Here is a 137,761-nt window from a genome sequence, read left to right as displayed (position 1 = left end):
GAGACAAGCGCTTGCCGTTCAAGTGCTGCAGCCACCCGCTCAAGAGCTGCAGTCCTCCTCTCTTCAGCAGCTACCTTCCTCTCTTCAAGAGCCATGCGCTCCCTGTGCCGCTGCTGTCTGTTAGCGACGGCCACCTCATGATGGGTGACGGCACTCTCGAGCACTGTACAAGAGGTATCTGTCCTGGGTCTCTTCCTGGCTGGGCCTGGTTGCTGCTACAGGGGGCTTGGCAGCGCGGATGGGCTTAGCGGCTGCGAGTATCCAGCAGTAGTGCTGCCCCTGCTCGTGCTCGGTTGCGAGCTGCCAGGAAATCGGCTCGCTGTGGCAGTTTCCCTGCTGGGGCCAGGCTGGGGGCTGGATGCAGGTTCAGCCTGGCTGCTGGTGGCAAAATAATTCGACGTCATTATGCGTTCCTTGCACTAAAGAACGGAGACTTTGTAGTGCCTATGTGTAATTCCTACACAAAGGGCACTGTCATTCATTTAGTCATTTAATTTCGTACATATAATTCTGCTGACAGCAAAAGTCCGCTTGGAGCATTTTTTAAACTATTTTAGGAAATTTGAATTAAAATACTATCAAAGGATTTTCAATTTCAGTTAGCCAAATAAATTATTTAACACTGTAGATTGTTTTGTCTTTTTGTTCAAAAAGGTCTACCCTATGAAATTAATCTGCCACGTTTATTGCTGTGCCCTAAACAGCCATTTAAAAAAAATAAAAGGAACTTTACAATGCTCACACCACATTTACATTTACAAAGAATCTAGAGTACAGAATTTTTCAAGACGTGCAAACTAAATTGGACAGGTTTAATGTCCTTTCAAATGTATCAAGATCCATTTTCAAAAAGTGAGAGCATTTTATCGTCAGTAATTCTAGATTGCTGATAGGTATGCCACAATATCGCTCAAAACATGAAGCCTTAGATATGTGGTGCCACAATGTTCTTTATGTATTGGGCCCCTATTTCACATGTTGGCCACATTAATCTAGAAAAACCACTCATTTGTAGACAAAGTCAAATTTTTCAATGCATGTGGCCTTCTATGTGCCCTTAAACCAGCTGTTTACTGCCTGCCATATCATTCTGTGCGAGGTTCAGTGGCTTCCCTACACACCCCCTTGTTATTCTGAAGGCCCTTCCTTAATTGGTAGTGGCTGAGAATGCACCATATATTTGTAGCAGTTAAGTTATTTTATTAGTAGGAAACAAACAGATATACTCATGTCTTGGTTTATATTTCTTGATTGGTTTATAGTTATTGAGTGAATAGTCGGAGTGTGCGAAGAGCCTGTGCTTGTACATATTCAACCAACTGTGAGCAGCAGCCATCAATTTTGATACCTCGATGTGTCAGTGTCATGTCAATCATCACGGCTGATATCAAAGCTCTGATGTATAGCTTCCACGTGTGCGTACAGTGTTGAACATGCACATGACTTCTTGGTATGTGTGTTCAATTATTGATTCGGTCTGTTATGTTCAGAGCAAAGATGCGTATTTTGCAGAGCTTTAGAAGTCTCCGATACGCGACTGGTGTTTAACAGCGATAATTTTTCTTGTAAGGCTTTTTAGTGGTCCGAGCTACTGCGCCGTTTCTGGACACATTTCATGTAGTGCTTCTTCCTTACTTTTGTCTCTTGTTAAATATATGACTTGTATCCTTGTCTAAAGTGAAGCAATTGTTGGCACTCTTTGTCATGAGTGTTTCAGCCATGGGTCTTTCTTGTCTTACGTGCCACATCAAGACACAATTAAAAACTGAAAGATGACTACCACTACTACCCTACTTCAACAACATCCCCCTGATTTTATGCTTGGGGAAACCCCTGGTGGTGCTTGATTTCAATTATGTTTTGCACGACATGCACCGTCTTTTCCAAAAGTAACCAAGCAACTGGGTTTGCTATATAGGCATGTAATGGAGCACATGGTACCCCTTAAACCTTAAATCTGTAAGGAGAACCATTCCTCACTATCTGAGGACATTTGCTGTGCAGTGGTGCCATAAGGGCTTCACTATAAGGCTGAGAGGCAAACCAAATATACTAGTTACTTATTTCGGCAAAATTTGTGCTATAATGCATGTAAATCCCATGTCACACTTGTCGTGTGCAGAAAAAAAAATTACTCACTCTTAGATGCTCCGGACGAGTCCTGGCCACAGCAGGTAGGGTGGGTTGATGTGAGCTTTCTCAAAAATTTCAGCGAGCTCCCTGAGAACAAAAATAATAGGATCCATTCGACACATATATATGACATCACTTAATATGTGTACAGCTCTTTGCAAACACACTATTTCATGCATCAAGCTTGACATATCTATTCAGCGAGACAAGACACATGACAGCTAGCCTATAACCACGGCATGCATAATGCCCGATAGTTGCCCAGCAGCAAAGCCGTTGACATGAGCAAAAAGCCCGGGTTTATGCCTCTCAGCAGCCGTATGCAGTTGACAAAAAGACGGTCAATTTAACCACCCAAATGTTGCTGTGTAATCTTAACACCCTAAAATTACAACAGGAATTACATTATTTAGACAAGAGGTGTCCAAAAATGGTACTGTGATGACCCCATAATGCGCAGGTCCACACGGGACGGAGAGGCAAAGAGACACCGTATGGCTCAGTTTAAACAAACAGGTATATTCAATAATTACACATGATTAAGGTTATACATCAGAGGCTGGGGCGTCCGAGCTTACGTGCCAACGACTTCATGGGGGCGATGGAGTGGCTCCGGAGTTGGGCTCGAGCGGTTGCTGGCAGAAGCTGCACGCCGTCGGGCTTCGGCGCTGAAGGCCCTCTTGGCGAACGATGTCGTCCTCAGCTCAGACTGGCCTCGACTGCATCCGTTTACATGTGCTTTTAAGCACTTGATTAACAAAGGACTAAGGGCGGTCATTTCCAGTGGCCCGCCCAAAGCATCAATTCTCCAATCAAAAATAACATGCGAGATGGGGACAACCCCTTGGGTTGGGCTTAGCCTCGAACCCAGAGTCTGTTAACAATACAAACTAAATAAACAACAAAAACGCCACCACTCTCTCTCAAGTGAGAGTATACACAGGCTCTCTCTTCGGAGCTAATCCTTGCCTCAGGCATGCATACCGCCTCCCACCATCGGTCCGCGTCGCTCGTCAACAACAGAGGAGGGGGCGAAAGGGCCCACGATGCTGCACAGCTAATAAGCATGAATGGGTTCGTCTGTTGCTCCGGGAAACCAGACTAAGGGTCGCCCCTGTCTTCCCACATTCTTGGCGAGTCTTGCCTGTCCGCCATGACAGGTGTCCGTCACGGCCCTTCTGGGAATGCGCTTTTGTTCACGAGGCACGGCGGGAAGCTGTGGGTGCCTTCCCGGCGATAGCCCACGTCGTAAGGGGAAGGAGGGAGGCTAGGGCTTTCACTTGGGCGCACAAACATACCACCGCATCGTGGTCTCGCCCCCCCTCACGTGTTGAGTCCGAGGGAAAGAATGTTGTCTTCGCGGTAGCGCATAGCGTCGGCTGTGGTACGGCGCGCTCTGGATCGCTGACAGCTCCCTTGTCCTGGAATGTGCCCGGGAGGGCCGCACCTGGAACGGCCACGCAAATTGGGGAGGATAAAGCCTGTTTCCCCGCGGCGGCGGCGGCGGGTCCGGTTGTTCTGGTCGTCACTCAAAGAGCATGGCTGGGTAATTGATGATGCCGCTGTCACGGCGGCGGGTCCCTTCGTTCTGGTCGTCACTCAAAGTGCATGGCTGGGTAATTGATGATGCCGCTGTCATCTGGGTCTCCGTCTACGCCGCGCCGTGGAACGCGGAACCTCGCAGCACACACAAGGATAGCACCTCGCAGCACACACAAGGAATGTACCTCGCAGCACACACAAGGAATGTGCCTCGTTGCACACACAAGGAATGTACCTCGTAGCACACAAGGAATGTCACAGTACAGTTAATTATTCTGTCACACAATCTACCTGGACCCAAAAAGTAAAAAAATGCTGCAACATTCTTCACGGGTTTGTGGAATGACTAAACTGCTTCAGGGGCAAAAGTCACATATGCATAACCAGGAAAACATAAGTTTTCCATTCAGTAGAAATTAACTCTTCTGAGATCATGTTCTACGTATACAAGTAATACTTACTCTTCAAAGTCGCATGTTTTCCGGTCCGCCCCTGATTGGCTATTATGGTGTCGCACCGTTTTATATTTTCTCTATCTCCAGACCCCGTCACTTGTCCTCAATTTGCGAATGGGTCAAATGGTATCCGAATTTTGAATTCACCAAATCTGCCAAATTTTCCAAGAGTTGTCTTTTAGTTTTTAGGCGTTTAGAAGGTTCTGATTTGAAATTTTTATGTTCTTCAATCAGGAACAGAGCTTTTGGCCTGAGGCCACAACTCCTCGGGCTCGTTGGTAGGTGGGACACGGGCTGCCGGTGCATTCAGCCAAACCTGCGCGTTGTCTGCAACCAAAGGAAAGCATATATGTTGCGCACTAAGTACTGCATGATCAATTATTGCATATACATGCACATGTAGCGAGAAAGCTATATACGTACGTACCTGCTGTCACATAAAGGCGCTGGATTCCGTGGACAATGGGTGCACCGGGTCGTCGACTACCTCAAAAATTTCCGTCTCCACACCTTCATAGAGGATTCTCAGCGGCGCGGCCATCTTGTATCTCCTTCGAAATGAACGTGTTGGAAGGGAGCTGACGTATCAATAAGGGACGAAGAAGATGCAAAAGATGGCATGCAGAACGAGTGACTCCTGCTAGACATACGTAAACCGCCAAAGAAACGGAATAAGAAGCTTGCACCAACCCAGGCGCACGCATGCATGTCCGCACCAAAGAGATGCTGCACGGGTACCGCGCAGAGTTGGATGCCGAAGCGCTGTCCGAAACAGAACGATATCGCTCAGCCTCTGCAAGGGACAAACCAAAGATACGTTGATACCAGAAGAGAGCTATGGATATATCGTAGACGCCGCAAACGCAGAATTCGATTTATACCCCTTAAGCCAGCAGCAAATAGCGCTACAACGCATGCAAGCCTACACATATGCATGCATATGCCTAAATCAGAGTAAGCGCGCCGATACGCGCGTATGTGCTGAAATAAAACAAGACCAGAAACCAACTCCGTGGAGTTCACGAGAGATAACGGATGCATAACGGATGCACGGGAGATAACGGTTGCAGATAGACGCCGCGCGCAAACGAAACGATATAAGCGCGCTAACGAGTTCGTGAGATAACGGCGCGCCCGTTTGAGACGCCACGAAGAACTGCCGAAATCGCGAAGCGCGGCCATCGTCGTCCGAAAAACAAATCGGGAGTGACCGCTGAACCTGCAAGACAAGGAACAAAGGTAAATACGGCTGATACAAGAATAGAGACACCGTATAGACGCCGGAAGAAAAATGGATCTGCCGTCCAGTTTTATACACTGCACACTGCGTCTTCCCTAAATTCCACAGGTAGGGGACGCCCTCGCCGTGGTGTGGCCAAAACTTCCACTCTCACGCGCAGACACCTCCGCACACATGGACACGCCCCTGGCATAAGTTGAGCCCGAGGGAGAGATGTATGTGGTCAGGACCCCGCCGGGCTGGCAGGAGACATCAAGTGGTGGTGGTGGTGGTAAACATTTATTATTTACAAGGAGGTGTTTGGCCCAGGCCCTATGGCCCAGGTCCTCACAAATCTAGGTGGAGCTCCTATTCCGGAGCCCCAATGGCGTCTAGCGCCGCTCGCGCCCTGGCGACCAAGGTCCATTGGGACTGCAGGTCATGGCAGCTGAGCAGCGCCGCCTCCCAGGCCTCCCTAGAAGGGTGGGAGATGAAGGATTGGGAAGGGTGGGGATTGGAAGGGCAGGCCCAGACCGTATGGAAAACGTCCGAGAACGTCGCTCCGCACAGCCTACAGCCACCATCAAATTCTGAATTGAAGTGTTTCAATACTGCCGGGCACAGCATTGTATTTGTAAAAATTTTGAGAAGAAGCCGTTCGTCTGCTCTCCGGAGACCCTTACAGGGTTCCGGAAAGCGACGATGACTGTCCTTATAATATGTAGTGATGTCTTTGAATGCAAATAGATATTGGGTAGGCTCGGCCCTGTTGGGATTCAGGTAGCGTGACAGAGCCGGAGAAGAGACGAGGACTATCGGAGGAAGAAAACTGGGAAAACTTTATACAAGGACTATTTACAGTATGTAGAAGTACGGGCAGCTGAGAGGGCTTCTCAGTAAAGAGATTCTTAGGAGTCGGGAGTCTCTGATACCTTTAAAGAAGGGGGCTCTCTTGACATCAAACCAGCAGCTCCTTAAATACTCTTCGTATACCCCAGATCCCTAGCTGGGGAATAGAGTTCGAAGAATGATGTCCAATCACACGATGGCACTGATGGTACCACCCACGGCAGGGCGGTCCTGATGCTTCGTCGCAGCTCGGTCGAGGGAAAGGGAACAGGACCCGGTCCCGTTGTCGTCCCCGCGGCTTCCAGGTGGCCGCGCTCGTGCGTCCGGAGGGCAGCTGCATGACACAGGAATGCTGGCGGTCTCCCCGCAGGTGTCGAAAGATCCTGTACTGGTGACCGGAACGCATGCGCTTATGGTCGTCGCTGGCATTCCTGTTGAACACTGTCGTTGCTATGGGGACGCTATCGTCGCTGCTTCCGGCATTCCTGTTCGAACACGTGGGGACGCTATTGTTGTCGTTCCCTCTGGCAGTCCTGCAGTCACGTCTCTTCGCCGAATTCCACAGCAGGAAGGAAGCGCGATCACAACAGCACCCCCGCCGCCAGATATTGCGCCCGGAAGATGAACTACTCGCACGTAGCTCGGCTGACTGGGCGTGGCAGGAACCAGATGCTCTTTGGGAGTCATCTGATGACCTTCAGTGCCGAAGCTCGGCATCGCTTCCCCAATTCTCTGCAATGCAAGCCAAAAGGGATCACAGACGCCAAACCACACCTGACAAAAGCACGTGCCCTCAGAACCCACTCATACCGCCCGACCAAAACTCAGGGCCAAAACTGCACTTAGCAAAAAAAAAAACACTTCAGCTAAAACTTGGAGATCAAATGTTTTGCCTGAATGAACACATGGTGTCTCCCGACGAGTAGTATTGACAGGGCACATGTCTAAGGCGTGTGCTCCCGCTCGAGGCGCACTTGGATAGGGAAAAAAAATTCGCTAAATGAAATCAGGTTGGTGCTTAGAGGGCACGCGGTACGGGAATAGCTGACTTGATTTGGCCGACGTGGCGTTAAAATTTGCCCGCCCCAATACCTCAGAGTCAAGGAACGTTACACCACTCACTCTTACTTATCCTGGCTTGTTTGAAAACACCGCCTCAAAGTCGCCGACAACGTTTTTCATGTCTCCTCGTTGACTTTCCGCCAAACGTGGCTCTCTGTCGATTGAATTTAGCAGCTCATTCGCTGCCTGCTCGTCCTCATGTATGACATAAGGTATGTCTGAGATTTCTTCCTCTGGCATGTTCAGCGCCATGTTAACCATGGCCTGATGCTGCACATAAGGCTTCATCAAATTACTGTGGATCATCCGATTGTGTTTGTTCTTAAATTTGACCTCATAGTTGGTGTCCGAAAGCTTGGACACCACCTTAGCTGGCCCTTCCCATTGCACCTCAAGCTTGTTCCTTTTTGACAGACACAGCAACATCACCTGGTCACCAGGTTGAAAGGTGCGCTTGCGTGCCGATTTGTCGTAGTACACTTTAGACAGTGACTGCGCTGCTCTGACATTTGCTTCCACGAGATCTCTGGTTTTCGCAAGTCTTTCCAGTAGTTTCAGGACGTATTCCACTACACAGGGATCATCTCCGTAACCCTCCCATGACTCCTTTAGCATGCGCAATGGGGTCCTCAAGTCACGCCCGTAGACTAGTTCAGCGGGGCTTAATCCTGTGCTTTCGTGGGGGACAGATCTCATTGCAAAGAGTGCTGCTGGAATGCAGCCTTCCCAATCTCCCTTATGCTCAAAACACAGAGACCTAAGTATCGGCTTTAGCACTGAGTGCATACGCTCGACTGGATTTGACTGAGGGTGGTGAATGGAACTGCGGATTATTTTAATCCCACACCGTTCAAAGAAGGCTGTTGTCATATATCGGCGGACACCTGAACCGCACCGTAAGGGAAGGGATAAAGGAGAGAGTGAAAGAATAAAGCAAGAAAGAGGTGCCGTAGTGGAGGGCTCCAGAATGAATGTTCGTCAAAATCTTCGTATTCCATTCCGTTCCCTCATTATTCCATTCGTATTCGATTCGGTTTTCTGCCAAACTATCCGTATTCTATTCGGTAGCAAAGCTCCACTATTTCTATTCGACTCGGCTCGGAAAAAGTACTTTTCGCAAACCCCTATTAAGTCGTGGTGTTCTGACATCACGCTGCCGCCTGTTACAATATTCCGTTATGGAACCACCTCGGTTACCGTGACAACCACTGGGTTAGGGTTTGCGTTATAACGCATAACGCTGAGACCAGAAACTCGAGGAGTAGAGCTCGACGCTCTAAAGGACAGCAAAGTAAGGCTGAGCACATCAATAGGGAGTGCCACACCGGTTTGAACGGAGCCGTGCACTGTGTGTGCTCTGAGAAGTGCAGTCGACCCACAACGCCTACAAACACGCTGCATGACTTTGTTATCGCATGTCACGCTGAGGCCAGCGACCTTCACGTAGTTAGGCACGGGCACGGAGCCTCCGTGGGAACGGGTGGCTCCGGCTTAATTTCAATTCGGACGTACCGCGTCCCGGTAATGACAGTGGGTAGCGACACCATGATGCCGCGACTTATGTGCAGCACCTTGCCCTAAGGGGAAAGAGCCTTGGCAAGGGCATCACTTCGTACGTGGGCGGGCAGAAAAAAAAAACAGTCACCTGAGGGCTCAGGGGGACGATGGCAACGCGTTCCTTGCCGATGATGAGGCAGGACGCATCAACGATTGCAGCCTAGGCGGCTTAACTCCTCCCGGTTACTTGGTAATTGCGTCCACGGAAGTGCTGGACACAGCAAACTTCTTCCAATCCAACTACGGAGGCTGTCGTATCGACGACATCCCCCGGACTAGTCCCCTCAGGGACGACGACGTCAAAGCCAAGAGCCTTTGTAGGTGGCTGGCTCACCATATTGAGGCGCCCGCCAGCCGAAAGACACCCGAACTATATATTCTAGGCACCGTATACCCGAACAAAAGAGAACGACCGGAGGTCGAGCACCGGCCACCGACAGGAGCAAAGTCTAGGAGAATCCACCACAGCGCACCGCGGCGGGTGCGATCCTAAGCCCGATTATAACAGAAACCATATAGTAACATACAGCAGAAAGTATACGAACGATCTAAGCCAGTGAGGCCGAGAAGCGATTTATGCTGGAACAGTAAAAGAGTTGCTCACAAAGAGAAGTTTATTACTCTCAAATATATATTGAAACAGCACTTTCAAACAGGACAAAATTTCAGGAGTGTATTTAAATACAATTGGACACTGACAGGCCAGTTTGGCTCTCCATTACTAAAAAAAAAATCATGGATAAAAGGGAGAGCCCTCACAGCTACAAATACACGGGCACAACAAATTACAATGCTGTCACATGATCAACAGACTCAATATGGAAACAAAGGGGGGGGGGCAGGCTAGTAAAGTCCTCATCTCTAGCCTGCCGTTGGTGAATACAAAGAACCGCGTGTGCCAGCGCCGCCGAAGCAGTAAAAAAGTTTAAGATAATTTTATATTTCCGAAAATTTCTACAGTGCTAAGGACTCGTTACACAAGTGGTCTGGTTTCCAATGACATGTCAGTGAGCCATCATTGTACAGGTACCACATATATGTAAATGACATTTCAGTGAACAATTCGTGGTTTCTACACGAGTTGGCTTAAAGCAGCTTCATTATGCGCTCAAGTGGAATACAAGGAAGGAAAAAATGAGCAACACTCGCCAAACTTCCTAATACGGAAGGATGGGCGTGGACACACCTCTATCGCTAACAGCAATGAGCCTTGTTGACCAGCGGAGGAGGAAGGCTTCCTCACCCAACACGACGAGTTCTTCATTCAAGTTTTTCAGCATCAATGTTCTAAGGCGGTACAGTAAAGGGAACATTGCTTTCTGCGGGCGTCCCCGCAAGACAGCAAGTCCCCTCCTTTTCCAGAGTACATAAGCACCTACACACATTATTAATTCATCAATGAAATCGCGACTGCGGCTCTGCCACCGCATGCGCACCTGGAACATGCGCGCTACCAAGCGCCAGAAATTGCGCGTGACTGGGCATTCAAAAACGGCATGGTTAAGAGTTTCAGTTCGACCGCATTGCGGACATGAGGCGGAGGGCGCCACGCCACACGCCGCAAGGCGGTCAGCTGTGAGTAACGCTTCCCATTCGCGAATCCAGGTAAAATTGGATGCATCAGCGGGGAGAGAGGTAAAGATTCTTTGTTTCCGCCTTTAGCGCGCTTTCCTGCGCTTGTCTACATTCAGGGTGCGAAAAGCAACATATTCGCAAGTTTCACTCGCGGGCAGATCTTTCAAATCACAACCAGGAAGTGTACCTTCAAGATAATGTAAGGATCTCACGACATATGTATAGAAAGCTGGCGACTTTTCAGCCGCAGGGCCTTTCCAGTTTGATAACTCAAATAAGCGAAGCAATGCTCCCATCAAATATGCGTTGAGTGATCTTCCTCGGTACGCTGTGTCTGAGATAAGGTCCCACATGGCCCTTAAGGCTAATACACGACACATAACCTCAAGATACGGGATGCTGAAGCCACCCATGTCGGTGGAGAGGCGGACAAAAACTCTTGCAACGCTCTCTGCGTGTTCACCCCAGAAGAAGGATGCAAACGCTGTGGCCAGCCTCTGGAGGACGCGGCGAGGAGGGCGCGCTTTTTTTCCGACGTAGAATAAGGAAGCTATTATGCTTGTTTTGATAAGGTAAGCTCGTTTGTAGAAAGGTAGGTCGAAGGATTTTGCGACTTCGATGCGCTGATCAGCTTTGCGTTTTTTTCATTCCAGGTGGCTCGGGCTACTTCACCGGAGGCGAGGAACGTGACACCAAGGACTTTTACGCCACCTACCCATTGGACACCATCGGGAAATTGATCATTAAAAGATCCAAGGCGCAGAGCCTGGCTTTTAGCAGGATTAAGACGTGCACCTGGGAGGCAACTGTAAGTGTGAAAGAGCCTCAGAAATGCTCTATAGCTGTCAATGTTTCTAATAAAAAGAGAAATATAATCGGCATAAGCTGTTACTTTAACCTCGCCCAAGCCTTGGAGAGGAAAGCCCCGTATCGACTTGCAACTTTGAATTTGTTTCAACAGTGGTTCTATGCAAAGGACGAAAAGAATTGATGACAGTGGGCAGTCCTGGTGTATTCCACGGCTCACTGAAATCGGGTCGGTTATCTGATCGTTGACTGCGAGGCTTGCTGCTAAGTCGGTGTACAAAAATTTCAAGACGTCTATCAGACGCCTTGGGAAGCCAAAGCAGTCTGAAACTGTGAAATGGTAGTCACGCTCAACGCGGTCAAAGGCTTTTTCTTGATCTAGGGAAACAAAAGCTCCTGAAACCTGCGTGCGCGTAGCAAAAGTGAACAAATTGCGGGTTAAAACTAGTGACGAAAAAATTGTGCGTCCGGGCACGCAACATGTCTGAGCATTGCTTATTATGTCAGGAAGCGCCGACGTTATGCGATGTGCTAATATTGCAGCTAGTATTTTATAATCGGTGTTCAGAAGGGAGATAGGCCTCCATGCTTTTGGGTATGACGGCACACTACCACTCTTCAGAAGGAGCACTGTACGACTCTGGCGAAAAACTTCCGGCCGAAACACGTCGACAAGAAAGCCATTGAGCATGGACAAAAGATGCACTGTATCTTTGTGAAGAAAGTTTTGTAAAAAAATTAGGCAGTGGCTTAGCTCTGGTTAAGCTTGGATATACAAGCGGAAAGCTTCAGTTATGCTTGGTTTGACGTCATGGTTATGCTTCGTAGCTTAGCTGGTATTGCACGCTTTGTTTATTTATAGGCGTATACTTCGTTACTCAATGGCATATATTTACGTGTCACAAACCCACAATCACACGACGCGCACACTCTAGCCACGGTTCCACTCAACTTGACCGATGCCAATCTTGTCTCACGCATACTTTCACTTACCGGCGTCAAATCTCGCAAGTGCCACAGTCTTTCGCACACTCACAAACATGTTCGAATGAGTTGTTCACAAAGTCTGTCGTAAACACCCTAGTCCCACTCGCACTTTCAGTAAGTCGTACCACGTGGTCGTTGTAACGGCGAGTCTTGGGATTTTCCTCTTCTCTCTTGTTTCCTCTTCCTCACTCGCTTGGCTGCTGCTGGCTGAAGATGCCGCCAAGAAACGCTTTTCGGCTTCTTTCCGACGTCGTTTAGCAAGGTTCATTTGGACCTGACGTCGAAAGGTATCTCTACCTTGCCTTCTATTTTGCTGTCAGGCTCTATCCCCACCGATGCCATAATTTTCCTACCTGTCCGGGTTTTGCTAAGTCGCTCAAGCTGTGAAATTCTAACTGCTTCCTTAAGCTCCGCCAATGTGTTATGAACCCCCATTTTTTCAAGTTCTTCAGTGGAGGTATTTACGGGTAGACTGAGGGCGCTTTTTACACTTTTCGTAATGATTATATTCAGTCTGTCTACCTCCCCTTTGTTAAGTTCCATGTAGGGGGTGGCGTAGCGGTGGTAGTGGTTTTATTAAAAATAATAGTAAAAAAGGAAGGAAAAGATTTTTGCTAGCCCCGGCATCTGCCATCCATACTGAAGCACCTGAGCTGGGGCAGCGGAAATAAAGGATAGCAGGCAGAATGGAGAAATGAAATGAAAGAGGTGAGGGGACAGGAAGAGAGGATAGGGGGAGAAGTAATATACACAAACTATTTACACAATAAGAAATGTGTTCAGGTTGTGCGCGTGATTAGTTCATTTTAGAGGAATTAAATCACACACGCGCACAGCACTGTGTTGGTTACAACTGGAGTGGGGCGTCCAGTTATTAATCGTTCAAGGTAGAACACGCGGAGCGTTCGGTCACTGCGTGTAACTACCTGACGGAGAACAGACGGGACGTCAAGCCCGTGTGTTCGAGGAATGCACAGAGGCTCACCAAAGTTCGCTCACGAGTGCGCGCACTGCCCTGCGGCCACAATAGCGCCTTGATGGAGTCTGGTAGTATGCCCTGCGCCCTATAGGCCGCCAGCAGATCCTGCTTTTGATGAAGGCCTGCGTGAGCCTGAGCAAGTTACGCTCGTTCAACCCCCTTCCTTTGGTGGCTATCCTTCTGATTAACCCTGCTATCTTATCTGTATACTGCTCTAGTTTCTTTATTGTGCTAGCGTTATTGCCTTTTGAATTGATGAAGAAACCAAGGATTCTGATTTCCTCAACTCTGGGAACCCTGCGCCCCTCAACTATGATGTTTATGTCCGGCTTAGATACGTATATGCCTTTGGTGTACACTAGGACCTCTGATTTCTGAGGAGAGCAGGCTAGCCCTCTCTCTTTGGAATATTCAACAATGATGTCCGCAGCTTGCTGTAGCTTATCTCTGGCCTCGAATGTACCAGGTTCGCTGATCCAAAGATTTATATCATCTGCGTACAAGCTGAATTTGACGTTGCTAATTTTGTTGAGGAGGGGTGGGAGCCCTCTCATTGCTATATTGTAAAGAAATGGGGATAGTACTGCCCCTTGTGGCGTGCCAGACCCCCCTATTTTGATTGGTCCTGACTTTGCATCCTGAAACTTCCGTATCGCTTCCACCTGCGCGGCGCGTGACGTCAATCGTTTTCGCGCATACGCATAACTCACCAGTTCGGCTCACGTCAAGCTCGCCTTTGACCCGCGTAGTGAAGCTTTTCGCTTCAAAACAAGTGGTAGCCCGTCTGGACCGGCTGCAGCGGAGGCGTTCATACACTGGAAAACCAGGCGAAGCTCTTCCAGCCTGACTGGATTACATTGGCTGTCGCGGCGCTCTTCAGGCATGCAGGCTATGCCAGAGCAAAATTCACGAATAGCTGCATTTAGATCGCTTATGCCTGTGCTCTCAGTCGTAAGGAGGAGTGTAAAATGTGCACGAAAGACAGCCTTGATGTCCTCAGCGCTATCTGACTGTTCACCATTCGGAAGTTCGACAAACGGGGTGATTTTTCGCGACTGGTCTACCACTAATATGCTTTGCTGTCTCTTTTCTGACTGCACATAAATGCCACTTAACAACGGCTACTGGTTACCACACTACCTAGACAGACACACACAGGGGAATCAGATAGACTGCTGCTGGAGTTGAGATATTTTTTTTTAACTTAGAGCGAGAGTTACTACGGCAGTTATGACGCATCGCACTTGCTTATGTGTATTAGTTAGTTATGTCAATTCTGTTAAGTCCGCATTTTTAAGGAATAGCAGCCTCTACGCACGCTTTATACTACGCGACAGCGTATTAAGCTCGAGCGGTCGAAAAGCTGTCGGCGTCGTCGTAATTCATTAGGGCGCGGTTAGGGTGTCCACCGAGATATGCAAAACAGGCATCATTTCTTTTCCTTCAAACCAATTTTGATTTCATTTTCCTTCCCTTACGGCGTTTACCCGGCCACGTTGGCTCAGTGGTTAGAGCGCTCGGATACTGATCCGGAGTTCCTTGGTACGAGCCCGACCGTGGCTGCTGCGTTTCTACGGAGGCGAAACGCAAGAGGCGCCTGTGTGCTGTGCGATGTCAGTGCACGTTAAAGATCCCCAGGTGGTCTAAATTATTCCGGAGCCCTCCACTACGGCACCTCTTGCTTCCTTTCTTCTTCACTCCCTCCTTTATCCGTTCCCCTACGGCGCGCGGTTCAGGTGGCCGCCGATATGAGAGACAGATACTGCGCCATTTCCTTTCCCCAAAAACCAATTTTCCTTTCCCCAAAAACCAATATAGAGGTGTGCTTGGCTTGAAGCACTCTGGCACGGGTCGGCCCGGTATTGCAGTGCCTCCGGGATCGGCCCGGGGCATATTAGCGCCACGCGTCTTTTCTTTCCATCTTTGCTCTCCTATCCTTTACCTCTCATACTTTCAGCACGCAACAGAGAGCGTGGCTGGGCTTGAGCCAGTAGGCAGGCCCGTGCACTTTCCTTTTCCTTCTTCCTCTGAGCAACATCAGTCAGTCAGTCAGATGCTATTTCGTCCCACTCTTAAAGACGAAGCTTAATAATAATAATAATAATAATTGGTTTTGGGGGGAAAGGAAATGGTGCAGTATCTCTCTCATTTATCGTTGGACACCTGAACCGCGCCGTAAGGGAAGGGTAAAGGAGGGAGTGAAAGAAGAAAGGAAGAGAGAGGTGCCGTAGTGGAGGGCTCCGGAATAATTTCGACCACCTGGGGATCTTTAACGTGCACTGACATCGCACAGCACACGGGCGCCTTACCGTTTTTCCTCCATAAAAACGCAGCCGCCGCGTCCTCCAATTTTTGCGCTTGTTCAAGGTTGAACGTGCTGACTGCGCCCGGCAGTGCGACCATCATATTCGCCGCTCCTTGTGCTTCTCTTGAACGCAGACTGATGGCGCCACGCAACGGACGTTTGTTAGAGTGCCAACCGCTGGCCCCACGCCTGTATCTGCGACGGCGTGCTGTAGCCCGCTGGTTCATGGTGAGCGCAGCACCGAACTCAAAGAAAAGAAAATGCAGATGCTATACGCTGAGTATCTTCAACGCAGTCAACAGGTGCACAGATTCTTTATCGCAAGCTTGGTACAATGAAAACCTTTAATCATTCTTCCATTCCTCATGCTATGTAGAGCACATTTGTGATTTTAAATCCAGGAGGAAATACTCTATATAATCACTTTCTCTCGTATGTCTCATGGCCCGTGATTAATTCACAAGTTAATGCTAAGGAGAAGATAACGAAAACTGAAAGAAACGAAAGTTTTGCGCTCGTTACATAAAAATGTAATATATTGGGGAGAAAATTCTCTACACGCGTGAGCCGTAGATTCGATAGCGCCGTAGCTGGTGGCTTGAGACGACATTTCTAAAGATGAAAGTCGAACTCATGTACACTAACGTTGAACTGTGAAATAAATTGATTGCTGGGATATATGTGTAGTACCTAATTAATAATAATAATAATAATAATAATAATAATAATAATAATAATTGTTTTTTGGGGAAAGGAAATGGCGCAGTATCTGTCTCTTATATCGTTGGACACCTGAACCTCGCCGCAAGGTAAGGGATAAAGGAGGGAATGAAAGAAGAAAGGAAGAGGTGCCGTAGTGGAGGCCTCCGGAACAATTTCGACCACCTGGGGATCTTTATCGTGCACTGACATCGCACAGCACACGGACGCCTTAGCGTTTTTCCTCCATAAAAACGAAGCCGCCGCTGTCCGGTTCGAACCCGACAACTCCGGATTAGTAGTCGAGCGCCCTACCTAATTAATAATAATTGGTTTTTGGGGAAAGGAAGTGGCGCAGTATCTGTCTCATATATCTTTGGGCACCTGAACCGCGCCGTAAGGGAAGGGATAAAGGAGGGAGTGAAACAAGAAAGGAACTACCTAATTACGCCGATATCGCTTTTCGCACGTCCTGAATGTACTTATTTTCACCCTCATATACGTCACAAATCGATAACTCAAAATAATACTAAATAGTAATGTGCGTGCAAGGGCCAAGAAGCATTGTAATGCATTGTTCTCTTCTCGAAGCCAATGGCACGCGGCCTTTCCACTTTTTGTCAAATGAGAGGCCACCAGATTTCTCCGGAATGTCTGTAGCCGACCGCAAGTTTCTCTTAATGTGCAAAATTGTCGTAAGCACATCAGGCGTCTACTGTTTCCAGTTGATTGCCACCTTTAAATTTTGCAAGACCGGGAGCGACCGTCCTTCTGACCTTAGTTGACCGACAACCTTCTTTATCGCTGTGCCGCTGAAGTGCTTTCTGTTTGAGACACGAGTTCGCCCCAAAAAAGTTTTCGAGTTGGACGCAAGCTTTCTTGTCGTCATTCTGGCCTGACTGACGTTACCAGAACGTAACAGAAGCAACCAGTACAAGCTGCGTATACTGCCACAGGTACTGACGCATACTGAGTATTGCAATTTAAGAAAGCATGTACTTACGTCCAATGAGTGACCTCAGCTACCATAAAGAGCGTCATTTTTTGTTCACGTATGTTCAAACGTCGGCGTGTCCTGAAGCGGCCTAAAAATACTTGGTTTAAATATCTTTGTAAAAGGTCTCAGATTAGGCAGTTTAATGTCCAATGACCTCTATTGTCTTAAATTCAGAAACTTTTATTAATATGTAAGCATTGCAAATCTTAATTTTTAGTTCCTTACATTGTAAGCTAAGCCAGCTCGTATAACGCGCATTGCTGGGAGGTTTATCAGTGTAGTCCCGTTAGGTTGCGGAAAACTTCTTTTAGGGTGCTACTTCGTTTCCTGTGATGACGTGAGGAAAGCGTGCTCTCTGAAGGTTTATCGAAAGCGATCACGAGGCTGCAGAAATGCAGGACAATAGTCCAAAGCTGGTAGTCATCGCCTCTCAGATAAGTCTGTTGGCTCGTGAAGGCCGATTTTATTGAGTCAGAGTGCAGTTCCGAACTAATTTTGCTTTGCTGGCTGTTCGTGCTTGAAGTTACTGTCAACAACTGACTTAATTTTTGCGTTATCACCGGGTGGGACGGGCGGTCATGAGACGCCGCCAAATAATAATAATAATAATAATAATAATAATAATAATAATAATAATAATAATAATAATAATAATAATAATAATAATAATAATAATTGGTTTTGGGGGAAAGGAAATGGCGCAGTATCTGTCTCATATATCGTCGGACACCTGAACCGCGCCGTAAGGGAAGGGATAAAGGAGGGAGTGAAAGAAGAAAGAGGTGCCGTAGTGGAGGGCTCCGGAATAATTTCGACCACCTGGGGATCTTTAACGTGCACTGACATCGCACAGCACACGGGCGCTTTAGCGTTTTGCCTCCATAAAGACGCAGCCGCCTCGGTCAGGTTCGAACTCGGGAGCTCTTCATCAATAGTCGAGCGCCCTAACCACTGAGCCACCGCGGCGGGCACGCCGCCAAACTTTAAAATGTATTTCCAAGAGGAGATCTTGGACGTCGCATGCGTGAAACGTGCTCTGCTCCTGCGGCCAGGGTTGGCTTCCGTACATAACCGTTCTTTTCGTGAATGACATGATGAGTTTTCCCGGAGCTAGGGCACCATGAATTTTTAATTCCCCTGTTGAGCAAAATTAAAGAAGCTGCGCTTGAAATTTCAGGAGCTATATTTACGCTGCACAATCCTTATTATACCCTTTGAAACTTGCCGTCCAAGTGTTATACGTCGCATATCATTCTACACACTCATTAAGACCTACCGGGACACGAACTACAGGCTGATAGCCTTGCTTTTTAGCCAAATATAAGGGTAGAACTCGTTGACGTCTGTGCTCGAAGCATACATTCGACAACATATACAGTATGGATAAAGGAGTGAGCGCGCAAACGTTGATCCGTTGTTTCATATTTCTCTCACGGCAAAGGGCGGTGGAGCGGTAGGGCAGTGACGACCCCACCGAGGTGCGGCGGGATGCAGAAACAGACCCCATTAGAAGAAAGGCGCGCGCTCCCCTCGAGACCGGCCGTGATCATACACAACACAGAAAAAGTCACAACGCAAGGACATTTAATAAGCTTCTGCTGGGTCCCGAGCCACGTCGGCATAGAGGGTAACGAGAGAGCAGACTCAGCAGCAGTAAGAGATCAGAATGGTGAAATCAAAAATGTGAACTTACCTTTTAAAGACTGCATGAGGTTGATACGTAACAAATTAAAGAACAAATGGCAGAAAGAGTGGGGTAATGAACTGAACAACAATCTACACTTCATAGAGCTCACCTTGGGGGAATGGAAGTAATGCAGGCACCAGGAATGTTTCACTGAAGTAATCTTATGTCGTATTCGCATAGGACACACACACACCTGACGCACAACTACTTACTTACAAAAGAAGACAAACCTGTTTGTGAAAGATGAGGTGACGAGCTCACACTAAACCATATCATTTTACATGTTTAAACCTAGAAAAACTAAGAAAGAGGTATTTTAGTAAATTTTATAATCAATGCATTTAATTTCACCCAGTACTAGTCTTGAGCGATAATGCAATTGTTGACATTTCTTATGTTTTAAACTTGTTACGAGAGGTTGGTTGTCTTAATGAACTGTGAATGCCTAACTTTTCTTTAATACACCTCAGCCACTTTCTCATTCCTGAGAAGAAGGCTGAGGTGTATATTTCATTGGTTGAGGGTCTCGACATCCTTCCTCTGCAAAGGATGGCCGCTGAGGTTGCCTGACCTTCTTTAAAGCTTTTACCATTAGCCATTAAAAAAAAATCTGCCTTTTACCTTCACTAGATGGTATGAAATAACATTTTAGGACCTTTACACCACGGCTTCATTTTTGTCATATAAAATCCGGCACAAGACAATTTTCTATACATTGTGTTTGGCGCATGATGGCCTTAGCCGCCTATGTGCCATAAAACCCAACACAACACAACGCAACGCTATGTTCTTCTGGGACATATTACAACGAACAATTAAGAAGGACATTGAAATCACACTCTACAGTATCCGCTTTTTGCCTGTGGAGAAAAACTGTGTTGTGCCATATGATTTCTTTATGTTGCTGGGAATATTTAGTCTCTGGAAAAGCCGCATGATGGACCGCCACGCCGAATCACCACGGTCGTCGAAATCTTTGTTTCGTGAACAATGAGCTTTGGTGCGGGGAGTATATGCTGCCCTGCAAGAGCCGCCTAGCTGGCTCCCCTATCTGGATGCATGCGTGTGCCTCCCAGACTTTCGATGTTTTGGAAGGTGGGTTCGTGCAAGGGTATGGTGGTCTGGTGTTTTGTGGCATAAGCATGCTTAGATTTTTTTTCAGCACTATTTCTATGCAATAAAGACAAATGCAAATGCGCCAGCATGGCCGATTGGTCAAAGGTGCTGGTTTCAGGCACCCGTCTCTTCTGAGGCGTGGGCTCGACCCCCCTCTGCCATTAAATTTTTTGCCTTTTATGTTTACCGTGTGTTATCTGTTATATATATATATATATATATATATATATATATATATATATATATATATATATATATATATATATATATATCAAAAGTGATTTCTGGCAGCTGATTTGGTCAATATAATATAAAATCACCAAAAATTGAAGAAACATAACAGGATTTAATTCACTACGTTTCGGCTGGAGGACCAGCCTTTTTCGAGTGAGGCTCGAAAAAGGCTGGTCCTCCAGCCGAAACGTAGTGAATTAAATCGTGTTATGTTTCTTCAATTTTTGGTGATATTATATATATATATATATATATATATATATATATATATATATATATATATATATATATATATATATATATATATATATATATATATATATATATATATATATATATATATATATATATATATATATATATATATATATATATATATATATATATATATATCTGTATATATATATATATCTGTATATATATATATATATATATATATATATATATATATATATATATATATATATATATATATATATATATATATATATATATATATATACAGATAGCACACAGTAAACAGAAAAAATAATCGGACTGACTGACTGTTCCCGCATTGCCTAGTTATTGTCGTATTGTAATCTTGTGGCCACATCTTTCACTGTTTGGAAACTGAGTCAGTGGGAAATTTTGGTGATTCTGTTCGCCAATTCATAGAGGTTTTGAAAACTCAGTCACGTGTACCTGAGTGTATAAGTGTGGAAGAGGAAGCGACAAACTTAAACAATTTTGAGTGATTCCGGACGCCTGTAAACAGGCGTGTGAAATGAAGGCAATAAAGCAGAAAAAGAGAAATGTAACGTGGCGGAGTGGTGCGGGTGACCGATTTTTGGCATACGTCTAGTGTTATTCGCGCGGTTTGTTTTGTAAAAATGGCATGTTGAAGTCAGCAGTTCAGAAAAAGTAACGTGGCAGTATGGTCCAAGGCTCTGATTTTAAGCACCGGTCTCTGCGGAGTAGTGAGTTCGAACCCCACCGCTGCAGTGCATTTTTGCGTGGTCTGTTCACGATGTGTTATCTATATTTTTTGCTCGGAGGATAGCCCTGATTACATAATGGGAACCTTTAGCGTGACCCATATTTTCAAGTTGGGATTTGGGAGTAGAGGAATTTCTCGGTCCAGAGACTTCCGAAGACACGCCATCACCGACGGAGCATCGGGGTACATGTGATTCATGCAGAGGCCATGTGCTGGCGCTGGCGTTAGCAAAACCGAAAGTGATACGAGAAAAACGGCATAGAATTAAATAACTGCGCCGCGCTCTGTCGTTCACAGTTATGTTTTCTGTTTATTGCGCTTGTAAAGATATTTCAAAGCAATGCCGGCGCGTGCAGAGTTTGTTTCTTTCTATTTATAGGGGCAAAGAAAAAGTCGATTGGAGGTTGAGCATTGCTGAGAACCAAATATTGTGCGAAAGCACGGTGGGCAACTCCAATTTTTGGGATTGGCTAAACCTATTCTTGGAAGGTCCCTGGTCGGTTCCCAACGTGGGTCGACTCAATTTTCGAATGTTCCGGGGTTAACCACCCAAATTTTGAGGGTGGGTCAAGCCAATTTTGGTGGTGTCCCAGGTCGCTTCAGAACGTGATTCTACTCAATTTTAAAATTTTCGGGGGCGGACTGCCCAAATTTCGGAGTTGGCACAACCCCATTCTTGGAGGTGGGCCAATTCCATTTTGAGGCTAGGTCATGCCTGTCTTCCAGCCGAGCAGACCCTATTCAGCGGCAGTCATATTCGGCCAAGGTCATTGTAACGAAAAATTTCGGGTGGTCCATGCCATATTTGGGTATGGGCCACGGTGGGGACGTGCCATACTACCTCTCAAGAACCCACCATTAAATTTTCGTTGATGTCTTCCAAGGTCACTTCAAGGTCAAATTTCCGGTGATCCATGCCATAGTTGGGCTTGGACTATGTCCGGGTATGCCACAATCACATCCCCATGCTTCAGGGCCATTGCCAAATCTCTTCACAGCTGTTTTTACAGCCGCTGCTAATTTAGTCACGTGACCTGCCAGTATCCTCCACTCATCCCATGGCTTTCGCCGACAATGCAGCTATAGAAGTGCTTTCATACTATACACATGAACATGTTCTCGTAGCTCTTACTTTACGGTGATAAAAACCAATTCGATAGTATAATGGGTTAATGCCCATCTATGCGGAATTCGTAATTCTCTATTTTACATTCATAGATCCCTGGGAGTCCTCATACCCCTCCTGGCGCAGTGCTGCCGCTATTAAGCGATGCGTCACTGCCCTGGAATGGCAGGTGCTCCGCTGAGGGTTTCTGAAGATGCTCGCCAAATTTTCAAATGCGACTTATTGTGCAAAGTCAATGTTTATTAGTTTAGGTAAATACCCTTAATTAACGAATGAATTAATTGTAAAAAAATGCCCATGGTGCGCTAGGTGGCTGCCCGCAATATGCACCTGGTTTCCCTTATCTGCTTCTAATAATGTTCTTTTTCGCCCTTGGCTCAAGTTAGCTGGGGCACCCGGTATACTACTACGAACATCCGAAGGTGAGTTCCCAGGACAACGTGGGTATGGCCTGAACAGAACCGCAGGGCACTTTTGGTAAAATGGCAGTTGGAAAATGAGAGCGGAATCGCAGCCCTTAATATCGCATACCATTTTCGTATACGTCTGGTACTGTTGTGTCCTGTCACGAGCGCGGTGCTGTCGATCTTTTGGGACAGACAACGCGTGCAAGATGTGCTGTCAGTCGCCAATACCGGACACCGACAACGAGGAGAGCTGTGTGACTTTTGCGTTCGAGCCTGAAGGAATGATGACGGCCGAGAATCCCACAAATGAGAGTCTAGGCGGCCGATACAAATATATTGGATCCTTGCGTCTTCAAAAATGATCAAAGTTAAGTACATGCACAGACCTCCCGTCTTCACTTTGGGAGTTCACGACAATGGTATTCACAACTTTGGGAGCGACAAATTTTTCTTTGAAGAACAGTGTGAGAATGCGGTAACTACTGTCATTTCATGCTTGCAACTTACGGACGCCTTCACATGCATGTCTGCCGGCAGAAACCGATACTTAATGCTCCGAATGACATTGAACCATGTCATAAGAGATCAGGTTTTTTCGCCCATGTAGGCGTACGTAGGCCAGCCCCACCGGAATGACCTGTCACTGATAGCCCATTCTCGGTAACGCTCCTCGCCTCACGTGGCTTACACATCTCATCTCCACCTGGACAAAATTCTCATAGCGGTGAACGCGTGAGTTTTCGACACTACTATACGCCGACTCCGTTTGCACACAATAGTCTTTCGCAAAGCTAAAGGCCACCGTTGCTATAGTCATTTGAGAGCTTTATAATAGGGGGACCCTATCGGTTAGGGAGAAATAGGAATAGCGGGGCTCCAGTGCACATGCGCAGAAGAATAATTCGAGGGGCGTTGCAGTCCTGGGCATACGCACTGGCCCTCTTTTATTTCCCTATCCCTCTAATCGACAGGGTCCCCCTATCCACCCTCACCATCAGGCTGATCTAGTAACAAAAGTATGAAGACCTGGCAGCGATACGGTAATACTTCCCAAGGTCAAGACAGCTCTGCCTGATTGTAGTGGGCAACGCTATTAGACGTTTTTAGCATACCGGAGACTTACTAGCGGAGACGTATTCCGGTTTACCGGAACCCTCTTGCGCATGTGCAGTGGCATTGTTGGGGTGAGGGGGAGCCACTGCGCGTGCGCAAGAAGGTTCCGGTAAACCGGTATACGTCTCCGCTAGTACGTCTCCGGTATGCTAAAAACGTCTATTATCGCCTACGCCTTTTACGTACACCGATAGTTGTACGAGCACATTCTCCGGGTAAACGGCATCCTATGGTACGTCGTGATAATTTCCGCGTCCCAAAGAAATGTTACCCAGATGAGCCTGGGCAACGACATGCATGTGGGCAGGGCAGAGATCCCGTGGTGCAGGCAGGTTTGTAAATTAGAGCAGTCATGCTGGAGGGGCGTAGGACGCTGTGCGCAGCTATCCCTGTCACTTCTTCGCCCCGGTGAAGGGAAAAGAGCCTCGGACTTTGTTTTCCTTCTTTGTGCGTTAACGCTTCATCTAAAAATTCACGTCCCAGCATTCATTAGCGGCACATGATGTGCTGTTTTAATAAACTAGCACGCCGAGCAGATTCGTAACTGGTCTATTACGTGGTCAGCATAGCTTTCCGCGTAAACAACGTCCTCTGGCACAGCAGCCACGTTGGTTGGAAGTGCTGTATAAACCTCGTTTGCATTCGTCCGCTGACAAGCGAGGCGTCGGGTACGTGGCGGAAAGGTCCCCAGAGAGTGGAGAGAGTGCTGTAGGGAGGCTCGTGAAAGGTCACGCTCGTGGGCGCTCGCATTACAGCAGGAGTTTCTCGCGAACACGACGCGCCGTCTGTGGCCGTAGGGGTGGCGCGCAGGTTCCCGCTCCAGCAAGATGGGAACGCACCCAAAACAAGCCACATCGGCCGTGTTGCTGGCATGCGACGCATCATTTCGCGCTCGAGTGGCTCCAGATAGCCAAGGGCTTAGCTGCAATCTCAAGGCACGCCGCAGATGGGGTTTGCCTCTCTTATCGCTCCAAGTACTCCGCTGCATTTATCGTTCGCGTGACAACGCATCTGACGCCTGCACGTGCTTTTTCCCTAGGTCGCCTCATAACTGTGCCGCCGTCCGCTGGAAGAAAAGAGCGGGTACGAGCATGGTCCGACTTCGGAGTCCCGTTTCAAACGCCTGAACGCGGACAGTGGCGCTCGCAGGGAGGACAGAAAGCCGCAGCAACTGGCCCCCGCTCCAGCCCGCAGGCCTCATTCACAATGCTGACCAGCATTTTCAGGTACCGTTGTTCAGCCTTTTATTCGCAGCGCCTCTTACGATCCGATCTCTTGCAGTACTTTCAACCTCCAATCAAACTTTCTAATCCGGTTTACTGTCCTGGGTACAAATGAATGAAACAACGATACACTTCAACGTGGCGAGCGTTGGCCGCGTTCCAGAAGAGTGTGTGCACCCAGCAAAGCTTGATGTTCGAACTGATCAATGGTTTCCCTTAGAGCAACGGCCCCTACCGCTGTCAGCGGAGTATCAATGCTTGGCATCGACAAAACTATTCCTAATCAGCATGTGCCGAGCACAAGTGTAGCGAATAGGGCTTGCTGGCGAACGTTCATGCCTAAAACAGTGCGCAGGATGGGACGCGAAGGAGCACAGACTCCAAGCAGATTTCTTCCGCGTGCTTAGTGGTCTTGGGTGCTCGCTTTCCTGCGCTGCCTTTCTTTAAACGATGCCAGCGTACACTACCCTTGTTTTCATCGAAAGTCTTCATCTGGGAGTGATTGTTTCTTAGAAAATTAGAAGTAAAAAAGCGTCTTCCTCCCGCAACTTGGTGCATGAACACTCGGTAGCACGCTATGATTAATCGGTAACACGCTGCATCGCAGTGTTGGCGTGGGAGTTTCACTTTGTGAGAGAGGAGCAAACAGATATGTTTCGCCGCATCTGAAGCGAATTTGTTTTTGGTGCGTAGTTTATCACACTGGTTGAAGTAATAGCAAAATGGAAATTACTAGGAAGCTACACCAGTAGTTATGCTAACAAAGGGAAAGACAGCTCCGGATGCACGGTCACCCCTATCCTCCAAGACATTCTTGCCCCCCCCCCCTTTTTTTCTTCAGGGCTATAGCTGCATTTGCAACTTTCTCGGAGTCACAAGCGTCGCTCTCTTCGTCAAAAAGTGTGATAACATAAACTTCCTTTAATAGCTCAAATAAGATTACCAGGCACCTACACTACCATCTATACTTACACAAAGGACAGCGCTAAGCGGTATCACGAAAGAGCGCTTTTTTTTTTTTGGCTCGAGATGTGTTCCTAATTATTTCTCACAGCCAGCCAAAGTTTGGCCTGCGTTTACGGCTTAGTAAACAGAGTTTTCAGCCACATTTATTCGGAAAGTGAAACCAAAGGAAGTGTTAAGACGTTTTGCAATTCAACCACGCGCTGGCGAAAGTAGCATTGGCAGTATCGACTTATGAGCACCAGTTTTTGGGTCAGTACAGAAAGCACTGGTAGAAGCAAAATACGAGATGACCGATATAGGCATTGCATCCAGCTTATTTCTTTTTTGTGTGTGTGGCCTTAAACTTAGCACCTTTACTATGTGTTAGTGTTAAAGACAGGTTTTGAAATATCAGTTGATCAAACTGTCTTATGAGCTTGTAGTGGTCATACTTCCTGACCTTAGTATTGAATGCTAGTGCGTTGGATTAGCCACGTACAAGCTTGGAGGACCACTGCAGAGCGAACCTTGAGGTCAGATATTGTGACGATTGGCTTCCTTATTCATTCTTTTGCGCTTTTATCCCAAGCGGTTGCCTCCTGTGACGTAATCTTGGAAATTGCGGACCTTGATGGCCAGTTAGCCACGTCGCGGTAACCCGCAGCCGTTATAATCCGTCTTTGCATTGCTGTCGCAATGCTTGCTGCAGAAAATCGTGGCGTAAACTAAAGCAGCACCAGCCGGTAATCTTCAGGCTGAAAAATGCTTGTTCGAATACTTTAAAACGTACGATTACTGTTCGGTCATTTTCTTCGTCCAGCGGTAGGATAAATGAGGGAAGCACACAGAGATACTCGGGAGACCTGTACACAGGGCACGTGCAGGTACGTCTCCATCATTTAACGCTGTTTTTTATTATCAATAATAATGCAAAGCCTAGCTCACCAAGTCTTGTTAGAGCGTACTTGCTACTCGACATGTAAGGCAGGTGCCTGCAAGTTTAACAAACGCTGTGTGAAGCAATGAAAATTGACAATTGAGAGAGTCTGTGCTGATTTCTTTCAAACAGCGCTACAACGACGACAGGAACGGAAGACAGACGGGACAGCACTGACGTTATTAATAGTAACAATAAAGAGAGCGTGTTATTTCATATTTGTCAGTTGTGAAAAGGAGTCGAGGGAGCAAGCTGCAAGAAGCTTGACCAGCCCTCGGCCCCATGTACACATCGACAAGCACGACCCTGATGAACATACGCACAACTTGCAGAGGTGTGAAAAATATTGATGAATATGTCGCTTCCGAACAGACTACACTTGCTTGAAATATTATAGCAACATATTTACATTCAAAAAGAATAAACAAACCGAAAACAGGAATAAAAAAAGCATTGCATTACAAGTGCCGCGATTTCACGCTGTACGACACCTGAGATACTGAGTCTGGTCAAGCAATAATAAGTGTGTACGGATTATAAGTTTGAAGTGAGCAGAGTCCTGTCATCTTATGTCATCTGTCATCAAAGCAATCAAGGCATATGTACTCCTGAGAGGAAACGATTGTTGCGGACCTTCCGGGGGACTTGCTGAACTGGTAGAGTTGATTGGCAATACATTTTCTCTCTCTCTCTCTCTCTCACTACGCAAGGAATCAGATGCAGTGTCATTCGACGATACTCACTTAAGTATTAGTATCGTTTATCTTTAATTAATCGGCGAATAACGTGTAATGCCTTTAAGATAATAAAAACGGTTATTTTTGCAGCCGGCTTTTAAAAACGAAGTTAGGAAAGGTTGAATGTTGCGAAGGTCATAACCAAACTTATGATGTTAGGGATTTCTGCGCAGATGGTGTTGCTTACAGCTGTTTTTTTTTCTGTTCAGGGCAAAAACAAAAAGAGCAGCAAGAGTCAAGCATCCAGCTTGAGGAGATTAAAATCTACTAAATGCTAGGCGTCTCTTAGTAATGACCGTAGCATCTAGCAAACTTTACTCATGCGCCTCTCACAATGTCATGCTTCTGTTTCTGTGGGCTTTGGTTGCGTTGATCAAGTTTTTTTTTTTTGCAGTAACGATGCCACGCCGGAAGTCGTGTATTTTGCGTCCGGCAGAACGCTTCACAAATTTTCGCTGAAAATCTTTGGTATCCGTGATGATGAAAAGGCTGTTGTGAATTTGTAATTATTTGGTTGGTTGATAACCAAAATGCGATAAATATGTTTGAGCACACGAGCTTCATCAGTGTTTGAGCGCACGACCTTCATCGGTTATATTTTCTTGTACAAAGCATCGTCTTTATTCTTCCATGCAGAAATTTTGCGAGTTTATGTAAGCGTGCGCCCTTCATTTGTTTCGTTTGAAACTACACATTAATTAACGCTCTATTCACTGCTCACAAGGGATGCATACAAAGCTGGAGGCCTCCAAACCCAAGGCGACAATCGTATTGAATCTCTATTCAGTATACTGACTGTTGTAACGCTAAACTTGCAATATATGAAAGCTGCTTTTCATGGGTCGCCAGTGCTGCAGACGATTATAATTCTGATCACATCAGAAAAGTAAATCATCCAGACTTGGTGTGAAAAAGCAGGATTGTCGCATGCCACCTCTGCGTCAAATTCCAGCTTGAATAGGCGAGCGGTTTAAAGGAGAGCAAGCATTTTACGGTGCGCATTTACCGTTCAACAGTGTATAGAAAACGGCCATCTATGGTAATGCCTTTAAAAGATGCTCACTTTCCACTGGCGTTCACTACAAGTTATTCGCACGACGCACGAGATAGAGATCGGACTCCTAGAGTTTCTCAATATTACCAATAGAGGGAAAGCTGGCGCCGCCGCATATGCGAGTTTCTAAATAAAGAGCACTTCATCCATTTCAGGAATGGAGAGAATACGAGGTCTCTTATTTGGCTCGGCTAGTGTTGGCCGGAAAACCTGGATTCTGTCTTTGAATCGGCGGCTGGGCCGTGTTGCTCTCCTCTGCGCGCAGATGAAATGATTGCAATAGTGCTCCTTCCACAGCGTCAATGAATCGAGCACAAGTTTTAGGCGGCTATGGAAACTTTCACAGCATTTCTTCGTGGTTTGCCGCGAGAAGAGTCGCACTGCTACGGCTGAATTATACGTTTCATGCCGAACAACTGCCAAGCCGAATACAAAACCTCATATTCCCAGAATTCCTGCATTCCTCTCCATGGTGGATTGAGTGCAGTGGCGCCTATTTTCAAAATCTATCATGGGACCAAAGCGTCGCGCCGCTACTGGAAGTGTCAAATATGCGTTGGGGAAATGAATGACCGCGAATTTAGGGCTGCGTAAGGCTTCACCGGGAACGTGGTTCCGCTCACGCCCTAATGACTTAGCAGTGTCCACTGCTTGCGCTGCATTGGACAACTGCAATAAGACTCCTTTAGCCACTCGAAAAGCTTCGATCTCTTAAATGCAAAGCTTTTGCGGCCGTGACGTTGTTTCCCTTTTTCTGCGCTGTATTCGTATTGCACGTCTTTGAGGCAACACCCACCGATTGTCCAGCGTTGGCGCGCAACCAGAAGGGGAAGGAAACGCTGAGCGCGCCCAGCGAGATAGGCCCCTGTCAACACCGCCAGTAACGCGGCGCGACCATCGACCCGGCTGCTATCGGCTGGTCACGCCACGTAGGCGACATCGTCGGCCCGGTGTCAATCTGAAGCCGGTGCACTGACAGCGCACTGTTTGGCAAGGGAAAGACCGTCCGAGCGTGTCTTGCAAAATCGTTATCTCTCGAGGGGCGTCCGAGCAATCACGAGTGCGTACGCGTGCCCTTCCAGATGATCGCTGAGGTCTGCTCTCGTGCGCACCGCCCGCGCGCCCTTAAATCTTATCGCGTCTGTTGTCGCGGAAGCCTTTGCAGCCCACGCAACGCGGCCTCCGGGGAAATGTGTCGCAGAAAGCGGCGCAGGAGAAGTAAATAGACTCGAGAGCAGAGGCCGCTGCGGCCAATCCCATTAGTGAGTGGCGCCGACTGCGCCGGTTGCCGCATTGTTTTCTTCCTTGCGGTCCGCAACCATAAATCTGCATTCGCAGCTTCCTTGGGTATCTCATCATTGCTATCATTACTGCTGCTTACATAGCCTGATCAACAAGGCCCCATGCGCTGCAGTCTGACCTCATTCAAGCGTGCTTGGTACCTAGTTTTTTTTTTGGCACCGAGTCCGCGGTTTTTCGGCGCCGCGAACATCAAGTTGAAACGCTGCTGTCAAGTGGATGACCAGCAGTTCTCCAGTCACACGGCACTGCTGAAAGCAGAGGGGCGCTGCGACCCAGCTACCCGGCGTGAGCAGACTACTTTAATAATTCGCTGTGACTAAAAATTTCATCGGCTACTTTCGGGAAATGACCGCTTACAGTTTGTCAGCTCACCAACCGTGTCATTTTGCTTTTTTGTTACGCTGGCCACCATTCATGATGCTCACTTTTGTTGCTATATTTGTAAGGTCTCTGAAAACATTAAGAAAAGAAGACTCTGAGCGCCTGTCCGAAAAGTAAAAGTAAACAAACATTTCCGTAAATATGCAGAGCCCTATTCAGCATCACGAGTGTCTAGACTGTCTCTCGTTGCCGTTTAGTATTGCGGTGGTTCGTACATCGAACACTGGTCCTTGAGGATGCATTGACCTCGGGCGGCCTCCCTCTTGACCTCGACCTTTTGAAGAAGAACGGCATGCAGTTTATTCAATTCTTCACCGTAGCATCGCGTCACTGGCATTTCATATAAAAGGACCCATTTCCAAAGGTTTCTCTGGCACCGTTGTGACAAAGGAATAAGAGCTAATGCTTGCTCCGGAAATTTTATTTTTTAGCCAGACAATCAATATGCATGCATTTTTTCAAAATAATGTAAGGGCACGTCGGAACCTCTTCAATACCTTTTTGAGCCCCACCTTGCATAGCCAGTGCTTGACTATGCCTACCGCTAAAGTAAAGAAGAAAGGCACATTGCGCGAGGCCCCACTCTTTTGATTTACATTTCAGACCCGGGTACCATTGTGGAGGCTGCCGAATATCGAATGGTCCACAATGTGTCTTTTTACCTCTCTTACTTTTAAGTTTACACATGTCGTTTTTGCAAATATTTATTTTCTCTTTAATTCCGTTTACTAATACAGTAGAGCCCACTTATATCGGCCACAGTTATAACGAATACTCGCTTATTACGAACGAGGTGGGTGCGATGCGGTCAAAATATGCACCTGGACAATGGCACTGCCTCTTAGATACAACGAATAAGCCTACCCGCACAACTTGGTTATAGCGAACGAGGAGGCGTCACAAACTCCGCTCCGCAGTCGAAAACTTCGCGTTTCCTGCGGCGGCAGTGATCGTAGAGCATCTCCCAGTCCCCGTGACGCAATCCCCCCTCTCGCCCCACCTTATTTCGAAAGAACGCGTCGAGTCGAGAAAGTAGTCATAAAGGCGAGACGTAAACAATGCAGAATAAACTGTTTACCACATGCGGCCGTTTACCACATGCTTGCGCTGGTGTTGAGAATAGCAAGCTTTTCGCGTTATCGTCCTTCTGTACATGAGCATGGACGGCAGCGACCTACGACTGCCGTTTGTCATTATCAAGTCTCGCAGGCCGAGGTGCTTTGCGAGCTGCGCTCTTGTACGCTACAGGCACAACACAAAGGCTATAAATAACAAGCGATTTTTGTTTATTCAACGAGTGTGCCACTGGGCATTAGTTGAAAAAGGGGGTATAGAATGACACACGACTGTTCGCCGAGTGGTTTATTCATTTCAAGCACTACATGGCGTAAAAAAAAAAAGTAAAGTTCCTGCTCGTGCTCGACAACTGTGTGGAGCTCTGCGTGCTGACCTCTCTGAGTGCGGAGACCCAGTTCTTCTGCCACCGAGTGCGACACTAAACACCAGCCACTCAAGATGGGCATCATTTACGTGCTGCAGGTGTCCTATCGGCGCCGCGTCACAGCTTATGCTAAGTTTCTGACTCATATGTTAGGATGTCATATGTTCGCCGCCATGAAATGATTGAGGCTGCTTGGATGGAACTGACTGTAGAGCTGATCCCAAAGTACTTCAGTGATTTGAGTACCCGGGAACGACGGAGGACGCTGTCGAACACCCACGAGTTCAGACGTACTTGTAATTGTGGCAATGTGTCATTCTTGCAAAGCTGGCAGGATATGAAGTTGGATGGTTGGCAGACATGGTGCCTATGTGCCCAGGTCCCACTTCGCTCGCCCCGGAGGTTTTTATCGACGATATAGTTCAGTCGGCAAAAAAAAAAAATTTAGGGGACGCAAGTGTGCGCAAGAAAAGTTTATTTCGGCGTAGTCGCTCAAGCCAGTGGCCTGAAATGCTTCGGTTATGAGGAGACGTGCACGCCCGATTCACTCGTAACAATGCCGAGTAGCTGAGTCGTGATGCAGCGCTACAGCAAATTTCATTCCTAGCCCACGCTTACCGTCAACTCTTGCTGGCGACTGTGCATGTCAAAATTATTACACTCATTTTTTTCTTCTAACTACTAGGAAACCGCTGTCAACGTTGAAGGTCTAATGATGCGTATAACGGCGCTGCCCGGAGGTTGAAGAGGCACAAAGCGTTAGGAGATCAAAATCATACCTGAGCAAGCTGCGTTCATTGCGTTCAAGCACAAGCGGCAGCGCTCCCCTTTCGGGAACACTCGCGCTCTTCGTCACACCACGCGAGCTCTTCAGCTCGTTCGCCCGTCCTCTTGCACGTACGCCGGGGGTGATTGCCCAAGGGGGCGTTCTCCGTCCCCTTTCCTGGAGAGGAATTTCATCGTACGACGGGGCACCTCACCGCTGACGATGTGATTCACTCTCGGCTGATAACTGTGCCGCGCCTTATCTGCGCTTTAAAAGCCTGAGCCTCTCGGAGCCACACAGCGGCACCATTCAGACGAGAATGTGCGAAAGCATTGGCTTGGCTCCCGCGATTCCGCGGGCAAGAAAAAAGGAGTCCAGAAAAAAGCCACAGAGCAGGTGAGCTTCTGTCACGATGTTATACCTTCCGTCCTGTGCTGTGCTTGCGCCCTCCACACGTCGTTTTTGTTCTTTCTTCCTATAACTGAGGCCGCTGAAAGGCGAATACGATTAAGCTCAATTTGTGAGCTGAAATGCATCTGGCAACAAACTCGGCCGCCGAGGGCGGCGACTAGAAGAAATCCCAATTAATTATTAGAACTCTTGAGTATATGAGTACGTTGCTACGACATTCCAAGCCTGGCTCATCTTTTTGGCAATCCATCGCAATACGCTTATGTGATGACCGCCTTCACCGGGAGTTAGCAACGAGCCTTGACTCTCCCTGGGCATCTGTTTGTTCTGAGCAGATCAACTCACATTCCCTGCAGTGGTACTCCGTTTCTTCTGTTTTTTTTTAATTCATTCATACTATACCTCAACATTCCATAAATTTTATTGTCTCTCTATCCGAGCGCTTCGCTATTTTCCCCGCTAGCACGACCCGGAACCAAAACTAAATTTTCGCTACTATTTGGTGCGTGGTCATTGTTTCTATTTATTTATTTTCAAACTACTGACGAGAACGGATCGAAGGACTTAAGAGAGCTTGCTGCTGGGCTACAGATGTTGTTGATTTATTCTTGATTTTAAAGGCACATGTTTTGTGGCGCCTTTAAAATCAAGAATGAGTCGAAGGACTCGTTAGCTCTTTTTCGGAAAGAAACAGCGCTCACTAGGCTTACAAGAACGAGTTGGTACTGCATTGTGAAAACAGCGCAAGAATGTAGTACAAAGAGTGACACAAAATATCTGTGTGTGTGGAGGGGGGGGGGGGAGATATCTTCTGTGCCACTCATTGATATGGTTTCTTGCACTGTATTTTCACATCACCAGGTTCGATTAACGGTAAAAAAAACGTTCCAGGCTTGCTCCTTTCTCTCGTTCCTTTTCTTTCATAGCTTTTTCCTAGTATGCAGCTGTTTTACTGCCTATTTTCAAAAGGCCCGGAAACATTCTCCCTGGGGGGACAGTTTCTGTTACTCTCAGCTCGAAATTCTGTAGCTGCTGAATCGAACCTCGCAACTTATTGACATATTCAGATGCGATCAACTGGTCACGAGGTAAAAAGCGATCACGTGACCAGGATTTCAGCAGCAGCAGCCACTGTAAGGACCCTTTTCGAAAGCATTATGTCCGGCTGTGCTCAATTTAAGTAACTGAAATATAAACTTGTCCAACAGGGGAAGTGTTTCGCCATGTAGCTTAAAAAAGGCCTCTTGATTTAACATGATAGCTTTCTTCGATGCAGTATTGTCTGTGGTACCGTGCAGCAGAATGCAACTAAGATGGGTTAACTAGCACGCTGGTTAGTTATTATCTAATAGTCAACTTTTATCATTTACAGTTAGGCTGCTTAATTACTAAAGGATGATATAGTAATATGCATACCACTTTTTACATTTCCGAAAAATCACTTCTTGTCGCCACCGCAGCGCAAGGAATTTTGGGCCCGAGCACGGACGAAATCAAACCCGTGAGTAGTCTGCAGTACCAGCGCCTCCTCTATTTTCAGAGGAAGCGCTGGCAGTACGCAGCTACGCCTGTAGTACGAGCGCGCGTCATCCGCCGTAGCGCTGTATGGCGCGCGCCGGTAGGCTAGGCTGTGTACTCCAGCCGGGAGTACGGGCTCGGTTTCGCTCGTGTGCGGGTTCAAAATTCCTTGCGCTGCGGCGGCGACGAGAATCGCCTTTTTCAAAAATGTTAAAACTGGTATGGATGTATAATAACGATGAGTTTCAAACCTCTAAACGAATGAGGAGCTGGACAGTAATAGTTAAAAGTTGAACATTTTTATATTAGTTAACCAGCATGCTGGTTATCACGTCTTAGCTGCGTTCTGGTGCACAACACCGCTGACCATATACTATACAGACGAAAGGGCTCCTTCACCTGAAAAAAAAAAAGAAATACGGCAACGACAGACTTAGGTGAAACACCGTGCATAGCACAACACAGAAGGATAAATGAAGTGTGTGCCTACTACGACGAGTCAGTCGCACCCCATAAATCTGCCAAGACATCCATCGTCTAGCGGCACGCATCCCGCAACAAATCCGTATTGAGTGGGTCCCGCATGACCTCCTGAGCGCACAAAGCCGCGCAGATTCTGCGACCCGCCTTTCGACCCCAACCTCGTCTTTGCCTCAAGTCCTCACTCTGGATGACACCACCCTCCTTTTAACAAGAAAGGAACACTTCCGGCGCCGCGCACGTGCTCTAATCCCTCCGTGTGCGGTAACCCTCCCCCGTGGTCTTACCCGTGCAGAGGAGGTGGCGCTTCGGAGGATACGGGTCGGGGTTGCCCTAACTCCAGCTGTGACACGCAAGTGGCCGCATTTCAAAGATTTATATCCCCGCCCCGGGTGTCCAGTCTGCAAGAACAGAGACCGTGAGGCGAATATCCACCACCTGTTGTGGGACTGTCCGGCGCTGAAGCCGACGAGAATTCGGCACCTGGCGTCAGTGGGACTCTCACCGGACAATCCGGATTCATATGTTGCATGGACACAGGGTACATATCATCGTTCACTTCTTGATTTCATGAGATCAGCTCAACTTTTTTCATTTATTTAAGCATCTCACTCATCTTTCACTTCATAGTTTTTATGCCCTGAGGCAATAAACATCGCTTCAAAAAAAAATATGAAATCAGCCATGACTTTTCACTGGTATCAGCTCAAGCGAAAACCAAACTATAGATGGATTGGAATGAAAGCAAATCTGAGCGAACTTGCTGAATGCATATCACTGTGTAAAAGCTAGCCTCGCAATTTCTGTTAATTCCAATCGCTCCGTTTAGCACCGCAAACCATTGTCTTCGACTTCCGCGACTGGCGCGCATCACGTGCCCCCGCAAGGAAGACGACGACGTCTCTCCGTTTTCATCATTTTGTAAGGCGCATCATCATCGCCATCCCTGGGCGCATAAGCACAGACCCGAGCCAGTTCCCCCGATGCGGTTGTATCCGAACTCTCTGCGAAGCAGGGGAGCCTGCTAGACGCCGCCATTGGCTTGGAAGTTGACATGGAAGGCGAGTACACGCTGGGAGAGTCGCTCGTGGCTCGTTCCTCGCATTTTAGTCAAGCAGGGGGCTCAGTCAAATTGCGGCACGCTGCCCTGATCGTTGAATTGCTGATGCTGGTCGCTTGTTGACTCGGCAGGCTGTACTATTCCTGGTCTACCTTAACCAGTCTAACAACTTAAAATCATTAAGTGTATGAGCGTGTCGCTGCCTATGTGGCATCGCCATGACGTGACTGTTTCCACTGCTTTGCTGTAAGAATGCATGCTCCACTGGAGAACATTTATACGTGTTTCTTAGGTACTTTGACGGCGCTAAATCTTGTCGGTACCTTGGCAGACGTGTTTGCTTCTGTATTAAACACGCATCGGAGATGGTTGGATTACTGGTACCGGCCCTGCGTCCCAACCCCAACGCAGCGCTCACTGAACCCGTTGCCATTTCTTTAAGTCCCGCAAGGCCCGACTTGTGCGTTGGGCAACTCAGAAAGATGCAAAACCTTTCGATTGTGACCAAGCCACGCACAAGCCGAGCTGTTGTTTGACAGTGCCGATGGTAGTCCTGTAGCGAGCAGGTGCGCCCAACTGGAGGGCTTTATTGAGGCGAGGTCGCTCACCACTCCGGGAACATTTACAGAGGGCCGAATCCGTGACTCGTAATCTCTCGGAAGAGTAATAGAGTTTAGCAGCGCAAACCTAGAAAGGAATAAGGCTGTACTAGGACGTTGCATAAGTTCAGAATCATACAAGTGAGCCGAATGCTTAATCAAGGTGTAAGTTGGCGATCCAATGCATAAAATCCATAAGCCGCGCGGCCTTCGTATTTGCGCCCTGACTACTGTACAGCCTTTGTCGAAAGTTTACAGCCCGGGGGGCTTGCTTGTAAGCGGTGTAGTGGGGCTCCTTCAGCATTCGTGCAAGTCCTACCCGTTGTAGGGGGCAGCACCAAATTTCTATTACCTTCAGGAAATTTTTATAACTAAGGATGCATTACAAGCCACACGGTGGTGCTCTGAAGCAAACCCACTGGGCTCTGAACTGTTCACAGAGGACTGTGCTTGAACCAAGCGTCGAACAAATTTCTGCCTGCGTAATGGTGAACGACAGATACCTTGTACAAAAGCCGGTCGAAGGTTACTATAAGTGCTGAAATTGTGTCCTCAAAGTAAAAAAGGGCCACGAGGACCTTCATTGACGAGTGCGCTGCCTCTGAGTATTCTGCAGAGCATTGCACGGAAGAAGTCCACTCGTGTCAGTCCTGCACTTGAAGACGACAGCTTTGAACCGCATCTGCTTCATCACTCTAATACCCCTGTCACACGGGCACTTTCGATCCTCATTGAGTCAATGCTCATCGAACTCAATGCAGATCGACGGTTGTCACACGGCCACTTTCAAGCGCAATCGAGCTCGATCCTGCTTGACTCGATGCCGATTCCTCAAGAGTGCTTGAGGTTCCAAGCACAATCGAAAGCACTCTCGCTCTCATGAAGCTATAAATATAAACACAAGTTAACGAAACAAAACCGCAATTGTTGTTGTTGTAATTGATTAAAATGTAAGACAGAACATTTTCAGGTACTATGCCTGCTTATATGCAAGCATTTGAAAATAATCTCTACACCACGCTCCAAGCTTCGCCGTCAGTGTAAACAAAGATGGCGTCCTCCTGCTCGCCGGCGCGCAAATTGTGGAGCGAGCGCGAGACAGCCGCTCTCATCGACTGCTGGCAGGACTGCCTAAATGATTTGCGGCGCCAGAAGAGAAACGCCGCAGTCTATGCAGAAATCGCGGAGGCGTTGCGGACCCTCGGTTTCCATCGCACAGCAGGAGAGGTGTGCCACAAGTTTAGAAACCTGACGCAGATACGCAGATAACGCACATGTACCGATTTGGCTACGGATTTGGCTGCCGCTGCCCCCGACTGCACAGTGTTGCCGGACATCGCCATGTTATGACTGTCGGCGGAACATTTGGCGCCACCTAACACACATGAGGGAAACTTCTCAATGAGCATTGAAAATGCCCGTGTACCACCAGATTTTTCGAGCGTGCTCGAAAATATCGATGCAGAGCGAGTTCAGTGAGGATCGAAAGTGCCCGTGTGACAGAGGTATAAGCGTGTATTTTAACCGAGCAGCTACGCCTAATTTCAATCTGGCTGGCACGCTGCTCCGTCGAAGAGCAGGGGGATGCACTTTTGCCGTTAGTAAAAACTTTCGCAATTTGCACACAGCTGTCGAGTGTGTGTGTGTGTGTGTGTGTGTGTGTGTGTGTGTGTGTGTGTGTGTGTGTGTGTGTGTGTGTGTGTGTGTGTGTGTGTGCGTGTGCGTGTGCGTGTGCGTGTGTGTGTGTGTGTGTGTGTGTGTGTGTGTGTGTGTGTGTGTGTGTGTGTGTGGTGTGTGTGTGTGTGTGTGTCGCACAAAACAATGTTAAAACAGAAGCTTGGGCGCGTTGGTAATCCATTGAGTTGAAACGGCGCGAATTGAGACTGGAACAAAGGAAGACACAGATGGACAAGCGCTGACTTCTAGAGAAGTTTATTCCTTGGCCCGCTGAAAATTACCGCATAGCAGTATTTGTATGTGCGCAAATCCGCCGGCACGTGACTTATCGCTTTGTTTCTGGCGAGAGATGCAACCAGATTTATCGGGAATGCTTGTAGCCGCGCGCAATGTGTTACACGCTGTTCGAGATTGCTGTAGGCGATTGCCGAGCCTTACCTAGAAAGTAATCAGTGCGCTTTCAATTGAGCGAGGCCGATAACGGCGGTGATTGCACTCGAAGACCGCCGAACACGCTTGTTCCTACCGACACCACCGAGCAGTGCAGCGCATTTCGGGCGCAAATCAGACAAACTAAGGATTCCATTCAGAAGCCTTTCGGTGCCTTCCTGAGGACCGGACTGCCGTCACCCCTACGTCACATTACGTATACGACAGGCCCAACCAACAAAAGCCGCTGCGGTGGCTCAGCGGTTACAGCGCTCGGCTGCTGACCCTTAAAGACGCAGGTTCGATCCCGGCCGCGGCGGTCGAATTTTGATGGAGGAGAAATTCTAGAGGTCTGTGTACTGTGCGATGTCAATGCACGTTAAAGAACCCCAGGTGGTCGACATTTCCGGAGCCATTCACTACGGCGTCCCTCATAGCCTGAGTTGCTTTGGGACGTTAGAACCCCATAAACCATAATGAAAACATATCGAAGATCACACGAGAAGGTAGTACTAGCGACTGCTGATGGCGAGAACAGCAGCGTCATTTCCTTGCGATTAAAAAGCTTATCTCCCTTGCTGTTACTGCCGCGGAGTGAGATTGCTGACACATGCTTCCTTTACCCTTGCGACTTCTGCGGCTTCAAGGGTTTCGCGGGTAAGCTGATTGTTGTCTGTTTATCATTTTCGTTTCCGCGAAGTATGACGCATGGTTTACTGTCACAGTCCCTACTATGTATGCCTGTGCCAGCGTGTCCTTCCACCGTTTCATTTAATACATTAATATGTGATGCTCCTTCAAGCGTTCATTGAGCCATCTTACTGTTTGGCCTACATATTGTTTGCCGCACGATAGCGGGATGGAGTAAACAACGCCTTCTTGGCATGGAACGAATTGATTTTTTGTGCTTAATGACACATTCCTGTGCAACAAACTTAGCGCCGTTCACTTTTCTGCAAATCATCTCCAGCTTATCAGCAAAGGTAGACGCTAAGTGCATTCGTAATGGTTCCAAAAATCTCCCCACGGAGGCGGTATTTAACGTCTACCTTTGCTACAAGCGGCATAGGACCATGCATTGCATCTGTGTTAACTTCTATGCCATCTGCTGTTGGCACAAGAGGTCAAGAAACTCAAAAATTAATTAGAAGCAACTAAGGGGGTGCAGAGCTTTTTCGTTTCGTAGATGAGTTTATCCTGACAGACGCCAATGTTAATAACTTCGAAGCAACTAGACCACAGATCCAAAGCGTTTTTGAAAATTGCCTTCATCCGCTCATACTAACCAGTAAATGCCCTCGGGATAACGGGATCAGGTTCTTGGACCTCAAGCTCGCATTTATACGTAATCATACGTGTTGGTCCTACTAACCACGTAACAGTAAACCATTACAGTACAACGTGCTGTGGCCAGGTAGTGTTATATTAATGTGCTTAAAAAACCATACATCCGTTTGATAAAAGATAGCTTCAGATATCGAACCCAACGCTTTGTGAACTCTGGTTACCCCATAAAACTGATTGTCTCAATAGCCGAATTGATTCTGCAAACGTCTGCAACCGGTCAGAAAAAAATATGGGTAATCGAGTAAACAATAAAGTAGACTTCTCGGCCCCTGTTAAGCTGGAGAAGATGTGCATGTGCAGAAAAGTTAAGTTTGTTACAAAATAATGTTCCATAAAGCACAAAAATAAATTCATGCCATGTCAAGAAGGCGTTGTTTACTCCATACCGCTATCTTGCGGTACGCAATATATAGGATGCCTTAGTGATAACAATGGACGTGAAGCGATGAAATGACGTCTTGGCATGCATTGTAGGGACTGTTGCCATAAAACATACGAGCCGTACTTCGCGGTAATGAAAGTGACAGACACAACATTCAGCTCACTCGCGAAAGTTTTGAAGCCGCGGAAATTGCAAGGGTAAAAGAAGCATGCGGCACGATGTATCAACATTTGGTAGTTCGTTAGTTCGTGTGATGGTTTATATCTTATCATTTATTGGTTCAGTCTGTCGTATATACTTCTGCGGGCCAAGCAATAAACTGCAGTTGGATGTCAGCGGTCGTCTTTGTGTGTCTTCGCCCCTGTTGCAATTCGCGTTGTTTCCACTCAACAATTAAGTTCCCTTCAATCTTCTTACCTTAAGGCTGTTTCACATGCAAGCGAACTGAGCGGCGCGTCATTTCGAAAAATTTTTATCTTGTCGGAATCTCATCGCTCTGGCCCCTCGACTCGGCTCGAGCCGGCGCTTCCGCTCTAAAGTTGTTTTTTTTTTTTTTGCGCCGCGGCTACGGTCTCTACCGCGGCGGCAGAAATCGCGAGTGATTTCGCTTGCATGTAAACCAGTATGGCCGGTAACGCGTTACAAGTAACGGCGTTGCCGGTAACACGTTACTTTTTTTCGGTAACTTGGTAGGGGGTTTTAGCATAGCCGGACAGCCATACGGTAAATACGGTAACGCGTTGCCGTTTCTACTGTTGTAAGACTTTCCCAGCCACATTTGCCGTACGGTAGCAGTTTCCGTAGTTACCGTGCTTACCGTACGGTGGAGCTAAAGCTCTCTATTAACGCACTAGTTACGATTTCGGAGCTGCAACAGGTAACGTACATGCGTTAACATTTTTCGGCAACGTGAGGTATCACGTTAGGCCCGTTTCACATGCTGCGAATTTCACCGCCCAACACTGCGAATTCGTTCGGTCTGCGGCTGGAGAGGGCCGCCGCTCTTGCCGCAGACGGTTTCCGAACGATTTCCGTCTGGCTGGAATTCATTCGCAGCGTCGGTGCGTTCGCTCTGCGGCTGACCACTGCTTGGCTCCCCGTCAGGCTTGGCTTTGGCTAGGCTTGGCTTTGGCCGTCATGTACTTTTCGAATAATTCAGAACTGTTTACTTTGATAAAAAGATACGAAATGTTACCTTGTATCTAAAGGTACGCATGACTACAACAACATAAACACATTCCATGTTGCATTACTGCCGCATTTATTCACAGGTTGGATAAGCAGACACCTAGCAACCCTGTTGTCACAACCGAACTAATTCGCAGGTTCTGCGTTGCATGTGAAAGGACTGAGAGACAATCGCATTGCGGCATCAGCGGCGGTATCCAATTCGCAGTGTTGATGCGGCAAAATTCGCAGCATGTGAAACGGGCCTTGCTACTTACTTTTTATTCCACTTGTCCCCCCTCCACTTCTTTTCCGGAAAAAAGCGCAGAGCACCTAAAGTGATTGCACAAATAAACAAAATGTGCAGGTGTTCTCGATGACCCTTGTTGCATGCCAGAAAACACCTGCCCTTGACGACGCGCCCCAGTAAAAAAAAAAAAAAGACAGGATACTCATGAAGTAGAAAACACGTGAACGAACACGCATTCACACACTTGCCTTCACCTACCTCCCCTTCCCAAACCACTCACACGCAGAACTCTCTAAACAGTGGAAGCATGCCGACCATTTTGGAACCATCACATTTTTCATAATTACTGTAAATTTGTCGAGAGTTCAGCGATGTTTTCTTTGTGAAGTTAGAATTGATGATGAAGTGGCATTTTGTGTTTAATGTCACATTCAGAAAATGGCTTCAGCATGTGCCACAGAGTTAGAAGCCAGCACATGTACCTCTACAGGCAAGTTTAGGCCACTATATCCTTGCTCAGCTCCTGCACATTTGTTCTAAGTACTCTCGATAAATTAGGATTTCGGGTAAAATTTTTGTTTGGGCTAGATGTTTTATGAGAAATATGAGCTTTATAAAATTTATATCGTGAGTTCTTGCAGCGAAGACGCACGAATTAGAATTCATGGCCATGGAGTAACGGCAAAGTAACGTGCGGTTGTTTTTTCGGTAACGGTAACGCGTTTCCTTTTTTTTTTTGTAGCTAACGCAGGACGGCAACGCACTCGTTTTCTTTTAGCGTAAAGAGTAATGTATTTAGTTACTTTTTTTGGTAACGCCTTCGACACTGATGTAAACCAGGCTTCAGGCTTTAAGTTCACTGTGAGCTTCTTCCTTCCAACGCGCCACTGGCTCGCATATATTGTTGCAGCATTGTTAAATACGCGGAAACTGAGTACCATCACTGCAGGTGCAGCGCTTTGGGAATTTCAGCTCGGGACGGAAGAGCAGGGTCCGCTCGGATGTCAAGCGTATACAGACACACGCACACAAAAGAAAGTAAGAGAGGGGGTAATCGCAGCGCCATTGTGACAAGTCAGCGTCGTACAGCTCGCTCCCCGCACGCCGAGCAGATCACTGTTTGCTGTCCGCTTTGTGCTTTTCTTGGCGTGGGTCGGGAGTGAGCTGAGGACCACTGGCGCGTTCACTGGCCCCTCCAGTTCGTGGAAGAGCAACCAGTGTCACCCGGACAGCCTGCCTCCAAAGGCGGGGGTGCACCGCATGGTGAAAAGGGAGCGCCCTCCTCCTGCACCCCTTTGTGTCCCTTCCCTCTTACCGAAAATCGGAAACGCAGCCTTGCCGTGGGCGGCGGCCTTCCGACAGTCTTCTCAAATGTCGCCTCTCATTGGCGAAAGGGGTTCCTGACCGGCGACATGATCTGTTTCATGCAGGTTGCGCTACTACAAAGAGACCCTGCTAGATATGGTGCTGCGCATCCTCACGTACTTCCTCACTCGGTTCACGCTACGACTGCGCTCTTTATTCTGCTGGTGTCCCTCATCGAGGCAGAGCCTCGACGATGCAGAACGCCGGGTCCTTAGCTGTGAGTACACGTCTTTCGTCGGCTCTCTTGAAGAATGCATGCTACTGTTAGAAGCGCTGCGGTTAAAGGAGTTTCCCGAGTGAAGTCAGGTGCATCGTTGCTGGCATTGTCACTGCTTGCACGCCCGTTTTATTTGCATCGACGCTGATCTTACTGATACAATGCCGTTCAGTTTGACATGTTCTAAAGTCTGACGTCTTGTTCTGAAGTGGGTGCGCTAAAGTGCAAATGATTAAGGCTCATAATCGCCGAATGTGACCCTAGATGCGGCGGCCGAATTTTGATGGAGGCGAAATGCAAAAAAGCGGCCCGTGTGGTGTAATATTTCAGTGCACGGCGTCTGTCATGGCCCACGTGGCGATATGGGACTTATAACCCCCATGCCATATACCAATGTTTCTGCCGTTGGAGCTGCCTCTCCTGTTACTATATTTAACGCACTGGAGCCCTAGCGTGTAACTTGCAACATGTCGAAGAATCTCGCTCTGTGGCTGCAGCAGAGAAAGAATATTCCGCATGGCGAGACACACACTACCGAAAGGCGGACCTACATCTGGTTACCGCTCAGAATCTGAACGTCATCCTTTTTGCCTTTCTCTAGAGCACAGCGGTGACAGCCATGGCTGTACTTCCTGCTGTTCAATTCAAATGTGCCTCAAAGTCTGCGTTCGGGCCGTTTCGACAACACGTGGTGTTCCTTTTTGTTGCGTCACCACGTTTGTGCTGTCATGTTCCGTGTTCTTTTTCTTGTAGTTTTTTTTTAGCGAAATTTATTGCCCCAGGGCATCAATGATGGGTGAAGGTGTGATGAATGATGTAGTAGAGATTAAATGAATAGAAAAAGGTTAGCTGATTTGATGAAGTCCAGTAGAGAACAATGGTACGGTCCTTGCGTCCAGGCAATGTATGAAGCAGGGTTGCTTGGTGAAAGACCTAGTTCTTTGACGTTTTCGCCTTTTTTTGGTACTTATGTGCCAAGCAGTTTGGCAACAAGACACAAATAGCATTTTGAATGGTGGTAGCGTGGAGTGCCGTCTCGAGGCGGATGTAGAAAAATGGTCGCAGAACCACACGTTGCTTTTGTTTCATGTTGGCCAGCCACGTGGAATTTCGCAGCAGCTCGCCGCTGACGCCCGCAGATGGCTTTATTATAGGCACATTTAGCATACAGTCTTACTCTTATCGTTGCCGGACTACCGGGAGCTCGCACGCCGTCGGTGCGCATGCGCAGGTCGCCTTGATGGCGCCAGATACTCGGCAGAGCAGGTAGGTGATGTAATGTTGCAAGTGCAGGATTAAAAATTGTAATCAAAGAAAATGGCCAATTGGTTTTAGAAAACGCCAAGTTTGGCGGATTCTTATGTGTAAATGTGTGCAATGTGTGCAATTCTTATGTGTAAATGCGAGAGAATTTATACTTGTTGCTGAGTTATTGTCGGCGACTTGGCCGGGGAACGTTGTTTCGCTGTATCGCGATGGTCTCGTACTTCGTCGCTAGTGAACTGCCGCCTCTGGCCACGCCTGATGATGCAGACGCGAGTGATTCAGATGCGGATGATGAAGCCTATGCATAAGCCGCGTTTACGTGAACACGAAAGTGGGCATCGTATTTTCTAGGCTATCGCGGGGAGCCGACACGCCACTGTAGCGGCGTTAACATGAACCCAACAGAGCCGGGTTAATTCGATAGGGTCGAGAACCAGTTACTTCGTTCATGTAAACGCGCGCGGAGTCGGGTCGGGTGTCCACGGGTCGAGTCCAGTCAACTCCGCCGGAAGGGGTAGGTTGACTCAGCTCGACCTAGGGTGCCTCGATGGCCAGCCGAGGCGAGCAGACATCAAGGCACCCTAGCTCGACACTGCCGCGATGTGCTTGTAAACGCTGTTCAGTCGAATAGTCGGGTCAGCGGAAGGCGAGAGGGTAAATGCGAACCTGTTTTTCGCTTGCGCCGTCGCGCCTCCGAGAAAGCAGTGGCGTGCCCCAATGTTGGAGGCTGCCACTGCTCGCTCGCATTGCGCTGCTCTGCGCTTGGTTGCTTTGTGTCGCTGCAGCCGAACCGGCCCTGACTTGCTAAAATCGAGTTCATATAAACACGCAGTCGTCGAGTTGGGTGGACCTTGCTCATCCCGACCTCCGACTAGACCGGACGCTATTGGGTTCATATAAACAGAGCTTGTATTCCTGCGTACATGTACCACATCGTCTTTCGGAACGGTCACTGACCCCTCAATAAGAGCACATGAATGAGGGTTCCATCCACCCCCTTTTGCTTGAGCGCAGTCTTATTTGTTATCCAGCTGAGAGGGTATTGTATAGTTACTGCAGAGAGGAGGGACGCCTTCGAGCCTTTTTGCATTCACCGCGAAAGTCGACGTGCCTTTCTCGATCTACCCCTGCCTTGTGATGACCTATTGCTTCCATTCCAAAAACCTTTATTTCCACCAGAGAAGAGGCTCCCCTACTCCCCATCTCTGGCACGCAGGCCTAGGGGTGGGGGCCGGGAGCCTCGCATCTAAAGGCAGGCATAGAGTTCTTGGTCTCTTGCGGCCTCCAGTGCCAGGTGAATGACTTTTTTCTGCACGGCGGGGTCCGCGCTTTGCAGAAGGGTTTCCCAGGCTTCCTTGCTATTTATTCCTTCTTTAATCCCTGGGGAGTGTGTACATTCCCAAATGATGTGATCTAGGGTCCCCCTATTCTCGCATTTTTTGCATTTTTCCTCTATTTCCTTTTCCCTAAATACGTGTGATGCCCACACCGAGTTTATGAAGTTCCCAGCTTGTAGTCTACGCCATGTTGTAGCTTCTTTATTCCCTAGAGTTTTGTCCGGCGGAGGGAAAATCCTCCTTTGACTTCTATAGCTCTCTATTATTTCTGCATAGCTGATCAGTCTCTCATCCAGGTCCTTGCAGTCGGGCGGCTCTCCCCTGGCTCGGAAGTAGAGGTCTCGAGCCAGGGTGTTTGCCGCCTCGTTTCCAGGGATGGATGCGTGAGCTGGTACCCACACGATGCGTACGTCCCTCCCAATTTCCTTCTTTTTTAGAATTTGTGCTGCTTCTAAGGCAATCCTCCCTCTGCCATAATTGTAGACTGCAGTTTTGCTGTCACTAGCTATAATTTTGGCCTGCGTTCCTACGCATGCGAGCGCTATTGCGGCTTCTTCCGCCGTTTCCGGGTTGCGGCTTCGAATGGATGCTGCTATCTCAGGTTCCCCCTTTCCGTTGACCACTGAGGCCACGGCTGCTCCTAGCTTCCCACTTGCTGCATCTGTGTATGCCACTGCTTTCTTATCTAGACTGTCCAGTCCTCTGGCCATGGCTTCTGCCCTCTTTTCCCTTCTTTCCTTGTTGAATTCTGGGTGCATATTTTTGGGCAATGGGTCTACTCTGATCTTTTCCCTAGCACATTTTGGAATGTCTTGTTTCTTTTGCATCCCCCTGTCGGTTTGCCTGTCGACCGCTTCTAGTATAGCTCTGCCGGTGCTCGTCCTGCTGAGCCTATCTAGCTGCGCTGATCTTACCGCTTCAGCTATCTCACTCCAGTTGTTGTGAAGCCCCATATTTAGTAGCCTTTCGTTTGAGGTGCTTATTGGCAAGCCCAGCGCCTTCTAATAGCTTTTCTTGATTATGGCATCAAGCTGCCTTTTTTCTGTTGCCCCTATCTTGAGGAAGGGGGTCGCGTAGCTGATCCTACTTAGTATATATGCCTGTACTAGTTTCATTAGGCTCTTCTCTTTGAGGCCTCTACCTCTAAGCGATATCCTTCTGAAAATTCCCGTGACTTGCGTCGCAAACTTGTCCAATCTTTTTAGGGTTTCATCATTGTAGCCGTTACTTTGTATGAATAGGCCCAGAATCCTGATCATATCTACCTTAGGCACCAGTTTTCCTTCCACAGTGATTTTAAAGTCCTCACCCTGCTTGAGCCTGTTTCTTTTTGGGTTGTATACCAGAAGCTCAGATTTCTCTGGTGAACATGCCAGTCCTCTTTGTGCTGCATACTCTACCACAGTGTCTGCTGCCTTCTGGAGTTTCCTTTCTATTTGCCCGTCGTCTCCTTTGTTTATCCAGACATTGATGTCGTCTGCATACATACTGAACTTTAGACCCTCTATTCCTTGAAGTAATTTAGGTAACCCTCTCATTGCTATGTTGAAGAGGAGTGGGGATAGTACCGACCCTTGGGGGGTGCCCCTGCTGCCCAGTTCTATGTTCCCTGATTCTATGTCCTGATATTTGATCCTCGCTGTTCTCCCAGTTAGGAAGTCCTTGACATAGTTATATGTTCTCGGACCTACCTCTAGACTATGTAGTTCCTCTAGTATAGCCTCGTGTTTGACGTTATCGAACGCCTTTTTGAGGTCGAGACCTAGGATTACTTTTGCATCTTTGGATTGGGATTCGATTATGTCGTGTTGCAGCCTCAGCATCACGTCTTGCGTACTCAGCCCCGGGCGGAAGCCAATCATCTCGCTTGGCCAGAGCTCGTTGTCTTCCATGTATCTGGTTAGCCTTGTCTGAATTACGTGTTCCAGTAGCTTCCCTACGCAAGATGTGAGGGATATGGGTCTTAAGTTTTCGAGCTTCGGCGCTTTTCCCGGCTTTGGAATGAGTATGACGTTCGCCGCTTTCCATTGCGCGGGAAGCTTTCCGGTTTCCCACACCTTCTGCATATATGCAGTGATTGCTGTTATCGAGCCATCATCTAGGTTCCTCAGGGTTTTGTTGGTGATGCCGTCTGGGCCCGGGGCCGATTTTGACTTTAGCTTAATTATTTCCGCCCTTACCTCCGCTTCTGTTATTGGGCCGTCTAAAAGCTCCATCGGGGGACCCTGGTACTCTGGGAGTTCTACCCTCTTCGTGTCCCCTATATATGTTTGTATAATTTCTTTAACGAACTCCTCGTCCGTCCCCTCATAGATGTGCTTTGTCTTGGCTAGACTAATGCTCGCCTGCGTTTTAGAGTTGGTAGGGTCGAGTAGGTGCCTTAATAGGTTCCAGGTCTTTGTTAAGCTCATACCCCTTTCCATCTCGTCGCACCTGCTGCACCAGTTTTGCTCACACAACTGTCGTGCATATTTTTCTATGTCCCGATTTAGTCTTGCTATTCTTCTCCTGAGGTTCCTATTCCATCTCTGCTTCTTCCATCTGCGTTCGAGTCCATTTTTGGCCTCCCACATGTGCAGCAGTTTGTTGTCTGCTAGTTCTAGAACATATTGCCCCTTCAAAGTTACGGTCACTGCCGACACGTGCTTCTTAAGGGTTTCTGTCCATTCCTCTATGTTTTGGATGGTTCCCCAATTTTGCTGGTCCCTTTGGGCCCTGAATTTGTCCCATTCCGTGATTTTGGGCAGTCTACCCGCTTTATCTTTGATGCCCGTGCGTACCGTCGTGGCGATAATGAGGTGGTCACTTCCTAGGTCCGTTCCTGTGTTCATCCAAGTGGCTGCCCTAACGTTTTTGGTTAGCGTGAGGTCAGGTGTGGTGTCCGCCATGACGCTATTCCCTCTCCTAGTTGGGCACCTTGGATCTGTTTGCAGGGTTAGGCCTAACTCCTGTATGTCCTCCCATAGGTGTCGTCCCTTCGTGTCCCTCGTACTGTATCCCCACTCCTCGTGATGGGCGTTGAAGTCCCCTACTATGATCAGTGGGCTAATGTTTGCCACTTTCATTGCTTTCCAAAATATTGCCCTGAACCTGACTTTTTGCTGCTTCGGTGTCGAGCGAATAGGCTAGCAATCTCCACCCTACAAGCCGAGATGAGGGAATTCATGATGCAGATAACGCAGGCAATAGGACAGCTGCAGTCTGAAGTCCAGGCTCAGAGAACAGAATTACAAAGCCAGAGAGCGGAGCTGGTAGCCCACGCGGAGCAACATAAACGAACGGAGGAAGCAATAGCACGAATCCAACATGGGTAGAAAGGCCAAAAACAAGACCCTCATTTGGCAGTGGAACTGCCGAGGCTTCCGAGGCAAGCGAGCGGTATTGCAACAATACATCGATACATTAGAGGAAAAGCCCCTGGCCATAGCCCTGCAAGAAACTGGTAAGCGGCTAAATCTACCAGGGTATCAAGCATTCCACAGTGATAGAGGGGAGAAATCTCACGTCACCACATACGTTAAAAGGAACATAGCAACAATTGCGCATGAGCTAAACACGGCAGAGGCAGAAGTCGTCCTAGTAGAGATGATAACGGGCAAAAAGAATGGACCTATTGCTTCAGGAGAGGTGATGACGTCATTCGCGGGCCGCATTTCTTCCACGCGTGCCGGCCACGACTTTGTGGTGACGGCGGGGTTTTCGGTCAACGAGCGAAGTAATGCTTTCGCATTTAAAAAAAAAACAGAGCATGGCAGCGACTTCACCACCCCGTTTCAAAGCGGACGCTATCTTCCATCCATGCGTGTGCGCCCGCCGCATCGGGACTAATCGGCGCGAGCAGTGGCTGTAAGCGAGCTCTCGGTACTTTGGCAACGGTAACAGTTTACATGGTATTCTAAAGGTGGCGCAAAGGCTCTTAAACGTGCATGCGAGGTTTGATGCGGCACTTAAGGATGGTGACTCATATTAATATCGTGAGACATTGGAAGATGCGACATGCTGTAGTGCCGCATTATTGCCGGTTTTTTATTTCTTGAAACACCTGTTCTTGATTTAAAGCGTACGTGATAAAAAAAAGTCAACTAGAGCGACTGGAACCTGCTGTACAGTTTGCAACTCCTCAGCTGCCCCTGGCTGACCGTCTTCCTTCCGTATGTTTTCGGCTATACCTTCAACCTTTCGGCCATACGAAAAGATTTTTATGCTTCCTCTTGTTTCTCTAATCTTCTCCGTTATCATTGACAGGAAAAGGTTAGCCTTTTTTTTTTTTTGAAGTGCATTATGCTCGCAGATACATTTACTTAACAGATCTCTGCCACAAAAAAATATCGACAGATGGCAGTGTGGGCCCGCTGTAACATTTCATCGAAGCCTCCGTCAAAATTTGAAGCTGGGCTAATATCTTCTTGAATGTGCAATTGCTACGCGCTGCCTCCATGTTCACTTGCTTCAAGAAAATAATTCAATAACACACGCATTTGCTGGAATGAAATTATCGGGCAGAGTGTTCTTTTCTATTAATAATAATGCACAAAAAGGAAGATGAGAGCAGCCTATCCGCCGCGGGAACTCCCACTTCAATTATTGGAAAGGTACAAATAGGATAGCTGTTTATCAAACAAGCTCCAAAATGAAAGAGAAAAACCAGTTTGCACAAAAATAAGATTTTTTTGTTATTTCGCTACCAAATTTAAAATTGGTTTTCGGATTTAATACGCCAGGAGTAAGACTAGTTAGAAAACTGAAAAAGTTGTGTGCTTGTCGCACATAATTGCAGAGTAAGCGTAAATCGAATGCTAGAACTTTGTTCCGTTTCGTATTAGAGGAACGTGTACTTTTTGCTTGGGGCACTCCTCTGATATCGCAGTGACTGCGTGTTGTCACTACTCGAGTTTGCGTCGTTAATTCTCCGCCGCCTGCACCCTCAATGGGAAACATGGGTAATTTTTCAGACACCTTGAAGCGATAAAATAAAGTATGCATTCCAACCAGACGGAGTGCTTATTTTGCTTTTTGAACACTGTGCTAATATGCCCGCGTGCTTGGAACTCATTTCCGAGTAGACATGCGCGCGGGCCCACTGCGAAAGTGCAAGCCCGCCTAGGACCTCCGCTGAGGTTTCTTGCTCGTGTGCACTTTCCACCTATTAAGGCACCTACACCGCGCCCTTGGATTTAGTCTGGACCGGACGACCGATCAGTCGTGGTTTCTCACTGCTGGTTTCTCCACCCCACAGCAATGGGGAAGTCGTACAGGGGCTACTACGTGGACGTGGGGCGCATCAGCGACAGCCCTCCGCGGAGCAGCCGCGTGTGGACTGTCCACTTGGAGCCTGACGAGGATGAGGGCGCCGAGGCCCTGCCGCTGGTGCTAGTGCACGGCTACCTGTGCGGCGTGGCGCTCTGGGTGCTGAACATGGAGGCGCTATCTCGTCGCCGGCGCGTCTACGCCATCGACCTGCTGGGCTTCGGCAAAAGCTCGCGGCCCACGCTCTCCAGCGACGCAGGCACCGCCGAGGCGCAGATGGCGCAAGGTGCGTGTGCGGGCCTCGGACCACTCTAGCCTGTCTCCATGGTGGGCAGCTTGTCCCCGTGCGAAGAGCGTACGTGTACTCGGCACACGTCGGTAGGGACACTTGTCGCAGTTCTTGTAAACTTTCCCTCGCTCCTCGCGGTGATCCAGGCCAATAATACAAGACTGACTTCGCAAGACACCGTCTTATACTTGACCTGTAGAACAAGTAGTTGTTTGCAGAATAAGCAGCTGATGAGTAGTTGCAGAAAAAGTAGTTCAAGTATTAGTAACCTCGTTTAGCTTGCCTTCTCTCCTGCCCTCATGGCAAATCTGGCGGTTAGTTAGTTGGTTTTTGACCCCGGAAGTAACCGAAATAATATATTTGCTCGGTAAATGCGCACGAGTCGCGTAATGAGGGACGTCGGATAGGTTTTGGTCGCCTACTTCAGGGCTACATAAGGTAAAGATGCATGCGAACTGTCTCTGGCACCACAAGTCTTCGCGCTCCCTCTTATCCGGTGCCCCTCTAGCACTGCCCCATTCCATATAAATAAAGAGTGGCGCATCTCGAGGTCGCAGATCTGCCAGTCATGTGGTGCCGGCCACAGTGCCGCTTGCCCGAGGCGTACGTGGGCAGTCTGCCTCCGTGCTCCGCTCCATCTTGCGTCATGGTTTGCAGCGCTCGAGGCCTGGCGGCGCCAGATGGGCCTGGAGCAATTCGTGCTGCTGGGCCACAGCTTCGGCGCCTTCGTGGCGTCGGCGTACACTCTGCGGCACCCCCAGCACGTAAAGCACCTGATCCTCGAGGACCCGTGGGGCTTCTCCGAGAGCCGCGTGCCGGACACGGCCTTCCATCTGCTGCCCTGGCTCGTGACCGCCTTCACGGTCGGCATCAAGTTCTTCAGCCGCGCCGACATCTGCTCGGTGCTGCGCGCCGGCGGAATCCTAGGTGAGGCTCTTGAGGGATCCTCGTACTCCCATTGCGCAGCCCGGCGTCAAAGCGGGGTTTCGGCTTTCGACCAGAGTTACGGGGGGCAGCTGGAATATGTTGGCCGATAGACTATTTGTAAAAAATCTGCAATATACGCCATGCACGGAAACGACGAAACTGCATTTGTGCCAAATGATTGTGAGGAGGGTGTTGCGATGAAAACCGGCGCTGGAGGTGTCCATGGCGATTGTTTCGACGTGTTCCGTCGAAAGGTAAAGGCACGCAAGTTCGCGTATCAACCATATTCTGTTTATTTGGGGGCTCCTTACTGACTGCCTCTGTGGGATCGAGAGTGCCAGAGGGCCTCGCTAGGGAGCGAGAGTTTACGGTGCCGAATAGGCATGATGCACACAGGAGAGGTGACGCGGGCTTCGGCGTTCACATGGCGTGCGTTCACGATAAAGCGGTCTTAAAGCTCTAGCACAACCTAGTGAGTAGAGGAAGCAGCATTTCTCCCACGACGCCACCTGCGCGAGCAACCGCGCTGTGTTGAAGGCATGCGTAGCGCGTGTGTCAAAATTATAGGGTCACTATGCTCTGTTCACATAGCAGGCAACGCTGCGGAGGCTACGGAAGTAGTGCGTCCGCGAAATCATATTAATCCGCCACGTATCATTCGTTCTTTTTGATACTCCGGTGAGCGTTCGGACGAAAACGAGGAGCGGCATAAAACGACGTGGTAGCTGTGAAAATCACGGTAGAAGCTGTTGAGCGCTCATTGTTCGGGCCCTCTGGCTGTACGGTTCACTGAATATGAACTACTTTTTGTGCTCGGATTGAGTTGGAGCGATTTGCACTGCCAACCCCATATATCATACCGCCACATGTAATTCTTGCTACGTGAAGTCTCGATGAGTCTCAGTACGAACACATGCAGGAGGAAAAATGGAGTCCAGGAGGTACCAGCCGCGGCATTTAAGGTTTGTCGCAACGAAATATGCTTGTGCTCACTCACGGTAGTTGTATGACGGATTGCTGTTTGGGCTCGGAATTAGCCTGCGCGAACAGGCGCGCTAGCTTTTGGCAGCGTTGCCTGCTATGTGTGAAACGCAGTATATATCAGGCACATATCTGCTTTAAGGCGGGTTAACACTGGCGAGTCGCAGAGGTCGCTCGACAGGTTTGAATCGATTTGTTACGCTCCCTCTCCGCTTTCCGTTTCATACATAGCTGTCTACACAGCCAAAGGTACGGAAGTAGTCCGTCAAAAAAAAAACTAACAAAATGTGTCACTCCGCCTCGCGTCGTGGCTGAGTGGTACGAAGCGCGGGCATGTTTGTTCATTTTGTGAGGGGGCCCAGGTTCGATCCTCAGCGTAGGTTTGTTCTTTTTTTTATCTTTTTTCGGCGAATCTCTAGATAGAAAGTCTAAATGCGAGCCATATATAAGTGGCCTTTTTTGTTATCAAAATGAAATGACTTCTTTAATAAGAAGCGTGCTGTTAACTTTTTCCGCAGGGAAACGAAAGTGAAGTGAGAGTTGGCAACGGACGTGCTGAGAGGCGCTGTTTTTCGGTGTTCACGGATTTTTTCGCATGCTGCACACAATGAATCATTAATTGTGGGGTGATAGAATTCAGTGTGGCTTCAATTATTTTACTCCGCCAGAAAGACCTTCTTTCTTAAACCTCACAACTGCCCGAGGGCTCACTCCGGTCATCTCGCCCACAATTGCGAGAACGTCACGCACAGTCTTCTCGGGGTGGAGCTTCCTTATGCTTGCGTAGACATTAACTATCACCGCCTTGCAGTCTTTAGAAAACTTTGGAGACTTCACCTTGGAAAAGAGGGGAACAGGAGATGTTTTCGAAGTCGAAGCGGGGGAAGAAGACAAGCGAGCAGGTGACAGCGACGCCATTTTCACAAACAGACCTGCCGGCTCAGCTGCGAAAATCTGATACAGCCGGCGCCTGAGAAAACGAAAAATCTGCGTCACTCGGTTCTGGAAAACATAAAAGAAAAATCAATCTATTTGCAAAATAAAACACTTCCATCGGTCTACTATAATATCAACTACTGTTCACTTTGCTTGTCAATTCATTTCTATTTTTATTTTTGACGCACTATATTATGATGCGGACGAGGATCGCAAACAGGCACCGTAGCCTTGGCTGCGTAGACAGCTAAGTATGAAACGGAGTATAGTGCTTCAGAGACTAGTTGAGCGAAACCGGTAGCGCGACGTTTGCGACTCACCATTGAGAAACCGCCGTTAGTTCCGAATGCGGTTCATTTTTGTCGCTACCCAAGTGGCTCTTCAGCTGCAATTTTTAGCTGCGCACTGCAACAGGTGCAGCGTCGTCTGGGCAGCGCCAGTTCCCTATTAGAAGGGAAATGCATTCATCATGGTTCAGTCGATGCAGTCGCTGCGCGGGGAGTCCTCAGCTGCGAGACGCGCCTCACAAGCGTTTCACCTTTCAGATGCGGTGTCATGTGGCACCACCGGAGGCATTAATGCGCATTCATGTGAACGTTGCCCCCCTCTCATTAGGCCGTTGCTCCAATGGTTGTGGCGCGCTTTTTGCGATTTTTATCCGGCGCAATTTTTGCTTTTTGCGACGTGGGGTGATCCGCGCAGCCCTGGCCGATGCGCTGCATGCCATTTGCGCCCCACTTTGATTTGCAACGCCGTGGTATCGCGCGCGCTTCAGTGCATGCTATCAAAAACACAAGCTGACGTGCAAGCAAAGAGATTGCTGCGCAACGTGAGCCCAACGCAGCGAACGGGGAAAGCCCGTTCCCGCTTGCCTTTTTTTTTTCTGGCAAAACGAGTAAAAAATGTCAAACGTTAACAGGGATCACCCTACCAACCACTCTAGACAAGTGTTGTTCATAAATGCGCCCATAACGCGCACGACTTGTGATAGTCTTACTTTTCGAACAACCCGTCACTCTTCTAATTCAAACGCAAGCTTATCTCTTTATTTCTTCATGCTCTCAATGCGAAAATCGTATTTACTTTCCTGCGCATACGCCGTCCTCGAGGCAACAGAATGAGGGGCTTGCATTGTGGCAGTGAATATAAACACTCGTTTCTTGTATACGCATCCCAAACTACGTCATGTAACTCATGCAAGTGGCTCCGCGCTCATGTGGGTGTGTGTGTTGTATTTCTCACAGCCGGTTGTTATTTTCGGGGTTTCGTGTACGCTTGTTATGGGTTTCCGTGAGGTATAGAATTAGCTGCCTGAGAGCGTCTCATTACAGCCGGCATTTATCGTCATGTTTTTTCAGGACCTCCATTCCTGGGAGTCGTTCTCTCGCACGAAACCAACATGTTTCGTAAAATTGTCCGCGACGAGACTGCGGTCGTCAGTTACTTCTACCACTGCAACGTTCGAAGGCCCAGGTCAGCGTCTCACTTTGTTTCGATTGTCTTTGTGCGCTGTTTTGTCAGGGTGGTTTACTTCGCCCTTGCATGAGGCTGAGCGGCCCGGTAATGGTGTGCCATTGACGGCACTCCGTGTCCGGCCTTGGTCGTGTTCTCTCACGCTGACCTTTACGGCAGAGCGGTGTGATCACTGTGTCGAGACCAACAATTTGCCGGCAGCGCTGACAACAAACACTCATGCTCACGGCCTTGTCATAAGGGCACCTTTGATCTGTGAGATCGACGGCATTTTCACTCCTTATTCGCTTCACGCAAACACGCGCACGTACGCGCGAAGACGTATGCATGCTGGTCACATACATACGCACGCGTGTACGCAGCATACAACACTATTGTGTTCAGCGCCTTATTTAGCTTCCTTTGCGCATTTGTGCTTGTAGGTTAATGTCGTTCGCCGCCTTGCCTCGGCTCATTAAAGGCCATGCATTCGGTAAGCTTCTGCGCCATAAGGAGCTTTCCGCCATATCCGCCATTGTAGTATAGCGCCTTATGGCTATTCAGGTCTTGGTCCCGAAGAGGCGAAATTTTTTTTTCTTATTTTTTCCCGGAGCACAAACAGCTGTGTACGCTGACGGTGGCCCAGTGGAACAACGCTATTACCGACTGTAGGGAACATTAGGAAGCCCTGTCTCGAACGTAAATCCTAGTCTCTCTCTCGAAACTTCTTTCAAAGCCCGTGTGCCGCCTTGCAATGCAAGGCCAGCTTATTACTGATATGAAGGAAGCAGTCCCCGAAACAAAGACAAGCATAGGGGAATTTCTCTATCTTTTTGTTCGTCTTTTACGCGTAGTAGGAAATAGCGACAATAAAGCGCAAGTTGCCTAGTGGGAGCCCAAAATAATTCCGTATTAGCAGCTCAATGAAAAGAGAACGCCTTGTAGTAGCGTGATCACCGGCCTGATCATCCCCTAGTGATTGCAGCACAGAATATTTCTCCACCGGTCCCCATCGTGCCAGCTACGCATTAATTCGGCGGCCATCGTAGTATAGCTTCATTCGGTCGTTGAGTTAAAGTGCTGAAGAAAAATGAGCTTCTGTAAAAAGTACTGTCTTCCATTATGCTTTTTGAAGCTGGACCATAATTGGTCACTAGCCAAGTCCTTGGTTTTGCTTCCACGCATCGCAGGAACTAGAGACCACGTTGCTTTGACGCGTAAAACATCCATGGATCAATCGATCAATCAATCCTCTTGAATTTTTCTAGTGTTCGCTTCCTAGAGGTGGCCATGACATCTGTGTTGGATCGCAAATTCCGCATAGCAGAGACTTCCTTAAGGAAGTAACGGGCCACATTCAGTAGACGAGAGGGCATCGAGGCTTTCCGGCCAATTAAATGCTGATAGCATTCAATCAAGAAACTCTAGGGATGTGCACAGATCATTGCGCACCCCGGCGAGGCTGAACGCTTGAGGGACGAGGGGTGAGTAAACCTTGCGAACCGGCTCAAGAACGAGCGGGCCATAAAGCGGCGACCCCGGCTTTACGGAGTCGCGGAGCACCGTGGACGCGGGTCCTTCCTAATGACCGCGGGTCGTTTCTCAAGGAACAAGGCCGAGAAGTCTCGCGGCCGCTCCGAAACCGGACTCACGCGCACGTATTCCGCAGTGCACGCATGCGCTCGCAAAAATGCACGCAAGGTGACGAGAATGGCGCTTTCGCTGACCCCAAGGCCCTCGCGCGTGTCCTTCCTGGCGATGCACTCCTCGTGACGCTTGCCGCCTCGGTTGTATAGGGACACTGCGCCGACGGACGTAGGAACAGCGACCACAGTGGGGTAAATAATGTTACCACCAAAGCGGTCTTTGTCCGCCGCTATGCCTGCATTGCTTCAGAGGTTGCCGAATACTCCATCGCAGTTCGCTGCTTCGCGCAGGTGCGCGGAAGTACTTTGAGATGAGCAAGAAGGTACTGTCGAGGACAACAGTGCGTAGGCCACGAGTTCCGTAAACAAAGCCGACAGCTGTATTAGTAGCCAGCGGCTTGAAATCTCTTTTGTGGTGGTGAGAGCCAAAAGTCACTATTCATCTCATCAAGTTATGTCAGTGCACGTTAAAGATCCCCAGGTGGTCGAAATTATTCCGGAGCCCTTCACTACGGCACCTCTTCCTTCCTTTCTTCTTTCACTCCCTCCTTTATCCCTTCCTTTACGGCGCGGTTCAGGTGTCCAACGATATATGAGACAGATACTGCGCTTTTTCCTTTCCCCCAAAACCAATTATTATTATTATTATTATCTCATCAAGTTTATATATGGTCTCAAGCCGGCGGCTAATAATAAAGCTATCGGCTTCGTTTACGGATTACGTGGCCGAGAGACTTCTGTTCCTGACTGTACATACTTCGTTGCGTTTCGCTTTCAGCGGTGGAACTTGTGCAAAAGAACCTTCCCGGCGTATGCAGCAGGCAGATGCAAAAAGGTTGGCGGTCTGCGCTGCAGACGTTCGTCGTCTCAAATTAAGCGACCTTCTGCGCTACCACCCTCAGTTGAATCTATACTTTCGCTAACGAAGTGAGAACTTCTTGTCGATAGCGCAGTTCAATGGCCAAACATCGTGCTTGCCCAGCGCTGCGACATCATGTGGCGGGCGTCCTATGATGCCGTATTTACGCGCATAATTTGCGCACCCTTAACTTATCACCCGGGTTATCACCCTTAACTTATCACATGGCCTTTCATTTAGAGTGAACTTTTTTCCGGGGGGGGGGGGGGGGAGGGGGGGGGCGGACAGCGTGGGGTGCTGGTCCGGGTGCTGACGTATACGCAGCAACATACACTATACCTATATTGCGCGTTATGACCTTTGTGGAGTTTTTTAAGTCGCGCTCGCGAAATCCCCGCGTAATTTGCGCACCCCCTTCTTGGAGCCCTAAATTCTTAATAAAAAGTGCGCAAACTATGCGCGTAAATACGGTACTTTCACTTCACTGTCCTTTGAGCGCTTCGGTCACGAAGAGGTGGGAAAAGAAGGGCTTCTTTAGTCAAGTCTGCGGAAAAGACGGGTTCTTGCTTGAGACAACTGCTCCATGAAAACAAAAGAAATATTGTTGCGCGACTACAGTGTTACTTACCCTTGTGTTCTAACCCTGCCGATTCATTCGCTTCTGTTCGCAGCGGTGAGGCGTCGGTGAAGGCACTGATGCACAGGTTTCCGTGGGTAAAGCACCCGATGGGCACCAGGCTAGTGGCGCTCCCCCCAGAAGTGGGGCTCACTTTCATCTACGGCGCACACAGCTTCATGGGCCGAAAGCCTGCGTTCGCCATCCGCGAAGCCAGGACTCAGTCCTACGTCGAAATTCACGTGAGTTGGCCCCATGCGCTCTATTTTTCTACCGCCTCCTCCATCACCATTCTCTTAACGAGCGCTTAATTAATGAAAGCGCCGCTGTGTTTTTCGTTGCTTGAGGACATGTAGGCTTGTTGTGTACACATTTTCGGGAGTATGCGTGAGAATAATGGAAGACATCTTTTGCTGCACGTTTGAGAGCCCATTTATAACTTTCACAGTAGTAGATCCCACAGAGCGAGGACCTAGTAAAAAGTGTCACGCATGTTTAGCCTCAGGTGCACACTAGTGTTCCTGCACACTAGTGTTCCTGTATATGCTCCCGCAGGGAGCAGAGTTGCGCGAAGGTCCGCCATCATGTTCCAAGCTGTGCGGGAAAGCCACTGCTCGTGCGTAGAGGGGCTGCGTTCATGGGCTCGCAATGTGGAGCGCTCGGGATTGTTTCTTTATTTACGTAAAAATTGCACTCGATCGCAATTTTTTAAACGTAACGCCAAAAACTAATCTATGATTAATCTATCATTTGCCGAGGGTGTGCATACAACAAGAAAAAAATTGACAAAGGTTAACAGCAAATCGTAGTCATGACACATTGACGAAAAATACTAGAAACGGCCTGCAAGTTTTTTTGTTGTTTTTTTTCTGGAAGAAGTAGTTTCAAATGAACAAGCAGTCCCGTTCCCGACGGGACAGCGTCTGTCCCGTCCTGTCTTCCTCTGTGACAGTCTTATGAAAAAAAAAAGTATATTGATGAATTACTTTTTTCACAACTAGCACCGCCGCGTGTTCTGTGCGAGTTATGCGCGGAAAATATGAAATCGCATTTCCCTAGAATCAAAATGATTCTGCAGCTTGTTACAGGCAAGCAGACCAAAGCAACACCAATGCGTTGAACAGGCGAGTCTAACCTAACGGAAAAATTTCAAACTGAATTGCTTGCCTAAAACATTTTACAAAATGTACCCCGTTGCTAAATGCCGTGAAATAACGAATATTTAAAGGAACTTGAAAGTACTCTTTCTCGTTGATATTATTAATTTACCTAATTTTTTTATTATAAAGCATCTTTTCACCTGTGTTATTAAGTTATATTTCGTCGCGCTTAACGCGGCCCATTCTCAAAAGCCACTTTAATCTCCGACGCACTTCAGCCGCCGAACTTCCAAATGGTAGTTCCTAAAACGCTTTGCCGTTTCCAGTGCGGTTGCTGCAGTTTGGCGCACTGCGCGCAGTCATAGCTGACAACTGCGTGGCTCACTGCCCCAGCAGAACCCCAAACCTGACGCCACAGGTGTGCACGGGAAATGTGTGATGTAGCCGACAGCGTGGGCTCACGTGAGTCGTCGAGCTGACGAAGGGTCGCTCGGCACTGCACCTGTGAAGTCAGCTTCCCCGCGGAAAATTGAACACCTGACGTCATGAAAATCATGTGACCGCCTCTCGGCGAATGGCGTTCGGAGCGACGAGGGAAAAGAGACGCGCAACTCTGCTCCCTGCGGGAGCATATACAGGAACACTAGTGCACACTGTGTAGCACTGCCCTCTTTCTTTTCCGATAACGTCCAGTGTTCCCAATACTGCAATACTTATTTCTCTACTCTTCATCCCCACATTCATCACCGCAAGGTTGTTTTTTTTTTAGTAAACCTTACTAACCGCAAATATCTTACTTTTGGCGCCTTTTCCCTTTAGTTTTCCTGGTGACCTGGCCACCAAAATTCATCCATTCAAACCCATGTGTTAATATTTTCTGAACAGGTGGTAGAAGACTGTGGCCATAATCTGCACTACGAGAAACCTGAAGAGTTCTGCGACGTGGTCAACAAGGCCTGCGAACTTGTCGACGGGAGGCTACACCAAAGCGCTGACTGAAACTAGCCGCCCACAAATTTCGTCTTTGTGGTGCTAACCATTGGAACTCTGAGAAAAAAAAAATTGAAGTATAATATTCTTGTACCTCAACTGCCACGCAAGTGGTGCCGTAAGTTTCGAAACTGTCTTATTCGCACATAAAAGCAAAGAAAAAATTTTTAAATTTCAATCTTAAAAGCAATATTTTTTGCATTTTACTTTTGGAAATCACTTTAGGGTTCTTGTCTGTGCAGCTGCTTTGTGACTTTCCTCTTTGGTTTATGGTTTATGATGTATGGGGGTTTAACGTCCCAAAGCGACTTTCCTCTTTGCTCGGGGTACTAATTTTAAGGACCCGCCATTTTATTACTACCAGCGCAAAGAGTACGCTACTAGTGTTGCGGGAGCATATACAGGAACACTGGACGGTCATGTCTATGTGTTCTCCTGTCGGGGAAAAAAAAGAGGGGGGGGGGGGGGGGGGGAATCTAGTTAAAATAAAAAAAGCAATGCAAAATCGGCAGTTGTACTTCCCACGAAGTTGAAACTGCCAGTGTATATATTCAGCACTTTTATGTACATTGTTTTCGAAAGTCATACTATACACTCGATTTTTCAGTGACGTTTTTTCAAAATCGCATGGCCTAGTTAGAACCTCTGATAAAAATTTATTCGTGCGAATTGCTCTCGCTGAGGAACACGCTATATACGAGACATTACGAGTTCTCTGATTCTCTCGTAAAAACTCACTTGAACGTCATTGAAGGCGCACGTTTTTTTATATAAGTGCGTTCATCGATCGTTTTTCTACGCATTAACAACTGCCACGTCTGTATTTATTTTTCTTTTGATGGTTTAATTGAATGTTTCGTCTAAGCATTTCAGTGGGTTCGCGAATAATTCGAATATCTTGAAGAATACTTCGACTTGATTCCCGTAGAGGTTATTTGAGTGGGCTCGTCACTAGCATTAAATCAAGGCTTAGGCAACACACTATCGAGTTGTATACACTTTTTTATTTAGGTACTGTGATCACAATGTCTGGTCATTTCTGTTGCTCATGGTGCGAATACCGACTCTGAGAAAGTTGTGTTGCCTACGGGGCGCTTTTCATGGCCGGGGGCGGGGATTAATGTACCCATCTTGGGATCGTGTCTCGAAACAGCGAGAGCGTTGAACTTTGCACATGGCTTTCGTTCTCACTGTGCCATTTTCTCATCTCTATTGTCTACGAGGCTTTCTGTCTCAATGTGTTTTTATCTCATCCTTTTGGTATACTGTTCCTTTGGCGTACTGGTTGCCAAAACATTACGTGCTTTTGTGAGTGTGTTAAACGACGTTGCATTGATCGAGGTTTTGAGGCACCTCGGCGAGCTCTTAAAAACATCGGATGGAATGTTAAATCACCCGTGATCGTGTACAAAAGCAACCACTTTTTAATTTTTTTATTATTGCCATTATCATGAAATATTGCATTTGCTCACTTAATTGCTCGTGCTCGTTCGTAGTGCATGTTAAGAATAAGTAACGAAATTTATGTGATGGTATTTTTTTTTATAAATGCGAGCTTTGTGTTTTGCCTTTTGTTCTCGTTTCGTTGGCTGCAGTAGAATACAACTTAAGAAAAGCAGCTGGTAACACTGTGCCACGGCCTGCGGCGTCCTCTATTACTCCGCTAGCCAATCGCAACAGTAAACGAAATCAGCTTTTTGATACTTACCTTTATTAAAAGCAAGTATCAAAAATCTAGAGCTTATCATTTTTCTTGTGAGTAGCTCCTTGTTTAGCTAAAAAGACAAGTTTTAACAACGGACTACTTTTTTTATAGCGAAGCAATTTTATGTGGCGGTCCTGAATGTGGGCTTAACTTCGCTGCTTTTCTTAAGTTTTATCCGACTAAAAGCAGAAGCATGAATTAGAGTATTTAAGGAACTTTCCTTCCTTCGTGTACAAATGTAAATACTGCGAATTTCGACCCATCACGCTGTGATGTGACGTTTTTTTTTTTTTTGTCATGAATGATCTGCGACAATAAAGTCTTCTCTTGAAGCGACCACAGCAAGCATGCCTCTTTTGTTTTCAACCGTAAGCATATTCCCATAACTTGTTCTAGTCACAAATGCAGAAACAGTGGTAGTATAGCAGCACCTGCTATTTATCTACTGAAATCAACTGCTCTACTCGGGCGCTCAGTGTTCCCCGAGGAGTTGCCAGATGATGACAGCTGCCTGCTTCTTGATTTGTAGTGCAACGGCACGGCGCCATAGGAAGGGAAGGGGCGAGACACTCTTTCCACTCTTTCCTTGCCCTCGTGCAGTTGCACTACAAATCTGTCTGACCGACGTGCCCACCAGTTCATGCTGCCTGCTTCGATCATCATTATCGAGCAGGCACCGCTGTGTTGCTGAGCGCTATCTGCGGGGGCCTTGAAGTTTTGCGCGCGCAATTAGGCATCATTTTCATTTGTGTTGCGTCTTGAGCCGCCCGCTTTGCAAGTCTGCCACAGGTGAGTTTCCGGTGGGAAATAGTTGTCGCATACGCCGAACTACACTGAAAGCGGGCAGCCGGCGGGAACTTCGGCGTTCACAGCTGCATGCACCGGTAGGGGGGCCCGAATGAAAACCTCGCCGTAACAAACAAAAGCAGGAAGGCATTCCGCGGAGTGAAGTATACTTGGCGCTAGGTATAACGTCGAACTGTAATGGACAATAAAGTAGTTTCCCGGACGACAGCTTGAAAATTGAACTGAAAAAATGCCGCTTTGTAATAGCAGTGTGCAACGAAAGTACCAACGAAACAAAAAAAAAACGCTATATGATAAAGGTGACTGTCAGCGTGAACCCAGAATTACTTTCGCCGCTAACTGTCCACCAAATTCTCTAGTCGATATGGTCGCTTTTCAAAGCAGAGATGCATCGGCTTATACGTTTTTACTTTCCCACCATTAGAATAACAGAAATAGTAACACAGTGGTTTAATGGTTTGGTTTATAAGGGTTTAACGTCCCAAAGCGACTCAGGCTATGAGAGACGCCGTAGTGAAGGGCTCCGGAAATTTCGACCACCTGGGGTTCTTTAACGTGCACTGACATCTCACAGCACACGGGCCTCTAGAAATTCGCCTCCATCGAAATTCGACCGCCGCGGCCGGAATCGAACCCGCGTCTTTCGGGCCGGTAGCCGAGCGCCGTAACCACTTAGCCACCGCGGCGGCTCACAGTGGTTTAATGTATCCCTCAAAGTAAGAAAAAATGCCGTTTTCGATCAGCCGAACGATCTAACTCTTCTTCTACATAGCAGAAGTACTACGCTGTCGAGAAAGAATGACTGGTCGACCACTCACACTCATCTATGCTGCAAATTAACCCGCAGCGTTTGTGCAAAACCATTAACCCTAATCAACTGAATGATATTTTACTCTAATATTTTAACCCCCTCCTCTCCAGTGCAGGGTAGCCAACCGGAACGCCCTTCTGGTTAACGACATCCCTGCCTTCCCACTTCCTCTTTATCCTTCTCTCTACTCTGTAATAGCTCTGAACTTGCGATTCCTGAGACTTGAGGCTGCACATTTCCCAAGCGCCGCATTTAGTTCAGTTTTTACTAAACCGCTTTACAGTTTTCCCGATCCGCCATACCTTTCGCATTTGCTCATGAAAAGCAACCAATTTCATTCCATCAGCATTGTCAAAGTAACTGAATCATTGAAGAACTCGTCATACATCGGTGTGGCCGGTATAGCGCAAACTGCTAAAAAATACTAGATATCTGTGCAACCTGTTATCACTGGTATTCAAGGAATCGCTTAACAGCAGTTGAATTCCACATGACTGGTCGTGGGCAAGGTCATCCCACTCATTATGAAAGGAAGCCGTTCATCACCGAGGAACTATCGCCCGAGTTCCACAACAAGTGTCTCTTTTAAAATAATGAAACATATTTTACTCTCATATTGCTACGTTCCTAACATCGGTGGGTTTTTTTTTTTCGTGCAAGTCAGCATGGTTTGCGCAAAAATAATTCTTGTGACACACAACTTGCTCTTTTCCTGCACGACTTAAATTTAAACGCAATGTTAAAATCCCGAGCGACGCAATATATTTAGATTTCGAAAAGCGTTTTGATAAGGTTCCCCATGGTCGACTCCTATTAAACGTCCATCCGTGCGTTTTAAGCTGGATTCGAAGGTTCTTAACAGCAGTTGGCTTATGTCAACTCACATTCTTTATTCTTAACACCCGTGCTTTCAGGTGTACCGCAATGTACCGTGTTGGCCGCTCCTTTTATTGATATACATTAATGACCTGCCTTATAAAATTTCTTCTAATCACCTCTTCGCCAATGATTGGGTCGTCTACCGAGCACTAACGAACTCCACCGACCATTTAGCATTACAAAATGTCCTTAATCGCATACAGATCTTGTGTAACACTGCTCTCATGTCACTAAATGTTTCTCAAACTCTCTTCATGCCCGTTCACCGTCGTCGTGAGTGTGTTGTGCCTTATTATAGAACCAATAAAATTCAGATTTCAACAAGTGAATCAGTCAAATATCTCTTGTATGCAATTTCACGTGACCTAATTTGAACATACATGGAGGAAGCCAATACTCCCTGAAATCAAGAAATGCATAGGGGAATGTTTCAATTTTTTTGTGTGTGGTGCTAATCAATTGGAAATTGCTAGTGTGATCATTTCATGGATTGATAAGACAGCAGAAGGAAAAAATTGCTGAGCTTGCTCTAGGTTATATACGCTTATCTCTTTCGAAACGTTTGTGCGACCCAAGCTGGAGTATGCTAATGCTATTTTTCATCCGCACCACAATAACCTTACTTACGCCCTCGAGTTTGTTCGGGACCGAGGAACATGACTCACTTTGTCTAATTATTCCTACGAATCAAGCGTCTCAGCACTAAAATCTCGAAATAACTTATCCTCTCTAGCCTCGCGGCGTGGGATAGCACGTCCTAACCTTTTTCATAAATTTCTCCATTATGTGCCTACTGGTAACTCGTCTATAAAAAGAGCCCGCAGTATCGCCCGCTTCAGCCACGGTAAAGCAATGTATCACACGCCCATACTGCGACTTCCCAGCAGTCATTTTTCTTCCGCACAGCACGGGACCGGAATGGCCTCACTAACGAAGTTGCCCCCATCACCGACCGATCCAGTCGCATTCAAGCGGCTCATCGAAAACATTTCATCGTGATTTTTATTATATTTGTTTGCCCTGAAGCACCCACTCCCTTAGGTAATATATAGACATTATACCTTTGAGGAAATAAACAAACAAGCAAATAAATATCAGCGTGCCAGTATTACACCATGGTCGGACAAGCAAATTTATTGTCACTTTCAGCGCGTGCCCAGCGTCTCATGGAGTGTCGCTTTGGCGATGCGGTGCAACGCGGCCCGATTCAACGTTAGTGTGTCGGTCGTAATTGATGTCGATGTCAGTCGGTAAAGCTAATACGTGCTGAATGTTTTGAACAGCACTCAAGCTTCTTAGCGCTATAATACTATTAAATAACCAAAGAACTGTTATATGGCCGATTTCGAAAAAAATAGTGTTTGCTGCAACTTTAATACTATGCCTCCTGACAAGCGTGTCGCAAATTTATGAGCGGAACAAATAAAATAGGGGAATACAATAAACTCACAAAGCTTGCTTATCGAAGTCTGCTTCTAAGGATACAAGAATACGCTTCGTAACGCCACCAGCATACTCGTTTTCAGGCGCGTTTACTATAATTCCTGGATCACAGGTATCGAGACTATATGTGCGTTGGGCTGAATTAACTCAGACCGGCGGACATAATTTATGCAGCCGCATTCTGTAAAACAGTTACCATGTGACAGCTTGAGAATCACGCTAACGTGAAGTGACACATTCAAAACGCTTTTGACCTCGCACGTTGGGCTGGAGTGTGGGGGAAGTTGGGCTGGTGCCAAAATTAAGTAACTCTGACGCGTCAACAACGTCATACGGAACAGCCGATATTAGGCAGTTTTAGCGTAGCCGGACAGCCGTACAGCAAATACAGTAACGGGGTGTCATTGCTACCGTTGCCAGGCTTGCCTAGCCCCATGTGCCGTACGGTGCCAGTTGCCGTAGTTACTGTGTTTACCGTACGGTGCGGCTGAAACACTTAGCGAAACGTCTCTGCATGCACGTGCGCATAAAAATGTCACTGAGGATGCTTTGGGGATAGTGCGTAAAGCCACGCATCTAAGACAACTCTGCCGTTGACTCAGAGAGCTGTACAAGCTGCCCACCGTCCCTGGGGGAAGCGACTTGACTGTAGACAACAAAACATCAGCCCAGCCCCTGCCATTCTGTTAGCGTCCTATCCTTGCTCGAGCTATAGCTGCTAACAGATCGTTTCCTTGGAGCGTTAATTTCTAGCAGGTATATTTCGTGAAATGACGAAATTTTCTCTAACAGGCCAAGCACTGCTCAACACCGCCATCGAAGCATATTTCGTTTTGAGTAGGTTTGATGTAAAACAGAACAGGGCCATTTGCACACAGTTGATCTGAACGTCTCGCTTGAGGAATGCAGAAATGAATGTCAGTTCTGCATAAAGTAAATATCGTGGACTTCGCGTATGTAATTATCATTTCTTCATATTGGAAATTTTAGCGTCTGGAATAAGCTAGTGGAAAACTGTGTCCACAATTTCCGCGGTTTTTACTGGCAAGCGTAAGCGCGTTCCCCGCAGAAAACATTCAGATTTCGCGCCATTTATGCATCTTTAAACCTTTTGCTTGGGCCTAGCAGATGGCGCCACGTATTCTTTAGTTTGCTGGTGCAGCTGCATATCATGCTCTGGTTTTAACTATTCAGTGTCGCCACATCTCCTCATTTTAAGCAGGTGACCTCAGGCTGAAGAAAAAAAAAACAATTAACGCCTTCGCGGTCACCAAAGAAGCCAACAATCAACATTTGTTAGCGTCTTTCGTACATACCAGGTGTTCCAGGGAAATCCGCCTCTGATTTTTAAATATAGGCTGCTTCTGCGGCGTACTGATGCCAGTGTTGGCGGAGATCAGAAAACAGATGACTCATTACCCACTAAGCTGGTAAGTAAAATTTAATAATTTTTAACTATTACATCAAGACGCCTGGCGGAAATTGGAGATTTGTAGCTGCCCACTATTGAAAAATCTATATTAATTCTCTGAATTTCGACAATTCGATTACCCTCGGCGCTGTGGCTGAATAAAATTCTTTTGCAATTTTGAGCGCAATTAGAAAATCGCGCTACGTGACCCTCTCTGTATTTTTGCTTGCTGCTATCGCCGCCCCAGGCGAGGCGGGGCAGAGAAGGTCACGTGACACGTACGCCATGGATTGATATGCACAGGTGGACGTCGCTGTGCGCTCATCTCCAGCGCGCAAATTTCTAATCGCGCTGGAAATTGTCAATTTGTTGAGCCGCAGCGCCGAGGGTAATCGAGTTTTTGAAAATATAAAAATTGGTATTGTTATTACTAATGGACAGTTACAAATCACTAATTGCTACCTGGCGCCTCCCTGTAATAGTTAAAAATTTAACTATTAGATTTTAGTTAACCAGCCCTACTAACGTTTCTCGCCTCTTTTCTGATGACCACAGACACAGGCATTAGTATGTCTCCGAGGCCGTCTTATAACTCATAAAAGCATATTTTGAATTATTAATTACTGGCCGGATTTTCTGAAGCACATGGTATATGTATATACTGTTTAGCCCCCACTTCCCAACACTTGCGTTACCTAAGTGTGTGATAATAGGGCATGTTCTCGATTTTTCGCCCCAATAAGTTTTCAGTTATATATGAGAATTGTTTTGTGGGGTTTCTTAAAAACAAATAAAATACCCTTACATGGTCGAAGGAAATCTCTGGGACATTGGAATGAAATAATCTCCCGGGCGTAGATAAATTTATGGACCGATTTAAGTGATCCGATGAGCCCGATCTCGTCCCCGGATTAAGAAATGACTCAGTGAAAAGACGATGACGATTGAGAGGCGAGCTTGTCGATAGAGGGGCGCACGCATGCTTGGGCGCACAAATTTTTTTGCTAACCCCCCCCCCCCCCCCCCCCCCCCGATTGGAAAATGTACTCCACTATTCTGATTTTTTTTTTTTTTTTCATTTACAAGAGCTGGGAGCAAGAAGACATGCGACATACAAACTCCCGGTTTGAGAGTTCTCCTTCCGACATTCCACTCAGGGCTGTTATTGGTAAAGGCTGTTAACCGAGGCTTTTAAGTAATAAAATAGTTTGATTGAAGCTCTTCAGAATTATAAAGCCTGCTGCGGAACGTTTTCATGGTAAGGGGAAGTTCTACGAGCAGCACGCATTTTTCAGGAATGAGTTCTCTCGCGACAAGAGTACTTAAATGCGGGAGTGCCTTCGACGTCCTGGACACATTCGCTGACAGGTCCGTGTTCTTCTGCCCGAGCGCAAAAAATTGTGATTGGCAGAGAGGAGGGTAAAAACGCTGTACTAGTCGGGAACGGAGCTTGTTCACGCTTACCGTTGTGAGGAGGGCGAGGTTATGAAGCGAGGAAAGAAAGGCGCATGCATTCCTCTCGTTAGTTCCTTGATAGGCATTCGCGGAATATGACGATATTTTTTCCTTTTTTCCTGTTCGCAGACATTTCTGTAACAAGTGAATTATTTGGCTGTCTCGTCTTCAACACTTGACTGTCATTTCACCGCATGCTGCTGCACGTGTTGATCCCATGGTTGTGGTTTCCAGTTCAGGCGAGACAGAGTAGCTGGTGCCTCAGCCAGGCGCCCACGTCCTCGTGTCAACACAAGACAGAATGAAACGGAGCCGACCTTGCTGACCGGTTACTGTGCAGTTTGGAAATGCAGTCCAAGCGTTGAAGCACAGCTGCAGTGTCATGACGGTACTGTACATTTGTAAAAGAATTGTGTCATTGCAGCTGTGCTTTTGAGGGGAAGCAGAAGCGGCCATTGTTTTGTTGGCTCCTACATTTAGTGCGAAAGCACTATTAGCCTCCTAACCCGCAAAATCAAAAGGTGGACGTGAAGCCTCTGAGAGAGTCACGGAAGAAAACGAAAGGCGCATAACCTGCTCCCTGGGACAGTGGACACCTCAATCGCGCTTTGAGCTTCGTGGTGGTAGTGACAGAGAGATGTACGCTGCTTGCGTTGGCGTTGACAGCGTTGTGGCAGCAAACGGGGCACTGGAGCAATAGGTCGCCGGCGTTCATCGTGTTCATAAGGCGTTGACAACGTTCTAGACTCCCTTGATTTTGAAGAAAGGAAAGGCAGATCACGCTTTAAATCAATCACGCTTTAAAGTATGTGGCGATGGTTTCCGCCTGCAAAAAAAAAAAACCGTGATTTCGCACAATATTTCGTCCTTAGCAATGATAAACAGCGATCAATTTTTTTCGTACCGACAGATCTCCTATTCCAGCCGAGTACTGTTCTTCGTATACCTGACTGAGATGACGCGGATTTTTCGCCCAGCTTTGGCTCCGCAAAGCTCTGTCTGAGCTAAAGCCTTAACACGACCGTTTGACGACTCACCTTAGGCGCCCTGCGCTAAAGAAGCTCTCCGCGGGGACACTAGCGCTGTCGCACAGCCTAGCTAGCACTTTTGAGTGTCAGTTTGGTGAAGCTACCTGCGACTGCATCCATCGTGGAAAAGCGCCCGCGTTTTACCATTGCCACGCATAGCGCGGGTCCGCATGTCTGGGCCTCGTTAGAGGCACCGTGGTGAGGAACCGCTTATATTCGCAGTGTTTGTTCGTTTTTCAAATCTGCCGCCACACCGCCTTATCGCTTTCTTTGCGACGCAAGACGCGACTAGATTTATCTCGATTGATCGCAGCCAGGCAAAGCTGATTCTACGTTGTTCCGGAATGTTCTAGTAACTTTACACGCTTTATCTCGAAAGTTCGCTATCAGCTTTAAATTGAGCACGGCCGACAGCGGCGGGCTTTCTGTTCGACGACCGCCGAGCACGCTGTCGCTTCGCCGCCACCGAGTGATCCAGTCCATTTTGGGTGCAAGTCAGCCCAATAGACAGTTTTCTTTTAGAAGACCCTTTCGTCCGTCTTCATCGCTGCTTCGACTGCCGTCACCACTACGTGACATCTGGTGGAGGTGCGGGGTAGCCTTCCATGTTCCGGACGCCCCCTTCAAGTCGTGAAGCCAGCCCTCAGCGATTCGCACCCGAGGACGAGCGAACAGCTCAGCGAGCCAGCCGACGTCTCCAGGGAGAGGAGCCTGAGTTCGGGAAACTGCCGGACCGCACCAGACAGCGAAAAGACGCTGCTACGAGCACCGCAACCTCGTCGAAGATGTCGACACCGATCATACTACAGCAGCCGCGGGTGCCGCCAACTTTCAATGGATCCCTAGGCAAAGACCCTGAAGAATGGTTGAATCAATTTGAGCGCGTGGCGTCATTCAACAAGTGGGATGATGCGGTAAAAATTGAACACGTGTTCTTCTCATTGGATGGCTCCGCACGCAAGTGGTACGAAAACTACGTGTCGTCCCTTACGACATGGGAGCTATTCAAGAGAGAACTATTGAAGGTATTCACCAGTGTCATGAGGAAAGAAACAGCCGAACGACTCCTCGAGTCCAGGATCCAGCTTCCGAATGAGCCCGTCCGCGGTTACGTCGAGGAGATGAAGCGCCTATTTCGCCGCGCCGAGCCCGAGATGACCGAGGAAAAGAAAGTTCAGTTTTTAATGCGCGGCGTAAAAGAACAACTCTTTGGCAGCCTCGTCCGCCAGCCGCCAACAACAGTCGAGGAATTCATGCAAGCAGCCTGCACGATTGAGAAGACCCTCGACGCCCGAGCTCGGCAGTACAACCGCCCTTCCTCTGCCTGTGAAATCCGTTCGGACACGCCGGCCACCACCAGCGACAGCTTGCGGGAAGCTATCCGCGAAATCGTCCGAGAGGAGCTACGCCGATTACTGCTATCCTCCCCACAGCCACAAGCAGCGACTTTGATGGACGTGGTACGGGAAGAAGTGCAACAGGCACTTGGCACCCCGACGGCCACAGAACCCCAGGCCATGACCTACGCCACTGCAGTAAGAACTGCCCAGCCCCAACGACAACCCCCACGTCCTCCCCGAGATGAGCCACTTGTTCCACAACACCGCCTCCCAGCCCCCGCCCGCCCAGCCTATGACCGACGCTCAAGCCCCAGGAAATGCGACGCCTGGAGGACTTCGGACAACCGGCCGTTGCGCTTCCATTGCGGTGAGGCCGGCCATATTCTTCGTCACTGCCCGTACCGACGTATCGGTCTTCGAGGATTTGCCGTTAAAGCCCCACGACCACGCTTCGGACAACGTCCGCGGGAAATCGACGAGTACCTGCGTCGAGAAGAGTACACGCCGAACCGCTTTTCGCGCTCACCATCGCCGTCAACCTCGCTCTTTGCGTCGCCACGCCGCAGCTACCCAGCCGCGGCACGAGGAAGGCCTCCCAGCCCCCGTAGGGGAAACTGAAGGCAGCAACCTCTGGAGGTGAGGTTGCTCAAGAGCGAAACGCCGAAGATCCTCCACCGACCACGCCCCATGAAGACGCTGCACTCGCGACTCCGCATGAAGAACTTGCACTCGATGCACAGACTTCGCACACAATGAGAACCCCGACCACGACGCAGGCTGCCTTGAAAAGGACGCCGCCACCCAGAAGAGCTTCGACCACACGCCCCACACGCGACTCGCATACGCGACGAAGCCGTGGCCCGACGCCGAGAGCGACATGCAATGCAAGAGCCAGGACATCCGACTCAGAAGTGACTATGGACGGCCGGAAAGTTACCGCTCTAGTCGACACAGGAGCCGATTACTCGGTGATGAATGGAACATTCGCTGCGCCGCTGAGAAAAGTCACAACCGCTCGGGACGGCCCACAAATTCGCACCGCAGGGGGCCACCTCATTACGCCATCAGGACGATGCACAGCGCGAGTAACTGTCAAAGGACATACCTATCCTGCGACCTTTGTTGTGCTACCGCAATGCTCCCGCGAAGTGATCTTGGGTATGAATTTCCTTAATGAGCATCAGGCGATCATCGACCTCCGATCTAAGCTGATCACGCTTTCGACGGACGAAGCCATCGCTTCGATGAAAACTCGGGAAAATCACGTTGCCCTGAGTGTCCTGGAGGAAGAAGTGAGCATCCCACCCCGATCAAGCGTTATCGTGACCGTAGGCGCCACGAAAGCCATTAACGCTGAATCCATCATCAAGGGGAACATGCAGTTGCTTCTAGATCGAGGAATCAGCATCGCAAGAGGCATCGCACATTTCCGCAATGGCCATGCCAAAGTACTGCTGACTAACTTCAGCGAAGAATACCACATTAACACATTAACAGAGGAACGACGATTGCTTTTTTCGACGAAATATCTGATGTATGAGACTCCTTCGCCCTCTCCGACCCCTCCGCAGAAGATCCGCCTGACCAAGAGAACTCGCCTACTTTCGACATCAACCCAGCCCTGCACCGGAATAGACAAGACCAGATCCGCGATCTGCTTCAAAGCTACAGTGAGTGTTTTTCGACATCGCCGAAGGTGCGACAGACGCCAATTGCCAAGCATCGCTTTATAACGGACCAACACGTCCGACCTCTCCGTCAAAGCCCCTACTGTGTGTCACCGCGAGAACGACAAGCCATCCGGGACCAAGTCGAAGAAATGCTTCGCGACGACGTCATCCAGCCTTCAAGCAGCCCATGGGCGGCACCGGTTGTTCTAGTGAGAAAGAAAGACGGCGCACTTCGATTCTGCGTGGATTACCGCCGCTTGAACAACATAACAAAGAAGGACGTCTACCCCCTCCCCCGCATCGACGACACACTGGACCGCCTCTGCAACGCCAAATATTTCTCATCGATGGACCTCAAGAGCGGCTACTGGCAAAGTGAGGTCGACGAAAGAGATCGCGAGAAGACAGCATTCATCACTCCGGATGGGCTGTTTGAGTTCAAGGTGATGCCATTTGGTCTCTGGTCCGCACCAGCGACGTTTCAGCGAGTAATGGATACAGTGCTGGCAGGCCTGAAGTGGCAAATTTGTCTGGTATATTTAGATGACGTCGTTGTCTTCTCCTCGAACTTTGAAGAGCACCTCAAAAGACTTCGAACAGTACTAGACGCAATCAAGTCGTCTGGCCTAACCTTGAAAGCAGAGAAATGCCACTTTGCCTACGAAGAGCTGCTGTTTCTAGGCCACATCGTTAGCAAGGAAGGAGTACGACCAGACCCGCAGAAAACAGCTGCTATTGTATAGTTTCCACCGCCGGCCGATAAGAAAGCAGTGCGCAGATTTCTCGGACTGTGCGCATATTACCGACGATTTGTGAAAAACTTTTCGCGCATCGCCGAGCCCCTGACCCAACTGACGAAGGCAGATGTGCCGTTTAAATGGGAAGCGCCGCAAGCAGAAGCCTTCAAGGAACTTCAGCGTCGTTTACAGTCCCCACCGATTCTTGCGCATTTTGATGAAAACGCCGATACTGAAGTTCACACCGACGCAAGCAGCGTGGGACTAGGCGCCGTCCTCGTTCAAAAAAGTGACAGGCTTTAGAAAGTCATCGCATACGCTAGCCGTTCCCCTTCCAAGGCCGAGGCTAACTATTCGACAACTGAGAAGGAGTGCCTTGCCATCATCTGGGCTACGTCGAAATTCCGCCCCTACCTTTACGGACGACCGTTCAAGGTGGTCATCGAACACCACACGCTCTGCTGGCTTGCCAATTTGAAGGACCCCTCTGGCCGACTCGCTCAATGGAGTCTGCGTCTCCAGGAGTTTGACGTCACCGTCGTTTACAAGTCCGGACGCAAGCACTCTGACGCCGATTGCCTCTCACGAGCCCCTGTAGATGCACCGCCGCCGGACGACGATGAGGACGCCTTCCTGGGACCCATCAGCCCCAGCTCTTTTGCTCAGCAGCAACGCTCGGACCCCAACATAAAAGGCCTCATCGAGTACCTGGAAGGCAAGGTTTCTTCACCCACCGCTTCATTCAAGCGAGGACTGTCTTCCTTCTGTGTGCAGAATGAGGTCCTTGTGAAGAAGAACTTTACATCGAGAAAAACAGCCTACGTCCTTGTTGTACCTACATGTCTCCGCGAAGAATTTCTACAGGCTTCACACGACGAGCCGACAGCTGGATATCTCGGGTTTACTCGCACGCTGCGCTGCATTCAAGACAAGTATTACTGGCCCCGACTGTCTGCCGATGTCGCACACTATGTGAAAACCTGTCGAGATTGTCAGCGACGAAAGACCCCTTCCACAGGACCAGCAGGATTTCTGAACCCCATTGAACCTCCCTCGAGGCCCTTTCAGCAGATCGGCATGGACTTGCTTGGCCCTTTTCCAACGTCAACATCTGGAAATAAGTGGATCATCATAGCGACCGACTACCTGACCCGCTACGCCGAGGCGAAAGCCCTACCGAACGGAACAGCAGCAGAAGTCGCCAAATTTTTCGCGGAGTGCATTCTTCTTCGACACGGCACCCCCGATGTGCTCATCACGGACAGAGGAACAGCATTCACGGCGGAACTAACGCAAGCCATCCTGCGCTACAGCCAAACCAGTCACCGAGGACAACTGCATACCACCCGCAGTCCAACGGACTGACCGAGCGCCTGAACAAAACCATCGCCGATATGCTCGCCATGTATGCCGATGCCGAACACAAAACCTGGGATGTCATCCTGCCTTACGTCGTCTTCGCCTACAACACCGCAGTGCAGGAGACCACCCAGATGACTCCTTTTAGACTCGTCCATGGCAGGGAGGCCACGACCACGCTAGACGCCATGCTGCCCAACGTTACAGAAGGGAACGTCGACGTTGTCGCCTACCTTCAACGCGCAGAAGAAGCTCGAAGGCTTGCCCGATTACGGATCAAAGATCAGCAGCGGTCCGACGCCAGACGCTACAACCTACGAAGACGCAACGCGGAATACAAGCCAGGAGACCAAGTCTGGGTGTGAACGCCCATTCGCCGCCGTGGATTGAGTGAAAAGCTTTTGCGCCGCTATTTCGGCCCGTACAAGGTTCTTCGTCGGCTAGGTGAACTGGATTATGAAGTCATCCCTGACGCAATGACTGCATCCCAGCGACGCCGCGTGCGACCAGATGTTGTCCATGTAGTCCGTCTGAAGCCGCATTATGCGCGCTAAAGGCCGCTGCATTTCCATGCTCTATTTTCGCAAAATCCGTTTTTTTTTCTCTTACTAGTCGCATTATTTGTTTTAATGCATCGGGTCGATTCTTCTTTGAGAGGGGAGTAATGCCGCGAATATTTGCAGTGTTTGTTCGTTTTTCAAATCTGCCGCCACACCACCTAATCGCTTTCTTTGAGACGCAAGACGCGACTAGATTTATCTCGATTGATCGCAGCCAGGCAAAGCTGATTCTACGTTGTTCCGGAATGTTCTAGTAACTTTACAAGCTTTATCTCGAAAGTTCGCTATCAGCTTTAAATTGAGCACGGCCGACAGCGGTGGGGATTCTGTTCGACGACCGCCGAGCACGCTTGTCGCTTCGCCGCCGCCGAGTGATTCAGTCCATTTTGGGTGCAAGTCAGCCCAATAAACAGTTTTCTTTTAGAAGACCCTTTCGTCCGTCTTCATCGCTGCTTCGACTGCCGTCACCACTATGTGACAGTATTTACAAACTCGTCTCCCTCCTCCTTTGGAATGTTGTCTTGTCTTTGTCGCATCAAAGCAGCTATTGCCAGCAGCTCTGAGTATACATAATCCGCAGCATCACTTGTGCGGCGACCTACGTTGCATACTGCGACTGAAATTTGCCACAAGCGATGGGGCGACTCTATCTTCTTCCCCCGCAACCGCTATAAGTGGTCAGTGGCAGTGCATGACTGGCGCCTGTGTGATGAGCATGGCGCCGGGTGCGCGTTGAGATGCCTCCTGCAAATGCACGCACACCGATTGCAGACAGGCACATGTTCAGATAAAAGCAAAAATCTTTTGTAGCGATAGCTACATTGCGGTAGCATTCCGAGCCCTCAGCGTGGCCGCGTGGCCACGGTCACGTAGCTGGTCACGCGGTTGGTGACGTAGTGCGGAGCAGCTGCCTGTGGAGCGGCGCAATATTCTAGTTCACTGTAGCGGTGCCGTGGCTAGTCACGTGGTTCGTCCCGCGGTTCGTCACGTGACCAGCTTCATGGTTTGTCACGTGGTGCGGAGAAGCTGCTGCTGCCGGCTGCGCGGCGCTCCGACGAAACCGAGCTGCAACAGTTGTGCGCATGCGCCGTGTCAAGTGGGACGAAGATGAAGGAACGCCCAACGAAACGGAGCCGCGAAAGACTGACTTTGCAATTCAACTGAGCAAGTTCCCACTCGGCTAGCTGTAGCTATCGCGTCACTCCAGGTTTAACCAGAGCTAGACCACCGCCAATTTTTTGACGTTGTCATCTCAACGCTCATCATCTCTAAACGTGCTGCAATGGAAAAAAACACCCCTTTCACCTGGTTTGTTGATTCCACCCACGCACTCACACGTTATTGTGTAGCTGTAAGCGTGCACCATGTTCTTTGAAAAGCGGCAGGGAGAAATTCACCGCTGACAAGTTTCCTCTGCTGGCCGAACAGAACAGCAATGAAAAAGAGGCCCCGGAATAAAACGAGAGGCAAAGAAACACAAAGATGAGGTGAATAATGACTATGGAGGTCGTGCCTATGGAATAAATTGCTCAGCAAATATGGGCAAAGCTGAAAACTTCGTAATGAAGTTACTTTTTTATTTAAACTGATTTATCTCAAAACAAGGTTATTTTGCTACGAGGTTACCATCACCTTCAGAACGAAACAAGCCAAAGGCCTGTTCTTCTACTGTACTTTCTCGAGCAAAGCAAAATGTTAAAAAACGTTGCTTGGATAGTTTCAAATGTCAATTCGCAACGTTCTCTAAGTATTACTAATGTCACCTTTCTTGATCACCAGGTAGCGTTGCACACTAACGTTAAACTATTGACAAGAAGTGCGCAAAATAACGTTGCCGCTTAATTTGTGTCAGCATTTGGGTAAAATACGCACATCCTAAGTGAAGAAAAATATTCACACCATCTGCAAAGGTGAAGCGCAAAGAAACTTTCAGAGCAATTGATCGCAAGGTGCCGGTTTTCGACAGTGCAGTAACACACGTAATCAACACAGCAAGTGTTTCCGCGGCGATCAGATCAAACGATCCATACATGCACAAAACACTGCGCCACAGAAACATTACGAACCGGTAAACGCAATCGCGCTGCGCACACATACACATGAGAGTGACTAAATTTCAGCGAACTTATACAGGGTGTTTCACCTAATATTTATCAGTTTTTAAAAATTGTATTTTTGAGCTCGAAGAGCGCTTTTTTTCGGCATAGTATTGTCAGCAGCGTAGTACATCAGAATACTGCTAACTAGCAGGCTGGTTAATTAATATTCAATAGTTAACTTTCTAGCTATTACCTTTAGGCTCCTTATTTGCGAAGAGGCGTGTAGCCCACCGTAAGTAATATCCATATCAGTTTTTCGAATTTCGAAAATGTGGTTATCCCGCCGCGGTGGCTCAGTGGTTAGGGCGCTCGACTAATGATTCGGAGTTCCCGGGTTCGAACCCGTCCGCGGCGGCTGCGTTTTTATGGAGGAAAAACGCTAAGGCGCCCGTGTGCTGTGCGATGTCAGTGCACGTTAAAGATCCCCAGGGGGTCGAAATTATTCCGGAGCCCTCCACTACGGTACCTCTTCTTCCTTTCTTCTTTCACTCCCTCCTTTACCCCTTCCCTTACGGCGCGGTTCAGGTGTCCAACGATATATGAGACAGATACTGCGCCATTTCCATTCCCCCAAAAACCAATTATTATTATTAATATTATCCTCTGCGCTGTGGCCCAAAAAATTTTGGCTATTTCATTGAGTTACGTACACTGGAGAAGTTACTTTGCCTGCAAGCTTCTCGAATGCTTATGTATTTTGCGTGATGTAACCAAAATTTGTTGGGCCACAGCGCCTACAGTAACAACGTTCTAGAAAGTGTAAAAACTGATATCGATATTACTTACGACGGTCTACACGCCTCTAAGTAACGAAGGAGCCTAACGGGAATAGTTAAAAACTTAGCCATTCATTATTAGTTAACCAGCCTGCTAGTTAGCATGTCTTATCTGTATTCTGGTATACCGCTGTCAGCACGCTTAACACGAACGCTCGAGCGCGTGTCTTCCACTGACATTAGTGCCGCCGGGCGTCGGCCGCTGGGTCTGAGACGATACTAGGGTGGAAGCAGGGCACGAGCTTGCTCCAACCGCCGCAGACGCACCGTGCAGCATGGTCTTGGACTCAGAGCGCAGCGCTAAGGGGCTGTAATATCAGTACAGGACGCACAATCGAGCGTTGGTGTTAAGCTTGCTGACGGTGGTACTGCACCGCTGACAATGCTATGTTGGAAAAAGCGCTCTCGTAGCCCAAAAAGCCTATTTTTAAAAATTGTGTACAGTCTTAGGTGAAACACCCTGTGTATTCCCCACAAGAGGGCCTCCTTTTAGAGTCAGAGACACTCGTCAGTCGAGCGAAGTTATTTTGTGTACTTTTAAACTTTTAATTGCAAAAATTAGAAACACAAGTAAGCACGGCGATGTTGCTAGTATATTTTATTTTAAAAAAGCCACATTAGACCGCGCTGCTGTCTTTGTGCGAACATTATGCAAATGCATTTTGTAAAAACGCACATGCTAACTCTCAAGAAGGCTCCTTACCGAGCCCTATTCAAATGTTGCTTTAGTATCTTCCGGTTACATTGTATTCACTGGATTCACGAGAAGCAGCAGGATTCAATAAAGTGCATTACCGTTGCATTATTATGTGAGTATCATATTACACGTTGATGTTCACAAATGTTGTATAAACATGAACTCAGAAGCGTTGGCGAGATGTTAGACCCAACGTTGTTGCTAGGCGCGCCCATAAACGGCATTGCGATGTAATTCTGAAACATCATGATAACGTACCTCGGGCAGAGTTACACCAACATCACATTTTGTTGCTCAACGTTGCACGACATTTGCTACCTACAGAAAAGGTTGGGTTAACATTCTGCGTCACTTGAGTTCATGTGAGAATGTTGCAACATATTAAACCAAAGTTAGGCATGTGCATTGATTTGTTTTAATTTTATCGACAGAAAAAAACGCCAAAAGAGGCATTGAATATAGGACTCGAAAGAAAAAAGTCATAAAAAAATTAGTGCTTTAAATATGGTAGGTAGTTTTGGTTCTGTCGAAAAAGCATAAAGCAACGATAAAAATGATACAAAAAGGTAAGCGCTATTTCTTTTGGTTGTTGAGAAAAATGCACCGCAGCATGCCCTGAAATACACGGGAAGGATAGGGCTTACCCAGTTTCCTTTAAGAGGCCATCGGTCCTGCCAGACGCGCTCGTAATCATATCGTGAGAATGCTTGCTACCGCTAAGCGTAACAGGGGCGCCGTTCTTGGGCACGCTGCCGGAAGGCGGCTCCGTGTTTCGCACAGCCTCCAGAGCGTAGTACAGCGCGCTGCCTTGTCCATTGAGTGTGACCTCGCTGACCGTTCTAACCACCGCAACCCAGTCGACCTTGCTGATAGGGCAGACAGCCTCACCGTGCTGATTCAACTATACAGTGTGAACTGGTGCGCACTTCGGTATAGTGACAAGAACGCGGCCCGACCCCGCGAGCGTTTCCGGTCCCAGACAGAAGCCCTCGTGCATATTATCGCCGAGGCCACTCCACTTTGCAGGCACGTGTCAGTTCGTGAAATAGCGAGGAGGGGGGGGGGGGGTGACGTGAAAATTTCTGTGGTCGGGAATGCGATGCCTTACCAGGAGACACGTCTTACCAGGAGGCAGCGTCTTTTCGCTACCCGAGTCCCATGCTATCGGCTAAAATTAATGCTTATGCACAGGGGCGGACAGGGGTAGACGGAGCACACTTCGACATCCAAACCCGATTTGTTCATTGCCTAATGAAGACCAGGTGATATGGGATGTTCGTACTGATAGTTATATCACCGGTGTAATTTCTCGCGGGCACAGAGTTTGTTGATATTCGCTAGTGTAGGCGTGGTTGTGCTTAAAAGAAAACAGCTTGCCTCGTTTAATTATGGACACACCTATACATATTTCACTTGGGTACGTGTGGCAAGCGTACCTCTGGCCTTTCTTCGTATAACTGCAGTCTGTTTTGTCCTGATCGCCTCTCAAGCAAATGTTTCACTTCAGTTTCCTCAAGTAGCTTTCCGCGGAGAAATGACAGGCAATACAAGCTAGCGACAAAGCGCACAGGTTTTCAAAACTTTACTTCAGACAGTTTCGACTTCTCGATAAAATTAGACTTTTTTTTGTTTTCATATTTTCATTTTGGTAGTGTTTCAGTCTCTGCTTTATTTTTTTTTTCTCAAATGTATCGAGTAATTAAACTTCTGGACCCGTCGACATGTTTCAACAGTCGCTCGTTACAAGTTCCTATTAAAGTACAGGAAAGAAGAAAACAGCGCAGTAATATAAATTTGTGAACCATGGAAGCGAATAACGAGCTATAATATTGTAACTGAGCATGGCCTCCTCGGTGCATCAAATCAAAGGGGATTTGAAAGGGCGTGGTGCCTTGTACCCTCTCCAAAAGCAGGGAATCGCCACCTCTATCTGTCTTCATGGCAATTCGCGGTGTGTTTCTCTGTTGCTGGCAGCTCCGTGCCACGATCGGTCACAGATAAAACGCGGAAACTCTAGAAAATTGCGTGGGATATCTGCTTCGTGATAAAGAGGTGCTCTGCAAAATGGTTAAAAACTTCCGCACGCGCGATGACACCTCTAACATTATATGCATGCTCAGCAAGTTTCATATTTCACCATCACGCAGCGAAACGTGTATGTATATCAGGCTACGCACGTACTTAGATAGCTAATTACATTGACTGTGTCACTAATACCGTGCATAACCAATGACCAATGAAAGCAGGTAGGGTAGGGAAACGCAATTACTTCACGGCCACCCGATGTAATATGAAGCCTACTTCAGTTATACATTTGTTATGCTTTAGACCGCGATAGTGCAGAGCGTCTCGCAGATCACCTGCAGGTGGAGAGACGCAGACATTGCGTAGCCCACGTCATGGAGCATCGCGGTGGCTGTTTCTCGCTGTGCGTAGCCACTTCATTCGCCGCACGTTTGGCGCGATGCCTTCACTCAATCTCGTGACCATTGCACCCAGTGTCGCACCTCATGAAGTTGCCATCCACAGGTGGGCCGAAAAGATTTCACTAGAGTGATTGATCTATGATACTGTGCACAATACAGCGCAGCAATGTCAGTAACTGTGTTGTTTCCTTTTTAAGAAATACGTTTGTCAGTTAGCTTTATTGTTGACTACGAATATTTAACATGAATGATAAGAGTGCGTTTGATCACGTTTCGAGTATTTGAACGATGACCACATGGCTTACGAAAATAAACGAGAGCTCACGTCTTATTCGGTCCTCTTTTTATGTAATAAAGGAAAGCTAGACATCCGTTGGCAGCCCTTTATTGTCGTAAGTGCGCGGAGTCTGCAGCGGTAGCTCGTGCGTCAGAGCAACGCTGGTGACCCTGTATTCAAAAGAGAGCTTCCTAGCCTGTGTCTTAATGGCTTCACCTATTACTCAGGAACCGATGCTCTGCTGAGACTCGGTGCCCTTAGTTATGCGCAATGTAAGTAGGCTCTGCGCAGCTGCGAGCACGTATACGGTTGTTGCGTGCGCTCTGTTGTCTGTTTCGCTGCGCCCAATCGGAGCAGTCTTTTTCGCTCACCGAGAACAACAAAAAGTTTCTTCTCCTACCTTCGAGCGCGTTTGGTTAAAGCTAGATATCATACTTAGGGCCACCCACACGTAGTAGGCGCAAAGAATACGCTTAGTTTGCCGCTAAGTACAGATTTTCCTGCCCGCGTTTTTTTTTTCCTTCAGATTTTTTTCATTAGCAATTTTAAAATTGTCGACGATGTCGAAAGCTCCCGTATTGACGGCGTTTCGTATACACTTCCAAGCCATTCCGGATCACGGGACCACTGGTGGCACGCTAGTCAGTGGCGCGATTTGAGTGAAAGCGTGGAAGGGAATCGGATGATGCGTGACGCGATCAGCGGGCGCTGCTGAGACTCGAGAGGAGGAGGAGGAGGAGCGAAGAGCGCATACCCGCGAGACGAGGGTATGAAAACGCAACCAGAAAAGCCTCGAACCAGAGTTCGGCGCTGCGGACAGTTCGAGCTCCGGCGAATTCAGTAAGGGAGGTCCCGCAGCGGTTTCCCGATCAGACACCGGTCAAGAGGCCGCGAAACGCCAAAGAGACCACGAGTCGCCAACTAGGAGGGTCACGTACGAGATGCCACACGGGGCGACCGGTCAACCGGAGGGCCACTGTCTTGATTTGGTAACGATGCAGCGCCAAGAGGCCACGAAACGCCAACCAGACTTCGCGTCGCAACGGGACGTGCCACGAAACAACGCCCCACGGACGCCCACTGCGCGTCCGTACACGGACTCTTCCTGCCGAAGCTCAAGCCACGAGGGATACTCTGCAAATCCTATCAAAACTGAAGCAGGCCTCAATGAACAAATATTCCGCCCTTTTTTGTGGGCCTTGCTGTCGCACGAAAACGTTATTCGTTTTTCAAGACACAATACCAGACTTCCATGCATGGGTCGCGTTTTGGCTGTTAGGGTCAACTTTTAAGAGCGAAGACTGTAAAGGACTACTGATTACAGCTCAAAGAAATGTGATAACTATGCATGAGTTTTATCAATTAGGTGGAAAACTATTGAGACGCTAATATGCGCCATTCTTTATCATTTTCGGTCTTTTTTTAGTTCACCGATTCTATATACCTATCCACTGGCGCCAAAAACCGCTCGCCACGTACCGAGATTAGCATTTCATCGAGACGCTGCAGAGGCAGCCTTTCTTTTAGTAATTTTTTGGTGAAAGAAACTAGTCAAAGGCAGGCAAGTCGAACAATTGTATTGTTTTATGCACTCAATTTTTTTTACTCACTGCACCCGTACTGATATTAATTGGCATTGACTACGCACATTGTTGAAAAGTAAATGCATTTCTCTTCCTAATAAGCTGAAACCTGGTTTTATACCATAAGCGGGAGGACTGCAGCGATCGCGCAAGCATTGTGAAAAAAAGGGCCAGTGGCCTCGAAATCGTGCACGGGATCCCCGCCATGCAGCAGTTGAGGAATGCTTCACCCGGCCTTCCGTTCAACCCAACTGCTTCGCTTGATTGGGGAAACAGCGCACTTTAGAAAGACGCCGTGGAGAAGACACTACCGACTCGGCGGACGGCATGTTTGCGAATGGCGGCGCGCCACTTAGGCCTCCGCAGAGCTGTGCCCTTGCGGGTTTTCTCTGTTAATGTAACCAGTATTAAGGCGTAAGCCTTTCTTGGCTCACGAGTGGCGTGGACGGAAGTTGTCCGCTAAATTGTCCACACGAACTCTCAATCATAAGTTGTGTGCTAATTAAAATAAAATGTAAAAGTTGATAAAGCAACAGGCGATAAGCACTATATATGTAATGATAGTTAGTAAATAGATGGCAAAAATAGTGATTGATATATGTCGATAATGATAGCTTCAGACAGTGTCAGTTAGTGCTAGAGATAGATGGTGATAGTGATGGTAGTGATAGTGATAATGATAGCTACTGATAGTAATCGTGATAATATTAGCTACTGATAGTGATAGTGCGAGAGATATATAGTGACAGTGATGTTGCCAGTAATGATGAAAGCGATAGTGATAGTTTTAATAGCGGTGATAATGATGGTGATTATGATAGTGATATTATTATTATTATTATTATTATTATTATTATTATTATTATTATTATTATTATTATTATTATTATTATTATTATTATTATTATTATGGGATGATGATGGTGGTGGTGGTGGTGATGACGATGATAGCGATGGGGGAAATAGCAGACTAAAACAAAAACATTAATTGTTATTTCTTATTTCTATCTTTTTAATATTTATGATTTATTTTTGTTTACTTTTCGTATTTTAGGTGGTGGTAGTGGTTTTATTAGAAACACACACAGGAAAAAAGGGGGATGACTTTGTGTCATCCCCCTTTTTTCCTGTGTGTGTTTCTTATAGAACCACTACCACCACCTAAAATACGAAAAATAAACAAAAATAAATCATAAATATTAAAAAGATAGAAATAAGAAATAACAATTAAAAATAAATAAAAAGCAATGAAACTAAAATAACAAATTGAGGCAGAAAGGAAAAGGAAATGCTTTCGCATTTCCGCTCTTAAGCAGTTTTCAGTGCAATCCTGTTATTTTTTTTATACACTCACTGTATTTGAAAAACATCAGCCAGAACTGCCTATTTAGTTTCTGCATTAACTGTTCGAAAACAGTTCTACACTGTTCAGATATTTGAGGAACTATTTGTTTTCTTCTTCCAACCCTGACTGGGCGAGAGATTCCATATGGAGTGTATAGTCACCACTGCAGTCAGCACTTCGTGACCGTATATACATACATGTCTCCTCCCCTTCCATTTGCCCATTCTTATTCCACTCGCTTCTCATCAGGTTTCTTTTCCCGTTTCCTCTCCTACCTTCTTTCAATCCCGTCTTTTCCCCTCTCTCAACATTTCGGCACGGGTCCCCCTTTGTTCCCCCTGTCTGGAGTTGTCAGAAAGGGACAGCGCGGACTCGGGACGATGAAGGTGAGCGACACAGGCGCGGTGTCATCCACCGTCACCGTCCTCTGTCCGCGCTGTTTCCATACGACATGCCAAAACAACTACCTCGTAGCAGCACACGTCCAGGCGGCTCTCTGACCCCTTTCTTCATCCGCTTCCCCCTACGCCACCCCTTCCTCCCTCCGCGTCTCGCTTCCCTCGTGCCCTCCTGAATGCGCGTCGCTCGTGTTCAACCTGATTTGTTTTCACACGGCCGGTCTTGAGGCGGGGGCGCGCGCGCTCTTTCAAGAAAAGCGCGCGCTCCCCTAGAGACCGGCCGTGGATTTCACTGAGACGTTCTCGTGCAGTACACCGCTCGCCTCTTCCAACCTCCGTCGATGGATCGCTTGCTTTGAGTATGCGCACTGCACCGCATATGAAGGCGCTTCTGGCCAGGCGAAGAGGACCTGCGGTTTTCGGCTGTTCCTGTTCCATGTTCCTTTTTTGACTTTTGTTTCTTTACTTAGCTCTTTTTTTTGTGTGTGACGGCGCCAAGGGTGAGCGGGGGGGGGGGGCTAAAATTTGAAGCGCGCTTCCTTCAGCTCTTAATGAGGAGGCTCTTTTCTCGTAATGGAGCCCCTGTGCTAGGCTTCCTCGCTGGTAAGAGAGTGTGTGAAGCTCTCGCCGCTGCACTTTGTTCATTTTATATAGTTTTTCTGCACAAAAAGCACGGCCTCAGAAGCATCATCATGCTCACCCGTAATTCGGCTACACCTCCTTGTTTTCCGCTCCACCCTACTACGAACCTCCTGGCCCGCTCCCTGCTTTTTGTGTCCTGTGTTTTCTTCTCTTCTCCACCGTCCCTCAAAAATCTCCGCTGTAGCTGGGGTGGTCTCACGCTGTCGCACTTCCCTTCCAACACGCGTTAAGCTCATAATATATCATGCATTATTTGTTTCACATATCTACTACTGCAATCTTGTCTGGGGCGCCCCACCCAATAATAATAAGCAAACAATTTTAGAAATGAGAAAGAATTATCCGGTACATCGGGAATCATGAACACCAAAGACATACCGGTCAGCTACTCTCGAACTATAATGTCGTCCCCGTTTATTCGTTCTACGACTTCCGAGTTTTACGCACGTATTATTGTTTGAACAATTACTTCCATGACTTTTTAATTATCGCCGCATCCCTAGAATGCCAAAAACGCGTCGTCTTTACAATAAACATGGAAAACTGGTACGTTCCTCGTTTTAGAGCTAATTACAAGCATCAATTATTGAAGCATAATCTTCCTTCAATTCTGAACAAGTATTAATTTCATTTCAAACCCACATTCAACCATTTGAGACAACAATCTATTTACACATGGTAAACATAAGGGGAAAAAGGGGGCAGGAAAGAGGGAAAAATCAACACACCCTTAAGTGTCAGTTCTTAAAAAGCGTTTATTGATTGCATTGCGCTTTATTTTTGGTTTAATAATTGAGATCTATTGTGTCATTTCCTTAGGTAAGGTAGGACACTTTATCTTTTTATTTCACTGCCCACGTGTGAGGCGCTTTCATGTACGTGCTGCTTGATAATGTGTATAACTTGCTATTGAAGCTTGTAATAGTGTTAGTTATCGTGTATTAATACTGCGTACTGATCATCTCGACGATAACATTATTCCAGTATTACTGACTTAAAGAGCCAGCCGTTATGTAATATAATTGTATTTTCTAGCGTTGGAACCTGTCAGAAAAGTCTTCTTTTTCTCATATTGTCTGTAATCACCGCATTAGCGCTGCTGCACCTTTTTCTGGTGTCTTTTGGCTAGTCAAGCTGCCTGGAGCAGATTCTGCCCAAAATTGAACTGAATTGAATTTCGTGCGTGTGAAATGGACTTTCGGTTGCTTGTACGCGCACTTGTCATATGCTCGTCACCGTCTTTGCTCTGCTTTACCTTCTGTAAATATGAACCAGTTTGCATGCCTTAGCGTTGTTCTGCCTGTCGGCACTGTGCCGCCGCGCGGAGAGCAACGGGAGGTGTGCAGCGCGTACGGAGCGCGGAGATGCCACCGCGTATATATGCAGAGCGAGATCGCGAACGGTCGCTCTGCCCGTCGTGCCCTTGTAAGAGGAAAAAAAAAAGTGAATAAATACCGCAGCGGTCCCCTAGCCCGGCCGTAGTCACGGGACCTCGTGGGTGCGCACTTATATACGGAGTATGTGCACATGTACCGCTCAACAGTTTTTGAGCTTTGCTCCCAAAGGTGTTCCGCCGATGGCAGGCTGCCTCGTCTGTGTCTCTTACTTAATTGTTACCTCTCGCTATATTACACCAACTGGCCCGCCTTATACGCTGGACTGACTCCCCGTGACAGAAGCGATGCCTAGGGCAGCTGGAGCCGCCAGTCGGAAGGCGCTTGAAAAACTCTTTAAGGACGGGCAGAGCGGTTGACCACACGCTGCCTCGGGAACACGAGCCGAGCATGAAGATGGTCAGGTACCCAGAGGCATCGGTTCAGGCGTTCTCCGCTGCCGCTCGGGCCACACACCCAACCCTGTCGCCGGAAGAAAAAGTAAATAAATAAAAATATAAAGCGCGCAGAGACGGCTGGAAATCGATACGCGTAGCCATGACGCGCTCTATACGTGATCGTTGTCACGTGGTCAGAACCCAGCGACATTCGGAAAACGAGTCCCACTCGTCTTTGTCTGTTGGCTAGCGTTGGCTGTAGGAGATGTTGATTAGCGGACTGAGGCCCCTCATCGGCCCTTGCTCATATTGTTCTGTCTTGCCAAGAGTACCGTCTTCCCGCCTTTTATCTTAATGAGTTTGTTACTTTTATGGCGCTTGTTGAAAAAAATCTGCACAGAATACGTCTTTCTTTCGCTTCTCTTCCCCCTTTGGAGAATATTCCAGGCTGAGATGGCATTTGCTTTGGCCAGTCATAATAATCAGGTAGCCGATAGCTACTGTTTCTGCTGCCGGCAGTTTAATATCAGTTGGCCGTGACACACAGAATAATAATAATACAACACAATAACATTATTTTCATCAGTGATGGAGGAGACAGCTGGATTGGTGCTGGGGCTCGCGCATTTAACTCGCTCGTCGCCTGGATACGGCAAACAACCAGAAACAAGATGAGCGCTGAATAGGAAAGTGTGAATGTCCATCACATCACGTCTTCAGCGATTAAGTCTCCTTTGTCTTGTATTTTGTACTCGCACGTGGACGAGTGATATCAAAAGTTCCTGGCTTACGCTTGCTGAAAACCTTTCCTTTCTTGATTTTCAGCTTCAATAGGCTGTACCTCAACCTGGGCTCTACAAATAACGCTTTGCACAAAATATACTGAAGCGATGACCGCAGTAACAAAAATATCGGGTCAATGTGGAGTTCTAGAAGAAAACCGAAGAGCACATGCAAAACTCTGGGTATGCGGCTTATTTGCCGAGTTGGTGACTGGCAGGTCATGGGCGCACGTAAAGATGACCGAAATGGGTTGTAGTGACCTTACCTTGGACTGCCGTGGCCGTCACTGCAAATGGGTGCTGTGACCGTGGATAGGACATACATCCATTACCGCGTGGTCTCAGCTGAGGTGACGGCACGCGCCGAGATGGCCTAAGAATTGGCATAGCCAAGAAAAGATGTACAAAGTGTGTGCGCCTCAAGATCTGAATGCTTTGCTCAGGCTCACCAACTGCGTGCGGGAGTTTTCTTGGTATAAACTTGAAGCGCAAAACCAGACGAGGACGAGACGATGAAAGAGACGAGAAACACCATAGCGCTCGTGTGTCTCTCGTCTCTTTCACCGTCCTCGTCTGGTTTTGCGCTTCAAGTTAATATCATGTCTCACCAACCCGCCCAAACAACCACTTTGCAGTTTTCTTGGGCTGATTAGCAATCGATGAAAGAACCATAATTTCTCGACAACTTCCTCGTTCAAACTGATAGGTAGTGTCCCGTATTATTCTCTAAGGTTATTATTAAAACGTTTTTTTAATTTGTTTGAATTAAAGCATCTTTATCATCGATTACAGTTCGATGCACCTGGCAAATCTACATGGGCTCATCCACACATGGATTAGTTCACTTCGGTTACAGTCTCTTTAACAATATGTATCGGCACCAAATTTCTTCGAAAATTTGTGCAACGCTAGAGTTCCTATATAGTGCAAGATGTTTGCTGGGCGATTCTGTGAAGTTCACTTTTTTTGTGCCACATTCCATTACCTGGTTCGTATCCTGCGCTTGGAAGTCATGTTACCAATGTTAATAACGAAGAAAGCGGCCTCAACTGCCTTCGGCGTTTCGTGTAGCCTTTTCGCAACTACAACAATAATAAGAGCCACTAGAAACCTCTAGCCTACTTCGTTCATTATGCTTTCGTTGTTTAAAACTGGATAAATAACGCAGCCATATGCAATGAAGACGTTTTTTGTAAATGTATATTAACTAATTAGAGAACTAATGCAGCAACAGAGCAGTGTTAGCCGTGTTAAAGTACTTTCAGATATAATCATCTTGCCTTAAAACAGACAAACAAAGTGGTTATCTCTGGGTTAATCTCAAGCGACAGAGCTCGGACGTGTGTTTATTTGAACGCAAAGTGCAAAATAAGCCCTATTAGTTGATGACCCAGCCTCGCTGAGGTGTTATTGAGGAAGCGCGACCTAAAATGCGGCTGTTGCAAACTATCGCTTCGGCCATGATTGGACAACCTTCCTGCAACGGCTTATGTGCAACTTTTTTTTCTATTCACCCCTATGGGCATTACTGTTAATCACCAAACGGTTTTGGGCATTTGGTAATGATATGCTAACTGGCAGTATCGAGGCGACCACATTTTTGTTTCTTCTTTCCTTCTTTCTTTCTTGTTACAATTCCTTCTTTCTCCCTTTGTTTCTATCTTTTCTTTCTTTCTTCCTTCTTTCTTTCTTGCTACATATTCCTTCTTTCTCCCTTTCTTTCTCTCTTCCTTTTTCTTTCTTTCTGTCTTTCTTTTTCTTTCTTCCTATCTTTCTTTTCTTTCTTTCCTCTCTTTCTATTTTCCTTCCTTTACTGCTTTCTTCATTTATTCATTTCCGTTACCCACGCTGAACGTGTTCTTTTTTTGTTTTGTTTGTTGGCGTGTCCCCTCGACACAATCTGCGAAAGCTGTTTGGGGAGCGTGAAACGCTCACACGAGCCAATTCAAACCTTGAAGGCAAGTAAGCAGAAAAACGCTTCGTTTCGCTTCAGACTGGGAGCAATGGACGAACTTAGCGCTTTGAAACGCGACAGCGTTTCTTGTCCCCATAGTGCTCGACAGCGCGTCGTGTTGTCACCTGCTTTTCATGTCGCGAGGTCGAGGCACGCAGCGGCTTGCCCAGGGCGGTGTTCGCGACCGCTGTAGTACGGCAACGTCGAAACGCAAGGGCGAAGCCCTCCGCGACTCCACGAGCTCTTGAATAAAAGATGTGCGTTAGCTAGCGCGTTAAATCTCATGCAACAGGCGCTTAAAACACGCCTGGGCAAACTTTTGTCACCTAAGCTAAGCGCCCGGGCGAATTGGCCGTTTTAAATGTGGTGGCAGTTCTGGGCCTCGTATCCATGCAAAGTGCACGGCACTGTCTCCTCATTCACGTCGCGTTGCTTCTGTGGAGAAACGCCGAAGGTTTCAAAAGATTGCAACTTTAGGGTCAGCAGCAGCACTAGGTGCCTACGGCACATGGAACAAGGCTTCAGTTTTCTTCTTTTGAATAAGGTACAGCTTTCGTCGAACCCATACCGACAATGGGTTTGCTTCTGCTTCTTGGGAGTCCTAAGCACCGGATATTTAAGGGCGGTAATTTCTCTCACCTCTGGGAGGTTTGGAACGCCGGCGACTGAAAACGAGCAACACTGCATGGCCTCAATCAATCATGTTGAGCAGTGTGTTTTTGACGAAGACTGCAAATGTCAGGTGATGTACTTAAAACTGCGTTCAATAGGCAGTTTAAAAACACTTTTAAAACTGTTCAACAAGCATTTAAAAAACATTACAGAAACTACCTTAGTGAGCTTTCATTAGGCGCGCTGAGCTACTACCCCGAACTGGCCATTTTTCCATGTGTCTGGAACAGCGACGTTGGCTTGAAGACAGCTATAAGTGACGAACGTGTTTCAAAAGAGGTATCTACGCGAAATTGGAAGACAGTTTTAGCCTCAAGATCGCAGCAATCCTCATCGTCAAGTTCGACTTTAGTAACTAAAACCGACTAAAGACTTGAAGGCATTACCACGAACGATCATTCAAATGCTGTTGCGTTTCAAAATAGTTTCCACTGAATCGGCCAAAGACACCTCTGGGCTGTTTCGTTAGATCTGTGCACACGAACATTAGGTGCTTAAACAAAGGTATTCCCATTGTAACAAAATGCGTGTGAATGCGGACGTACACTTGTTATTCACCCTGCACTTTTCCATTGAGAGGCTGCGGATAATTCGGACGTTTTCACATCTTCCAGAGGTCGTCTGTAAATTGAAAACAACCAACGAATAGGGGGAGACGGCTATCGCGATGCTTTTGTGCTCACATACGAACTTTCAGTGCGTTTATTTAGACAACAAAAATGTGCCGGGGAAGTATACGAAGAGGTAATGGCATGCCTGATCGAGCTTCAGTGAAAGATTTAGCAGGTGGCAGAAAAATGAATACATAAAGTACACTCGTAGATGTACAACTGTGCCCCGTTAACACGGCACCCTTTAATATGGACAACGCAAACTCGAACAATTTCTTAGGGTACCAAACTTTTGAAATGTATTTTTGCTTAATATGGAAACTCGCAGCTCGAACAAAGGACGGGGTGAAAATGCATAGAACGCATTGGGGCTCATGTAAGCGTATTTCTGCCGTGTTAATATGGACAGAGATGAGCAGGGAACACTGCCCTAACCAGATGTTTTCTTTCCAGCATTCTGAGTGCAAGACACCACCGAAGGGCAATGCGAAAACAAAGTTGGCTGAGTTTTCTTTTTTTTTCTTGTTTCATGCTTTACAGTGCAAATGTGCCCGGTTGACACACGCCTTTCCGTTTTCCATTTTTCATGAATGGCCGTGAAGAGAACTCTCAGAGGTTTCTGTCACAATCAAATTGGATTCAGCACCTGTCAGCCGACAGGGTGCAGGTATTGGCGATTTTCACGACCTTGAGGGTGGCGCACCAAATTACATAATATGGTGGCGCTCAGCGTGCGTAGAATCGTGTTTTGTTTTAAAATTTCTCGATCAACTCGAGCTTCTTTGCCGATGGTGAAAATCTCGTGCGAGCCAGTCTCTTTTCTCAACGATGTAAAAGAAATGAACGGGCGACAAGGAAAAAATCACTCTCTTATTTTAAAACGGCCGGCGTGAATGCGGAGCTGCAAGCGGTCGACGCGTGCTTCGGAGAGAATTTAATATTCATGACATCGAAGATGAAGAGTTTTGCACAGCGGGAGAATGGTAAGCAATACCCAGCGAATGTCACGTTCGAATGCTGCTTCACAGAGAACAAGTTAGAAAACCTAGGTAGTCATTATCGGTTGAGGTCTAACTTATAAAGCTGCCCCCTTCGCCTGTTCCGGGATCATAAATGTTATTAACCATGTGCTACTTTATATATGAATATAGATTAGCAGTCGTGTGGACAGGTCAGGCAAGTAGCCAGATTTTTTTTTTTTCTCAGGAGGGGCCCGAGGTAAATTTTTGTACCGGCGGCGGGGGGAGAGGGCAAGCCCAACAAGAGCACTGTTAAGAGATTGGGGGTGGGGGGAGGGGGTGGCCCCCCTTTAGCCCACCCTAAAGATCGTGCCTGAGGGTGCAGGTGCAGCCTTTGCTCTCACACACCGACGCCAGGATTTTGCGGGAAGCCCTCTACAATTATCACAGTAAAGGAAATGAAACGAAGCAAAAAAAAAAAAGGCTTTCTGAGGCATTCGCTCCAAATCTAATAAAAAAATCTCATAATTTTTTTTAAGATTCCAAAATGCGTTCATTCGACTGTTCAGTTGAAGAGTTCTCGTTTCATTTAGTACACTGTTTGTCACCGACTTGAAGGATGTAGTTGGACGTGTGTCTGCAGCCGCATAGAGCGGAAGAAACTCACTGCTCCATTTGATCCACGGTTTCCTTCATGCTTCACAGCAGTTTCAGCGTTACCAGATGACTATAATAGTAATTACAAACGCACTAAAGCTGGGTGCACCTCCTGGCACCAAAAAGGTAATATCTCCAGCCTACGACCTCAACCTTCAGCTTGCCGCGGGTGCCAGCCGCCAACGTGCACGTTCAGATGTCTCGTTCATGTGCCTTAACAGCCGCGGTAGACGGTCACACTATACGCTATGCTGGAACTATTATTTACATCAGACGTTTTATTTCCCACTTACAGTGTTATTACTTTTAATTTTTTATTGGTTGTTTTACAGTCAGAGTATTATTAGTTTCTATTTTACATTGGTTTATATTATGTCTTATGGTCCCCTTAGAGGAGCCTTCTGGAAACTGACTCTTTACGTGTAGACGGGCGCTTTCATATTCATTCTCCAACCTGGGTATCAACCTACGAGGCCGGGTTTCTAGCCCGTGCATCGGCCTAATGCAGTCGTGAGACACCATGGCCACGCATTGCGCCACCTTTTCTGAATATGCCTGCGAACCACTAAAACAACGCAGCGAACGACGCTATTCCGCCCGTGCCGACCCTTTTTAGACTAGTTCGTAATGCCGCCGCGGCTTGGCGTCGATTTCAGGAAAATCGGCAATACTCTACCGGTTCGCTAGATATCAAACCGTCGTAGAAGGAAAATCCCACAACCCCATGAAACGCCATCACCTGCTTCATGGGCCGCGAAGCCCTCCAAATGCGCTGCATATTTCTTTTGTCAACGCAATAGCGAGCAGGATTATAGCCCTCGAAGTTGAAAATAATGTGTCCTGTTTCGCGTGGCACGGCTCTATGCAGGACTAGAGCTGCTGGCAGTTTCACTTCGGAACCAAAATGTCCATATAAACAAGACACGAGAGTATACCTGCTTTATTATGCACACTACAGCGGACAAGAAAGGAGCGTCATATAATTACATTAATTAAAATAACTACAATTAAGATAGGTGCAAACTGTGATTTTAGGGCTTAAAAACGGTCAAGGCCACAAACACTCGCTCAGAAAGAAACTGCGTAGACTTATCCAGACGCTTCGTGAGAACTTGCAAAGGCGTAGTATCAGCTAAAGTGGGCTTGGCTGCAGAGCGGTAATTAATGGAGTAAGCTTTTTGGAGAGTTAATTTTGTGTGCGGTAATTGGCGCGCATTTTTTTTTTTCGTTACACATTCTGCGCACACCGCCACTGAGTACTGTCTTCTCTCAAAAATTATTTCTGTGAAAGAAAGTTAATTGGATCACGTATTGTAATTAATTCATCGGGGCTAAGGTTTTCCTCTTAAATAGTATCTCGCGTCTTTTAAAGGAAGTTCAGTATGACTTAGGCACGGTGCATATTCAGCAGGGCGTGCACAGTCCGTTTTCATAGTAAAAGCCAGCTGCAAAACGATTCCTTTCGCAATTCACGCGCTATAGCTGGGAGAAAATATCTCGACCTGTTTCTTTCGTGGTTGACGCGAGAAAGTCAGGCGCACTTTCCTCAATCATTAATGGCTCCTCGTGATAAGAAAGTGTTTGCGACATGATAGCGCAGAGAAGGAAACTAACACTATCAACGAGCTCTTTCCTTGATTTGGTTGCGGGTCTGCACGCCTTCTAGGAAAATATAGTTCCCTAGAATAAGTTAGCCTATTTATCCTTTTCGGTCCGCGTTAAGAGGCGTTCGCTCGAATGCGCAAGCGTTTGTTTGCCGGCCTTGACGCCTCGCCTCTGGCAGCTGTCTCAACGCAACAACGATCTATGGCCACTGCGTCAACAGGCAGCAAAGGTTGCGAATCTCGCTAGTGTCGCCACAGGAAGCATCTCTCAGCCATGTGGGGTACAGCAGAGTCAGGAAACATCACCGAAAAGTTTGTGAGGATAAAGAATAGCTAAGTAAAATATTTGCACACGTACAGTGGACTGAAACACGCGCGCTTCAATCTAATATACCAAAACGAACCATGGTGCGGCTATGTTAATTTGATTTATCATCTTGCTCCGCCCACACAGCATCATGACCTTGTTCTGTCTAGTTTTCGAATAGCTCGTTTCACTTGCAGAGAGCTGGGAGCTCTTTGAGCTGAATCTATTTCAACATCCGGCTAATTCTCACATCGCACAGGTCATAGTAGCCGTGCTTTAAGAGGAAGCCTTCGTTTTTTTTTTTTTTTTGGAGCGTTTCGTCCTACTGAACTGCTCAATATTTATTGCTCGCTTGGACGATGTCACCGAGCACTCGGCACTTCATTGGGCACATACCATCTCTGCTACACGTAACCAGGCAACGGAGTTTGTTTCTCAACCGTATAGTAGAGCTTTTACAGTACCCTTTAAGACCACATGGTCTCGAAAGGTTAGGACAAGACTTTTCATTTTTTTAATACAAATTTAGAGCTTACGGGGCGCCATAAGTTCTCCGCTACAAGGCTAAGAAGCAAATCCCTTTGCCTGGTTACGTTTGGCAAAACCCGTACGTGTGTATACGTCGAATTTGAACACGTCTACAATAAAAATTCTTCCATATTGAACGCATTTATTTTTTATACTTTGCTTTTTTTTTGTGCCCAGCCGCCCCTTTTGTCATACGCGAGGAATTTCTCAAGGCAACGCACTTAATGAAAGAGCGCGCTCTATTTCGCCGAGACGGTATAGGTGCAGTCACCCGACGCCACAGTGACAGCCAAGATAATTAGTAGAAGCCTCGCGCTCATTGCCTTCGACCTACGGCCTATTTTGGACCAACGACCTTCATAATTTTATATCGACTGCCAAGCGACCTTTGTGCGGTTTGAGCAACCCTGAGCAACCATTCATGCCTTCGCAAAGAGAAAAAAAATCTGCAGGCTAGCCCTTCCACTGCAGACGACCACAATTCAGCTTTCGCCATATTTAATGGCATCTACCCGTACTCGTTGAGCTCAAGGACAAGCCGCTTTATTATACTACGCTCCACTTGGGATAAGAGAGGCACCGTAATGCAGAGCACCGGGCTAAGCTTGACCGCCTTAAACGCTCATTTTACCTCTATCGAATTGCACCCACCGCGGTCGGACATCGAATTCACGACGTCTTTCTCTGGAGCGGTGAGCCATGACAGCTCAGCCGCTCAGGCGGATTCAAAGATAGTGCCAGCGTGGCTTTAAATCAATGAATGAACGAATCTGTTTTCATGATTGCGACTGTAAGTGACGCATTCCAGAAGAAAAAATAAGAAGGAGACAGATCTGTTGTTTAATCACATAGCTATTCGTTACAAACATGCCCTGTTCCATGTTGGCTGAAAGTCCGAGTAACCTCTTAAGCGGAGCAGGCCTGATATCAGCATACTAGCCTTTATTGCGGGGCATAAACTTAGCAGCCCAGCGCCGGTTTCAGCCCTGTGAGCAAAAATTCTTGAATAGAAAGCAAAAAAAGATGCACTTGGAAGTAACAAGAAACAGAATCTCTTCCCTTATGCGACAGCAGGAGTATTCGACACGGTATGGACAACCTTTGAGGTGCGTGCATGTTGGTTGTGCGTGTCCGTGCGCGCGCATGCGCTTGAGGGTGCAGATGAGCACTTCACGTGCCCACTTACCAGCAAAAGCCGAGATAGGCATACATGACTAGGTTAACGTCTTCAGTAGTAAAAGGGTAGCGCTAAAAAAGCGAGGGCTCAGAAAATCAGACACACAGAGCGCTAACTTCCAACAAACATTCATTTCACAAAGGAAGGATGGTTTATATACCGATTTATCACACATGCACCATCCAACCATGCGCTAGCAAGGCGTATCAACCAGATATACGAGCTCCTTTGGCAACAGCGCGACCGAAGGGCTACTTACACAGTCATCTTCCAACAGGGAAATTCATTCAGCTGCAATGATTTTTCGTGGTCAGCGGTTTTTGTGCACTTTGAAAACCACATATTTTTTGAGGAGCGGTATGTAATGACAAAGGCGGAAGTGGGCTGACAAACCTTTCGCACACATGCCCTTTATGTCACGCCCAAGCTCCCGAAGCCTATCATTCGGGCATCTGCTTGTTTGTCCTACATATTGCTTGCCGCAGGAAAGATATATCTGATACACGACATTTTCAATGAAATGAACAAATTTATTCTTGTTTCTTTGTAAAGGCAAGCGCCTTTTTGGATTCTGTCAAATTTATCGTGCACAGAAGACTAAACTTTTTAGGGGGCGAAAAAACCACTCTATAGCTCCCGAATGCTGCGCTATTTTTTTTTTATTATAGAAGAGCCGATGAAAGTATGAAATGAGGACAACTTTCTCTTTCTTACGCGTAGACTCATGACTGTCCTGCGCTTTTTCCTGCCAAACTTTCTTTAGAACACGTTCCGCGACAGAGACCAGGACATGGGAAGGGTATCCAGCGTTCTCGATCCGCTACATTGCTGAGAAAAACTTCCATGCATGAGGTGCGGGCAGAACTTCAAGTGAGAATTAAGAAATGAAGGGCGAGCAATGGATCTTTTTACGAGGTTAGAGTGGGCTGAATGTGAAGGCAGTAATGGTTTTTCGCCACGAGGTTTGAACATCCAGCATGTCTGATCATGCTGCAGTATGATGTCGATGTCAAGGAATTTGATGTCCCCTGTTTCAGGTAGTTAAAACGTTAGTTCTAGAGGTCTGAAATGGTTACGGAACAGAGTGAGGACACTAAAAGCATCATCCTTGAAGGAACCGTCATTTCTGTTAAGTGCACTGAGAAAGTAATCAACATACTTAAAAATCTTAGTTACATTGGTATCTTTTGGTGTTTCAGCAAAATACCTGTCCAACCGGGCTAAAAACAAATCGCTAAGGATGGGTGCTATGCATGATCCAATACAAATGCCTTCTTTCTGAAGGTATGATTTTTCTTCCCATACTATGAACGTGGATTCAAGATAAAATATTAATAGTTCTAGAAATTCATTCACCGAGATGCCAGATATTTTGAAAGGCAATCGGCCCGTACTGGTCGATACAATCTCCAACACAAAATTACAAAGCGTCATGAGAAATGGAATAATACTGATCTTTTATGCAAACAGAAAAAACTGAGAGGCCATGTTCCGCATGTGAGTTGACAAAATCTAAAACGTGCTCAGAATTACGGAGAAGAAATTGATCTTGAAGAAAAAGCTTCTTAAGTTTTTTTTTTTTTTTTTTTGTAAGCACAGGGCAACAGATTTTTGCCATGTGCCGTTCTCAGATGCACTAACTCGGACATGCTAGAGTTTGACATGCGGTATGTTCAATATCCGTGACGAAAAACCATTGTTGCCTTTTCATTCAGACCACTCTAAACTCGTAAAAAGATCCATTGCTCTCCTTTCATTTCTTAATTCCCCCAAAAAGTCCCGCCCGCACCTCGTGCATGAAAGTTTTTCTCAGCAGTGTAAGCGGCTGGAGAACGCTGGATACCCTTCCCATGTCCTGGTCTCTGTCACAGAAAGTGTTCTGAAGAAAGTTTTCCAGGAAAAAGTGCAGGACCATCATGAGTCTACGCGTAAGAGAAAGTTGTTCTCATTTCATACTTTCATCGGCTGTCCCATAATCTAAAAAAAAAAAAAATAGCGCAGCATTCGGGAGCTATATAGTGGTTTTTTTCGGCCCCTAAATATTTGAGTCATCTGTGGACGAAAAATTTGACAGAATCCAAAAAGGCGGTTGTCTTTACAAAAAACATAATAATACATTTGTTAATTTCATTGAAAATGTATATTAGACATACCCTGCAATTCTGGACAAAAGCATCTTTGAGCGGGAAACCATTTATAAACAAATTTTTTCATATAGTGTAAGATTTTACTATAGCCATCAATATATCCGCAGATCATGCGACGGCAGCCTTGTATTATTTCCTATTCATGTTTTTGCTATCGTCAAAAACGTTCCCCATTGGTTTTCTATGGCAGTCTTAACTCTTCGATGCGATCGATGGAAACACTTTAAAAGAAAGATTTTGCTACATATCAAAATAATGGACCATTACCTTCAATATTTCCATAGCAGCGTCTTACAATTCTCCAATATTCAAAATTTTTTGACCGAGAAAGCTGGACACGTACCCCTTTTCTGTGGCAAGCAATATGTGGGACAAACAGGCAGATGCCTGAATGATAGGCTTCGGGAACACGGGCGTTAAGTAAAGGACATGAGTGGGAAAAGTTTGTCAGCCCATTGCCGTGTTTGTCATGGCATAAAGCCCCTAAAAAAATGTGGTTGCCAAAGGAGCTCGCATATCTGGCTGATGCGCTTTGCTAGCGCATGGTTTGATGGTGCTTGCATGATAATTCGGTATAAAAAATCACCCTTCGCTTGCGAAATAAATCTTTCTTGGAAGTTAGCGCTGTGTGTGTCTGTCATTCTGAGTCTTCGCCTTTTTTTGCGCTACGCTTTTACCCTTGAGATATAAACCAACAAGCCCAGTCGTATACAGTTTTGCCTTCAATAGGATGCAAAGCTTTAACCTCTCTACCACATTCCCTCAAGGTTCAGCAAACATGGAAGAATTATCTTCAGAGTTTACCTCAAAGTTACGGATACTTTTACGAAAGCCAGGTTACCTAAAATTGCAACTCATGAACTCTGAATTTCTCACCCACCGTGGAATCGCCGTAATAACTTGTTTTATTTTCTTATTTTTGCTGTCAAAATGAAAGATTGCTTACTGCTTCTTATCTGTTCACTAGAACACACTGACGCGATACTCTTGCGTTGTCATCCCGCCGCGGTGGCTGAGTGGTTATGGCGCTCGGCTGCTGGCCCGAAAGACGCGGGTTCGATCCCGGCCGCGGCGGTCGAATTTCGATGGAGGCGAAATTCTAGAGGCATGTGCACTGTGCGATGTCAGTGCACGTTAAAGAACCCCAGGTGGTCGAAATTTCCGGAGCCCTTCACTACGGCGTCCCTCATAGCCTGAGTCGCCTTGGGACGTTTAACCCCACTAAACCAAACCAAACTCTTGCGTTCTCCGGGAAATAAATGTTTTATTTTCCTAACGCCCAAATATGCACCTTTCACCGACGAATCACATGGATTTCTGGTGCCTTTTTTATTCATGATTCATGGGGTAGAAATTTATTGCTCGTTTCCTGCTTTCTAGCTGTTTTCGTCAGTGACGTTCAGAACTCAACGCTTTTTCTCCAACTTGTCTTTTCCTTTTCCTGCCGACTCAGTTTCATTTTACCCTGGCAGTTTCTTTCTTGCGGAAAGAGCATAGGGCAGGCTGCTCGCAGGCGCATCCATGTTTGCTTCCGCACTCACCGACGTCCGCTACGCGCAACCGCCTTTCACGGGCATTACCGTCGAGGGCGGCAGGCACGCATGCAGTGTCATGCGCTGCTCGGAAGCGCAGTTACGTTTTGTTCGATCTGGTCTCCGGTCCGCCAAAACAATATGACCATCAGAGGCGTTTCGACAGCGCCCGTATTCCTGAGCGTTTCACCGAAAAGTTTCTCGGTCCAGCGACAAGGCGGCGTCCTTTGTGTCTTCGTGTGACGCCGCCGAGAGCGAACGCCCAGGCGGGGGCCTTTCGCAACAACTTTGCATGCGGCTTCCCGGTGGGAAATGCGCGAGCCTCCGCTGAGGCAATGACGCATTGTTCTACATATAGAGCCGCGATGAGGCTATGGCAGCGCGCATTGTTCTGGTCAACTGCGTGTCCGGACACTTGCTCGGGGGGCGTGGAGGGATCTCGGCGGGCGGGCCCCGCGTTCTACCGTGGTGGCCACTTTCACGCCTCGCGTGAGTGCGTGGCGTACCCCGACGAGCAAAGGCTTCTTTCGTGTATACGGCAACTCCACTATAGGGGCGCCTAACTGCTTCTGGGTCCTTCCTCGACTCTCGCTTTCTCTTCCTCGAACGCTTCTTCAATTACGCGTATTGTGCTAATGCGCGTGGGCGTCCCTCGAGGCGCTGAGCGCAGTGGCTGGCTCCCTCCCCAGTATACGGGCATGCGCTTAACGATTGACTACACGGCGATGCTCACTTTTGCTCGTCGAATACAAAACGTACAAAACGAAATCTACAGAGACGTCCGTAAGATCTGGTGATCTGGGAGCTCGAAGCGGAGGCAATTTGTTGGCTGGGCTCGTTCCAAGCAGAAGAGTGAAAGCTACCAACGCTGAAGTACAAAGGCCGCAGCGAAAGGTTCTGGGCTTTCACGCGTCGTTTGATTCGGGACGCGCGTCGATTAACGACGTAATCCGGCGCTGCTGAGCAATTAACTCAATCAGCCAGCGCGGGGTGGTGTAACGGGGATTGCGGGTACACTCGTTATCCGCATGCCCCGTGTAAGCCACGCTCACTGTGCGCTTTGTGCCGTTCTTTTATGCAGTGATATAGTACAAACTTCTGTGAGTTCCTCAGCACGCTTCAGGCTTGAGTGGATTACCGGCACGCGCGCTTCTGTTCGCGATGGTTTGATAGGAGGGGGGGGGGGGGGGGGGGGGGGGCAGCCCCGCTCTTGCGCCGAGAAAAATTGGGCGAAGTAAGCCCACGCTGGAATTGGGCGCGAAGCCCAAATTTATGATTTTATCATATGATTCCTTGTTATATCAACATGATTTTATCATATGATTCCTTGTTATATCAACTGGGACTACATTAAATAATGACAAAATCAAACTTCGGTCGGAAGTAATTAACGCACAACACGGAGACCTATGGTTCTGCACGGTTAAGAAGCACTTTCAACCTTTTTCCGCCTTGCGTTCCCTTTCAACATTATATACTAGAAAAAGATGTGCCCGGATGTTACTGTTCGTATGCATTCTAAGCCAAACAACGAACGCGACAGGAAAAGTTTAAAAAATCTAGGAGAAAAGAAAAACAACAAAGACGGTGATTAGAGCGGCGGCTTGAAGACAGCTAAGGCATCGGGTTGTGCTAAAAGCGCGTGGGGTTACTTTGGACGCTTTCTTTGTGCGCAATACCGAGTAACAAAAGAAAATGTTGTCTTCTGTACCTAGGCAGTGTTCTCGTTTGATTCGGGCCTGATTGAAGAAGTCAGCCCAGACACGCAAACATCAGACTGAGCCCAACATTTGCACGTATGCGCAGTGAAACTGTGCCACAAATACACGAGCGACGCCATTCTGCAGAAGCCCAGCGCCCAGAGAACTGGAACGGGGTTGGCCACTCTGAATAGGAGATGAACGATAAAACGATTTGAGGGCCCATGCAGACAAACAGGTACGCCCGCTTTTAGTCGCATCCTTTATTCAACATGGAGTCACTCATTCGCTATCGCGTTCGACGTCACACTGGCGACGACGAAAAACGGCCGTAATACAGACACGAAAGCAGGGTCTCTTGCACGCCAGCTCTCCTGGGGGCTTCCTTTCGGGGCTAAGGAGCTTGCAACGCCGAGAGGCTACAACCGATAACGTGACGCTGACTTGCCTTTCTTTTTCCTTTTAGGATGCTTGGTCAGGACCGGCCCTCCATCCAGCACCTTCAACTCTTCTTTGACCTCAGCCAATAACTAGCTTGAGGTCCACTTTGACAACCTGGAGTATATGAAAAATCCGGCCGAGCTCCATAAGTTCGTTGCATTGTCGTATTAGGAATAAGAAACCCCGTTTTGTTTTAAGCCTGGAGCTCTCTCTATTATTTTCACGTGTCCTTGCGAGCACCTGTCGAGGAAATAAGAAGACAGAATGGAAAATTCTGAATTTTACGGGACACACTTTGTACAGCATAGTTAATATTCGCGCGCAACTTTAGATGAATCGTAATACTAAAGGTGAGATACGACGAGGAATATTAATGTTATTTAGCCATCTTAAAAGCGCGTTATGCAGGGTTAGCTGTTGTTCCGTGCCATAAGGGACGCTGATTGAAACCACCGAGAGAACGAGAAAATGCGGTGCATTGCGTTCACTGTCCTCCGCCTCCCTAACCTCGGTACTAGAAGTATACTTCCTGCTTTGTGAGGGTTGTCCTTCACCAAATTGCAGGGTTTAGAAATCTTACAGGGCGCAGACATGACCAAAGTGCAACGCTGCAAAGAGAGCGGTGCGCGCTTATGAGCGCCCGGGATCGCAGTTCGCATTCATGAAAGAGAAAGAATAAGCTTTGGTTTGCCGACTCAAGTAGAAGACACGAACTTGTGTTGACCGCGAACGCCCTTACCTCGTGGTGTAGCGGTCAGCAGGCTGGAAAACTAGATGATGAAGATCTGACGAGAGGATTTCAGGGGCAACCCCCGGCATCGGCGGTGTGTCGAGGAAACCAGGTGGCCCACCTGCCACCTTGGTCCCGTGACCTTGTGACGTTATCACAACCCGCCCATCATGAAAGGTGGCGGTTAAAGTAATGATTGGTGGCGAGAGGTTGCTCGGGAAGAGCAACCTGGGTCTCACAAGCCTCACCAATGGCTGTGCTTGAAACAGCCACCTGCGGGGCAGTGCAGCATCTCTTAACCGCTGCACCACTGCGCCGGCAATGGCATGAGGACTCTCCGCGATCTGTGAATGTGAAGTACAGAATGACAAATTCCGCATATACATGGACATGAAGGCAGAACCTAGGCGACAGAGAAGGAGCACTCGCGTGTGATGGATCATTAAAGGATCTCTGCTGCTGGCGCATTGTTCAACCTTGTGTGGTGGTGAAAGAAAGAAGTGTGTCCGCGAAGTGGCACGCAAAGAGGACTGCAGGCCTCCGAAGTGACCCATCAACGCTGTATCAAAGGCGGAGCTGAAGTGTCCCTTAAAGTTTACGGCTACGCTAAATGTTTTCTAAGAAAGGGGGGTATCAATCTAGAAGGCGCCATGAACGTGGTCGCTTATCAACTGCGGCGCATGTTGCTGACACCTTTAAAGAGTGGAACAGATACGAAGCCTCCTCGCAACCATCTTTCAACGCTGACGGAGGTGACGTTGTGGGCATCTCTACTCTAATCGAGAGCACACGCACTGGACTGCACAGCACTATAGAAAGAAGTTAGCTGGTTAATCTGTGGTCATCTTGGAGTTGCTCACTATGCAGCAGTTCGGCTTTCACACGTGCTTCACATAGCAATTTCTAGCTTTTCCTGAAGTAATTTTTTTTCATGGTGTTTAACGTCCCAAACTGACTCAAGCTATAAGAGAGATTCTAGTGGAGGGCTCAGGACAATTTGGACCACCTGGGGTTGTTTAACGTACACTTACATCGCACAGTACACGGGCCTTTAGCATTTCGCCCTCATCGAAATGCGGCCGCCGCGCCTGGGGTCGAACCCCCGTCTTTCCGGTCAGCAGCCGAACCCCATAACCACTGAGCCACCGCAGCCGCCTTTTCTTGTTGTAAACCTTCCGTACTTTATTCCATGCAGTCACCGGAATAATTTTGAGTGTAAAGCTTTTTTTTTTCTTCTGATGTACGGCAATGCAAGCGTTGACTATACGGAAATTATGAATTAACATAAATGACTTAGGATATGCAACATACTCCTTACTCACTTTCGAAAATTCTCCAGCCTGCGAGTGTCAGCAAAAAAAAAAGAAAAAAATTAAAATATGCTGCGTAACCTTTGTCGCGGCGAAGCACTGATCAAATTCGAGGTTTAAATGTTTCTATTTGAGTGTTATTTTGTATATAACTCCCTGCGCACATCTGAAAGTTGGCCGATTTGGATAACGTTCATCATGAACCCTGTGCACATCAATTTAGGTGCCCAATTTTCGCGTGTCATTTGTCTCAAACAACGCGAGTCGTTTTCATTTCCAAAATAAAACTTCAAGAAGAAATCGTGTTGTTGTGTGTCAGTAGGTGTGGTTCTGTTCTCCGTGGTGCTATGATTGAAATGTAGAAGGAAAGAAACTCTTTGGAAAACGAGGTTCTGATTATTAGGCCCCGAATTACTAGGTTTAGGCGCTTTCGCGCTCCACCGCAGAGATTGTCCCAAAGATAGCGGGATCGCCCTGTTTCAGGAAAGTAATGAAATGGGCCGCAGGCAATTTGTAAGTATTGACGGGAGCGCATTCCAAGTGTGTGACGTGACATCGGGAGTGCCACAGGGCTCGGTACTCGGACCGTTATTGTTTCTTGTTTACATAAACGACCTCATTGAAGATTCAGAAATCAAGGCCAGATTATTTGCAGACGATTGCATTATTTATACTAATGTTAATTCAGTTGAAGATCAAGTTAAGCTTAATGGTTACCTGCTCAACATTAGCGAATGGTGTAGAAAGTGGCAAATGTCTTTAAACCCCAGTAAAACAGTATGTATGACAATCACACACAAACATCAGCCACTCGAATTTGACTACTCATTACAAGAAAACAAACTTAATCGAGTAACAGAATATACATACCTGGGAGTGACAATTACTTCAGACCTGCGTTGGAACACTCACGTACATAACATTGTTGCTAAAGCAAATAAAAGATTAGGATTCATTAGGCGGTCACTTAAGCATGCTACACAGGATACTAAACTTACGGCTTATAAGATGCTCGTACGCCCGATAATGGAATATGCGTGTGAGGTGTGGGATCCCTACACTCAAACACTTGCAGCTGAACTGGAGCCAGTGCAGCGACGTGCACTTCGCTTTATCTATTCTCGCTTCCGAAGACAAGATCAGGTAAGCCCACTTTACACTTTAGCGAACTTGCGCCCCCTTCAATGTCGCCGGAAACAAAAAAGACTCATTCTTTTCTATAAGATTATGAACAACATGGTACATATCGATAAGCAGCAATACATAAGCGAAACTACTTCACGTATCACTCGGGGTAAACATTGCAGACACGTAAAAGAACAAAAGTTTTCTAAGCACTGCTACAAGCATTCCTTCTTCCTGTCCACAGCGAGAGAATGGAACAGACTGTCAGAGAATGTGGTGCTCGCATGGGGTGTGGATGTGTTCTCTGCCGGAGTTCGTGATTGTTGGTATAGTGCCTGATATAATGCGCCTTGCATTTGTGTTGGGCATGGTGTTTTCACATTGTTTTCAGTTTCGTTGCAGCGATATTTTTGCGCATTTTTATTTGTTGCTTAGAGGTCAGTTCCATTTTTTGATATGTTAAAACTTGGCACCGACTGGATGGTGCTGGTGTTTTGTTTGTCGTGTTCCGCCTTTGTAATCTGTACCCTGTATCGCTCCTATCTTGGTCCTGACCGGACTGATAGTATCGCTAATAAATAAATAAATAAATAAATAAATAAATAAATTCGGACACCGCCAAAATACCCAATGTATTTTCGTCGTCAGTACCAGTTATGGCCTCTTCAATGCTACTGCCTATAGACGACGGAGGCCAGCACACTCTACTCGATGGCGTCAGCCTGGGGCGGTCATCAAAGGCTCCTCGAAAAAGACAATCACAAAGCAGCACGCCGACGGCAACAGGATCGCTGCATACGTTTGTGTCTTGTGGCGCAACCCCTTTGCAGCTCTGAAATTAGAGGGTTCACATCCTGTTCCACTACAAAACTGCCACTTTTTTTTCAGTTTGAAGGTACATCAAAGACAGTCTTATGGACATGCTTCCAGAAATTGTAGTTAAAAGTCTCTAGAACACGTTCACTCCATTTCATGCACTTTAAGACACTTTTTTTTCCCTTCTGGCTTCCCATATCGCCACGCCGTTTCTATTTCCCGCGCTCTCAAAGTGGCTCCAGGTGTACGTACCTGGTGTTGGACTGAGAAAATAATACTCAAATAAATAAAAATCTATGGCCTGTCCGCTTCATCAGAGTAACTCAGGTTACCAAATGCAAAAAAAATAAATAAATATGTACTTATGTCATCATCAAGATTTTGGTGTAAAAAACGAGAGGAAAAATCGAACGCATGTTCCATCAAAACCGTTAAGATAGAAATAACAAATATCCCAGTTTCTATCCGATGTTGAATTAAATTTTTTTTCCCCATAAAACCGGTTTGCAATTTTCCTTGGCCGTCACCTTGCCTTGGTGAGGTCTGCGTTTCGTTCTGCGAACCTAGTTTCTCGGAGTCTTATACAGAGCACATTGTTCGTTCCTGACTTGCTTAGTGTGACCAAGCTATATGTTTATTTGGGTGAATTATGTTAACTTCAGTAATGTGCAGACTGGCGCTTTTTATATGTGGAAGAATGTGTGGAATTCGCGGAATCAGAAAAGTACCGAGAAGACTCCGTCATTGCCATATGGAAGTGAATGGCAGAGTAGCCCAGCGTCGGAGATCCGCGTAACAAGAAATGGACTTGTCAACGCAGTTTGCTCGTGGAGAGCAATTTTTTGTTGCCTTCTCTAACTAATAAAAGCTTTTTCTTTCGTTTTTTCAGCGATGAACGCGGTAATCCATGGATATACAATTTCTCCGCAGTGTCACTTTATTACTCAGTTTTGTTTTATTTTCCACAATTTCGCAATGTAGCCAGGGCAGGGTTGATATGACAATTCCATGTTCATTTGTTCCAGTACTATCCTTTTCGCCCTTCGTCACTGGCTCAACCGACGCCACGCCTTCCCCACTGTCAGGAGCTATCAGTCGGCGCAACGTACGTTGTGAGCGGAACAGAATCGAAAACAATCGTCATATAGCTTTCCATATGAACTGTGTTAACATAAACAGTCGAGTGTTCATAGTAATTGTCATATAAATTTATTAACTTGGAGGGGTATGATGATATGGTTAATAGGTTATCCTTTGGTCATTTATTACCTTTTTACTTATTTCATTATTTCAAAGGCTGTATTGTAGCATGGAAAATGGGTCCAAAGAAACTCTTAGAGAAACTAAAATGCTGGTAACAAATTCACAATATTTAATACAACTACATCACCATTTTAAACTCCAATTAGGCGTGTTTAAGGTGCCGTTTTTTCTGGCAGGTTTTATTCGTCTCGACTTGGTCATATATTGGCTCTGGTTAACGGCGATATGCGCGTTTAAGCTAACGTACTCAACTACATCGGGACGACAAGGACTTGACATATGACTATATCACATCGCGCGAGTAGCTCAAACAACCACCGATGGTGTCACCTGATGCTGTCTCTATTTCTGGGCTTTGTTAACTAATGGACGCTTTGTAGTACATTGGCATTATATAGCAGTAGCACTAGACTGAAATATAGCAGCAACGGGCCACCCGCTATATGACAGCGATGTCTCTGTGGTCGCAACATTGCAAGATTGATGCAGCAATCTTACTGAAGGAATACGGCTTGATAATCAAATTTTCTTCACCGCTCAATGCCTCTCTTTGTCCTTCTGTTTCCCTTTTGTTTTAAAGTTGCGGAAATACGACGATGAGGCAGACAGTATCGCAAGGCTTACTTTTTTTTTTCTTTTTGTTCAGCGCGAGAGGAAAAACAAATAAAACGAAAAAATACAGGGTACTTTGACCATGTGACGGACATGATGTGAAGGCAAGAATGTAGTTCTGTCTCAAGGTTCAAGAAGCGCTTAATATCACAACGAGGATTAGCGAAGAAGTGTGAGCTTAAGTTCCTGCTGTATCGACAAGGAGCGTGCAACCGGCTCCTCCGCTCTGAGGCCGGGATTCAAACAACAAAAAAGCCCACTTTTTACCTTGGCCTAGCTTTTTAGTCTCAGAGACTAGGATTCGCGGTAGCACGAGCTAAAACAGCTCAGCATGGCCGCACCCGAGTGCCAATTTCATCGCGATCGGGATATGCTTCGGTGCCGCACCGGCATTCTTGACCCCGTGCGAGCCACTGCGGCGGGTGCCCCACAATATCGGCGAGGGTCGCAGCTGTAAGGAGCTTTCGCCAATGTGCACGGCGTGGCATTAAGACACGCTCGTTACTATACTGTCTCGCAGCGGAGCGCTTTCGATGCTCGGGACGACAGGAGAGCGTGGCGTCGTCACCGGCTGCCGTCTAAATCTGGGACCGGCCGCGCTGACCCCCCGTGCGTGTCGCAGTGGGCGTTGTGCACAGCGGAGAGCGCGTGACGCACACGCGAGGCTTCGATCGCAGACCGCACGCGGTGATTTCTTGCGCCTGTCGGCATCTCGCCGTCGGATCGGTGTTCTGGAAGGAGAAAAAATAAATAAATAAAGCAGCAGTGGAAAGCGCGCACGGCGGCGGACGCTTCTATACCAGTCCCGACAGCGCCCCGAGGCCGGAGTGTCTGGTATCGATAAAGTGAAACGGAAACTGGCTACCTTACACCACATGCAAACAGAGCCTCGCGAACTGGGTCGACCGCCGCCACCGTACCGGTGCACGGTGGCGCAGGCAGATGAGGGCCGCGTGTGGCGTGCTCGGCTTCGCCCGTGGAAAGGCCCTTCGGTGGCAGCGATAAAAGCGCGCCGCTCGATCCAAGGCTGCGGATGCGCCCTGCGCGCCCAGGCACGGAAAAAGAAAGCGCCCCCGGCGCGGCGGGTCCCTGCGACGGATGCGCTCGCGTAACCGCGCGCATCTCCTGCGTTCGCGGCGAGCGCCACGCTCGCCGCTCGGTCTCCCCTTTGTCTCGGCCGCCGCGAACGTGGACCAGAAACACTACATGATGTCTGAAAAATTGGGAACTGTACACTTAAGAACCGAGTGGTATGCGCTCCGTGAAGGGATATCTTATACCACGCTTCGAGGCAATAGCTTTCTCTCCACTCAAGTCACAGCCTTGGGAAGCGAAGTTTAGTCGGGCATGTATGGTGCCCTGCGCTTAGCAACAAGGTTCTCAGCGGCGGCGGCGGCGATCGTAAAGCGCCGACGTGTCGCAGCCATTTTTCTTCGCCCGGTACCTACACGAGGGCTTGTGCCTCAAGGCCGTGCCAGCATCCGCTTTTGTTCTCTGTAGTTTCCGCCGGGTGACGTGGAAATCCACCTGTCGCATTGACATTGGAAAGTGTTCTGTGTGCGCGTTTGCTCGACCGATTATGCGATTATCCGCTTTACAAGACGTCGTTTAAGTCTGTTACGCAGTTTGGTTTCTTTTTAATTTTTCCGCCTCCTCGCAGAAGCTCTGTTGCAATACCGTTGCGATGTCAGTGGCCGTAATCTCTGGCAATCCCTCCTTGACTTCGATCTTTTTGATGCCCCCTATTGCTTCGTTGCTTCGCAGCGAATGACCGCGTGACATCTGGATCGACCCCCATCCCCTTTCGTCTTCCCCTTAAATACGTCTCCGTTCGATGCGCTGGGACGCTACGCAATGTGCCGCTTGCTTTTCTAATCGAACCTTCGTTATAAATGCAGTATGCTCTACAAGACGACGTCATCTAACTTTTATATACCCGTTGGTACTTGGAACTGAATCATCCTTTCCAAGCCTCACTGCTGCTATCGAAGGCGTCCTTGAGAGGCGCATAAAATGTAAATTATTAATCTTTGAAGTTCAGTTTCCTTCACCTAGGGCGAGATTAGCACAGCTGCAGTCAAGAAAGCTGTGCCATTTTCGGTAGGAGCGTGTTCGTGGAAATTACGCTGGCAGCGTGTTAGCTGCTAGAGTTCTTGAATGCTTTCAGTGCGCTTCAAGGTATCACGTTGTTTTCTTCGCGAGCCTACGCCACTGTTACGGAGGGCACCAGGGTAACGGTAGTTCCCCAAAACTAAGGCTTAGATGTGGGATGTTTGTCTCTGCACCACAGTCACAAATTTTGAAACGCTTCGACGTACTCAAGTATAGGGCAACGCGCCTATCATATAACGTTTTCTGTGCAAAATGGTTATAAACAACTACCACCTCGTCAGTAGGCAATTGTTGTACTACTTAAGGCAACACAGTTTCCTTAATTACCGGCTGACAAATCACAGGTGATTAAGCTCGGCGTACGTTTTTGGAATATTCCTGGCCACCTGTGAGCCATGCATACTTAAACACGCTAACTACTGCCCCCAGTCGCCCCTGAAGAAGGAGCCGACCCGGCTCCGAAACGTTTTTTTTTTTAATTAAAGTTTTTGTTTGGAGATGTGGCAGAGTTTATGATAACACCTGCTGTGAATTACGTTGTGGTGACTATGCGCGATTTATGCTTCAGCGACAGCGCAGAAACCTAAGTCAGCATTCAAGGTAAATTGCTGAAAACAAGTTATTTTTCGTTGACTGGATAAAAATAACAAAACAACACTCGTTTTAGCGTTGCGACTCAGCTTGCTTTACGCAGTTAAATTTGCGAACGAAATATAGAGCGTCAAGACAACTTTTGAATACATTTTTTTTCTTTTTGCAGTTTTCTGAAATATGTGACAAACAGCGTGGTTTTTATGCAGTGTTGGTTTCTCGGCTTAAAGTAAAACTGCTATTTATTACAGGAAATGAAAGCTCAAAAGCCGCAACTACTGATGAAGCCGGGCGGTTTAGCTCTCATTTCAAGTAGGTATGTCGCAATTTTGTCGCCTTTTCGCGTCGCCTTAAAATGGCCGAGTTCTTAATGATGTTCCATACCAGTGAGCAACATTACCAGTACTCTTATTCCGGTATTATTGTGCGAGTTCTGCACACAAGAAAGGAAGTGAAAATAAGAACGCTCGAGGTCAATTGCCGTGTTCCCGGTCATTTCATTGTACTTGCCAGCTTTGTCATGGCTTTGCAGTACGTGGACCGTGAACGTCCGGGTGGTCTGATTCGAAGGTCACTGATTATTTCCTGCCACTTGGAGACACCGCGCATATTATTTTGTTCTCTCTTCTTGTGCTTGGCAAATTGTGCGAGTGTCTATGTGTGTGTGCGCGGGGCAGTTTGAAGGACAAGTTTAAACTTGTGCGGCACCCAGGGTGCGCTGTTACTACGCCTTGGCGTGATGACAGAGTGTATTAGTAAATAATGATGGATCTCCCTACTACTTTCCGCGAGCCCTTTCGATGTTTTAAGTGAAAAAAAAGGGGGACGGAAGAAAGATAGCGGCCGCCATTAACTTCTATCGCGTTCACATAAAATTCTGTGTTTACGTTCGAAGTCATTGCAAATCATGAAGAGGATGAATAGTAAAACATCAGAGAGAGGAAAAGAGAAATAAAAATAAAAAGAGAAATAGATGCTGGACAGGTTACAGAAATTAACGTTGTCAATAGCACCTTGTATCTGCCGCACAGCGGGCTCTTCCTTTTTTTTTTTTGCGCGCGCAAACCTGCGGGCAGTGCTAGGAAGGCAGCCTTCACCATAGGCAGAAAACTAAATAAGTAACCGGTGCAGTTACTACTTACGCCTTTCAACGAGTGCTATAGCACAGCAGGGGGAAACAAAACAGGAAAACCAAAAGGCAGTGCGAGGTGTCCATTCGTTTGGTCGATAACGTGTTGTCGCATGTGGTTAAAATGTAAATGACCATCGTTATTGAAGAGAAAAAGGAAAAAGGAGCTGCATTAGCGACCGCCTTACGAAGAGCTCCGCAAGAGCGCAGGCCACGCCTTCTGAATGACGTTGGACAGCGCATGCGCGATGAAAGAGCGGCGCTCCTATAGGAAACGGCGAGATTGGGCTATTACGCGCTGTCGCGGACATACATATGAACACACGGCTGCGCATGGGCGATGAGATCCACGTCAGGGCTGCGCAGCGCATGTTTCGGGCGAGCGGAACTATAGGGTTTCGTGACACCCGAGCCTCTGTCTGTGGATCGCGCGGCTGTTGAGATCACCACTTCTGAGCGTTTCCTTCGTTTGGAACCTTCTTAACGGTTTTAACTCCAGCATGGTGGGCAAGTAGAGAGCGGAGGTAAATGGAAGAAATGTTAATATTTATGACTGGCTGCTTTTGAAGATACGTGACGGTGTTGCATTGAATCAAGTGGAGCTCCTGGAAAGAGCCTGTTTGCACATCTATTCGCGACTGAAAGAAGGCATGGGTTGCAACGAATAGGCAGAAAAAAAATAGAATAAAGAACGCGCAGGATGAGAAAGAGGAAATCTCGGAGCCAGACTAACGCGCTTAGAAGAAAATTGGGATCAGACCCTCTTTTATCCCTTCCTTTACGGCGCGGTTCAGGTGTCCGCCGAGATGTGAGACAGATACTGCGCCATTTCCTTTCCCCAAAAAACAATTTTCAATTTTTTTTGCCCGCAGGGAACTCGAAAGGATAATTGATTAAACATTCGGGCTACTAAGAACCCTTGTGGCTAAAGACAATGGATCTTTCTTTTTCTCATGTGCAGTGAAAGGCACGACAGAGAAACGTTCTCTGTAATACCAGAGTAGTTCAATACTTCTACTGGTCATGACATATGCTTCGCCGTAACGCAATGGACGGGCTTTGTACAGTCGGGCCACCGCGGCGAGGCGTTAAATATCTTCAAGGAGCATTAAGTTTCTCATAGTTATGAGAAACTCTTATATCAAAAAGCACTGAGAAGATGTCAGGGAAGGTGGCCTCCGTTCTCTGTAAGTGATAACGCGACGAACTGGCACGTAGATTTTGCCGTTAATTCTGCGACTGGTATCCTATGCGTGAGTTCCAGGAAGGCTGCTGCACACGTGGTGGGCACCTGGCTGCCGTTCCGGCTACAGAAGAACAAAATGAATGTGGTTCTTCCCTTTGCCTAGTGACACCAAGCAGACCGGAAATTGCAAGCGGGGCCATACCGCGGTAGGAAACTAGATAGGAAACACTGAAGTGAGTGACATCGTTCGTGTCTACGGATGGATTATCCAAAGTGCTGTTGTCACGTCGCAGCGCCAGATACCGAAACTCAAGTCGAGCGCGAAGTCAAGACCTCGGCGGGAAACACAACTAAAGCGTGCGCAACGTCTCCGGGAGGCTGCAGGGTGCAGAGAGTACATGTGCCTCTCTTGAGCACGAGCCTCTCAGACACAGCTGCTGTTGAAAATGGTGCTTCAAGTGAAGGTAATTACTGAGTATTGCGCCATGTTAGGCACTTACTACACGCACTGCGAAGAATACGTCCATGGCCCGCAAACTCGATGAGCTGATTGCTCGCCTTTTCCTCTTCGGCAGGCACTGAGATGACTGCAAACAAACATAAAGGCTGGAGGCTACATATCGCCAGGCTGGAGAGGAATTTTCACCCACAGCCTTCTGATTGCAGCTTCGTGTTTGCACTATTTTCCCAGGATGCTTCTCCTTCTCAATCTACAAAGGGTACGCAAGTAGAAGAACCGCAATGCAGCCGTTGGAAGCCTTACTTGAGAGTGGCCTTAGCCGCTTCGAGTTGAACTCGGGCTTATGATAACCAGCTGGCGAAATCTCGACAATGCGCTAAAGAAAGCTGGAAGAAACATCCTTTCATACCAAAACTATATATCTCTCTCGAAGTTAACATCATTTCATTGTAGCCAAAATTTGGTCTTCAAGTTTTGATCTTGTCACAGAGAAATGTCAGTTCCGCACAAACTTCTTGCACGTAATATCGTTCGATAAACGTTTCAGTAGTCGCAGGTATAATATGTAAGCATTCTTCTCTGCTTCTCTGCCATCAAGCGCCAGTGTCGGCGTCGCTCCGATGCCCTTAGACTGTCAATGGCGCTCCTTGCGGCAGCTGCTGACCGGATATCAAACTTACGGGGAATCTTCATCACTAGCAAAAGCACTGAAGAACTTTGGTAACACGAAGGGTGTAACGCGAGGCGTATAACGAAACGTGAGCAGCTATCCAATTGAGGCTGCCTTGCACAACAAGCCATGACCGAGAAAATCCGCGAATAATCACGGGTAGCTCATACGAGCAGTCACTCTGTAGCAGGGCAGAGAGTTGCCATACTTTGCAGCAAGAACCCGATGCGCTTGTTTTATCTGCAGTTTGGTGACGGCTCGTCGCATATTAACTTGGGCTTGACAATAACTCTTCGCCTGGAATATCCCAAGTGCGGGTGCGCAATCTCGAGTAGCTGTTGCGCGCTATTGCATGTGCGCTGTGTGGCAACTCTACTTCGGTATTGTCTCGGGAATTCTTAGACAGCAGCTGCCAGCGTTCCTCTTGTCGTTGCATCGTGTCATGCAACGCTCTTGCGTTCATTTCATGCTAACTTGGATTCAGTCGCTATGTGGAGGCCACATGGCTGTGAAACACACTTTCTCTACTGTGAACCCTGAGGCAGATGCATCAGCGAACGAGTTGTTGATTAGGCGCCCAATTGTTCTCTCATGTCCACTGCATGCGGAAGAATATGCATACCATTCCACGGCGAAAAACGGAAGGTAAAACGCTTAAAATTTTGAGAAGTGACATTTCGTGACATTTCGCTATTCGCAACGTTATGTGTTACTGCGATTTCTCGTGCTCTAGGCGACGAAAGGCAACGTCTTTTTCTTTGTCCTATAGCGCTGGCCAGACCGTGCCGCTAAAATTCAGTGTTTCGGAAAAAAATGTCACCCGCCGCGGTGGCTCAGGGTTTACGGCTCTCGGCTACTGATCCGGAGTTCCCGGGTTCGAACCCGACCGCGGCAGCTGCGTTTTTATGGAGGCAAAACGCTAAGGCGCCCGTGTTCTGTGCGATGTCAGTGCACGTTGAAGATCCCCAGGTGGTCGAAATTATTCCTGAGCCCTCCACTAGGACACCTCTTTCTTCATTTCTTCTTTCACTCCCTCCTTTATCCCTTCCGTTACGGCGCGGTTCAGGTGTCCAACGATATATGAGACAGATACTGCGCCATTTCCTTTCCCCAAAAAACAATTATTATTATTATTATTATTATTATTATTATTATTATTATTATTATTATTATTATTATTATTATTATTATTATTATTATTATTATTATTATTATTATTATTTCCGCAAAAAAAATTGAATCAGTCATCATGTGGGTGCCTGAGTTCTGTCTTCATGCATGTAAAATCAGTATAAAGTCTTTGCCAAAAAAAAATCCCGCGCTTTCACACTGGGTCGAGTGTTGTAAACAGTCTCTGTAATTTTTTTTTGTTTCTTGGCCTTTTCTAGCCTGTTAAGGTACTGGACACCTTGTTTTCATTGCATGATTTCTGCCCTGAAATCATGCATAAGGCATTAGAATATATATTATATTACAACGTGGTATTTGCCTACGACCGCCAGGTAGTTTACAATTTATATCTTCTCTTAGGTGCTTTCGGTTTCAACAACTGAGCACTTGCTGTGACGTGTAAGAATCGTTCAGGTCACGTGAGGAACGAGAAAAACTGCAATATAACCCGTTGATACGTCGTTTGTTGTCATTACAGCACTTGAAGCAAGCTGCATTAAGAGTTGTTGTTATTTAAAACTATGTATCAGCGATTATACTGGACCTCACGTGACATAAACACTTCTTAGACGTCACAGCTGAAGCCCCTAGACCGGCTTCGCTAAGTAGCGACAAGTTCCTCCTCACCCAGCTTCCTTCCCCTCCGCGGCTCGTGTCTTCCGCCGTGTTCTTCATAACGCGCTCGGGTAGTGCAGCTTTGCGCAAATCTCGCAAAGTCATGTTTTTGCCGTTAAGGACAGTGAAAAATTGTGGTAAATGAGTTAGGGACAGAGAAGAAGCGAAACATGCCACTAGTGGCGCCCGAAATTTAATTTACGTGGTGTTTTGCCGCAGGCGGTTAGGGCGACGAAAGTGCGCAGCGCGGCGGCCGATTTCCCGGGCGGTTTCTGGCATGCTGTATCCCCTGTACGCTGCTGTTCAAACTATTTTCAACACAGTAAGCGCACGAAACGCTATGAATGGCGTGTCGCTTCGCGCGGCTACGGAATCATGCAAGTACGTAGTGGGCGTTTGCAGGCACGCAGGCTGCATATCTTACAGAAGTTAGCGCAGAAAACGGGACGAGAGAAGAGACAACACGAGCTCTGCTACGAACTAGAGATTTATTGCAAGCGAAGGAATAAATAGGAAACGTTCAAAACACGTACAAAAAAAAGTGAAGATATCCGAGAGGAGAACGAAACGCAGTTTGACTTGAGGTTGCTGTCATCTCGGCAGAAGACAGCAGCCTCAAGTCGCAAGAAGCAATTTCTGACTACTTTCGGATCATAAGGGACGTACGACTAGCGAACATAAAGAAAAGAATACTCAAGTTGTACGATTATAAAGGTTTGACAAAATTGGTCTCAGCCATGAAGGACAGCGTCACCTATGCTTGATGTCTTTTTTGCAGCGAATACACACAAAGATGACAGCCCGTTTAAAGTCGTCGTCTCGCAACGAGGCACATGGCAGCATTCACCACCTTGCACAACAAGCCAGCTAGATTATGCAAACAAGTCAACTGTTCTTATCACATGAAGATGGGTTGCCTCAAGAAACACAGACTCGTTTTGTATAATACCAGGCGAGCATAGTACACGTGTCATTAAGGTCTCGCACGGTACCAGTCCACGCATTTCACTCCCTTCATTTTCTGATATAGAACTAGCTGCAACGCGAACAGAAACGTAGGCCTTTGAAAGAGCGCACAACGAAAAACGCATACGAATGAAAAAGCTCTTCTGCTTCTCTTTGAAACACAGCAACACGGCACATAACTCATTCAATTAATAAAGCCCTGGAGCAGTTCCTAAAGATTCAGAAGGTAAACCCCTGCTCAAAAACGATGTTTATATCAAAGGCTAAGAAACTAGATGCATGGCAAGTAGAATTTTCTTTATAAGTCAGATAGACGCGTTTTGCATGACCATCGTAAGACATATATCCGCCATATATCAGCCCTGTTTCACAAGAAGCATTAATTCATTTATTAACAAAGAACAGCGTTTTCGTTATTAAAACACATGCAAATTGCGAAGGACGTTCAGAACGCAAGCACAAAAAAGATAAAAGAGCAGTGCCCGCAAATCAGACTGTAAACAAACCTTTGACTGCCTAATACGACTCGGGTGACAAGCAAACAAAAGGCAAGCGAACAAATTGTACGGGGGCACTTAGTTTATAGGGATTTAACGTCCCAAAGCGACTCGGGCTATGAGAGACGCCTTAGTGAAGGGCTCCGGAAATTTCGACCACCTGGGGTTCTTTAACGTGCGCTAACAGCGCACAGTAGACAGGCCTCTAGAATTTCGCCTCCATCGAAATTCGACCGCCGCTGCCGGGATCGAACGCGCGTCCTTCGTGTCAGCAGCCGAGTGCCATAACCACTCAGCCACCACGGCGGCGGAGTGGACACTTAAGCTCCGCCTTAACAGTATGACGTGATAGCTAATGAGTTAATGCCCATATATGCAAAATTGGGCATTCTCCATTTAACATTCATAGATCTCTGGGAGTCCTCGTATCGCTCCTGGGCGGAGTGGTGCAACGGTTAAGCGATGCACCACTACCCTGAGATGGCAGGTGCTCCCAGCGGTGGGACTTGTGCAATCCAGGTTGCTCTTCCCTGCAGCCTATCGCGACCAATCATTAACTGCAACCTGTGACGGTGGGCAGTTTGCTCACCATTCGGTGGGCATGTTGTGATGACCCCACAAAGTAACGTTATCTAGCTGGCCCCGCTACCTCCTAGGTTGATTCTCCGGGAAGACACCGACGAGGACGCCGGATTGTCTGCGACATAAGGTCCCTAACTCTATCGCGTTAATAATATGCGTCAGTCTCAATTATCGTACCGACGAACTTTATTCATTTCTCACACAGGAGAGCAAAAATTAACGCACAAGTTTCGCATATCCCAACGCAACACACGGCACAAATATCTAGAAGAGCGCACAGGCAAACACAATGGAGGCTGTTGCATATCGTTACGCGGATAAAAAATATCCCAGGGCAGTTTCGAAGCCGGAAGCACTACACACAACGCAGGTACACTAACGAGGAATGCAATTCACGCCCCGGTAAGTCGTCGATAAACTTTATTTCAAGCATTCCCAGTGATTTTTGCGGCCGACGCCAGCCGAGGCCAGTGGGCAGACGCCGGTGCCGGCAGGCTGTATTGAACGCTTCACTATCAAGTACTTTTACCGCAAGTATATTGCTTGCCTGGAAGGTGAAGTGCTTGTGTCCTCACCAGAGAGGCGGGTAATACACCGTAGCATATATTCCGCTTCGGTTTTTCGCTTTCATAACCACTCACTCGCACACAGTACACCGATCCTTCCTTCGGAATGGAATAGGCCTGATGCCTTGTCGTTCCGACGATTGCTGTGCGAAAGCTCGCGCCGAGTTCCCAAACAGGTGGCCCACAAAGATGCATTGGACACTCTATAAGCCGATGGCAACAAGCACGGTTTCGCAGGCCAACTTTTTCCGGCATAAAAACAGTAAAATATGAGAGTTTGCGTACACGAAACGACTAAGAGACTGATCCGGAACGCTGCAGGAAGAAGATGGCGGACCGAAGCAGCTCCCATACCAGAAGCGGGCGCTGTCCAATATTATGCGTTGGAGGTGCCACAAACGTTTTCGCTTAGCAAAGCTGATCTAGGGGCTTAATTTAGTCAAAGCTACCGCCCAGTTGGTGGAACCAAAACCAAAACATGATCAATAAGAAATTCAATTGTAAATCATTCGGCGGTCGTAAGGGAATCCCACTTTATGATTCATGTTTACTAATGCCTAACGCTGCACTGAAAGACAAAGATGCGCTAGCGAAAATTTGGTGCCTGTACTAAAGCTCCGTTACCGGTGAAATGGTTTCTTTGTGATTGGAACGCGGTACCATATCGATACAAGCCAACCTGTATTTGTCCATAGTGTCGCTTCAAACCCATGAGACTACGGCTACCACAGATATTACTGCCTCCTGTGGAGTTTAATGTTGCAGCAATGTTCAACTAAAGAGCAAAATGTTTCGCGAGTGAACTTTGTCACAGCTTTGCGTCAAGGCTGGGGGATGTATGTACAAAAATTTTCAATGATTTACAGACGCTCAGATGTTCTGATGCGATCAACTGCGTAAGCAGAATGCGCTTCTAGGATGGCGCTTCTTCATTTTGTGCTTTTCCTTTTTATGCCGCATCCCATGGCCTGAAAGTTGCGCCAATTAATTTCGCTTCACTCCGGCTGGGTATTATGGCTCGCTAACGATTTTAAGCCTTGCACTTGCTGCGTTTACACATCGCTTTACCTTGGCTGGCTTTATGGCTCGCTAATGATTTTTCTTTTGTGTCTTCACATTTGTTGTACTATATACACTTTGCCTGACTTGGCGCTCCGCGTTGGATCAGCCGATGGCGCGAATTCGTTTTCGGTGCCGCTTCCCCTCTCTGCGCATTTGCCGCTCGCTTGGGGGCGTAGCTGTAGACGCCTCTCCGCCTCTGCCGGTGCAGATTTTCCCCCTCGCCTCTTGTGAGGATGCGGTTCTCGTGCTCAGTTCGCTGGTGCTTCCCTCCCGCCTCTTGTTCGCACTCAGCTCGATGAAGGCGCCGGAAACTTCACTCGGCGGCCACGTAGAGACGCACGCCAGCATTGAGTGTCAAATGGCATTCATACTGCTTACGCGGTAAAACACTTAAATTCGTCGAAGTAGAGGACTGCTACTGCAAAATTAGTAGTACGAAACTTTGTTTAGAATAGAAATTAAGCGTCCAGTAGAAACTTTAATGCTTTTTTGTCGACAGCGACCTGCTCAGCACGCTAGCATTGAGCAGAAAGGCAAGACGAGGAATAGAGTCATTTTTGTGCGCTTTCTGTGTTTGAGAAAGAAAGGAAGAAGGAACGAAAGAAAGAAAGGAAGAAAGAAAGAAGGAAAGAAAGAAAGGAAGAAAGAAAGAAAGAAAGAAAGAAAGAAAGAAAGAAAGAAAGAAAGAAAGAAAGAAAGAAAGAAAGAAAGAAAGAAAGAAAGAAAGAAAGAAAGAAAGAAAGAAAGAAAGAAACACTCGCAAACACCGGAAAGAAAAGGACGAGGCGCACACGTGTTTTGTAAATTCAAGAAGTCTGTGAGGTTCATTCAACAGACTTACTTTGTCGAGAAAAATTGAACTGCAGTTGAAAGTAGCCTTTTTTCTACTGTCTGCAGTGAGCTGGGGGTATAGAACGACAACTCGTTGCCCTCGCGCCTCTCCACCTTTAATGTGAAGAATTAATTAGATTAAGTTTATCAAGCGAATAGTTCGTGTAATACAAAGGAAATATCCTACATAAGGTGAAATGACAAATATCCATGCCGTGTTTTTGCAGAGACGAGCTCCCTGCTAAACCTCCTGGTAAAGGAGCTCTATGTGTGACAAGGTGACGATCTTTGCGTTTCGGGGAGAAAGGAAGACTTGAAAATTAGGCACCCGAGCTGTAGGGGGAGAGACAGAGGGCGACGGAAGATTTGCTGCTGAAAACATTACAGGTTTCACACTATGTTGATCACTAGTTCTGATTATGTATCCCCAGCTCTGAGCCACTCGTATTCTTCAATACGTAACACACCCGTCAGGCAAAACTGATTGATTTAGCGTGGCTGAGTTAGGAAATGTGTTCTATTCGCGCGGTGATACGATATGGCGGCAGGCAGAGCTTCCTCTTCAAATCAATTTCTGCATGCAAGGAACAAATACGAACAAGTTAAGGTCTCGTGGGCAATGGGAAAACATCGGCCCCTGTTGTTTCGGTGAGTGAAACTGAGCTACCTGCTTCTTAAGAAAAAGTGCGCTGCGCAGCTAAGGAACATAGCGCCACACACGCCGACGCTTTAGGAAACCGGGCCGAGTTGGCATAGCGTGCTCGATTGCTCACATGCGGCGCGTGGGCGCGGTGTGTGCACCTGCCAGCCGACACTGCGCGCGGAGTCGCGCGTCACCATGCTGGCACGCTCCGCTCTCGCGCCGGGCCAAGGCGACTCCTGTGCCACGCTCGCACGCCGGCCCGTCTTGGGAGAGGCTGTCGAACGGGCATCGAATTCAGATCAGTGCCCTCTCCCGCGCACCCCTCGTCCGGTCTTTACTCTCCCTACCCGCGCATATTCGGGCATGTGGCGGCACATCGCGGGCCCCTTGCTCCGCGCCAACTGGCGCAGTGAACGCGCACGTCATTCTACGCGCCCGTTGGGACGCCTCTCTTCCTCGCGCTCTATCGGAAACTTGCGCCTTCGGCTGCACGATCTCCTAACAGCGCGCAGGCTCTTTTTCTGTATGCACCCGGTAGCGCAGCCATCCTTCTATATGATCATAGCACCCCATGCATTTAGCGATGCCTCCTTTCCTGCGCAGGTTGACAAAATCGCTCATCCACGACTTTTCGTAGTAGTGCGGTTGGAGCGCCCTCCCGTCCCAAGAGCCGTTCACCATCGCACCCTCTAACCTGTGCCCGAGCTAGCCATTGGGCGGAATTTTAGGCGAGCCCTGCGGCGACATTCCAACTCCAACAACTTCGCAGGCTCGTTGTTGACATGAGCGAAGAATTAGGCCACTTGAAACGCTGCTCTCTAGCGTGGACTCATAGACATTTCCGGGGGTCTTGGTAAGTGGGCGGAAAGAGGATAGGCGCTCCGATATATAAACAGGCGATTCTTCATTAAACATAAAAAAAAAGAAAACGTCTGGATGTCTTAGAAGTTTTCCAATTGAAAGTGTCGAGGACCGTCGATGATGAGGCACCACTTTAGTTGTAGCCGTGCGCCTAGTTGATGATTTAGAGGATTGAAGTTTTAAAATCCTGCACGCGACACTGAAGCCACAGCTTCAAGACTGACTGCAAAGGGGACGCTAGCTATTTCCGTGACTAAAAGCGTGCAGAGTTGTGTAAGCTAGTGCAGGCGTCAACTTACTCGCAGACGCCTTCGAGTGGTGTGCACACACGCTCGGGACTGTGTACGGTGTTGCAAATATCGCGATACGTGGGCGGAGGGGAGCTGGTCAGTAAGAAATCGCTCTTACCCTCTTGTGTCCTTAGAATAGCGGACGTTAGCTCCAGCGATGAATGGGGAGAAGGAAACGGCGCTCAATAAAGCGGAAAAGAGTTAGATGAAGAACGAAGGTAAACATAGGCACGCGCCTGTGGTCTATTTTCTCTCGCACCAAGACGCACCGTATTATCAAGCCTGTTTTGCGCAAGACGAATAGGCGATATCGAGTTGCGCTTGTGGTGCGAGGTTGGCGGCACTTTTTCCAGCCGTTGGGATGACCGCTGAGTGATCTAGATTGAAAGATGGCGCTTTCAAATAGAGGCCGGCAAAAAAAAAAACACTTCAATTTACGACGAGTGTCGACAGCGCTTGGTAGCGCTGCCGTTGCCGAGTATTGTTTGTTTCGCTCCGTACAATGTTTGCTACTCGGTTTCCTTGCTCATCGTTCGTACTAGGGCTGTCACTGTCGCGAGACGATATTTTCAAGCCGCCATGAAGACATTGTGGCTTACGTCGCGCCCAAGAAGAGACATGCAGACTGATGAGAAATGACGGAAAACAAAACGAAACCAAGCGATTGTACATGGACAGCATCCTCTCGCTAGCTAATACACGAAGGCTTGAAACAAACGAAGTGATCGTTGGTTATTTCGCACTCGTTAGTACTTAATCATTCCCTTGGAATACGTCAGTGACCCCGACTACGAAGTTGTGACGCTACTTGAAATGACAAAGTTTGCAATATTTTGACGCTTAGTGCGAGCATATGTATTTGTAACACACATTTATCCACGATCAAATCTACACCACAAAACCGACATAATTTCGTTTATAGACGCCTGTAAACGATAACGTGAAAGCTGCTTGCGAACGACACCAGGTAGCATGGGCCAAGTTTTATTGTCGTAGTAAAGTAACATTTAGATATTGCAAGGAACCGTGCATAAAAATGAGAAAAAAAGCTTGTATGCAACTGCGGTTTTGAAAGGGCAATTCTTTCTACGCGTAGCACAAAAAATGTAAACAGCGTTGGTAACTGCTTCAATCAAAAGTGCACGGTTGATGTCCACCTACTTGTGTGCAAAGAGAGCAGTTTGTGTTCATATTACGTGTAACTATGCACTTAAGAAATAAAGAAGGATCATAATTAATAAAAATACGTAACTTATTTAGCAACAGTTATTCCATTGCTTTGTTTAAGTTCTCGCGAAAGACTAGTTTTCTTTTATAGCGCGCAGCACAAATCGGAAGGTATACCGACCCATGTTTTATCCGAGTGTTATTTCACGACGAAGGGTTTTTTTCCTCCACAAATATCGAACCCCACAACCCTCGATTTCGCTGGGAGGCGGTACTACTTTTGTATTCTGCAGTCGTAAAGACTACTTTCCATTCGTGAAGGCTCGTACGCCCACATTGCTTGATAAGCCAGCCGATCGAGGACACGATGGCGTAACGTTTCTCGTACGGGGGGTCAAAAAGGATTACGTGGATATAGCACAGAAAAAGTAGGCAAGAGGTTAACCGGGCAAGACTCCGGTTAGGTTCCGTGCACTGTGGGGAACGGGAAGGAAATGTACATGAGACACAGAAAAATTCCACGGCGAGAGGAGTGCAGGGGCAGGTTGGCACGTGCCTTCGCGCTTCGCGGGCTGTTCTGCTCATGTACAAAAACAGGATGTAAGTTCCACAACCCCCCGCAGACCCCCCATCCAATGCACCAACTTCCTGCACTGCTCACGACTGACTGCGCGGACTGGTCGGTCTAAGCGATGGCGTGGTGCTTAGTTTCTTGGGGCGTGGCGTTCCATGACCTCGGCATCAGCGGAAGCGAAATAGTCCAAAGAGCATTTGTCGAGTTCTAAAACAAGCACACTGGCATAGGAGATACGGCACGTTAAGTCAGTTATCTTTGTTCGTAGACCAGTTAACCCATTCTGGCCCTGGTTGGTCCAGTTCATTCATAGCGTGATAATAGCGTTTGATCGACGTTTCAGGTACTGACGGATCGAGAACTAACTGAGGCGTTGTGCAGCTTTGATAATTGAATGGCATTACACCGGAAGACAATCAGAGAAGAGAAGCAGCCATCGCAGTATGTTCAGTGGGTACAAAGGCATAGTACTTCGCCATTAGTGTAGTTTACTAACCTGATGCGCAGACGAGCCAGACAAGCTTTTTGTTCTCTCGTCCCGCGTCCTCGTTTCTTCCCCTTTTTTTTCTTTTTTCTCTTATCCCCCCCCCCCCCTCAAAATTTCGTCACGCCGAGGTTGTGTTTACACTGTAGACAGGAGCAACCAAACCGTACCGCGCGTTTTCCAGACGGTCGTTAGAATTTCGTGTCGTTCTAGTCTCGCGCGCCCGTTTAATGCGTGGCAGTCTAATGGTCTTGGGATGGCTGCATAACGGCGGCGCATCAGCAATCTTCCATCGACGTGCGGGGCACCCTACTTTCTGCGCGATGTGGATTTCACCGCAGCTCGGTCCCCGCGCTCTCTCGGTTTGTTCCAAATTGTGGCGCTCGCTTGGAGCGACTTGAATCTTGAGCGGCTATTTTGCTCGTAGCTCTAATTGGCATGTCTAATGGCTCCCTCCTAAGTGGGCTGCCTCTCGTATCACCGGTGGTCCTTGGGCTTCATGTCGATCCCAGGGCTGACCTTTGCGAATGACAACACAGCTTTCGCCCCTGTCAAAGTCAAACCGGTCATGGCTGGAATCGCGGTGGCTGGAATGTCCAGGGCCGCGTGCATGCATGGCAGCTGTGTAGTACGCGTGTTGCTCGGCGGTGACCGGACGCCCATTTCGAGGGCTGCGCACAGACCCTCCGCGGTGGCTCAGTGCTTGCGGCGCTCTGCTATATTGAACACGAGGTCGCGGTTTCTTTGCAGGCGAACATATGCACAAAGCCTCAGTGCACGTTAAAGATCTCCAGGTGGTCGAAATTACTCCGGAGCCCTCCACTACGGCACCTCTCTCTTCCTTTCTTCTTTCACTCCCACCTTTACCCTTCCCTTACGGCGCGGTTCAGGTGTCCAACGATATATGAGACAGATACTGCGCCATTTCCTTTCCCTCCAAAACCAATTATTATTATTATTACTAAGATTTTGCAGGACGTCGAAACACCAGGTAGTCGAAATTCATCCGGAGCCAGTCAGTGCGGCGTGGCTCATAGCCACCACCTGGCCTTGGACACGTAAAAATGTTTTGAATATTTAAGCCTCTAAATAGTCGCAGACAGAACGTGCATTGACACTACGGAGTGACTCAGGCGGAGCAGTTGCCAACAGGCTACTAAGGCTAATCATGCCTGTACATTTACACCACCACCACCCCCGCTTTTAAGAAAGAGGCATTCCTTTCAATGACAGTGACATTTTTTGCGACTCGTGCTTGAGACTGCTTACGTAAACTTTCGTTCCAGCGACTGCATTGCTGGTGTGTTTGCTCTCCACTAGCAGAACCAGACATTCTCCGGTGCTCTTTCCGTCAGAACCTCATTGTTTGCATTGTTCCGTGCTCTGAAACGTCAGCGCTTCAATAAATGAAATTAGGACGCGTAATATTTTGGAGAATTTTAGTCATCACCGTATTAACGTGTCCGAAGGAAATAGCCCTTGCTGGTTTCAGCATGCTTCGCGACAAGTGGGCAGTGCACATAAAAGTCAGATGGTGGCTAATTCCTACAAAGAAACCATCTGCAAAACCATAATGAAGTTCTCAATCACGAGTGCTTTCACTCAACCGCTTATCTCTTCTTTTGCACCTAGTGCCTTTGAACCTGGTGCATTTGCACAAAAAAAATGTAACCGCTCGAACTCTGCGTATGTTTCCATTAAAGAAAATTTATTATAGTGCGCACAGTGTATGGGGTAACCTTCTCCAACAAATACTACGCTGCCACTAATAAAAACAAATGTCCCGGCCCGTGCCATTTGCCCCGAAAGCGCGAGATGGTCACAAGGGATATCTCTTGCACTGTTTGCCCAAATTCGCAGCAAGTGAGTAGAGTCATCATGATTCCAGAAAGCACCTTTAAGATGCATACATACAGGCATACAACACGTTGCAGAAATAGTAATCGTGCACTCGCCGCGTATTGAATACTACCGCCTTTGCAAAGGACGCGCATTTTGAGGTAGTAAAAGCAAAGCCTTCCCTCATAAGACTGAAAAGGTTAAAGTCTATCAGCCTTCTATACGTCACCATGTGCATGCTTGAATTGTGCGCCTGCGTCAAGTCGTTTGTAGCTCCTCATAAAACGCAACAAACTTTATACCACTACTAGTGCGTCGATTCCTAAATGAATTACACGCAGTATCTTCCGGCTACCTAATTATGTAGAGTAAGCCGCTCTGGATGGGCGATGCTCCCGGGATTCATCCCAGGAACCTATCGAATCATATCTTAATCTTAACGCATAGAGCGAGTGTTCACCTACGAATATCTGAGGAGCTTGCGCGTGCCAATAATTTTTTTTGAAGCGATGTTTATTGCCTCAGGCCATAAAAACTATGAAGTGAAAGATGAGCAAGATGCTTAAATAAATGAAAAAAGTTGAGCTGATCTGGTGAAATCAGTAAGTGAACGATGATACGGACCCTGTGTCCACGCAGTATATGAATCCGGATTGTCCGGTGAGAGTCCCACTGCCACCAGGTGCCGAATTCTCGTCGGCTTCAGCGCCGGGCAGTCCCACAACAGGCGGTGGATATCCGCCTCACAGCCTCTGTTCTTGCAGACTGGACACCCGGGGTGGGGATATAAATCTTTGAATTCGGAGTCCCACTTTTATAATCTGGTGAGAGCTAATCGTAGTTCGTTCCTCTTTATAGCGTTTATTTGTTTTCTTCTGGTGAAGCACAGAAAAAAGAACAGCTCGGAAATCCTTGCATACAAAAACACGTCGCAAAGTGCATATGTGAAAACCTGTGTGTTTCTTTTTTTTCTATTCCTTTGTTGCATTGTGTTCTTTTGGGTGCGGTGTAACTGCTTTTTTGTGACGAAAATAGTGCTTGTGCCTGCGCATAATTAGACGGTTACTTTCCATAAAGCATGAGTGTAAGTCAAGCGTTCACCCTGTGCGTCTGTCCGCACTATACGGCGAAAACTAAAAGAGAATAAAACTTCCAAGGAAATTCAAACAAATGAGAGGAACGCGAGTGACGCAAATTAGACTTAAAAGCAGCCAGCATGTGATGCCGCGAGCCCCACGCAGTCGCAATAACTAGTGAGGAATTAATTTAAAATATGCTATAAGAAGAAAGAGGAGGCAGAAGAAAATAAAACATGAAGAAACATCACTATCTTTTTTTTTTTTGAGGGAAGGGGGGGGGAATCGTTGGTATTTTTTTTTTGTTCTGCTAAAAAAAATTCGGAACCATTAAAGCGCAGACCTATAGCGAGATCCAGTTTGCCGCCGCGTACCGGATGGAACCGTGGCCTCCCGTTTCTCCGCTAGCCGGTTTGCGCAACTTTCGCTCACTTTCACGCGGCCATTCTTGTTTCACGCGCTTTTACCTCTACGCCCAATGGGAATCGTCGGCTCACTTAATATGCGAGGATTCCCACACCCGAGCAGCCTAGAGTGCTTTTACGACTTCGTCGTTGCGACGGTCGAGCGCAGTATTGCGTACTGCGCGACGGACGTGGAGCTTCTAGGCCCGATGTGACGCCCTTGGCCCGTGTTAACGAGTGCAAGGCTAAACTAAGCGGATTTTTACCGATATTCTACGCTTGCGGATTATTCGGCAGGCAATTTTCCGTTTTGTTTGTTTTGTTTTTTTTTTCATTCCCGGATGAAACCTTTATCTATTCTTGGTCGATAAGGCTAATGAGGCTGATTTCACCGAGGATCCTTGATGGTGCTGCTTGGTATACGACGGAACGCCACTAACGCACAGCGTTATCCTACGGCGATCGACTTGCTCATGCCCGACACAAGCACACGGCTGCATTATTCTCAACTTTTGAAGCGCCCCAAAGACAATGGTAAAACTATCCCAGCCATTCTGCGCTCCTTTCGCAGCTCGCAGCTCCTCGTAACTGACTTTAACACCCGCCACACCATAAGGGGTTACCCTGCCAACATTGCTTAAGGCAACCTCGTCTCTACCCCCATGCCTAACCATGGTCTGGGATGCTTAACAGGCCCAACCAGAAGAATCGCCACAAGTGTTGCCAAGGACGCCACCCCGGCCCTTACATGGACAAGCCCCACGGGGTCGTGGCAGATAACCTCGGCAACGATTCTTATCCTTAACATTACCGTTACATAGGAAACCAAGATCTTTGTTCCCCTAATCCAACTCCTCACAGACCGAGACAAATTTCGCTCTTATCTCGCGGCAGACCCAGCAGCCTCCCCCCCCCCCCCCCCCAAGAAAAGAAAAAGCTAGCTGGATTGGCAGGATCTTGCAAGCTACGCACACCATCCGCAAACGAGCCAAGAACATACCCACGGCACCATAGGTAGACCCGCACCTCTTGCATCTCTTAGAAGCCCGCCAAGGCCCCCTTAGACGCTGGTGTCGATAATTCCTCAACCACAAACTCCGCCTCCGCATCTCCGCCCTCACACAGGCTTATGCAACCACCCTCGCTCGAGGCAACTGGGCCTCCTTCTGCAGTAGCCTCAAGGGCTTATTAGGCACAAAACGCACCTGGAACATTCTCCGAGCCCTCCTAGACTCCACCGCCACCAAAGCCCAAACTTACCAACACCCAACGCTTCATTCAACATGAGCTGCAAAAGGGCATCGGCATCACCCAAACTCTACGAGACAAATACATCCCTACATCGCTACAACCGTTTCATCGATTGGGACGGAACCATTTACCCCCCCCCCCTTCCGCCTGACCCGGACCTAGAAAAGGATATCACCCTCGGTGAGATCAAACGATCACTGATTATCATGCGTGCTCTATAGCATCTGGACCAGAATACATCCCCTATAAGGTCTTCCTCAACCTTGATGAAAACCTCACTTCAGGAACGGACGGACCTCTTTAATGAACAATGGCGCGCTGGGCAGCTGCCCTCCACCTGGAGACATGCACACATCACTTTTATTCCAAAACCCGACAAGGCATTCCTCGTCCAAAAGTTTCACCCTATCTCCCTCACCAGTTGCGTGGGAAAATTATTTAAGATGTCGTCCTCAACAGACTGCACCCCTTTCTAGAAGCCTTGGGATTCCTATCCAACCACCAGTTCGGTTTTCGTCCCAGTCTCTGGGCACAAGACATACTCCTATCCCTGAAGAAAGCCATATCCACACCGAGAAGCACACGGCCAGCACACGCGCTGTTCTCACCCTAGAAGTTCAGAAAGCTTTCGACAACATTAGCCGCGACCACATCCTTTCCACCATGGCTACCATGGGCTCTGGGTCGCGCATACGGCGCTAAATCCACGCCTTCTTAACACAACGAACTGCCCAGATCGAAGTCGGCACCATATCACCACCTCAACTCATCCTCCCCAACCGGGGCACTCCACACGGCGCCGTTCTCACCCCTTTCTATTTAATGTAGCCCTAGCCCCTCTGGCCAAACAACTCACCAACCCTCATTATGCGCCGATGACATCACCTTATGGGCTACCGAAGGCTCTATGAGGGTGGCGCAGGATCCTGTGCAATTGGCAGTTGATATCCAATTGAACCTGACGAATATAGATAGGCCTTAGGTGCTCCCCACTCAAATCTGGACTGCTGATGATCAGACCACTTCCCTAGGACCCACGCATATACCTCCAAATGTACAACCACATAGCCCTGGTGAATAGACTCAGGGTCCTTGGCATCTATATACAGAACGGTTTATATCAACCCTCACTCTAGAGCTCTTATAAAAGTAAACCAAACAAAACGCGGGCCTTATCCGCAAAGAAGCCACACGTAACCATGGCCTGCCGGAGAGGGAAACACTTAATATGACAGACACCCTCATCAGCAGCAGCTTTACTTAACACCTTCCTTACCTTTTGCTCACCAAAACCCAACAAGCGAAAGCTGATGTCCTTATTATAAAGGCAATCACCTCAGCACTGCGCCTACCACAGTCGGTTTGCACAAATTACTCGCAACGAGCACCTACAATAACATCTCGTAACTACTCGAAGCCCAATGAAGCAACCAGATACTTCATCTAACACGCACAGATACAGGCTAACACCTCCTACGGCATCTCCACTTGGCCCCCCAACATCTGCTCAACTGCCCCCAACTATCCAATCATCCCACCTGACATCCAGGGCCAACTGCGCATCAGACCTCTACCCAGAAATATGAGCCTCGAGCTACACAGGGGTAGACGCCAGGCCTGAGCTGAATATTGCACCAGACACTACAGATGCAGACCCGACATCCTCTATGTATATGCGGCTCAGCACAATCTACAAGGCTATTATACGCTGTCGCCGCTTACGAGGATGACACCATCGGGGTCGCAGCCAAACTCCACGCCATCAACCCTACGGAGGCTGAGTGTGCGATCATTGCCTTGGCGCTCACACAGGCTGCACAAAATCCCTCCATCAAGAAAATCTGCTCCGACTCCCAAGCTGCGTACCGTCAGTACCAGCAAAGCCTTATCCCACCAACCTCCCGAAGCATTCTCGCATCAGGACACACGCTTACCCAGGAGATAATCCTCACGTGGGTTCTTGGGCATGTCTCGATCCCCGGTAATCAGCGCGTTCATGCGCTGGCCCGAGGACTGTCCCTCCGTGCTCCAGAAAATCGCAGGAGACCTCGCGGGCTCTCCTCACATATATACGACCAAATCACCACTCATTACAAAAACAGCCGCCCCACAATCCCACCACCTCACAGTACACTAAGTTCAAAATACAGCGCGGTCTGGCGGCAACTGCGGACGAACTGCTGCATCTCACTCTATCTTCTTCATCGCTACCACCCTCTCTTGACTCTCCCACTCTGTTCAACATGTGGGGCGGCCAAGGCAACCCTCATACCTGTGGGAATGCCACCAACCCATGGCACCCCCCCCCCCCCAACCCATCCCACACCTCATTGGAGGCCGCTCTTCCAGCTGCTCAACCAGCTCGAAAAACATGTCTATAATGAAGAGAGCTCTCCGCGAAGCCCAGGCCCATGGACTCTTGGACAAGTAGGAGCCCTCCCTTGAGGACATTATTTTATCTTCTGATTCAAAATAAAGTTCTTATTACCATTTATTAGTGCGTCACAGTTCAGGAATTTGTTGAACGGTACAACTCTTATTGTAGAGAGGTATCCTACTTGGCCATTAGCTCCCATGTGCATTAATTACAGGTAATGTTGCAAAAACATCCTTCAATTCATCGCTGTTAAATACTGGCCGGCGCGGGGCGCCGTTGTGCATTCGTTTGGTGCTTTTTCTTGCAGGGGGCGTACAAAGCGCGCAAGCCTGTATCATTTGTTTTCTTTTTTAGGTTTATTCTTTGCGGTTTATGCTGCCCTTTCACGCCGTTGAAATGAAGTCAACGAAATTTTGAGCCTGTCTCGCACTTTTAGAGAAAAGCGCGCAACCTTGTGCCGGAAAAGGCCCCGCAATATTCATTTTGTTATTTATTCGAAAATGCCACATCCACTGCGGGGCCCATTGCGGTCGATTGCGGAAGGGATATGACCAGATTGCATATGGTCAGAAATTGGCAAGAAGATCAACTTCATTTAAAAGAGCGAACGAAGTATCCATGGAGGAACGAGAAAAAACAACAAGAAAAACAAGTCATAGGTGATAATCGAAAGTGTAGAACCTTACTCTAAAGAAGAAAAAAAAACTGGTGCTTGTTCGTTGATAAATTCCATCTGCAACCGCTAACCGTTCGACTCTGCTCCTTTTTCGACGCGCAGAAAGGTGCTCAGGGTAGTTTTCGCGCGTATAATTGATTACAACTCCTTCCCTACAGAGCGTTTCTCACCCACGGTGAAAAACACGAGGTTTTTACACGGGAACGAGCCATGTCCGTTTACTTTGAACACAGCAGCAGTTTTCTCGTGGCTTTCACTGGCGCTGAAACATGCAGTCGGTACCTCACTATCCTTGGCTTTCATCAAGGATTGTGTCTAATCGGCGTAACGCTAGCAGGAGAGAAAAATTGGTGGAAGTCGGAGCTGGCGAAAAGCGCATATCTGCCCAGTTTGTTCCTTTCGATGTCTTATTTTTTTCCTGGATGAGAAGGGTTTTTAAACTACGAAATAATAATTAGAATTGCGTTTTTTTGTTTTGCAGCAGTTTCACTAATTTCGACGTGACAGGAAGCATAGACTCACTGGCGTCTTGTATGTTCTTGCATGCATCCAACGAACTGTTGTCCTGGCCTAGTTCCTGAATTAGCCCTTAGTTTCTAATTTTCGTTTGCTTATACCTTTAATCGCATCCATTTCTATACAGGCTGTATGGTATAAAAGGCCAATCTCTTTAAATGTTTCTATATTTTGATTGCTATTACATCCCTTCCAAAAAAAATAGTCTCCAGCGGCGTTGGCAAAAATGGACTGCCAATTATGAATAATTTAACAACCGTGGTAGCTAAGCAGATGCGTGCCAGCTGTGCCTGCTTTTCACCCTTTGCAGTGCCGCTTCTCGAGGGAGGGCTACGAATGCACGTCACGTTGTCAGGCTCAGGCATAAACAAAGACAGAAACGAACGTTGAGCTCCCCTAATGAATGCTCAGAGCGGGACCTATCTACATCTCTCAGCCGTCTGGCAGTGCACCGTGACCGGCTGGGTAAAGCACTGTGTAGGGAGGATTTGTACGGCTTTCTCCGCACACTTCTTGCGCTAAGCTGCTAAACTTATCAGAGCCAAGGTTGCCCCGGTCAAGGCAACAACCCTCCCAGGCCCCTGTGCTGCAGATTAGACGCACGGGCACTGCACGTACCTGCGGCTTCCGATCTTCACGATGCGATACCTGGTTCTCAGGGAAGCTAGTTAGGCGGAGTCAGTGCGCTTTGCCCGACTGTAACGAGGCAGCGGCGCTCGCGTGAGAGCTACCGACGGCGTTGACAGCCCTGCTATCGACAGGACTATGGCAGACGTGCTCTGCGAGGTTCGCAAAAAAAGGTCGCCGGCGTTAGGAGAGGTTTCGCTTCAGCTCCCATACGACCAAGAACTGCACACGGCCCTGAACTACAATGATGATCGGCGCGTGCGTCCGTTTTGCAGCGCTTGTTTTGCCTCGCGATATCACCTTATGACCAAATATGAAAGCAATTCTTATGTTAATGTATACAAAACCATTAAACCTTAGATATCTTAAATTTCTCTATGAGAAACGAGTTCGCTGGAGGTTCCTTGCACACCTATGTGTGCTCCAACCAGACCCTCCGTTCTTGCGGAACCGGTATGGAGTAGGCCACGAGACTATGCTATGACGTCAAAGGGAAAAATGGCGCCCTATAAGCATATATATATATATATATATATATATATATATATATATATATATATATATATATATATATATATATATATATATATATATATATATATATATATATATATATATATATATATATATATATATATATATATATATATGATTTCTGGCAGCTGATTTATTTTGTCAATATAATATAAAATCACCAAAAATTGAAGAAACAGGATTTAATTCACGACGGTTTGGCTGGAGGACCAGCCTTTTTCGAAAAAGGCCGGTCCTCTAGCCGAAACGTCGTGAATTAAATCCTGTTATGTTTCTTTAATTTTTGGGGATATTATATATATATATATATATATATATATATATATATATATATATATATATATATATATATATATATATATATATATATATATATATATATATATATATATATATATATATATATATATAGAGAGAGAGAGAGAGAGAGAGAGAGAGAGAGAGAGAGAGAGAGAGAGAGAGTAGATTGATCTTCGAGCCTCCCCGCAGCTCACGCTATCCCCTGATCCAGCGCCACAACCACCAGAACTCGGTATATTGCCACCAGCTCTGCCGTGGCTCTTCAGTCGGTCACACGGTGGTTTGTGAGCGTGCCGCGACAATGTCGCTCGTTACTGTGCCGAAGAACGTGGGTGGTACTAAACGAGTTTTGGCTTGCGCTGAAACTCGCAGCATCTTTGATGGTCGTCTGGCAACCTCGTTTTTATTTCTCTGCGTATGTAACAAAAGTCCTCAGCTTGCGAGTCACATTCGCTTATCTCAAGCGCCTACTAACGGCAAGAACTGTACAGAAAAAACCAGTCGCTCCTACGGCGTTTACGATCCCTTCCTTTCCTAGTATGAGTCTCTTCGTGCTGGTAGCCTTGAACCAATCAACTATGTCGAGTTCAGCTGCCTTTTCTGTTACTCCATTTACATTTCGCTTTCAAATATTTGATTAGTGACTGATCGCCTGATTAAAACCAAAGCATTGAATCGTTCCCTGTGAATATGTTCTCAATGCCTCCAAACTTCCAGCCAGGTCATAGCGGTAGCTCAGTAAACCTTGGCAGACGGCAAGATTTGTGGCTGGCTCTCAACTAAGGCGGTAAGAGGGGAGAGAGTAATAGGTGGCCCTCTATGTTTGAATCAATAGTTCTCCGAAAAATAAAAAAGTGTTGCTGTGGTTTCTCTACCGTACACTATTTTCCCCCCACTGAAGGAAGGCAGTAAAGGCTGCCTGTTAGAGTAATCCCACAGTTCAGCTCTCTCACTGCGCATTCCCTGTGCACTGAACTTTGTCATCCCATTTTCCTACACCTCTCTCATTTCATCTCTCCCTCCACGAATATCTTCCCCTGCACAGAGTAGCAAGTAAGCGAATTTAAACGTCGGCTTAATTCTCTGTTTTTCAATAAACAGCTTCTCTCTCTCCCTCTCTCGCCTGCCCCATGTTAGATTTACCCGTGACTCGGGCTACTATCTTCCACTTCGTGACTCGGGCTACTATCTTCCACTTCGGTTCAAACCAGGCTTTCACTGCGATAAATACTTTTTCCCTGTCTTCTATTTTTCCAGCTTTATCTCCTCCCCGCAAAAGCCGTAGCAGGCACCCTTCCAACAATGCCAGTCTATCTGTCAGCTACTGAACAGAAGTTATCTTACTCAGGTGAAGCTCAGCGCGCATGTCACTACAGCTCATTGAAAACGCTATCAGATATTCATTCATTTCTGTGGACGAGGAACTCTGAGACTTGGGGACAGCATTGGCCAAGAGTTTTCAGGCCACAGAGTTTACTTTTGAGCATTGCAGTACAGCACCTGGGCACATCGCTAAATCCCTGTACGAGGAAGAGAACCGTTGCACTCGCCTTTCAATATCTTTTGGTATTTAGGGATCACGTAAGCGCTGCTCTAAACGTTTCAAAAGCGAATAATGTAGCCCAAAGACTTTTGATCAAGTGTGTTCGGGCTCCTCTTCACACATTTCATTGTATGAAAAAAAAAAAACTTGGGATTAGTTGAGGAAAGGCGCTTTAAACTTTCATTGCGCCAATGCTGGACCAGAAGAGGGCGGTCCTGACGCGATATAACACTATCCGGGATTTGGACATCCCCACCTCTTAATATACAGCATAAAGACGACAGTGATGTATAGAAAAGATGGCGCGATTCGTTTCATGTCTGTAACAATACATTGGGAAATACTTATAGCTTTACTGTATATTTGAGAAATGAGTCATAAGAGCACTCTTCATATTTTGAGTATTTTCTTGTGCGTATCACGGAGCTCGTGTAGCGCGGATGTCATGCTTACTCTTGTACATGTTATCAATCATCCGCAGTGGGGAAAGTTCCTGACACTACACCTTCCAACTTTATAGTCTTTATTAAGCGCTGCTCAAGCCACGTGGCTTTTTACAGGCTCTCTGTGCATCAAAACGTGCGATGAGACAGGATGAGGCTGTTTAAGAGGGTGGCAACCTTCAGCGAAATCAACAGGCAATCTGTCCACTGCAACACCGTACGCTGCCAGTCAATCCTGAGCCTCAAGTGACTTGCATGGTTGACTTTCATCCGATCAGCTGTAAATATAACACTCGAACTTTGCTTGTTTGGCACCATCACAATTATTCAAGTTCATCTTGCTTACATTTTCAGTCTTTTCGTGACCTTTGATCGCACGAACGCGTTGTCGAGTTCATAAATCATTTTGTA

General features: G+C 47.5%; 1 protein-coding gene across 2 annotated transcripts; it reads left to right on the top strand.

The window, feature by feature from the left end:
• The first annotated feature begins 24,640 nt into the window (after nucleotides 1-24,640).
• Nucleotides 24,641-63,212, top strand: LOC144114265 ((Lyso)-N-acylphosphatidylethanolamine lipase-like). 2 transcript variants are annotated; one of them, XM_077647881.1, is made up of 8 exons: nucleotides 24,641-24,779; nucleotides 24,868-25,054; nucleotides 43,365-43,516; nucleotides 51,356-51,652; nucleotides 52,313-52,582; nucleotides 55,858-55,972; nucleotides 59,128-59,314; nucleotides 61,058-63,212. In XM_077647881.1, exons 1-8 carry the CDS (start codon nucleotides 24,656-24,658, stop codon nucleotides 61,169-61,171), a joined length of 1,446 nt encoding a protein of 481 aa, XP_077504007.1. In that variant the 5' UTR covers nucleotides 24,641-24,655; the 3' UTR covers nucleotides 61,172-63,212. The 2 variants fall into 2 exon arrangements, with proteins under 2 accessions (XP_077504007.1, XP_077504008.1); XM_077647882.1 differs by lacking the exons at nucleotides 24,641-24,779; nucleotides 24,868-25,054 and adding an exon at nucleotides 32,860-33,010 and having other exon boundaries at nucleotides 61,058-62,325.
• Nucleotides 63,213-137,761: the final 74,549 nt, after the last annotated feature.

The sequence above is a fragment of the Amblyomma americanum genome, chromosome 1 (genome assembly GCF_052857255.1).
Source record: "Amblyomma americanum isolate KBUSLIRL-KWMA chromosome 1, ASM5285725v1, whole genome shotgun sequence".
Classification (NCBI taxonomy): Eukaryota; Metazoa; Arthropoda; class Arachnida; order Ixodida; family Ixodidae; genus Amblyomma; species Amblyomma americanum.
Note: the sequence above shows the minus strand (reverse complement) of the source record. Positions and strands in the feature narration are given on the sequence as shown.

Bases quoted from the DNA above. Each gene is read 5' to 3' on its own strand.
- LOC144114265 (XM_077647881.1), top strand. From the start codon at position 24,656: ATGGGAACGCACCCAAAACAAGCCACATCGGCCGTGTTGCTGGCATGC. The intron at 24,780-24,867 runs GTTTGCCTCTCT...CTTTTTCCCTAG, and splicing joins CAAGGCACGCCGCAGATGGG to GTCGCCTCATAACTGTGCCG. The intron at 43,517-51,355 runs GTGAGTACACGT...TCCACCCCACAG, and splicing joins AGAACGCCGGGTCCTTAGCT to CAATGGGGAAGTCGTACAGG.